The sequence below is a fragment of the Cupressus sempervirens genome, chromosome 10 (assembly GCF_028749045.1).
Source record: "Cupressus sempervirens isolate cs-2001-9-10 chromosome 10, ASM2874904v1, whole genome shotgun sequence".
Classification (NCBI taxonomy): Eukaryota; Viridiplantae; Streptophyta; class Pinopsida; order Cupressales; family Cupressaceae; genus Cupressus; species Cupressus sempervirens.
The window spans coordinates 506,991,433-507,135,611 of NC_143127.1; the positions used below are offsets into that span (position 1 = coordinate 506,991,433).

Below are 144,179 nucleotides of genomic sequence, written 5' to 3' on the forward strand. Positions count from 1 at the left end.
ATGCATCTTCAGATTTCATTCTTCAAATAGAAAACCCTGATTATTCAAAAATTTGTAAATAATCACCCTAAAGATGCAATTTGCAGGCATTGGAGAGTTTTGTCCTATGTTGTGCTAGAGATGTGGTTCTTTATTGTGATACGATTTTGGAACTTGCTCTGGACTACATAAGCTATGATCCAAACTACACTGATAATATGGAAGAAGATACAGAAGAGAGTAATGGAGAGGAGGATGAGTATATTAAAATTGCTTAAGAGAATTATTTTCTTGAGAAAATTTAATTTTTGCACAATGGTGTCTTTTATTTTCATGTAATTATGAATTTTATGACCAACATGTGAATACTATTTTGTTGATGTAGAGAGAGTGCTAATGAATATAGTGATGATGAGGATATCAACTGGAAGGTTCGGAGGGCAGTAGCTAAGTGTTTGTTTGCTGTGATAACATCTCGTCCAGAAATGCTATTAAAGTTGTATGAGGAGGCATGTGCTTTGAACCTTTCTCAATTGTTGCTGGGAGATATTTATCATTTTCATAAAAGTTGACTCTATTTGTCCTATACATTTGCCATGTCTTTTGACCTTGTGTGCCCAATAATTTTGGCTTAGTGTCTCTTCAAAGTTTATGGTTTACCTCTAAAGAGTGACAAGAATGGCCATTTGTCTTTGTTAGAGTCAAGAGGATACATAAATTCCATTCTCTTGGCATAACACTAACCTGCTAATGTTATGCACAAATAGGAATAAATTGAGTTTGAAATGATATATATCAGTTGTTATCTCATTTCAAAATGTGGTTAGCTTTAGGAACTCTTTTATAAGATGTCCTATGAAATGATTGCTAGCTAACACCTGCCAAGGAAACATAACTTGCTTCTTCCCTCAGTGAATTTTGCTCAAGGTTTTGGCATTGTGAAGTGTAGCCCAGTTCTTTATGTGCCAATGGCAATACTGAGAACGCTAAGAGATGGCATGGTTACTCTCATTGATGTTATTTCTTTGTTGATAAATATATCTATTGCATTTTCCTTGGTTTGTTAAATGGGAAGTAATCTAAGGGGAGAACACTTCATTATGTTTCCAAGTAAGTGTTTTTATAAATATAAAATGACAGCATTATTTAGACTTGCACAATACACCAAATTTTTCTTTGCTTCAAGTGACTTGGAGGGGTGACTTGGTGAGCTGACTTGGCGAGCTAACATGGCGAGTGGACTTGGTGAGGTGACTTGGTGAGCATACTTGAATAGTTGACTCGATGAGTCAACTTTGGGAATAGACCTAGCAAGCTAACATTGTCAGCAGCCTTAAAGAGGCGACTTGGTGGGGCAGATTGGCAAGCCTACGTAGAGAGACCCACTTGGTGAGACGAGATGGTGAGTCGACTTGGTGAGATGACTTGGAGAGCTAACTTGGTGAGCAGACTTAAGGAGTCAACTCATTGAGGTGACTTAGCGAGGTGACTTGATGAGCGAACTCAGAGTCAACTTGGCGAGCATACTTGAACAATCGACTTGTTGACATGACTTGGTGGGGTGACTTGGCGAGCCCACCTGGCAACCATACTTGAACAGTCGACTTGGTGAGTCCAACAAGTGAGCTGACATGGTGAGTGGACTTAGAGAAGCAACTCAGTGGGGCAACTTGGTAAGCACACATAATGAGCCAACTTGCCGAGGCAAGGTGATAAAACCATTGGTTGAGCTGACTTGGTGAGCTTACTTAAAGAGTCGACTCGTTGAGGTGACTGGGTGGGGGTGACTTAGTGAGTTGACTTAGGGGGCGAACTTGGTGAGCGAACATAAAGAGTCGACTTGGTGAGTGTACTTGAATTGTTGGCTTGGCGAGCTGACTAGGGGAGTTGACTTGGCGAGCTGACATGGCGAGTTGACTTAAAGTGGCAAGTTGGTGGGGCAAGTGGGGGTGACTTGGTGAGCTGACCTGGAGAGTTGGCCTAGGGGGCAGACTTGGTGAGTGAACTTAGAGAGTCGACTTGGTGAGCATACTTCAATTGTTAGCTTGGCGAGCTGACTTGGGGAGTCGGCCTAACGATCTAACATGGTGAGTGGGCTTAAAGTGGCAACTTGGTGGGGCAAGTTGGCGAGCCGACTTAGCAAGGCCACTTAGAGATGCGACATGGTGAGCTAACTTGGTGAGCAAGCTCGATGAGTGGACCTAAAGATTGACCTTGATGAGGCACTTTGGTGGGGTGACTTGATGACCGAACTCAAAGAGTCAACTTGGTGAGCATACTTGAATAGTTGACTTGGTGGGGCAAGTTGGCAAGCCAACTTAGCAAGTCCAATCAATCAAGAGGAAATAGTTGAGAGCTTAGAGTGACACAATTTTCAAATGATCATATGAAATGAAATGGGCATGCGAGTACAAAGAAACTAGAAAGACATTGTGTACAGATGAAGGCATGAAATGGATGGTTTTGGAGCACTTAGCACAGACACTCAACATTCAGTACATATCATCATTCGAGATCAAATGGGTGTATGGGATTATATGCATAGTGAATAATAAAGTAGGGAATTGAACCCTCCCCGAGGCTCACAGTTGTTGAGGTCCACTTCAGCAATGTCCCTTCCTGTGAAATCACCGTTTAAAACCTTTCTAATGAGATAATGTGTTATGAGCTCTTCATCAGTGGGATGGAACGTGAATCCAAGAGGCAGTTGTGCATCACCCATATCATGAACTGTTCATGATATGGGTGATGCACAACTGCCTCTTAGATTCACGTTCCATCCCACTGATGAAGAGCTCATAACACATTATCTCATTAGAAAGGTTTTAGACGGTGATTTCACAGGAAGGGCCATTGCTGAAGTGGACCTCAACAACTGTGAGCCTCAAAAAAAATTTGTCCAAGCATTGGTCAAAATTTTGACCAATGCCTAACAGTTTTCTACCAAGCATTGGTCGAAATTTTGACCAATGCCCAGTAGTTTTCTACCAAGAATTGGTCAAATTTTTTACCAATGCCCAGTAGTTTTCTACCAAGCATTGGTCAAAATTTCGACCAATGCCCAGTAGTTTTCTACCAAGAATTGGTCAAAATTTCAACCAATGCCCTGCAGTTTTCTACCAAGCATTGGTCAAATTTTTGACTAATGCCCTGTAGTTTTCTACTGTCAAAATTTTGACCAATGCTTGGCAAAAAATGTGCTAGCAATTTCAAAAGTTTTCGACCAACAAATTTTTGACCAATGTGTAGGTCGAATTTGGTTGAAGTTTGGTCAAAAACTAGGTCAAAATTTTGACCAATAAAGGTCAAAAAATGAGCCCAAATGTACTTGTGATCCAATCTCGAAAAGGGAGAAGGCATTATGGATAGATTCAAAGGAGGGATGGATCAAAATTAATTTTGGTGGTGCTACAAGGGGAAAACCAGGTGTATCAGGGTGTGGATTTGTGGTAAGAGAACATAAAGGCAATATCATTGCATTTACAGCCAAAAGATTGCCAGATGAAACAAATAATATTGCAGAATGTTTAGCTACCAAGGAAGCTTTGGAATTAGGAGTAAAAATTGGAGGTCAATGAATACATTTGGAAGGTGATTCATAAATCATCATTAATGGCATCAAGAAAGGAAAGATGGAAGCATGGCATTTGGATCAAAGCATATGGAAAATCAAGGAGTTGTTGTTGGACTTTGAGGACTTTAAAGTTTCTCATTGTTATAGGGAAGCAAATAAAGTGGCAAAATAACTAGCCAACTTAGGTGCCAATTTAACATTGGGTCCTCAATATGTAATTTGTGAGGACTTCTGCCACCTTGGAGAGTAAACTAAAAAAGAAAAGTAGATGATCATTAGTGTAAATATCCCACTCATGGTAATGCATTTTGGATGTCTAAAACATTATGATTTAGACTCGCGAGGACATTAACCACCCCAAGGTAAGCAAAATTGATCATGATACCAAAGCATCCCTCACGTGTGGCAAAGAAGTGTTTGGTTGGCTTTGGTACATTTTCTAGAGTTTCCAAAGAGTTCCAAGGGTGTTAAATCCAGGTGAAAGACAAGGAAAGGTCATTATTTTTCATAGAGACAAAAATAGAGGAGAATTTAACTCTTGGTTCAGATTCACAAATTCAGACTTATGAAGGTCAAATTTCTCTGCGGTGACTAAAACACATTTTTCATTATTGAGGATCCAAGCTTTATGAAGGGTGTTCAACTACTATTTGGACAAATTTTGGAAGAGGCAGTCTAATTTGGATGTGGCCTCTCTATTTGTGGTGCTTGTTCTATTGGTGGGGGGATCAAAAGATGAAGTTTGAAAGGTAATTGTTGCAAGCATTGAAAGGCAATGGCTTTTGGGTTTGGATGAAATCATTGAACAAGTGCTTCTTGGGGTGGGAATTAAAATGGGCATTGAACCCTAGCACTTGATTGATGGAGGGGATTCCTCTATCCAATCGTTGGTGGTTTGGCCATCTTCAAATCCATAAGGAGTGCATATCCCAAAAGTTGTTGAGGGATGAAAATTGATCTTGGATTACATGGCCGAGAACATTTGGGAGCCGAAGGAGGAGGGGCATGGTTTTATGAAGGTGATGGCGAGAAAAAGTAGTCTAGCCCCAAGACAAAAACTCTGCCACCAGATTGTGAAGAAATCTCAACTGAAAGAAGGGGTATCAACTACAAAGGGGATGTGGGTTAATGCTTCTTTACTACCAGAGGAGGGAAAAGGCAAGGGAAAGTGTTGTAGGTTGGGGCAAGGACTCTCGGTGGAGGATGATTGTGCTACTCCAACATTTACTCGATAGGAAGCAACCAACTAGTTCGAGGTGTAGTTGATGATGGAGGTGGTGGCACTACTTTTTGGGTTAAAGTTTGGTTAATGTATGGGTGGGTGTTTGTTCTATCAAAGTGTTAATACTCCTTTTTGTGTTATATTTACCTAATGGTATATGTAGGGGGAAGGGTAGTTGTAATTGCAAGGCTTGATGCCATACTGATATAATGTACTCTCTTTTTCAATATTAATACAAAACAATATTACCAATAAATTTTTTTTTAAAAAATTAATAAATATATAGTTCTTTTTATGATACACTATTAAATAATTTGTTTGGTCAAATTTTAAAACTTTTGTCAACTATAAACATTGTAATCGAATCAAATTATTTATATATTACTGTGAAGAAATTTATAATTTTTCATGAGTCTTCAATTTAAAATGATACTATTTATAATTTTGATTATATGTCTAAAATCTTTCACAATTGAATCTAAGTACAACTCACAATTCATTTATTAATACACAAGATTAAATAAGTCCAACACCTAAGATGTTCATAGAAGAAATAGTTTGTTACTATTTATATCATATATTTATACAATTCCAATGTTTGAATCATTATCATCTTAATAATTTTAATATTTTAATACTGAGGACTTCGAAGAAATTTGAATGTTGTAGTGTATGATGGATAATCACATTTTTCATCTATGCTTAAAATGAACATGATCTAAGCAGTCAATCTTTTATTTCTTAATTTATTTTGGAGAAATTTGTCTATAATATGAAAATAATTTTAACATGAACAGTTCTAATTGATTCATTTGAAAAGTCTAAATTCCTTGATAAAGATTTATTAAATCTAACAATAGAAAAAATAAATTAAAGTATCTTTTTTTTCCTAAATTTTTAGGTTGATATATTTTAAATAATTTGTAAGCTTTTTTTATTAAAATTTTGAGATGAACAAAAAACCTTTTATTCCTTTCTCTATTTATTTAACATTTTTTTAAAAAAAAATTTATCGGTAAACAACTAAAGCCTTGTATTACATTGAATAAAATAAAATTGAATTTACAAAATTCTTCATTCAAATGGGCACTATTAGGAAAGAACAGAGCAAGAAAACCTCCAATCTCACCCTGGACCGAAGTCCAATATTATACAATTTGAACGGGGCATACCCCAATTTATATAAAACTTCGTATAGGTTTATACAAAATTTGATGAAATAATTAATAACAAACAAACTTCCTTTGAAACAAGGGACATAAATCAAAAGAAAGGCAAGGTTCTGAGCTAAATTCATCAAGTATCCTGCCATGAAGAAGTGATCCATCAACCATTTGCATGACAAAATACAACTATCTTCCAATATGGGATTAGTACCAAATCAATGTGATCAGAAAAAGTGGGAGGAGTAAAAAGACCAATCAACATACTAAGAGACTCTTCATACAATAAGAATCCTAAATTTACCGATGGAGTTAATCAGAAGAGTTTTATAATATGTCTTGAATGAATCTTTATCTAAAATCTCATCCCTTATCCTATTCAATTTACAGTTTTTATTTAGAGTGGATTAAATATTCAGGGTTCTTATCTAGTTCAAATGAATAGATCAATCAAGATTATATTAACTAATTTCAATAATTTAAGATGTTCATTGATTCATCTTATTCTTATCGTATACTTATGAGTTTAAGAGGAGAAATTTGAATCAGTAGCCAACTTGAATTCATTCATATTGCCCAAGGTTATAAAATAATCAGTAGCAAGGGAATCGATAAACACCTTGCTCTGCTTAAAGCATAATGAGGTGCAAATTAAATCCACAATGATGAAGGGGAAGAAGTAGAGCAGTGGTAAGGACAAAATACAAATTCAAGCATACAGGCCCAAAGGTTTATTTTAAATACCTCACAAATACAAATTGACTTAATATTCTCTCTAAGTCTCCTTCATAAGTTATTACTAAGGAAATGAAATCAATAAAATAACAGATCATAGATCAACATTAGTCACTAAAAACCACCAACATTTGTTCAATAATGATTATAATTTTTAATAACAAAGATCTAGCTCAGTCCCAAAAGACTAGAGAGAAGAAATCAAAAGGGGACATGGGAGGCTTCAATTCAAGCTAGGGTAAGGCAACAACTAAAGTAATCAAAAAACCTAGAAACATCATTAATCGAGTTAAGAATCCTATTCCACCTCTCTTATTTGATAGCCCCTTTGAATGCCATTTTCCTCACTTCCAAAACGTGAAAGAGGGAAATTGAAAACTCCATGCTCACAAAGAAACTATTGGTTTTATAAAGAAAGAAGAGCCATAAAAAGATCTAGTACTCCAAGCCTTAAATAATAGATGGCGACTCTCAGGTTGTTAAGCAATGATTGATACCTACTCATATGTGTGTAGAAATATTAAAATACACTAAAAAAGACTATACTTAATGTTTCATGATTGTATCTTAGATGCCTTATAAACGTAAGTAGATTTACTTGCTATGGATGTCTATCTAATAATTACTTCTTATAAAGGTGTGTCATACTTCTACTAAACTATCCTTTGTTCTAATCTTAGTATTCTACTAAACTTGATTCTGTCTTCCTAAATATATAAATTCTTCTCCCTCCACTCCTTTATTTGCTAATTTATCAACTTCTAAATTCCCTTCACGATAAATATGTTGAATTCTAATCTCTTCAAATTGATCTATAAGATTAAGTACACTTTCTAGTTTAGCATTTAATATCCAATTCAGTGTTTTTCGCTTTCTAATTGCATTTAGGATTATTTGTGAATCACATTCAATAATTAACTTCTTAATATTCTTTTTTATGCTTATTTTGAATCCTTCTTTTAATGCTTCTAATTCAACTATATTATTAGTTACATTACCTAATGGTTTAGCTCATTTTAATATCCAATCTCCATTATCTGATCTAATAATACAACCCAATTTTGCTTTCCCAGGATTCCCTCTAAAAGCTCCATCAAAGTTTAATTTCTTCCATCCTATCAGAGATGCAACCCATGTACATTATTTCCTGGCTATATTATCCTTTTTAGGATAAACTAAGGGAGGATTAATCAAATGTAGCCAATTTTTCCTCATATTCTCATCCCATACGAAGAATGTACCTTCTGCCTTGGGTGTGTTCCCAAGATGGCAATTCATAACTTCTGCAATGGCTGCCTCAACTTTATTGAAGAAAATTATCTTACTAAGTTCTAAATTTTGAAATATTCATCTATTTCTTTCCTTCCATATTTCCCACATAATGATTGTAGGTGTGATATTCCATAATTTCTTGTATATGTTAACCCTATTCTTAATAGGCCAACCCCTAAGAAATCCCTCGATATCATGAGGTATAAGGGATGTCCAATTCAATTTATTCTTAACCCAATACCAACTATCTTGCACAAAGGGGTAGTTAAACAAAATGTGTTCCATATTTTTAGATTCATTTTTACATAGATTGCATTTGGATGGTCCTTCAAACCCCATTTTAGAGAATCTATCAGCTATAAGAATCTGATTCTGAATTGTTGCCCAAAGAAAGATACTACCCTTAGTTAGGCATGTTGAATCCCAATATAGATCCCATAGTATAGCAATATTATCCAATCTTTGTGAGTTAATTATAAGATCATATCCTAGCTTAACTTTGTATATTCCATCATTAGATGTTCCCCAAATAAGTTTATCTGCTCAATTATTGTGAATCACAAATCTACCCTTGAGGATATTTTCAAGGATAGTTTTATCTATACATGGAATATTAATATTATTCAAAGATTTCCATACCCAAGTATTGGTCTCATCAATCCTGATGAGTGTTTTGACATCTGAAACCTTGGGTCCCCAGATATTAGTAATGGCATTGATGTTGTTTCTGGATATTCCAAAATTAATAATTGAGGGTTGACCATCCCATGAATCATCCAGAATAATGCCTCATCACGTCTACCTAAATCCCAAGTTAGACATTTGCTAACCAGAGGCCTACACTTCATCATAAAATTCCAGTTTTTGGAACCACTTGGTGGATTTTTTATTCTAAAGAGAGAGGAAGGATCTAATGGATTAAGATATTTATTATAAAGTATTTTTGCCCATTTTTAAAATCTTTTTCCTTGTATAGATGTCATACTAGCTTTGCTCCTAATGCCTTATTTTGCCAACTGAGATTTTTTTATACCCAATCCTCCTTTATTCTTAGGACAACATATATTATCCCATTTTATTAGTGCTTATTTCTTTTTGTCTTCTATTTCACTACAGAAAAAATTTCTATGTTTTCCTTCCAATTTTTTATTAACATTATTTAGCAGTGAAAGGCAAGATAGAGGATAAATGAGAATAACTGACAAAACAGATTTAATTTTTGTTACTCTCCCAACTTTAGTTAGCCATTTTCCTTTTCATGATTTTGTTTGTTTTTCTACTCTTTCTAAGATATTGTCCCATCCTTTTTTACTCCTAACTCCTTTTTCTAAGTATATCCCTAAATATTTGCATGGAAAGTTACTCTTTTTGCATCCCATATAATTGCATATCTATTCGTCCATGTTCCTTGGTGTGTTTAAAAAATATATTTTTAAATTTTTCTTCATTAACCTTTTGTCCTGATGTTGGTGAATAATCCAATATAATTTGTTTAAAAGCTTTGATTTCTTCCTTGGTACTAATTCCTGGAAGAATGGTATCATCAGCAAACTGCTAATGGGTAGTATTTGGAACATTTAGAGTAACAGTAATGCCTTTAATTAATCCTACACCTTGTGCCTTTTGAATAGCTCTACCAAAAGCTTCTTCCATAATTATAAAAAGAAAAGGTGACATGGGGTCTCCTTGTCAGATACCCCTTGAAATCTCGAAGAAACCTTCAAGAGTACCATTAATAATTAGTGAGATTTTTGGAGTAGATATACAATTAAAAATTATATTTATCCATTGTTTGGAAACCCAAACTTTTCTAGGAATTTACATAAAAAAACTCCAATCTACTATGTCATATACTTTTTGTATATCTAACTTTATAAACATACACGCTTCTTTATTTTTAACTATAGAATGTATAGTTTCCTGAATGATGGATATTCCATCGAGTATTGATCTACCAGGTATAAATCCAGTTTGTTCTTCTGAGATAATTTTTGGAAGAAAAGTTTTAATCCTATTTGCCATTGCTTTTGAATAAATTATATATATTGTATTACATAATGCAATGGGGCAAAAATATGAAGGTGACACTACTGCAACTTTTTTTGGTATTAATCCTAAAAAAAAATGATTAATTTCAATTAAGATTGATCCCCCATTTCTAGCCGCCTCTATTGCTTTCCATAATTCTTCCCTTAAGTTTTCCTAGAATTTTTGGAAGAAAAAAGCTTGGAAACCATTAGGCCTTGGAGATTTATCTGGGCTAAGCTTAAAAATGGCTAATTTGATTTCTTCTTTTGTAAAAGGTTTATTAAGCTCCATGTTGTCAAATTGTGTGATAACTTTAGGTATATTATTGAGCATAATTTTTTGTTTGGTTAAATTGGATGAGTCATAATTTTTTAATATTTTCTCATAGTATGTGACGAAGGTTTGAGCAATTTCTGCTAGATTATCGATACTACTACCATTATTATCTTTAATTTGAGTAATACTTTTAAGAGCTCTGTTGTGTATTGTATTGTTATGAAAGAATTTTGTATTTCTATCTCCTTCTGCTAACCATTTTTCCCTCAACTTTTGTCTCCAAAAGGCTTCTTCTTTTGCTAAAATGTCTTCTTGTATGATTAATAGTTCTTTTTCTTTAATGAATTTTTCATTGTCCGTACCATTTTTAATAATTTCATTATTTAGTTTTTAAATATCTTCTTCATTATTCAATTTGTCTTGGAATATATTATTGAAATGTGTTTTATTCCGTTTTTGTATGTTTTCTTTGAGCATTCTGAGTTTTGATACAAAACAATTTTATCCTATAAACTTGCCTTCATCCCACCATTGTTTAAGGTTTTCCATGAATGTTTTATCTAAGAACCGCATCTTTTCACTTTTGAAGGGACTCCTATTAGGTTTTATAGGTTTTGTTAATTCAATTTTGACTAGATAATGATCTGATCTTGCAATAGGCTGAATGGAGGCAGTGATTGAGATCCAATTCTGTTAATTCTCCTCTGAAAAATAAATTGTCCAATTTTTTTTGCAATATAACTAAAGTCTTTTCTTCGATTATTCCATGTGAATACTCCATTGCTGGTTGGTATTTCTATCAATTTATTAACTTTGACCCATTCTCTGAATTCTACTATGTTTCTTGTTAAAATCTGAGAACCTCCAAAGTTTTCTTTGAGGTCAAGTATGGCATTGAAGTCACCACCTATGATCATGTTTGTCTCAGGATATAAATTCATAAAGCCAGATATATCATCCCAAACTTTCTATTTATTTGAAGTTTGTATTGGACCATAAACATTAATGAGAATGAATTGGAGATTATGCTTATCACTTGAAACCACACTCCCCATCCAATTGCTATTTGATACTATAATTTAATGTTTGTTGTTTTGGTATTCCAAATGATTCCCATTGCACCTGATGCTCCATCTAATTCCTTCAATTCTGCATTCCATCTACCTAGTCTTTTTCTTAGTTTCTCCCCCCCCTCCTGTTCTTAAGCTTAGTTTCTTGTATCATAATTATATCTGACTCAAAGAGTGTTAGGTTATGTTTTAACACTCTTTTTTAACTAGGAGCATTTAGGCCCCTAGTATTCCAATGTTATGATCCTCATTTCTCTTTGGCAAGGCACTTCTTCTTCCCAAATTTAAGAACCTCAAATATCTTTTTTTGTTCCTTGGCTTGACCATCTAGTTCTCTTGATTCCTTAAGTGATTTTCTTCCTCTTTTCAATTTTGATTTATCACATTTTGGAGTTCTAAATCCTTCCTGGTTAATTGAAATACCCAAATTATCTATACTTATATGGTTATTATTTTCTTTTGTAGTTCCTTCTTTATCTTCTTCCCCATTTATTAAATCTTTTAATATTTGTTCTGTTATTTCATTTTCTTCTACATCTGTATCTGTATCTTTTTCTAAATTTTTATTTTCCAATGTTTTTGGGGTCTCTTTTAGTATCCCAAATTCCTCCTAATTCTGTGAGACTTCAATAAGTTCAATCTTCGTGATAGAATCTTCCTAATTGTACATTTCAGACTCCTTTAGAAAAGCTTCAACTTCTGGAGGGATACTATATTCCTCTGTTTTATCCTTCACCTTTGTAGATTTAATTCCAAAGATATCTTTCTCATCTATTGGTGTTAGCCAAAATTTATAACTTTTTTTTTTTGAATTTTTCTAATTGTTATATTACTCCATTGTTCTGAATCTACTACTGGAATTATATGTTCTTCTTCTTGATCTTCTATACACTCTATTGGCTTTAAACTTTCTTCTTTTGTGTTTTCCATTGCCAATTTTGTTTGTTGGTTCATATCCTTATTAAGCATCATGTCTTCACCATCCCAATGTATGTGACTAGTGCCTTCCTCAAAATAGTTTAAATCTGATCTATTTACCATCCTATTGTCCATATTGACCCCAATTTTTGTCTTACAATTCTCCTTCTCTTTTCTTTGATTTGTAAGTTGTTGTCTTGCCTCGTGTTCCTGATGAAAGTGTCCTCCTAACATAGCTCGATCTTCAATGTTCGCCTATAGTAATTTAATCTCATGTGTCATTTTATACCATTCTTTAATGCTTCTTTCTATTTCTTTCAAGTTATCATTCTCCTTGTGACAAATATTGCATTTTTTCAATGCTGCTACTGTTATCATTTCCTTGTATATATCTTCGGTTCTCTATTTTGGTGCTTCTGAACATTCCAGTTGACTTTGTTCTTTACTCTTTTTTACTATAGGTGTATTTTCTGTTTGTGTGCTCTGCTCAAAATTTTTCCTTTCATCTAGTTTTTCTATCTTCTTATTTTTGTCCTTATTAATTTCCTTAATCTTTTGTTCCTTCATCTTTATTCTAATATTTCTAAAGGATTCCTCTATGGTTGACAAGTTATGATCAATTTCTAGATTTGTTTTAATAATGCCTTTAATTTGTCATTCATATTTCTTAAATTCAATCTCATAAATGGATCTATTTGTTATAATATTTTTTCTCCTAATATTTTTTTGATTTGGTTCCTCATCTATTAGAAATTTAACATTACTAGTTTTGTCATACTCTAAGTCTATACCTATAAGTTTACCAATTGATTTACCTATTCTGAATACTGTATATAAATGTTTAATTTCTACTAGAAGATTATTGCATTCATACCAAGTTGGTATCATATGCTCTTTTTCGTCATTCCAATTAGGTATCCAAGTTTGAAATTTAACTACATGCCCTTTATAATAGCATTTTGATATCGAAAGTATTTTATTTCTAATTTCTTCATTTTTGCAATGAAGATAATTTGACTATCTTGAGGAAGTACTAATACTTACCTGTTGTTTGCAGATCTTCTATAATTTCTTTGTCAATTTTGATAATGCTTGTTTGGTCCACCCTAGTAAACATATACTCTTAGCTCTGAGCATTCCTTCCACTTTTTTTTTGTGTACCTGTCACTAATGATTAATATATCAGAACAATTATAGCAATTTGTTTCCTTTACCTTGTTTGGTGGCGGGGTTGCCATATTGCTTTTATGTGTTGGCGGCTTTGTATAATGTAAATTACCATTCTCCCTTTTATGTGGCAGTATATAGATTTTTTGGTTTTTCTTAGGAACCCTAAGTACTTTTTCTAAGTTTGCTTGTTGTTGTTTCTTCCCTAGCAAAATACAATTAGCTTTAGAAATTTTGATAGGTTTATATATTGCTTGCTTACAATTTTTGTCTGCTTTTACTGGGAAAGTTACCAATTTTTCCATTCGCTTTTCTTCCTCTACTGATTTGATAATTTGGGTGGACTGTTTCTGGTGATTTTTATTTGCTTCCATCATTGGCCTCTTTTTTTGTGGCAATGTGTTTCTTCTTAGATTCCTATTTGAAATTACAATTTGCCACCCATTGCTATTTTCACATGGATCTTTATTTAGCTTTATCATCTTCCTATCCCTGGCTTCATGTTGTTTAACTAGGGCATTAATTATGTTCAACTTTGAATGATCTTTGTTTGAAACTACAAATATGTTGCTGATCGAAATAAAGGGGATCGCTTATTTTCCTTTCAGCCTGTCTTCGTATTGCTTATATGTTGATTGGGAAAAAGTCGAATCCTTATTAGGGAAAAATTTATTTGCCATTGATTGTTGATGTTATTGTTTTCTAGAAAAGGAATGATTTACAAATATGGGAAATGCTAATTTATTCGCTTTATTCACAACTTCTGTAATTTTTACCATTTTTCGTTGCAACTTTGGTTTTGATTTATTTTGAAGTTGTATCTTTCTATGACTGATCTTCTAAAATCCCTTCCAAACCAAACAATTTCTTCACCATTACTTTCAAGTGGGCATACATTTTACATGAGATAAAGTTGTTAAATGCCACACAACACAATCTCATATTTTCCATGCCAATAGCCCTGCCTTGTAATCATCACTGACAAACGGGTTTGTAGAACCCTCAATTTCCTAAAATCTGCTCTCAAAAGAATTCTAGGTGTTAAATGCCCCACCTCCAAATCTATAGTTGATAAGATCTAAGCTTAAGCAGATTTGTTGAACCACTTGGAAATACCTCACCCAATCTATTAAGTTGGGAGAAACCCCTTCTCCAGAAGTAAGCTTCGCTTTATCTTCTCATTTAACTTTTGCTTTTTAAAATTGATTTAGATTTTATTTTTAAAATTATTTTAATTTTATGTTTTAAAATATTAGTTTGGTTTTTATTGTCTGATCTGCTCTTCATAAAACCTTTCTTGTTGTTTAATTTGATCTTCATAACCCTTATCCTTGTCTCGATTGTAGTATAATTGCATTGTCATACTCTAAACAAGTAAAACAAATGAGGTGAATAAGATTCATAACAATGTAAGTCATACTTACATAATCAATTCCAATATGTTTCTGTACATATTATTATGTATTCAAAATTCAACATACCTTAGCTTTATCAAACAATGCATTTGTATAAGGGCGATTTCTATTTTCATAAAAGTTGCGATCTACCATCTCCATTAATTTAGTTACTTGATTTTCCATCTTTGTTTTCCATCTTTGTTGTGGACACATTTGTGTTATCAAAGAGGACAACTCTTGAATTACAAGGACGTATAATTCCCTACAATCCATCGCAAAACCATTTACAAAGAATAAGAAGTCACCATAGCTGTATTAAACATCAATTCCTTGAAAACTATAATGTTTGAATATATTTAAGATTTCACATATGGCTAAAATTTAAAGAATAGGTTCTACTTACCAAAAAATATCATTGTTGGTGAAGGTTAAAAATAATATATGAAATAAATAATTAAATTATTCACAATAAAAGAATCTATGGATCAAAATCAACATTGGATAAAAAATGAGGTCTACCACGAGGGTGCACTGCCATCCCCATACTTCATACCCATATTCTGATTATAGGCTTCCATGTGGCGAGATTGTTGGGTTTCGCACTCCTTTTGTGCTTTGGGAGTAGTGATCTTGTTTTGTGTGTTCATGTTCTTGTGTTTTCTTTTTTTAGTTTTGCTTCTGGTTTTTATTTGTCTTCTTAATTTTTCATAATAGATTCTTCGATGAGGTTTTTAAAAATGATTATTTACTTGTAATTTCTATTTATTTAACTTTTGAATTTTAAAATTGATTTAGGTTTTCGTTTTCATTATATATATATATATATATATATATATATATATATATATATATATATATATATATATATATATATATATATATATATATATATATATATATATATATATATATATATATATATATATATATATATATATATATATATATATATATATATATATATATATATATATATATATATATATATATATATATATATATAAAAGTTTGGTTTTTTCTTTAAATAATGTTAATTACAAAACAATTCTATCGACTATTTGTTGCACATACTTAGATGTGCAATTGCTAGTATTATTCTCTTGTGACTTTTGCTCAAAAGGTTTTCTATTGGATTCCAAAATACCCATTTTCTTTCACATCCTCTCATGCATTTATGGTATGTTCTAGTCTCTCAACAATGCACATGTCACAATTAATCCTCTTTTCTGACGACATGTAGGTTTTACCTTGCCTGGGTCATTTCTTTTCATTTGTGTTATCTTTCTTTTCAATGGGATGACAAATAAAGCTAGAGGCCTGGTAAATATGTAGTCAAAGTGTAGAAGCATACAAGATTTGGGGAAGTCTTTTTGTTGCTTTAGCCCACAAAGTCCCTTTTGCGAAGCCATTGCATTGAGATTCCTTATGAACATAAAAAAAAGTTGGTAGAGTTGATTGTCCTCAACATTGGTAAAAAGAGGAAGGTATGATTCCAATCCCCCAAGTTACTTTGCCTCATTCCAATCCCCCAAATTACTTTGTCTCATTCAAGCTATTTGATTTATTAAGGAAGGAAAACTTTTGAATGGAAAGAAAATTTAGTTCAAATTCCATAGAAAATGCAAGCTATATTCTATATTCCATTCCCTCCTTTGTGTATATTCAAATATCCAGGTTTTGAATGATGAGATGTATGCCTCTTGTTGTTGATGGCACTATTCACAAAATTGATTACCACCTCACGTAGTATTGGCCATATACAAGCCAGAAAGGAAGCAAAGTCCATACAAGCACGAGAAGCTGCAAAGAGACAAGGAAAAGGATGACATGATGATTTTGGCTTGCGCCCATGGTCTTGTTGACAAGAACTTGATGGCATTTAGGAAAATGCAGTTGGTAGGTGTGAAGCCAATTTCTACAACTTTTGTTAGTGCACTTCCTTGCTATTCTAAAATGGGAGCTTTAAAGCATGGTATGCATTTTAAGCAAGTTTAACACCATCAAATTAGAATCCAATATGTAAACAATAGAAATTTATCATAGAAAAAGAAGGCTAGAAAATAATGTCTTAATCATATTGTATGATTTTGTTTTTTTGAGGAAGAATAATTTCTTGAACTACAATTTAGACAAGTTGCCTAATGGTGATGGTTTTTTTTGTCATGAACACCAATACTTTAGGCTTTTTGGGTGCTAAAATAGAGGTCATAATATTTAGATGTCCTATATATTGCATAGCCACAAGTCCTTGTCCAGGTGCTTCGACATTTAGCAAACATATTTATCAGAGTATTTCCAACCATTAAAATTGATAGAGATCTACATTTATTATGCTTTGATGGATGTCCATACCCTTCTCAAAGCTCTCATTTTATAACAAGAAGGGAGGATGCTGGCAAAGGTTGTTGAACCTGAGTTTACACCTACCAATGCATCTATTTCAAAGTCTCTGTTAGGATTAACCTTGAACATAAATAATAATTACATGCAAATATAACCCATATTATAAAATAATAAATCGCACAAAAGAGAACAAAAGACACAAGAATTTAATGTGGTTCACCCAATCCCTAGGCTACATCCACCAACAACAAGTGCAATATTATTATTATCCAATCATTACAATCTGCAATCCCTTATAGCTCAATATTGCCACAAGAAACTACAATCTCATCTTACATTATGAAATCCCTAACCCTAAGCCATTCTATACAAGCTTTTTCCACTTACAAAATTAGGGCTAAAATAAGTCATCTAATAGAAAAATAACAGCAGACACCTTTTACAATAGTAGAATCATTTTTTACTTCGAGGGTGTTGCCCCAGGATTCCACAAGGGGTGGGGGAAACTGCGCTGAATAAACCTGTGAGTCTGATTAGGCTCCACATCACAACAGTCTCTAAAGCCTTTTCAACAAATTCTTTTTTGTTCATCTCATGTAAGTATTTCAAGACATAAGACCACGTTACTTAAGGATACTAGGATGATATGTCACTTCTTGATGGACACACATATCTTGTTACAAAAACTTCCATTTTGACACAAGCAGAAAGGATGTTAGTAAAAACTATAGAATTTAACATATAATTGTCTAAATTTTCTTTATCATTTATGTAGATTTTGTTATTTTGAATTATGCTTCCTGTATATCAGTTCTTATTATATTCAAACTCATCTGCATATATCAATTATTATTATGAATTTGTATATATTCCTCCATAAATGGTAATTGATGCCCATAGGGGGATTAAACAATTGTGTCACTACAAAGGAAGGTCAAAACTATGTCAGGAGTCATCCAAAGATATTTTATGATTGCAGAATAACACATGTTGAATTGTATTATTAAATAATATTACAAAAAAAAATATGGTATTAAAAAATGAATCAATCGTATACAATCAGTATATCTGGAGATTTTTATATAGATTTTTTTTTTTTGAAAAATACCACTGAAACAAAATGAAAATAAGAAACTCAACATTGCAAATATAAAACCTTCAAAATTCATGTCAAATGTAACCATCATTGCCTCGTAATTCTCCAAGTATTTCACTTCTATGAACCCAAATTGAGTAAAACATTTTGAATCTTAGATGGGTTGATAAAACCATCACCATCTTTGTCAAAAACATAGAATGCTTCCTTCAACTCCTCTTTCTCGAGCACCGACTTCACATCCTTTGTAGATTCAATATCTTCTATGTGTGAACACTAAAACTTCCACTTTTATTTATTTTTATTAAAGAAAGGTCATTCTTTAGGAGCTTCTTCATTATAGGATTGAACTTGCAAAGCTCCCTATGGAGGCCTTTGAAAAGAATTCTTCATATCTGTTGTGATCTAATTCTTGGAGGGGCATCTAATCTATAAAGTAGTAGTGTAGACACGTAGTGAGGGTAGGCGAAGTATTGGGGTGTGGCTATCCTTCCTACAAACTGTACAGTTGACCAATTTTCAAAAAATTGAAAACATCATGGATTTTTCTAAAAATTTCAGCATTTGATCTTCATGATCTACATAGTTTGTAGTTGAAAACAACAATTTTTTTGGAAAAAAATCACTACGTATTTGTGAATCTGAAAAAAGCTGAAAAGTTTCTTTGTTTTGTCTTTAGTGCATTTTGTGCGGAGATTAGCCTATCCCAAAGTATTGTAGGATGCCACACATCATCACCTGCGAACAAAAGTTAGAATTTTAAGTTTCATTTATCTCAATTTTATACACTTTTATACTATTACGTGTAGCATAATGCATTTAGGGTTGAATCATTTATTTCACTTTCATAAATATTTAAACTTTATAATTTATTTAGAATAATAATACAAAAATAAGTGAAGAACATTTTTATTCAACTATTACTAGTATTTTTTTAAAAATGTGGTTTATTTTTAGGAAAATATTATTTTATGTTTACTTTCATTATAAATAATTATACAAAATATATATTTTGAACTGAGTACTTTTTATATTGATAATTGAATAGTACTTTAAGGATATTATTATTAGTTCCTAAAGGTAAGATACTATTGCATTTATTCAATTTAATTTTTCAATTAAATTGACCAATCAACTCATAGAATCTAAAAGATTAGATGAATTTTTTTTTTTAAAGAGGGGTAAACACTTTGACCTGGAGCTATGAACTAGTGAGGCCACAAACAATGGACCTCATTCCCATGAGATTTGAACCTTGATGGCAAGGATAACAACACAACAACTTAACCATCACAACATGCCACTATTGGTAGATTAGATGAAATTTTAATGCTTATATCTTTTGTTAATTTTTCATTATTTTATAAATCATATTTTTCATTCATTTTTGGTAGGGACAAAATTCAATTTTCTTCACCAAAAATTTACATATTTTTCCAACAAGTCTATCATGCATTAATGAATGCATTAATTACAACTTTATCATTTTGACATTTGTAACAAATTGATTAGATTAAAAAATAATAATGATTTTATCTTCCACCTCACATCTTGGGTAAAAATGTATGTCTAATAAATTATCACAATTTATTTTTCTTATAAGATCAAATATAGAATTAAAAAGTAGAAACATGAAAATATTTTTTTGGGCCATGATATTTCTGTACGCTTATGTTTTTTATTTTAAATATATTTATTAGTTTTACATTTATGTTTATTTTTGCCAATTGTAAAACGCTATTTTTTTAGTTTACATTATGTTTTACTAGCTACTTTTTTACAGTCTTGGTCTAATTTTTTTTTAGCAATTCACAATTTGTAAAACTAATATACCCCTTAAACTAACCAACTATTTTAGTGGTTTGAATCAACAATTTATATTTTAAAAACTAATATATTAATTTATATTTGAAATGATAGAAATGAGTAGTTTATTCATTTAATTTAATTTTTATTGTTATTTATATATTTCTTATAATAACATATCATTGTCTTTCTTTTAATTCTCTCTTCATATCTTTTCTTCTATCTATAAATCTCTATTGGAACTTCAACTTGTTTGTATAAAAATTTAAAATTTAATAATCATAAATATTAATTTTATAATTGTTTGAATATCAATTGATAAAATGTAGAAAGTCAATATTATTTTATTACTTGAAGTGAACATTAATTTATAATATTTATTTATTTATTATGCAATATAATTATATTTTTCTATAGACATAATATAATATTTACTTACTTATGCAATATAATTACATTTTTCTATAGACAAAATACAGTACTTATTTATTTATGGAATATAATTCTATTTTTTTAATGGAGAGAATACAATTGAAACTAAAAGGTTGATTAAAATAAAATATTTTTACTTTCATGCATAATAAGTTATCTTGGTAAATGAGAACCATGTTTCAAGCAACTTTTTTTTTGTATTGTTTGGTAATTTACTATTCACTTTTCATCTTCAACATTTTTTGTTTTGTTTTCTTATTTACCAAGGCAATGATGAATATTAAAATGTTGCTTCTATTACAAGCAATACAATAAAAGACCCTTCACTTCGATTGCATCTAAGTTCTAGAACCATTTGGCTAAAGGGCATCTCTTGTTTTTTTATGATAGATAATAATATATAAAAATAGAAGTTACATCAAAGTTCTTAATCCATGATCAAACCATCGTACTCCCACACCTACCCTCCCGATATACTATTACTGTTTACATCTTATTACAAAATTTATCATCATTAGAAGTGATGGAATCTTGGCAAGCTATTGCCACTTACCAACCTTTAAATTATCATCACATGAAATGGCATTTCAATGGTGCTCGAACAATAAGCATTTTTGTTCACCCAATCATATCTCAAGACAGAGTTAAGCCTAATCATGCCTCCCAATGATGCACGAGGTTTGATGCTTACACTCAAATTTCCAATTTTTATTTCCTCATTATTGAATTAGTGCGTTTACTTATGAATCAGGGCCAATATCACAAATGTGCATCAAATCCAATTCACTTGGTGCTTTGCTACTAAAATCTTCCCAAAGTTCAAAGTTCTCTTCAAGAGAACCCGCCACCCCCATATTGGAAAGCTAGTTTGCAATCGACTTTGCTTCTCTGAGCACATGTGAGATCTTAAACTCATCAATCTCTTGCAAGAGTGCCTTGATTTGCTTGACATATTTGTCAAGGTGCCAAGCCTCTAACTACCCCCTCATTATACCGTTCACCACAATTTGGGAATCTCCCTTAATGTGTAATTTACGTGCACCCAATTTGATGCCCATCATTATGACTTCAACCGCAGCCAAACACTCAGCCTGATTATTAGTTCCATTCTTAATTCTTTTAGCAGAGAGGGCGACGATGCTACCATTCTTCGATCTTGCTATGACCCCTATTCTAGAAGGGCCTAGATTCCCCTTGGAGGCCCCGTTGAAGTTGACTTTCAACCAACCGTAATTTGGCGCATTCCATTCTATGTTGGTCTCAAAGGCCCATTAACAAGCCCAAGAATATCTCTTGTTATTATAATTACTAATGCTTGTATATATAGATTTGAAACTAATCACCCTAAACTCTACATCCCTACACATACCTCCAAACAAATATTAATTCAATTTCATTCTTTGTCTCCACCAAAACAAACCAACCAACCAGAAAAAGTAGACATTAATCTGATCTACCTTATCTAAATTAACCATCCAATAAAAACTTTGTTTTATAATCAATCAAAGATATTTTATGGAAGTGTGAATTTTTCCCTTCCACATATTACTATTTTTATTGGTCGATAAAGTTATGAATGAGTAGGAGGAGATTAACGAAGCTTATCGTGGAAGAAAGACTATGGGCGCTTATGAAAAAGCAAATTTGAAATTATAAGCAATCTGAATTAGATATTCGATTTGCTCCTTGCATTAAAATAATCGACGTGAAATTTAGGACTAATTTGACGCCTTTTCCACGGATTTTACATCACAAAATAGAAATTTGATGTTGATGAGGAGGGAGTACAGACTGAATCAGAGACAGGCGGAATCACATGGTTAAGTAAATAAAAGAATCCTTTCATTTTCCCTCTTACAGTTAAATCTATATTATATATTTATGATTCAGCAGAAGCTGTCAGGGTCTGCAAGCTGCAGTCTGGATGATGATGGATATGCCTTCTGGCTACTACTTTCTTCCCTCTCAATCTCTTGTTTTCACTCTTTACAGCTTGCAAATATATACGGCGACTTTGCTGCCACTATTTTTCTAGAGGGATCTTTGTGCTTTTAAAAATGGACCTTTCAGACGTCGCTGTACAGCTTTCCAGAAACTGAGAAAAAGGCTTCCTTTCTCCCCATCTGTTCGTTACCAGAAGTTCATTACAGGATGGAGTATAAATGTCTCTGCTGTTTTGGTGATGGATGGAGGTTTGCGGCGGGTTAGGCTAGTTGCGGGGTTTCTCTGTGCTTGGTTTGTAAGATGAGAAGCCTGTGGGCCTCAGATTCTTGCAAACATATTCAGCCCAATCATTCTGTTGAAAGGATCCCCCAGTCGTGGCTTCAAGTGGAAAGGGGCAAGCTCACAAGAATGTCCTGTACAGATCCTTCTTCCTTTTACAAGTATGTATGCTCGTTACACTCTGTTTATAAAGCCATAATTTATGGAAATCATTTTGTTTATGGTAGACGGCGTGGAGAACGAATTTTTGAGTTTGGACAAAGAGGGGGATCCGAAATTTAGTTCTTGCTCAGATGAAGAACTTTGACTGTACCGGTTTTAGTTTTTAAAATCTCATGTTTTTATCATAACCTGGCTGTATCCAGTAATAAGGTTCCAGTTCTTATAGGCGACGTGATATTTCCATTTTGGTGTGAACTTTATGGGAGAGAAGCTCCAATCCGTAAGGGAAGAGTGGGGGAGAGGGAGACAGAATAGGCCGCACCTTTTTTTTTTTCTCCCAGACAAGAGCTGTTTTCAATTTGTAACGTACGCGATAAGTATACAGTGAAAATTTTGCGATGCTGTAATTGATCTGGATATCATTAACATTGAACTTTCGAGGAAACATACATCATTTTGATTTCAGAGGAATCGCATGAAATTAATTATTAAAGTCCATTAGAAATGCTTAAAAGGAGTGCTTCCTGCTGTACACCTGTAGCTCTTGTTTCTGTTTTTGTAAAATGCACTTGAGGTCATCTAGATGAATGGTGACTGATGTTAAAATGGAGCTAGTCGTTTCAGTTTGTGTGCTTGGCATAGGTAGCTTCTAAAACCTGTTTGTATTTATTTTATCTAAAACTTTGTCCTGCAGCTCATCACTAATCAAACTTGCAGAACCTCCTATAGAGCCATATTTCAAACCTATAGATTATGTGGAAGTGCTGGCTCGGATTCATGAAGAGCTCGAAGCTGCTTCGGAAAATGAAAAATCAGACCTGTATTTATTGCAATCTCAAGTTTTCAGGGGCCTTGGTGAAACAAAATTACTGCGGCAGAGTCTTCGGTCTGCTTGGAGACATGCTACTACTGTCCATGAGAAGGTTATTTATGCAGCCTGGTTGAAGCATGAGAAACAGGGGGAAGAGATGATTCGTGACTTGCTGTCTCAATGCAGCAAATGCAAGCAAGAATTTACTGCTTTGGATATCATATCAGAATTTTCCCAAAAAGCAACCTCAAATGATTCCTCGAACTCTCCCATTTTAAAGAATCAAGAACCTTCATTTGAAAGTGACTCTTTGAGTCCTCCTTCAGATTTTGTTGTCTTCCACATTGGAGAGGATAAAATAGTTTGTGATCGGCAAAAGATTGCAGCGATTTCTGTCCCATTTCATGCCATGCTGAATGGTTGTTTCAAAGAGTCGCGCAAAACAGATATTAATTTATCAGAGAGTGGTATTTCTGCAAATGGCATGCGGGCTGTTTGTGAATTCAGTAAGACAGGCAAACTAAATGTTCAGTCACCGGAAGTCTTGCTAGATATCCTGGCTTTTGCAAACAGGTTTTGTTGTGAGCTACTGAAGGATGCATGTGACAGAAGTTTGGCATCTTTTATCCACACTAGACAGGATGCCATAACTTTTATAGATTATGGCTTGGAAGAAAGTGCTCAGGTTCTGGTGGCTTCCTGCCTTCAGGTAATCCTACGAGAACTTCCACATTCTTTACACGATGAACAAGTTGCAAGAATATTTCACAGCATTGATGCTGAAAAAAGGTCAATCATGGCAAGCAATGCTTCATTTGCTTTATATTCTTTATTAAGTGAGGTGGCGATGAAGGATAATATGAGATCGGATAAGTCAGTCTTCTTCCTGCAGTGTTTGAGTGAGTGTGCAAAAACCAGCAGGCAAAATGCATTTGTACTTCATCAGCTAGGTTGTGTGATGCTTACAAGAAAAGAGTATGAAAAGGCAGAAAGGCTATTTGATGCCGCTGTACACGAAGGCCATTTATATTCTTATGCAGGCCTAGCAAGAGCAAAGTACCACAGGGGATATAAGCTTACTGCATACGAAGATATATGTTATTTGTTGTCTTCATGCAAGCCATTAGGCTGGATGTACCAAGAGAGGTCTCTATATTGTGATGGCAAAGGAAAGTGGGTGGACTTAGATAGAGCAACAGACTTGGATCCGACTTTAACTTATCCATTCATGTACCGAGCTGCTGTGCTAATGAAAGAACAGAGTGCACATGCTGCACTAGCAGAAATCAATCGTGTTTTAGGTTTCAAGTTGACACTCGATTGCTTGGAGCTTCGGACTTGCTTCTACTTGGCTCTTCAGGATTACAGAGGTGCATTGTGTGATATCCAAGCAATCTTGACTCTGAATCCAAATTACATGCTTTACGGGGGGCGTGTGGGTGCTTCTCAATTGCGAAGTTTGCTGTTTCCACATGTAGAGCACTGGACAACTGCAGACTGCTGGATGCAATTATATGATCGGTGGTCAGCTGTGGATGACATTGGTTCACTTTCTGTAATCTACCAAATGGTCGAGTCAGATGCTGGCAGTGGGAAGGGTTTGCTTTTCTTCAGGCAGTCTCTTCTCCTCCTTAGGTATGGATATGGTACTAATCTAATATATTCTGTATAGTAATCAAAATTTAGTTGTGCCCAATTGTGATTCCTTTTTTGGATCCTATTTATGTTATTTCCAGCACTGCAAATTATCTAGTTAATTTTTTAGACTTGGTTGTTGTCTATGAATTAGGTTAAATTGTCCTGAAGCAGCAATGCACAGTCTTCAGCTGGCCCGTCAACATGCGAACAGTGAGCATGAGCGTCTTGTCTATGAGGGTTGGATCCTTTATGATACAGGCCATTGTGAAGAAGGGCTGGTGAAAGCAGAAGAGTCAATTACCATTCAAAGGTCATTTGAAGCCTTTTTTCTTAAGGCATATGCATTGGCAGATTCCAGCCAAGATCAGGCATCTTCTGACATGGTCATAGCATTATTAGAGGAAGCCTTAAAGTGTCCCTCTGATGGGCTTCGCAAGGGTCAGGTCTGTATTCATAAGCAGCACTAAATACTACAGAATCTAGATTTTTCTACAAATTTTACTTCAACCTATGCTGATAGAGTGTATAATTCTCATTACTGTTGTATGTTTTTATGTTCTTGTCCAGTCATATTTGCTAGACACATTTTGACCCCAGTAAATTTTAAAGGAGTGATTTATTTGTCCCTTACTAGTAATTAGTTATGTATACTGCATAGTCACCACATGCATGGAACCACACACAGGCCTCCCGTATATTCCCGTATGCAAGTTCCATACACACCCTGTTCATCATGAGTTGAACTTCATATTAGTGTTATGTATGTCAGGCTCTCTTGTAACTGGAATTTTTCATTTTTTGAAATACCTGTATCATATTTCCAGTAACTTTCGGACAAAGCTTGTCCAATTGTTCAACACTCAAGAACCCAGTAAACCAGTTTTTGTATCATCCTCAATAAAGTTGATAGACAAGAAGCAAATAAATTTGTGGATGGTTATTGTGTTGCTTCCAGTGTTACCCCGAGTTTCCGGGACAGGAACAGCAGGGAACAAGTTTCCGGAACAGCAATTCTTTTGCCAAGATTGGGGATGGCGAGGGGATCACTATATAAAATATAGGGAAATTTCAAAATATATACGAAAATTTGCAAATATACATGACATTCATATTAAAATATGGATAAAGCATGCCATTTAAACATCATAGAACCTTAACATACAAGTATACAACATTTTATTTTTTGAAAATACAATATGCATTCAAAATTTGGAAATCAGAATTCAGTGTTCATTGTCAATATCATATATGCACGTGATAACAAAAAAATATGTAAATAAGTTTAACATACAAAACCAAAATGCTCAAAGTCTAGGTGCTACCATATAGTTACATGTTCAATATAAAGAATAAAAATACATACAAACAGAGCACACTGCTGCTCCTATTCCGATTCAGCCAACTTTGCATCAGAATCAGAGTCGTATGAAGGCAGAAAGGGATAGAATAATAGTTTTGTTTGAAGCAGCAAGTATTGAATGGGCAGGTTTGAAAAGAATCCATTTTGGCTCATGAGCACCTATGATGACCAACATCTTGGTCTGCTAATTTGTATGTGATTGCAAAGCTAGTTCTATAATTGTATAAAGGGATTAATGCTATGAATGTCATTTGTTTTTGCTTGTTTAAATTGATTATCATTTATAATTCTTGTCCCATCTCCAACTCTACTACCACTGGATTCGTTTCTTCATTTGTATTCTAACCTTCTTGTATTTATTTTAACCTTGCTGCTGCTGTTAATGAGAGAGAAGTTAAAAACTTAAAAATTAATGCATGTGAAAAGAATGGAGAAGATCAAGTATAAGCCATTTTATTGTCTTTTTAGGACATGTAAGAAGGTGGGGCCCACAAACTGACCCACCATAAGGCAAAAGGAATTGGCATTTGCAGTTTTTTGCATAAAACATTGGGGATGGATGGCCGCCCCAGGTACGTTTAGGGGACGGCTAGGGTGTCCCTGACTGTCCCCCTTCTTTTGGGTTACATCCCCAAGTTTCCGGGGTGCCCCCACCTGATTTTCAAAAATCGGGGACGTGGGAGGGATGTCCCCTAGCCGTCCCCAAGTCCACGAAACATCCCTAGTACTGGGATGGGGGAAATTAGGTTGGGGATGCGTCCCCAGGTAACCCGGGTAATTTCGCATTGGACAATCAAGAGCAACGTGCCAAATCACAGTCATTAGCCAAATGGTGGCATGGCAATACATTTTACACCTGTGCCTCAATGACTATACACCACCAGTATTCCCTAGCATAAGGTACATTTCAAGCTTAAAATTATGGGGCTTAATGTGCAACAATGATAGATTACCTTGTATCCTTAAAGATTATTTTGGCCATGCTTCATATTAAATGAAGTAGCATGCTGATCAATATAGGGCTGGGAGTTATTTTGAAGAAGTAGATTAGGTTGTCTTGAAGGTGCAGTCCTACGAATAATCATCTCTCAAGTTGCATAATGGAAATAAGCTGGCACAAAAACTTATAAGGGCTAATAAACCCCTTTGAAAGACTGGTAGTGTTGCCTACAAGTTGAACCTACTTCACTGATCAGGGGTACATCTAGTTTTTCATGTTTCTTGATTAAAGAAAGGTCTTAATTTATAAGATTCTTCCACAGGCAGAGCTTGCAAAGTTGGATGAAGTAGGAAAAGTCAAAAACTGATTGGGGAACCTGTAGTGATGGAGAAAAGAGTGAAATAGTTGAGCAATATGGCAATGATAGAGGATCTTATAAATACTAAGAAAATAGAAGAAGTTACAAAGGGCGATACTGCTTGGACCATGGGAGATGAGCACTTTTTGAAGGAGTCTCCACATTTGGCAATTCTTAAGTCAATGTTTTAGGAGGGGAGGAGGTATGATATGATCCTAAATCTTTGCACTTTAACAAAGTTATTATAGTGCAGATGACCTATGATGCAGATACCACTTGATTAAATTTAAGATAATTTCCAGATTTATGATGTTTAGGTAGTCAGTCTAATTTTAAGGTTTCCCTAACCTAAATTATCTGTATACTTGTGCCAGATGTCATTTTTAAACATGATGTGTGTTAAGTTTTGATTCAAATAATTTGGGGTGTTGCTCCCTTGAAGTGGTTATGCTTTCAGATTACTGATCCTTGTATTTCGTTTATTTCATTCCTGTGGGAATTTTTGTTGAATTTGTTGTACATGCTATTGGATCTGTTTTTTTTCCACCAGTGATTTCAGGAGAATTTTAATACTTTTGTTATTATATCTATGTACACACAATTATCGGGGTTACCCGAGGATGTGTGCCAGGCCTAATTTCCCCCATCCCAGTACCAAGGACGTTTCGGGAACTTGGGGACTGGGGGAACGTCCCCAAATTTTGAAAATTTGATGGAGGCGTCCTAGAAACTTGGGGACATCACCCAAAAAGAAGGGGACAACTGGAAGTATTAGGGATGATCGGGGGCACTGTAGCTTTCCCCCAAATGTATTGGGGACGGCCATCTGTCCCCAACGTTTTACAGTTTTACTTAAAAATAAAATAAAATGCCTATTCATTTTTTATGTTGGTCGGTTTGTGGGCCCCACCCTCTTACATGCCCTAAAAAGCCAAAAACATGACTTATATTTGATCTTCTCCATTCTTTTCACATGCATAAAATTTTCAAGCTTTTTACACCTGCTCTTTCATTGACAGCAGTGGCAAGTTCAAAAATAAATGCAAGACGGTTAAATTAGAAATGAAGAAATGAATCCAGTGATAGTAGAATTGGAGATGGGACAAGAATTACAGATGATAATCAATTTAAACAAGCAAAAACAAATGACAGACATGGTATTAATCTCTTTATACGACAATAGAACTGGTTTTGCAATCACATAAACATTATCAGAGCAAGATGTTGGTCATTTAGGTGTTCATGAGCCAGAATAGATTCTTTTCAAACCTGATGCAGAGCATCATGAAAAATGCTTTAACTTCCAAGGATCTTTCTGATCCATTCTTCATTTCATATAAACAACTTTGTTAGAGGCAAAACAATATCTCTTTGAAGCTACTGAACATACATATATGATAGGTTCCTATAGCAAAAGGGTCTTCAAACCCATAACCAACCAAACCAAACATTCACTTGGTCTGATACACAATCTCAAACATTCCAATTGGTTCCATTAACTTTCCAACATAAACCCTCAAACAACAATTGTTTCAGACTGTCAATTCTGATCCATATTATTGTCGTGAACTCAGAAAGTTACTTCTTATTGCTGCTAGGGCATCAAATATATTCCACAAAACAAAACCAAATGAATCCAAACCAATTGAATATGAAACATTTGTTAATCTAGTTTCTGAATATCCAACTTATTAATTTTTCCAATGGTTAAATCATGGTAAAAATCAGTTTTCACCAAAATCATCACAACTTTCTCAAATCTGAATAAAATTGATTCAAACCAAAAGGAAATGAAAGGTTATTCACATATCTTTCAAATGAATCCAATTATAGGTCTTAACTCTTCCATATGTGTCCGTACCAAACACTGCATTATGACTGTTTTCAAATAATCTCAAAACTGCAAATAGCAACTTTCTCCAAAATTTGCATAACTTCTTTATTTCTCAGGAAAAACTCTCCAAATCAAAACCAAAGGAAGGCTAAATCAATATACCATCTATCCATGCTAATTATACATTGTTTCCAGGCCAGGCCATACAAGGCCTGGAAACAGTAAAACAAAGAGTAAAATCAATCAAAATGACTAGTATGGAATACACCAAAACATACCAAAATATTCTTCCAACTCAAATTCTGATTTGGTTTGTACATACAATGGTATTTAAAGAATTTTGACCATCAAAAGCCTCCCCAACTACCTTAGACCAACCAACTACCTCTTTTTACATCTTTTGGAGTGCAACTTTGCAAAATCTTGCATTTTACAATGTTGCATCTTTACAACTTTTGGAGTAACTTTTACCTTTTTATCACATTGACTATACAGCTTTGCACAAATCCTCTACACATATCAAAATGGACGTTTTACGACTTTTTACATCTTTCTTACTCTTCCACGGGTTATTTTAACACATTTGACCATATGACCTGTAATGACCCTTCCCAATAGGCCACTAAAAAAAACCCTAAATTTAATACACTGCTGAAAGTATATTGCTGAATAAAAGAAATAATAGTGCCAATGCATTCATTCAATGAAAACCAAATGTTTTTGCAAATGGTATGGCAATTTTCAGCACCAAAACATTATGATATGGCACATTATAGAGAAACCCTAACTGGCTGGATACAATTGAGAACTTGTTGCAACTACAGATTGAAATGAAGAACTTGGATTGATCAAATGGTGGAGACTGAATGCTGAAGATGATATGATGAAAGTGCAACTCCAACTAAAACTCCAAACCAGCAATTGAGCACAAGTGAAAGGACTGAAATATCCTTCCCACCACTGCAATAATTCAGGTGATCTTTCACACCCTCAAAATTGCATACCACTTGAGAGTCTTCGTTCTCAATGGCCAATTGTGACTACCTGCAGAAACCCTAGGCTCCACAACGCACATCAACAAATATCACTATAAATCTCGATGATAGGCAATGAGCTCTCAATGCCTATTTATTCTTTTTTCCTCGATAGGTCAGCCTCCTTTTTAATTTTTTCTCCGCTTCTTCCAGCAACCTCTAGAAGATTTTTTATTTAATATATAAAGTTACCTTGTAATATATATATTTTTTAATTGATAACTTTATAATTAACTCCTCCAAAAAAAATAGGACATTACATGACCAAACTAGGTCCTTACTAGGACAATTTGACAACTTTTACAATTTGATGACATGGCTTTGCTTAGCCTTATATATTGATTAAATTGGACTCATAATACATTTGAAAGACCATAAGAAATCATGATATGCCTTCTATCCTCCTGTAGCCTCCTGGTATGCCTTTGTGCTTAGGTGCTCCTGCACCAAAACCTGCCCATTCAATACTTGCTGCTTCAAAAAGAACTATTCTTCTATCCCTCTCCGCCTTCATATGACTCTGATTCCGATGCAGAGTTGGCTGAATCAGAATAGGATCAGCAGTGTGCTTTGTTTTTATGTATCTTGATTTTTATATTGAACATGAAACTGCATGGCAGCACTTAGCCTTTGGGCATCTTGGTTTTGTATGTTAAACTTATTTACGTATTTTTTGTTATCATAGGCATATATGATATTGACAATGAACATTGAATTCCAATTCCCAAATTTTGAATGCATCTTGTGTTTTGAAACAATGAAATGTTGTATACTTGTGTGTTAAGGTTCTATGATGTTTAAATGGCATGCTATTCCATATTTTCATATGAATGTCATGTATATTTGCAAATTTCCCTTAATTTTATGTAGCTTTCCGCTCGCTGTCCCTTCGCTGTTCCTGATCTTGGCAAAAAGAATTGTCATCCCAGAAACTTGTCACCCTGTCCCCTACTGTCCCTGTCCCGGAAACTCAGGGTAACACTAGCAATTATTAAATATAGGAAGTTCATTTCATGCAATGGCAAGCATATTTGGTGGTATCCATGGTCGTTCTTTGTCAGGGAACTGCTACATGTATTTGAAGGTATCAAGTCTAATGATGTAGTGATGGATGCACCAATATTGCTTGCAATACTTGCAAGGGATGGGAAGTTATGGTTAAACTATTTTAAGTCCTAACGGGATCCAGGTAGAATACTTGATGGAATATTAATGTATTGGTGGTTGTTCCTGAAGGCACTTGTCCACAAATTTGAAGGTACGAGGTTACATATTTTGTGGTAGTTGCTCTATTGTTGCTTGTAGTATTATAGAGAAATGAGATGTTGGGATTGTACTAGTCTTTGTCGACAGATATCTAGATTGAACATTTGAAGGAGTGAACAAAGATTGAACCTTTTTAAAGTTTGCAAACGGAAAAGTAGATCTGATGGACTTGTTGGTGGAAAGATGAGAAGGTTGCGTGTGACATGGGTTGGCTTTGACAAAGGGGAGCCACTGTACTAACAATTTGACTGATGTTTTGGAAATTTATTGATGAGGCATCCTTTAACAAAGGCCACCATTTAAGGCTACATCTGTGATTGGTTGGAAGGAGGATTGGAAGATCAAGGGGCTTTGATATTGGTTTCTTTCAGTTTGAATCAATATGAAGGGTTCTAAAGCAATTTCCATAGATATTGAATTCAAATTTCATCAACTTCTGAGAGTTTCTCAAAGAAGATATGTAAAATTTGCAATGTCAATCACTAGCCGTCTTTTATACAATGGGATAAGCATAGAAGACAACTCTCTATATACTTATCGCAAGCTTCATGCTCACGATGCTGCATATGCAATAGAGCTCATTTTTGGTTCTAAGGAGCTTGTTGGCTTGAAATCTCCCCACATACTCCTTATCAGATCTTCCTCTTGATGGCATTACCAATCTAGGCAGGGTTCTTGAAACAATAGCCGAATGCTCGCCTCACAGTGAAACAGAATATAAAGTTTGAGTTCATCATAAATCCTAACCCTTAATAGGGTCCATTGTATTACCGAGGACGAAAAAAAAACACAGAATTGCCTAATTTTACAATCATGTTAATGTTATAGTAGAGCATATATGTGATAAGATTCAACTATCTTCATGGAGTTGTAGGATTGCTCTGTGAAGTTTGTTTGCATTATCCACATAACCAGTATGTCGGGATAGAGGGGAATTCGGGTGCAATAGGAAAGAAGCTCTAATTACTTGTCATCTGCTTACTTCTGTTTTGTTTGTACTATGTTTACACTTAATTATCTGAAGCCTGACTTTTCATGTTACAGCCTACAGAGATTTCAGCTTAAAAATTAAATAAAGATTTTCCAGGTTAAAAAATTAATCTGGTTTCTATCATAGAAGAAGGAAAATGTCCTTTGGGTCATTTCTACTGCTGTGTCAAGTATAACATAATCAACTAACCCCTTCTCTCTCAGTTGCAGCAGTGTTCATAGACTCATGATTTCTTCTTGTATGCTTCTGTCATCGTCCACCCTCAATAATATTTGTATTCTATCTGTTGTAGCATCAATACAGCATCAATACCTTTTATCTTCACCTTCTATGCCATGCCTTACTCTGCCATGCAGTTGCAATTCACATTTGGCATTTTGTTATTATCTACCTTCCCTCTAAATGGCTTCCCACCACATTTTGTTAGCCCTTCTCTAAAATCTTCTGTACCCATGTGTTCTCTGTTGCAGTTCCAACTTCTAGCCACTTGTGCACAGGAAAAGTTGCTCTCCATTTCCATCACCTCTTTTGTACTCTTCCTTCCTCCTTTCACTTGCATCTGCCATCTGTCTTTTGCAGCGAGCTCCTATACCTTTTCTCATCTGTCCCCAAATTTTATCATTCTCTCTGTGCACCCTTTCTCTTCTATAAATGTAGATAAATCTTTTACCCGAAAACTACAAATCTTGAAGTAGTTAGTTAAAATTATGTTAGATCTGAGTTTGGATCAGATTAATTTGAACTTTTAAGAGTAATTAGTATTTATTGAATTAACATTTAACATTAGTTTTTTTTTGGCTTTTAACATTAGGTTACTTTAGCTTCTGTTAGAATAATTTAGAATTGAAGTTATAGCTTAGATAATGAGTTTTATTTTATGTAGTTTAATTAAGTTCTTAAAAAATAGTTGACTGGTTTGAATGCTAGAATCTGTAGTTTGGACTTGTAATAGATTTGTTAAAATATTAGGTTTCTTTGATCAGGTCTGAATAGTGAGATTAATACCTTAAGATTAATTATGTTTTTTGAGGTTGTATTTGGCACATAGATAATTAATAATCAGATCAATTCATTTATTAGTTAATCTATAGATTCATGTTGGAAGCAGCTGTGTCAATTAATTAATTAGATCATTTAGCACGTTGGTCTTAGTTGTCATAGAGTGTCTAGCCTGCGTCAGTTAACTCAGTAGGGCTAACCACTAGCCGACAAAATTAGTCAAGTTTGCATAATTTGCAGGGTGGCTTCATTAAGATCCCATACAATTGGTTGACTACATACCCCTTAAGAATGATAAAGTCAAAGCTGATACAGATCCAATAGTAGGTGACCACAATTATTCAAGCTCAACCATACAAATTTATGGTCAGTTGGCAATTGTTAAAAATGGATTACATTACACAAACGCCAAGTATGGTAAGGTGGATGATCGCGTGCTCTAGGTAGATAATATTACTAATGGCCTTACACAGACAATTTCAAGAATGAAAAAGAAGAATGGATGCAAACATGTACATAAGTAGAAGGTAGAATGAGGAAGAAGTCACGACATTGTTACATTTGGAAGTTCGGCACAAGAACTTGAGCAATGGCCATATCACAGACAGAAAATCTCATTAGTTAATCTATAGATTCATGTTGGAAGCAGCTGTGTCAATTAATTAATTAGATCATTTAGCACGTTGGTCTTAGTTGTCATAGAGTGTCTAGCCTGCGTCAGTTAACTCAGTAGGGCTAACCACTAGCCGACAAAATTTGTCAAGTTTGCATAATTTGCAGGGTGGCCTCATTAAGATCCCATACAATTGGTTGACTACATACCCCTTAAGAATGATAAAGTCAAAGCTGATACAGATCCAATAGTAGGTGACCACAATTATTCAAGCTCAACCATACAAATTTATGGTCAGTTGGCAATTGTTAAAAATGGATTACATTACACAAACGCCAAGTATGGTAAGGTGGATGATCGCGTGCTCTAGGTAGATAATATTACTAATGGCCTTACACAGACAATTTCAAGAATGAAAAAGAAGAATGGATGCAAACATGTACATAAGTAGAAGGTAGAATGAGGAAGAAGTCACGACATTGTTACATTTGGAAGTTCGGCACAAGAACTTGAGCAATGGCCATATCACAGACAGAAAATCTCATTAGTTAATCTATAGATTCATGTTGGAAGCAGCTGTGTCAATTAATTAATTAGATCATTTAGCACGTTGGTCTTAGTTGTCATAGAGTGTCTAGCCTGCGTCAGTTAACTCAGTAGGGCTAACCACTAGCCGACAAAATTAGTCGAGTTTGCATAATTTGCAGGGTGGCCTCATTAAGATCCCATACAATTGGTTGACTACATACCCCTTAAGAATGATAAAGTCAAAGCTGATACAGATCCAATAGTAGGTGACCACAATTATTCAAGCTCAACCATACAAATTTATGGTCAGTTGGCAATTGTTAAAAATGGATTACATTACACAAACGCCAAGTATGGTAAGGTGGATGATCGCGTGCTCTAGGTAGATAATATTACTAATGGCCTTACACAGACAATTTCAAGAATGAAAAAGAAGAATGGATGCAAACATGTACATAAGTAGAAGGTAGAATGAGGAAGAAGTCATGACATTGTTACATTTGGAAGTTCGGCACAAGAACTTGAGCAATGGCCATATCACAGACAGAAAATCTCAATATCCAGATTAAGATGTCTCTCAGTTTGATGAGTATATGGCAACACATGGATGGAAAAGAAAAGTGATGCAAACATTTATGCAAATAGATGATAGTTTAAGAAGTTGAACCACGTTTCTATCAGGAAGTCAAACACAATATCACAAGCAATGGCCGCATCCCAATGTGGCAAACTCAAAAACCCAGATACATCCTCAGATTTTATGGAGAAGTGGCACCACATGAATGGATCAACAAGCTTGAATCTACATTCTTTTAGAGAAAGTCACGATAAGCACTACAGTTTATGGAAGGACCAACACATACACGGGGTGTCAGATGGAACATATAGAATTTCATAGTGATGCATTGTTTTATTCATTTGTTAAGGATTTCCGCCAAAGAGCAAAATGAATCTGTGTGACCCCCATTAATTATGAGGTAGAACTTGCTGGTTGCTTATAAAACAAGTAGTCAATAGGAGACAGCATAGAAGAAATCCAATCATTGGTTTCTAATGTACAATTAATGATGTGGACTACTGTACATTGGAAATTTATGATCAGATCTTAAAGCTAGACATAGAGCATTCCATCCATTATCAATTGAGCAAGCAATACATAATGCATCTGTTGCTCCCGAAGTGCAAAGCCTTAAAAACAATTATTTTCACAACAAAGAATTTCTCTCTTATAACAGTTACCACACAACAAGAACTTAATACTAACGAACAAAGAGCTATTTAAGTGTGATGTGTAATACCCATAGATTTCAACTTACAAATCTTTCTATTTCTCAGAATGTGCTTATCCAAACTGGATTTTATTTTTAATGAAGCCTTGTCACCATTTGATTTTGGGAACATACAATGAGATTTGTGTTGACCAGTATGAATTGGGATAATGTAATACATTTGTTTATCATTGAATGAAGTATGTCTCATAGTAACTACAAGAGTAACAGTCTGAATTGCACATGTCCTGGCATCATTGCGAGTGAGTGTTTAACTGGAAAAACAAAACGTACAATTATATAAAACTTATCATTAAATGGAACATAATACACTATTTATGTTTACTATCATACATAGCTGAAATTTGCAAACAACATTTAACAAGGGTGATTGATATAAATGCATCTTAAGATCTTATGGTTTTACTGTATACCAAAGTCCATATCTGAAAAATATAAAATAGTACATGATGATCTCAATTGGAGCAACAAAGGCATATTAATTGCCAAACCTAGTTTTGAATCATACAGCAAATTTCATCAATTTGATGATTAGGAATCATGTAGAAGTGAATAATAATAAGTTAACAGCAATCATAATCTCCAAATGTGTGTCAACATATTGATTTACAGCAGCTGAGTATGGGGGTGATCAAGAATGCTATTCCTGAACACAAATGACAAATTGATCACCATGCAATGAATTTTGAAAGTAAACTATTACTACAATGGCTAACCAAAGTACAATCAATGTAGCTCATGCTGTGGCTGTATTAGTCCAGAATTTGAATCATCATAGAAGAGATGTCTCCAGCTAGCTTGGTAGTCGATCTGCTTTCATTTCTTTACGGTCGTCATCAGATTTTCCCTTCTCTGTGAAGTCCTTTGGTCGTAGTGTTCAAATGCCTTATTTCCTAGTAAACACCCCCCTTTAAGTCATGACAATCTTACATGTTCTAAATAAGTCCCCCCTTTAAGTCATGACAATCTTACATGTTCTAAAGTCCTTAAGTGTTTGATCGTGGATTCACAACTCCCATGGCATGCAGTTAAAGAGACTTGGGATCTTGCAATTGACCATTGGTGGTCACATAAGATGATGGGCTGCGGCTTCGTAACTGTCAAGACAAAATGCCATGAAGACTTGTAATGCTGCAATGACTCTGAAAGTTACATTTAATGTTGCGCGCAACTTTGCGGCTATTGGCATTAACATTTGGTAAGACCTGCGATTGTGCAATCTGATCATCAGCAATGGAAGGAAATGTTAAGTTGCAACTTTGTGGCTTGAGAATAACCGTTTTTGGTTGGCTCCAAGGTGGCAAGAAGCAGCCACTTTTCAGTAATTGTCACCAATGCAAGGGAGAAATGATGACATCAGTAAGGGGTGGTGATGAAGTGAGGAGCTGCTGCATATCATACTTGGGCCCACAAAGAAGAAAGATTAATTTGGGCAGATGTTTAAAGTGTAGAAGGTCAATTGGCCTTGTCTGTTTGCCTTTGAGTCTAGTTGTCTGAAGATAGGGGATGAAAACCCTTAGGACTTCCTAGTACATCAGTTGGAACCACTTGTCTTGTGCCTTAACTAATTATTTAAGGTGATGAATTCCACTTTAGCTTAACAATGGATTATCCACATTAATGCTTCTACATATACTTTTCACATGATTAGTGAATAAACTCTCATTGGATTTGTTGCTAACTATGCAAAATCAATAGAGCTAATTCAATCAATGTCAAGGTATGATATTCATTTGTTATTATCCAATACTTCATTCTTCATTTGAAAGTGTTTTAGAATTAACCTAAGCAGAGGGCAACCACTCTTCTCTGCTTGCACATCTTGCTTCAAGGAATATTGGCTGCCTCCCAAGTCTTCTCTTAGTCTATTTAAGAACTACCATGATGATCACGTGCCCTTCATCTTCATATCCATTCTTGTTTTTTCAGTGACTATCCATTCACTTGTACTGGATCGGAAATTGCTTGGGCTATCCTTTCTGGTCTATTCCATCACTTAGCCGTGAACTCCAAGACACAAATTGCTAGGAAACAAAGTCATTGAATAAGAACTCATCACGGGGTGAATGTAGAACCCAAAATTCATGTGTTCTAGTCCAACATAGAATGTTCTATTAACTATGCCCCAATTCTTGACAGAGATTAGTGCACTATTATTTCCATATACCTTTTTGGTATCGTAAGTTCTAAAGAGCCCAACTGGTTCACACTGCTGGAAGTAAGATATTCTCAAGTTTTGAACACAATACTAGAATGTGCAATTAACTGCTTACAAGTAATTGTGACAACTTTCACAATAAGATTAATTCCAGCTCTGAAATCTTGTCAACATTATCTTTCCAATTCAACCATCTAATGACATTGCATACAAGTGCACTATATTCCATCCTAATATATAACTAACAGCAAGATAAGCAAACTTCAATTATTTTCTTCACCAATGAAATTCCCCAATTGGAAATTAAAGAACTGAAATGGTTCAATAAGACACCATATGGTATAACTGAAACATTTTTGCAATTATTAACTGGCATCTATAAATGCTGCAGCAGTACTTTTATAAGTTTATAAATAAATGTGTAAACCTAGAGTTGTCCAACACGAGCAATTGGGTGTTCAACTCCACGTTCTAGCAAATTATGGCCCAAGATAATATAATCACAGCAGTCCAGAAGTGACGCCAATAATGGTGTTGGCTTGCAGCAATGACAGACACCCAGGACTGGCTTTTTCCCAAGCAGATCGCAGCCTCTGAGTTGGCACCACAGCTAAACAAAAATGAATTCTAATGTTGATGTCCTCTGCAGCAGACTTAAGCCCAAGTGAGGTGCTAGGGCAAGCAGCCTGATCCTCTCTCCGATGATGCCCAACACCTGTGCAGATGTCACAGGGAAACTAAATGCCAGCAACAAGGTAAATTGGCGTTTGATATCAGACGATTGAACACCCAGAAATGCAATGCCAATGTCATGAAAAAGTGGCGTTTGAATGTAAATGTAAATCACCCCAATCAAATTAGAGATATAAGCCTAGCAAATGATAATGCTAGCGATCCAATTCAGATTTCATGGTCACCAAAATAAACACCAACAGGCAGGTTAAAAGAATTGCCCAACATCAAGATAATTGAGCACACAATGGCACTCCCAAATTCTCAGCAAATGAATTCTTCTCAGCATACACTATGAGAAGAGATCAATATTCAGGTTCTATCAGATCAGTTCCACTATACTTCAGCAGTGGATTGATGCACAGCTTCAGTCTTCAAAAAACCTCAGTTCAAATCCTTATACCTTACCTCAGGAAGGGAATTAAAATCACCAAACAAAGAAACCCTCACAAAAGACAATAAAAAACAAATAGACAATTGGATGCCTTTCTCTCACAAATGGGCTCATATTTATAACACAAATTGGCACTTAGCTTCTCCTTCACACTTTTCACTTAAGAAACTTCAACTTCACAATTCCATTTAATAACATTAAATAACATAAAGTACCTTTATTAATAATGAAGCCTCATTAATTAATTATTAAATATGAACCCATCAATTAAATAACTCCATCCAATACAAATGATGATCAACTGCAAGCGCCACCAACTGCACTTCCAAATATGGCAACTGCCCAAAATAGATTTACTAAAAATAGCAAGTCCACAACTGTGACCCTCAAATCTCATGGTCAGCTCACGAGGATTCCAATGATGAAGTAACCAAGACCACCGCAAGAACCTGCTCAAAATGGGGACATTATATAATTCTAATTAATCTGAATTCTAATGGACAAACTCACCATAGGATATAATAAAAGCTACATGACTAGCATGATGTATGCATTTTGTGATTCTTTCATGAGTAGGTTGTTCTGCAATCACCGTTCCTGTTTCTTCACTACTCTCTCCCTCTCTCCCTCTCTTGCATTCTATATTTGTGTATGTGGGGAGGTGTGTGTGTATTTGGATTAGGGGTTGTTTTTTCCCTGTTGTTTTTCCATTTTATACTATGTTACATCAATAGTGCAGAAATTATTCTTCATTGGTACTTTTTGATGAAACTATTAGTACTCAGATCATCTTTCATAAGTGGTGATGAATTAGAGGAATGCTTGATTTCTTTAAATTCTCATATGCTTAAGTTATTGATCATAAAATGGTCATACTTTGTATTTCCTTTGGAGAGCTGATAAGTTTATGGAAAATCTTTTTCTCATTCTTTATCTTGTTTCCTATTTGTGAAATTTCATGGTGATGTTGATTCTGATATCCAATAATCCTGCTGCTTGGCCTTTTTAGAATAGTAGGGGCCTATAGAATGGTAGATGGCCATACTTTGTATTTCCTTTGGAGAGCTGATAAGTTTATGGAAAATCTTTTTCTCATTTTTTATCTTGTTTCCTATTTGTGAAATTTCTTAGTGATGTTGATTCTGATATCCAATAATCCTGCTGCTTGGCTTTTTTTATTCTGATTGTAAACAGTTGAAAATTGCCTTGGTTTCTGCAAAATAATGCCAATTAATTAGCTGTTTCCAAGAAGAATAAAAAACCAATATGATATTGAATACAGAAAAAATTAATGGATAGTATATATAAAATTTCACAAGAATGTTGTGTTCTATATGAGGTTAAAAGCTTGACCAAATAATGATAGGATGAGAGAAGATGTAACGCCCCGCCAAGGGATCCAAAAGAACTAACTTAGAATTTTACTATGTTTGCCAAACATTTTTTTTTAAAATAAATAAACAAAATCGCATCCCAATAAATCCATATATATATATATATATATAAACATTGCGAATTTAGTTTGATAGGGAAACCCAGATAAACCAATCGAAATTTTCATTCTAAATTTTTGATTTCATTTCAGAACTATTCTTGATTGAAAAACAACTATTCAATTTATAGAACGAGGGTTTCCTAATCTTTCAATCCTCATATACAGATAGAAATTTGCTATGAATACTAGTAAATTCAAAATGAAAGATTGAAAGATTCATCACAAACGAAATTTGGAAAAACAATTCAACAAACACGATGTAGACAAGAATTTTGAAAAAAACATAATTCATTGGGTGAATAAAACACGAGGCTCTACCTGGTTCTGATGCTAATATGCAACCGCCCGAAGATTGTGAGAGAAATCTCTTTTCTCTCAAAACCTTCTCTCTGAAAAATCCCCTACAAAAATCCCGGTCTTTGCGAAATAGACTCTCAATCTCTGATATGGAGTTCTCTCTTGAATTTGGGGCATTGATTGTGCGATCGCGTGAGGGAACTCATTGATCACAATCTCTTTATTTACTTTTTGAATATTCATGCACACTTTTTGCAAATTAATATATCTTTAATAAATTAATTTCTCTCTCTTTATTTAATTTTCAAAGTATTTTTTGATAAAATATTTATCAACTTAATTAATAATAATATTTAGCATTTATTAAAAAATGATCTCCTAAATATATTATTATTAAATTAGATAAATATTATTACACTCTAAAATTAGAACAATAAATTTCTTTTTAAATTTAATTCTTTTTAAAATTAATTTCTCAATTAATTAAATATAATTAAATATTTTATTATCTTAATAATTTTCCATTAAATTAAATTATTAATTAGTCTTTTAATTTGACTTAATCAACAGAAAAATTACCAAAGCCCTGTAAGACGAAATATGAAAATCCATCATAAAATACTACATACAAGATCAAACTCAAGGGTTATAATCACAAATTTATGTCATATGATGAATTCAGAAGGGTAATCATCTCAGATACTTGTCCTAATTTTCTAGGACAATTGGTTTTAAGGTTAGGATTTGGACCCGAGAATTTATCTCCTCTCTCTTACCATTGAGATATTGCGATAGGGTACGCTTATCCTGGCAATTCAGGGAAGTTGATACTTGGTACCTACAATCTGCATAAAATCCACGTATATACAAACACATATATTCTAAACTAAATAGGCAATGGTAGAAAGTGGTGCATCGTGTAGATCCTGACTAGCAGGTTACTATGACTCCCTTCCTTAACCACATCAGAAACGTCATACATAAAAAAAACATACACGCACACCATACACATGCAGTATGAGGTAAGTGTCCATAGAAAACACGTATAATTAGTCCATCTAACTAACATCATCAAATAACTGGAATCACTGTAAATAATCATCATCAAGGTATAATCATGCATACATGAAATAACTAGTACCAAAGTAGTCTTATCATATAATCAACTGAGTATGAAAACAATATCCAATAATCTGAAAAATAATGCTACTAATCATCAAGCATAAACATAAATTGGCCTAAAAAAATTCGGCAATAATAACTGAATGTAAATTAGGGGTAGGCACTACATCCACCACCCTGAGACTTAGGCTTACTCCTAGAAGCCCATAAACAAGTAGGGATATAAATCCCGTAAACCAGATGCATCCTCCCATGTAGCTGGTGACTCATTAGTAGGGTCCCATTGGACCCTTACCTGCTCTATGGTTCGACCCCTATGGGTCAACTCCTGCTGCAGAATGCGAACCAGCTCCAAAGCCAGCTGCCCATCCTCTACCTGTAACACATTCCAATCAAGAACATGTATTACATCAGGAATATACTGTCTAAGTACAAAAACATGGAAACCATCATGAACACGAGCTAGGCTGGTCGGCAATGCAAGCCGATAGGCAACTGGTCCTATCCTCGCAAGAATCTCAAATGGTTCCACAAAGCGAGGTGCTAGCTTTGAACCCTTTCCATAATGGATTAGACTCTTTCGCGGACACACTCTCAAGAAAACTTTTTACCCGCTGCAAATTGCTTATTCGTCCTATGAGCATCGACATTGCTTCATCTGTCTATCCTATGCTATAGACAGGTGCTCATAAATGTGCACTACCTGTTGCTCCATATCTCGAAGCATCTCAAGACCCAATAGGATGCGATCCTCAAGACTGTCCCAACTCAAAGGTGTACGGCAAGGACGACCGTACAAAGCCTAAAAAGGTGCCATCCCAATAGAACTGTGATATTCATTGTTATAAGCAAACTCCACTAGGTAAAGGTAATCCTCCCAAAGAGTCTGTTTGTCCATCACATACATCCTCAACATATCCTCCAGAACTTGATTCACTCTCTTGGTTTGACCATCTGTCTTTGGATGATAAGCTGAGCTGAAGTTCAACTGCGTTCCAAAATCATGCTGCAATGATGTCCAAAATGCGGAAGTGATCCTATCCGAAATGATCTTTCGGGGAATACCATGTAATCTCACAATATCACGCATGAAGATATTAGCTACAAAAGCTGCAGTGTAGGATGACCTCATTGGTGAAAAATGTGCCACCTTAGTCAACCGATCAACGGTGACCATGATAACATCATGTCGACGAGCAATCATAGGTAATCCCACAATGAAATCCATAGAGATGATATCCCATTTCCATGAAGGAATGAGATTTGGCTGTAAAAGCCCTGCAGGGTGCTGGTGCTCTGCCTTGACTCTCTGGCACTCAAGACACCTAGCCACAAAATCAGTGATATCATGCTTCATCCCTGTCCAACAATATAGACGTCGCAAATTTGCATGCATCTTCTTGACACCTGGATGTGCCTAGTAAAGTGCACGATGAGCCTCTGATAGGAACTCTGATAGGATCAATGAACGAAGCTCATCCAGTACTAGTACATAGATCCTTCCTGAATGTCGCAAAAGGCCATCTGACTCCAAAACTTAATCTGAAAACCTGCCCTCCAATGGTCTCCCTAAATCTATCTCTCTACTCACCTCTTGATACCAAATATCTATAGGAAGTGCTTGAAGTATACGGCTTCTCAAATCCACACTAAGAGTCAAGATAGTGTCACATGCCTCCTGCGACTTAAAGCGTCAGCTACCACATTCTCCTTTTCCTGAATATACTTCACCTTGAAGCCATACTCACAAAGAAACTCCATCCAATGCATTTGCCTAGCATTCAGATTAGGCTGCGCGAATATGTACTGTAGACTGTGATGATCATTATGAAGTTCAAATCTGTCCCAACAAGAAATGTCTCCATCTCACTAGGGCATGAACTACCTCAGCTAACTCAAGATCATGTGTAGGATAATTCAGCTCATGATCCTTGAGTTTATGCTATTCATATGCAATCACTTGTCCATCCTGCATCAATATTGCTCCAATCCCCTCAAGGGAAGCATCTATACACACAATGAAGTCACCTGTTGGATCAGGTACCGATAAGATAGGTGCACTGGTCAAAAGCTCCTTGAGCTTTTGAAATGCTTCCTCGCATTTCTCCGTCCATAAAAACTTCTTTCCTTTCCTCTGAAGGAAAGTGATAGGATGTGCTATTCTGGAGAAGTTTTGGACGAACTTGCAATAATAACCAGCTAGACCCATGAAGTTACGGATTTTTGACACGGTAGTGGGTGTGGGCCAATCTACCATTGCTTGAATCTTTGCAAGGTCTACAGAGATACCTTCACTTGATATGATATGACCTAAATACTGTATCTCTGATTGAAAGAAATCACACTTCGTCGAGTTGGCATAAAGTTTATTATCTCTCAAGCACTGCAAAACCAAACATAGATGTACCTCATGCTCCTTCTGGGATCTAGAATATATATCAGTATATCATCTAAGAACACAAGTACGAATTGATCAAGATAGGAACGAAACACTCCATTCATCAGACACATGAAAACTGACTCAGTGTTTGTCAGCCCAAATGGGACTACTGTGAACTCATAGTGCCCATAGCGAGTTCGAAAGGCGGTCTTATGAATGCCAGCATCACGAATGCGAAGCTAATGGTATCCTAACTTAAGATCGATTTTGGAGAACTCTATAGCTTCCTTAATCTGATCAAATAAATTGTCAATCTTTGGTAAAGGATACCTGTTCTTTATTGTCACCTTGTTTAGCTGTCTATAATCAATACATAGGCGCAACAAACCATCCTTCTTCACAAAGAGCACTCGTGCTCCCCATGGAGATACACTTGGCGGAATACTACCCTTGGCCAGAAGGTCCTCAAGTTGTAGGTGCAACTCACTCAATTCCTGAGTGGTCATACAATAAGGAGCTCTAGAAATAGGCTCCGCTCCTGGAATGAGATCAATGCTGAAATCAATATCTCTCTTCGGGGCATGCCTAGAATCTCTAGGAAAGACATCCGCATATTCCTGTAGAATAGGGTGGTCTATAGTCTTTCCTGCAGGGTCTTCTTCTTCCAGCTCACTTATTGTAATAGCAAATACCTGACATCCCTTACGAAAGCTCCGCATTAATTGCATAGCGGATATCATCCGTAGAGATATAGGTCTCTGGATACTCACAATCTCTGCATCCTTCCCTTGATCATCCTGACACAAAATGGTCTTCTTCCTGCAGTCTATACTAGCTCTATGAGAGCCAAGCCAATCCATATCTAAGACCACATCGTAAGAGCCAAGAGGAGTGACCCAGAGGTCAATTGACGTCACAAAACCTCCTAAGCTTAGTTCACACTTCTATGCCATGGAATTTGTGGAAACCCTAGCACCTGAGGCTAGTTCCACTTGCCAACCCAAATCTTGCTTAATCGCTTCCAGCTTACATTTAGCAACTAAGGCTGGTGAAATAAAAGAATCCGTGGCACCTGAATCAAACACGACGAAGAGAGGTGTACCTCGGATAGTTCTTGTAGTCTCAACCACGGTCCCTTGATGGTCTACCTGATGATGATCCACTGCTACAAATACCCTTTGAGCTCTACTTGCATCCCTAACTACAGGCTCAGATACTGCTGGCCTAGAACCTGAAAAGTGAGATGTACGCTGCGGACAGTGGGCTGCAATGTGTCCAAACTGTCCACAAGAATAACATCTTGTGCCTCTGTTAGGTCCCCTCCCTGCTGGAGGTGCACTCGACTATTGGTGGCTATCCCTACTAGCAAAAGACTGGTTGCTCTACGTAGGTTCTGATTTCACCTATTGCGCTATGCATTGCGATAGTTCTTAGAGTTAGAACCACTCCCACCACTTTGTGGGTGAGGGTATGATTCCTTCTGTTGCTGAGGATGCTGTTGGTTCTGGTTCCTCTTAGGAAAAAGGGGGTTTCCTGTTCCCACCTGAGTTTTGGTCACCCTTAGATTGTGATACTGTAGGTGCTCCCACAAAACCCCCATGTCCTAGGTTAACACTTTGCTCTATAAGTATGGCTTGATGTACCGCATCTTTGAGGGTTTTAGGTTCAAATACCTTCACACCCCCAACTAGATGGTTGTTCAAGCCTCTGATGAAATGCTGTGCCAACTATGCTGGGATATCACTAATTCCCGCATAAGGCATGGGCTCATAGAATTTGCACTCATACTCTGCTACAGTCATAGTGAACTGTCTTAGGTTATGGAATTCATCCGCTTTCTGCTAGTTCCATTCCTCTGGTAGGAATCGTTCACGGAAGTTTTCCAGGAATAACTCCCATGTGACATTGTTCATGTTTATACCCAGTTTCTTCTCTTCAATAGTCCACCATGTGGCTCCAAAAAGTTCTAGGTTGGTGATAGCAAACCTCGCTTTGACATTAGTGTCAAAGTCTTGGATAACAATAACCCTATCAAGAGCAATAAGCCACTGCTCGGCTACATTACCTGAACCCAACCCATTAAAGGGTTTGACCTTGGACCTCTAAAGATCTTTCATCTGAGCAGCTACAACTGATCTCTGTCGGTCTCTCCGAGGGCTTCTAGACCTAGGTCTAGGGTCATTCTCTATCTGGTGTGCTCCATTGTGACCAACACCTTGAAGAGGAGGTAGGTGATCCATGATGGTCTTCATCATTTGCCTCAGGTCAACCTCCTCTGAGTCAGCCTATTGCTCTCTATGGTTCTCTTTCTGATGCTCACTGACACGCTCTTCCCTATCCTCATCTTGATTAAGGCCTTCATGCACAGATTCATGTACACTGATGTTTTTGCCTCGTCCATGGCCTATACCATGGCCAAGGCTATGGCCTCTAACAGAAGATCTCGTCTCAGATACCATCCTACAATAAAATCCAAGATACAAGATGTTATAATAACCATAAAACATACTACTGTAAGGCATACATAAAAGACACATGTTTTGAAAACAGTATAAGTTCAATTTTCAATTTTTGCCTAATTTTAGGTTTAAGTATATTTCAATTTTGAAGTTTAAGTGTTCAAGTTTGAGAATATACAACTAATAGTTTAAGTTTTGTTTCAGTTCCACTAGTTCAAGTTTTTCGGTTTGTAATAGATATACATAACAGTTTAAATTTCATTTTAGTTCAACTAGTGGCATTCCAATATGCCCAGAGCTCCCAATGTAGAACTTGGGCTCTAATACCAGATATAACACCCCGCCAAGGGATCCAAAAGAACTAACCTAGAATTTTACTACGTTTGCCAAACTTTTTTTTTTTTATAGAAAAAAATCGATTTCATAATATTACGCGGGGGTGGGGAGTTTTTAATTTATAAAAAATATATAATATTGAGGATGGGGGCAGGGTCACCAAACCCCCACCCCTCCTCATGATTGTTCTGCACGATAGCAGAATTGCCGACCACCTTAATGGTTGCGCAGGCAGTTATTGCTACCATGGCAGCAGAAGTATCCCTGTGGACAGTACTCTGCTGCCGTGGCAGTAGTACTGCCTGCAACAGCTACCGACTGTGTAGTTGGCTGACGGGCCTAAAACGCCTTTTCATGTGTTTTTTTAAAATTGTTTATTAATTATAATTTTTATTAAATATTATTATTTATTAATAATTTTATTAATAGTTTTTATTATTTATTAATTTAATTAATGATTAATGAATTTTTAATATAGTTTGTTTTAAATAACTATTAATTAATTTAATTAATTTTAGTATAATTAAGTTTTAGTTGATAATAAATATTATCTAATAAAGTTTAAATTTATTTATTATTATTAATGATTTTGATTTTAATAAAATTGTAATTATTTTATTCGATAATCAATAATCATTATTTTAATAATTTAATAAATAAATTATTTTAGGATATTTAATTGTAATCCTTGTAATCTCATACAATAAGGGCAATTGTGCAATATGTTCAAATACGAGAATAGGTTAAGTTGTAACAGCAAAATGTAAATCTCATCTACTCGAAAACTTACATTGAAATAAAAACTTAAACCTTACTGTTAACTTAGAGTGTGTGTCTTCAAAGTCAAATAAAACTATGAAACTACATTGTTAACTGTATGGTGTCTTATGTTTTGGCGTTTGGGTTGACTAGAGCGTTGACCAGTCTTAGGATGTTTACCAGAGGCTCGGGAGTTCTATTTTTGTGATATTATGATGATGCTTTGATTCTAATCTCTTAAACTCAACCATGGTAATGTGTTTGGTATGATCTATGATGAGATTGGATCTATTGTTCGTTATTGCTTTCAATGTTCTTGTGTGAAACTAAGATGAATGGTATGACCTATTTGACTTAACCTTTGAGTCATCGATCAGTTATTTTTGGATGCTTTCCTATTGTTTGTAAAGGACTGAGGTGTTATTGTGAATTGTCTTTTGATGCTTTCCAGTCACTTGTATAGAGCTAAGGTGAAAACTATGATTCTTTGTTTTATACTTTTATGAGCTTAGGGTAGGTTATTTGTATGTAATGTCGGGAAGTGGCTTGCAATGGAGGTCGAAGCCCAAAGTGGCTGCCTAGGTTACCCATTGTAGGTTATTTTATTAAGTGAAAACACTACACTAAATGAGAGTAAAATGAACCTAATAAGAGTCTTTGTCTTTCCTCGCCATGCCTTGAGTACTAGTACAGACTAGGATGAGAGTAGAGAGGATGTTTGGTTGCGACCATGCATCATTAGTCTGCCTTGTCAATACGAAAGGATACTAGTGCCGCATAGAGTCACTAGGGGGTCGGGGTCAAGTCAGATTGCCAGGGTAACTCTAGAGTTGACTCATGCGATGACACTTGCCCACTTGCATAGTACATTCCCTATGTGTCTTTGTTTGCCTTTGGGTTTAGATGTCGATTTATCTTGGAACCTTTGAGTTAGATTACTTTTAGGGTTTTCCTTGACCTAGATATCACTTTTGATTTTTGGGATTGTTATCCTGTGTGGGACTTGAAACTATCTCCTCAGCGCGGTGGGAGTGGACCTTTTTGGGTTACCATGAGGTCAGGTGGTAGTGCTTTTCACTTTTACCATTGAGATCCATCCGTTGATGCCGTGGCCGGAGTTCCTTGTTCTGCATTTCCTTCATTCTATCTTTGTGTATTATGATGGATGATTTTACTTATTGTATTGTACTTTGTTTCATGATCCGAAAGGGATGATGTAATCTATTTTATAAGTGTATATTCTTTTAGCCTTTCATATCTTGTGACATGTACAGTGGATGATTGTGCATTCCGATTATTGCCAAGTGGCATTTGGGACAAATGTATATTATTTAAATGGATTTGAACTTGTAGTTATTCTTTTATGTGGATGTGTTATTTATTGGACTTAGTATTATTTAAATCTAAATGCGATTCAACATCTTGGGATCCTTAAGGAATGTAATCTGTTATATTTGCTTATGTATGGTTGTATGTTATTGCTTCCGCTATTTTATCATTGTTGTATATGTTATTCTTTAAAAAAAATAAAAAATGTTTGGCAAACATAGTGAAATTCTAGGTTAGTTCTTTTGGATCCCTTGGTAGGGCGTTACAGCTTTGATATTGTTAATGGCGAATCTGAAAGAACTTTGTCTTTGATTTGGTTTAGTGTGACTATTGTTCTTTTCAAAATACACAGCCTTAACGTACCTTGAATCAATGGATGCATGCACTATGTAAGTTCCACTTTTGGTAGGTTGTTCTAAAGGTTATTGTTAACATATAAGGTCAAATTGGAAGAACAACCAAAACAGTTTTTTAATTCAGCTTAAAGTGACTGATTTTTAAATCAAAGCCTTACCTTACTTATATCACTTGACACATACATGATTATGTTTCCAATTTTTTGTGGGTAGTTTCTATTGAACTCATGCTATAATAGATATGCATTTAAATTTTTCAAAATTATTCTTCAACTTTTTAATGTTGAACAGTTTAGCAAACTTCACTTGCAGCTTTCATAGTTAACTATTCATTTGAATTAGTTATTGGTGATAGGCATATTTGTTCAATATGGTAAAATAAATTTTGATACAGCTAATTAACAATTCTTAATGTACATGCTTGTGAGACACTGCAGGCATTGAATAATCTTGGCAGTGTTTATGTGGATTGTAGCAAGTTTGATCTAGCAGCAGATTGCTATGTGAGTGCTCTCAAAATTCGTCATACTAGGGCTCACCAAGGCCTTGCTCGTGTGCATTATTTGAAAAATGATAAGACTGCTGCTTATCAGGAAATGACCATGCTGATTGAAAAAGCTAGAAACAAGGCCTCAGCATATGAAAAAAGGTCTGAATATTGTGAACGTGATATGACAAAAGCTGACCTGCAAATGGTTACTCAACTTGATCCTCTGCGGGTTTATCCATACAGATACCGTGCAGCTGGTAAGATACTTTTCATATCAAAGGACACCTAGGATGACATTATATTGTAGAACTCTAAGATGACATTTTATTGTAGGACATTTAAGTGACAGTAAATGTTCCGTATGATTTTCTTTCTATCCTTTTTAGCAGAAAATTGGTTTCTATTATAAGTCCTCTCAGCAAGATTGGACCACCTCCACTACATATATGACTTCACTCAAGTAAATTCATTGTTTTCCATACCGCATGGATTATATTTACTAATTTGCTGCATCCCCAAAATTATATCATAGACAAAACCAAGTTCTGCCTCATCTGGCTATATTCTCCTTACTTTCAGCTGCTTTTTCCAAATCAGTAAATTTTTCATTATCTAACAATGTACCCACATCGACATCCTTAGGCTTAGTAATCCAATCTAAATATGGATCAATGCCATCAAAGTGAAGTGCTTTATGTGTACACCACTTTTATACCTTCTTTTTGTGCATATAAAGATTGTACTGCACATTGACAAGATCATTCAATTGTGTTTGAGTCAATTTATTTCACCTTTTTATGTGAATGGCCTAAAAAACACCATTTGTGCTCACAACTAGAAACACTATTTTGTGCTCACAACTAGAAACACTATGACTAGACATTGTGGCACTATCATTTTTCCCACCACAAATTTGCGAGGATAACATTTGCCATTTATAAGTTAGTAAGGATTTTGATTTTCCTAAACTACAACATATAAAATAAATAGAAATTAAAAAATGAACTTTTTTTCTTACATAGCTACACAGTGTCTCTCGTAAATATGAAAAAGACCGAAGAAAATAATGGCCTCATGGTCTTCTTATGACTCTATATAGTATGAAGTCTTAAAGGTTATCACCATCAACTAATCTCGCAATATGTGTTGAGTCCAGGAATAACCTTTGCATTTCAATTTATTTCACTCTTTTATGTGAATGGCCTAAAAAACACTCCATTTGTGCTCACAACTAGAAACACTAGACATTGTGGCAACACCATTTTTTCCACCACAAATTTGCAAGGATAACATTTGTCGTTTATAAGTTAGTAAGGATTTTGATTTTCCTAAACTACAACATATAAAACAAATAGAAATAAAAAATTGAACTTTTTTTCTTACATAGCTACACAGTGTCTCTCATAAATATTAAAAATATTGAAGAAAATAATGGCCTCATGGTCTTCTTATGACTGTATAATATGACGTCTTAAAGGTTATCACCATCAACTAATCTCTCAATATGTGCTGAGTCCAGGAATAACCTCTGCATTTCTCTTGAAAAAAAGGGAAAAATCTTGGGGTTCAAATGATAGACGACATCATGAATATGTTGGTAGAGTTGTTTCCACTTTCGATGAGTAATGTACCATAGTGGTTCATATTTGGTCTTGTTTGACCCATACAAATGTTAAATTGCCTCTTTGTCCTTATCCGCAGTCTGTGTAGATGTCCATGGGGTTTTTATTTCCACCCACCAATTGTAGAACCGTAATCAATGGTTTTGACAACTAAATATCAAAACAATACAAAATCAGTGAATTACAGACTAGAAAATAACCAAATTGAAAAATTGGAGATGGAAAACTTACATCAAAGATCTCCTCCATGATCTTGGCAAAGCTATCATAAAAAATTATAGAGTCTTCATGATCCTTTTTGCTTCAATCTTCTTTTAATAAGGAATATCTAACCACCTCTCATTCACATACACATACTTAAAGTTGGGCACTGTAGCTAATATATTTTGTAGGGTGAGGGAATTAGTGGCTATGCATGTGACTCTTAATTGCTCAAGATCCTTCCCATTAATGTGCTCTCTAATAAGATTTAGAATCTATTTGTGGTTGTGGATGTACTCTGTGATGTTCCTTGTATCTTCAACTGCATTCTTTACCTTTTTTAATATGTCCTCAACAAGTAGGTCTATGACAATGGGCAAAACAAGAACTTAAAAGAATGCTATAATAGAAAGGGAAGCTCTGCTTAGGAGGATGGAGGCTTTGAAAGAGAAAAATAGAAAGTTAGAAGAAAGATCCTCTACTTTACACTTTGATGTCTTTAGAGATGTTGAAGATTCGAGATCCAAAATTCAAGAACAAGAAAACCTCCTAAAGGAGAAGGAAGGTCCTGTTATTTCTCAAATCCAACCTTACAAACCTATTGAAAAGGATATCATAGATTTGACTGTGAAGAATCCGGATGAAGGGAAACAAAAAGTAGCAGGGATCCAGATTAATGAGCCCTAAATACCTTCTAACAAGCCTATTATGTCTAAACTTGACTTAGAGTTGGAAAAGGCAAAGAAAGAAAAATAAGATTTAGCTAAGGAGCTTGAAAAGGTTGAAAATGAAGCTTAGGCTGCAGAAACCAGAAGGAAAATACACTTTATCAAATCCATTTTTACGCTAGCATCCTGGCCAAACCAGTCCTCACAAGCTATGTCTACTGTCCCAATTTGTGGACCAGTGGTGACTAATGAAAATATATCTCAATCAACACCCGCTTCATCTTCCACAACTAATACTAGCTAAATATTTGTTGTTCAGCAAGCTCAAATCCCTATGCAAACTCAAGGAGCAGGTCCAAGCACTTCACACACCATGGGTTTTCAGAGAAGACCCATTTATGGAGAAATATAAACCAGTGTTCCGGGACTCTGTGAGTCCGAGGTAGAGGCAGCCTTTTCGAGGCAAATGGCCTTTGGACTCGGACTCAGCCGAGTCCTGTATAGTCCATGTGGACTTGCCGAGTCCTGAGCCCAGGACTCTCTCGAAACAACAACAAAGAAAAAAAAAGGTTATGAATTTGTGAGATAATAGATATAGAGATTTCTAGAAGGTGTTTTTTTTCAGTGTATATTAATTCTAAAAATGATGTTGTGGTATGTCAGGAATTTATTAAGGATTGAATCTTAAACAGTTCCTTGACCAATCTCATATAATGGAGACAACAAGTTATAATGTTCTTATTTCAGTCTTTTGGGTGTGTAGAAAATTATGTAGAAAGAATGCCAACTGTCTAACAATATGCCTGATGCAGTCATGAATGCTTGAAATTGATTTTAACAAGCTTATTCTTAGGAAATTGTCCTTCCCCTTGTGTATAGGACTTGACACCTTTGGAGTGGGATTATCGTGGTGCTAGTACAATAGTATTTAGTCAAGCAAGTAATGATGTTTTTCAAAACTAATCTGGAATTATATTCTTGCATTACAAAAGTCAATGTTCTCCTACAAAGTTTAGAAGAATAGTTATAAACCAATATAGTCAGCTCCTTGTCTGAAAATATGAACAATATCTATCATATTATAGGAAATTTAATGTTTAAATCTTCAAATGTCGTTAACCAGGTTATAGCAAATTACACAGCTGAATACATAGACATACTTGAGAGCCCTATTGTTGTCTACAGTGTGCACATAAGTTGTAACAAACATATTTCTCAATATCCGAGTCTTCCATGACTTATCTTAGGCATATTCATAGGAGGGCATAGGCTGCTATGAACCTTAGTCTTCTATAGTGTAGCTGATATTTTGATATATGTTTTGAACTTTTGATTCCATGGATTTTATATATTGTAGACATTTGATAGTGACACTATGTTTAACTTTATATTATGTTATCAGTTTTTTTCTATCAGAAATTTGCTTCTATAATTATGTAATTTATGCAAAATTTTGTATGAGTTTTAAGTAGCTTCTATTTATCTCAATTATTGTGTATTTGATGTTTTTGATTAAGTAAAACAGGTCTTTTATAGGAGTTCTTGAAACCCACCAGTTAACAACATAAAAACTTCTAAAAGTTCAGGTCTAGCAACCAAGCAACATAAAAAACAACAGGCCTAACCCGACCAACAGATGGAAACAAAAAACAAAAGGTCAAAAGTAAGGGAACAAACATAAACCAGGAGAAACAATCAGGGCACTAATTCTTTAGCTAGCTCCGCTTTCTTGAGCTCTAGCTCTTCCTTGGCCTCTGCCTCGTCGGTCTTCGATTGGCTATTGTCCGAGGAAACCTCCTCTTCCCCCTTCCACTTTTCCACTCTCCTTCTTCTGCTCGGGCTCTCACCCTGCAAAGAAGCATCCTCATTAATCACCCTGGTTTCCTCTTTTTCCTTTTCCTCCTTCCTCCTTTTGTTTTCCTCCATCAGTGCGTGCAGCCGAATGATGTTAACATTAGGACCTTTAATTATATTAAGGCTCTGGTTAGCCGAGCTATGGAGAGAGCTCTCCATCCTTTCCACCCTTTTTTCAACCTCAGAAACCCTTGCATCCAGCTTGCCAATTCTAACATTCCCATCCCCCCCTTTTGACCTTTCATGCCCCTGCATCTTGAACTTAATCTCTTCAATTTCATAGAAGATCTATTTAGTGGACCAAAAATTGTCCACCAAACTGTTACGGGCATTGTTTAGGAGGTTCGTCCCCAATTCTCGAGCGTTATCGCTAAGAATCACCAACATTGGGTCAATTAGCTCTTCCAACTGAATTTTGCCATCCCTCAACTCCAGAACCTCCGGGTTGATATGTTCTCTAACTAGACCCATTTTCATAGTGCTGGCATGAAAATTCCTCCATGCAGATTTCCTTCCCTTTGCATCTAAAGATACAGTAGTATTAGCAAAGCCCTCTTCCTTTTTTCTCTCTTCCAGAGCTTTAGAAGTACTCTCCTTACCCTTTCCATGAGCCTTCTTTGCATCCTTCTGCCCTCTTTTCCTTCTGACTAAACTGTCTACCTTCCTGCTTACCTGTGCCTTACTAGTACCCTCCTCTCTCACATTGCCCTCCTTATCCGTGTCCATCCCCTCTTCTTCATCATTACAATCCTCCTCCGAGTTCTCCTCCTGCTTTATCCTTCTCTCCAATCCTTTCCTTGGCTTCTTTTTCTTCTTCCTACCCATATCCTTCATGATTTTAGCCACCTCCTCTTCGTCTTCCGAGTGCAAACTAGCACTGTCCTCCGTATCCGATGAGAGGTAGGAGCTCTCTGTCTTCTCTAAAGAAACCGCCTTCTGGGCAACAACCCTTCCACAAGTTTGAGCTTTAAAATGTTCATATATGAGGAATAACAAACCCTCATGGAAGATTGGATTAGCATACACTTTCTTCTTATAATCCATAATACTCTTATTTGCAGAGAAAAACAAGTAGAAGGGGATGGAAATTTTGGTTCCATACCTGAAATGGTTTAGGATAACGAAATGGTGGGTTCGAATCCTGCCAAACCTTGTGTCGAGCGTAATGTAGGAGCTAATTGCCCTTAGGACAAACCTCCACAGTTTCTTAATAGATGCAGGCTCATAGTAGGCGCCAGTCTTCACAAGATCCTTCATCTCCTTCGTGTCCTTTGCAAATTCTTTCACCGTATTTAGGGATATTTTCTTATCCCTATAGAATTTTATGCCCTCATTGGGGGAGTTAATGACCTCAGCGATAACCCCTTCATTGACCTGGAAGTTGACCCCATCAATCATCACCTTCCCCTCTCTCCCTGTCTTCACCATAAGGTCAGTTATCTTCGGATCCCAACCATGAAGTTTTTCAATGAAGGACGAGATGCCGCCTTCCCTCAACTTCTCCCACACCTTCGAATGCCTCTTCCACTTCTCAACTTCTCCCTCCGGCTCCTTACGATGCCTCTCCCCAACCATTATGTTGCAGAAAGAAAAACAAAGACTTTGTGTTCTCCAAGCACTGTGAATCAAACCCTGGTTTATCTCACAAAACTTGCACTTGCCTCCAACCTTGGGAAAGCAATATAAGTAGTAATTACTAGTTGCCTATAAGATCGCCCATAAAACGTGCCAAAAAGGCCCCAATTATGATGCCTCTGAATCGGCCCGTGCCAAGCTCTTATCATTTTATAAGATTGATTGACAACATTAACTTCCATAATTACACTATATGTTGCCCATTCTCCCGTGGATTCTCTCCAGCTCAATTATACTTTTTGCGTCCACCGGAAATCCCTCTCCACTAGACCATCTATGTGACGTGTCCCTCCTTATTGCCTCATTAGCCATCCAATCAGTAGCCACATTTCCCTCACGGTAAACATGTGACACATAGACCCTTTCGAAGGAAAGAAAAATATTTTTTGTTTCCTCCATCATATTCTTAATACTCCATGATGTAGGGTGTTCTCCCCTTAGGCATTTAATAATGTTATTTGAGTATCCCTCCAACCATAGGCATTTGACCCCTACCTCTTTAGCCAATTTAGTATTTTGAAGGGCGGCACAAGCTTCCGCATAATGATTTGTTGTCCTAGGGGGAAAGTAATCGCTGCATTACCATACCCCGCATTACCATACCCATGATTGTTTTTGATCACGCTTCCGCATCCCCTGCCGCTCTCGGGTTGCCTTTGGCCGCACCATCAAAGCTGGCTTTGTGCCAACCTTCCAGGGTTAAAGATCAGTGGCACTCCTTTCGTCTTGTCCGAGTTTCAATACTTCTACCATTATCGCTTGCAAAAGGGTTAGATCCTTTAATAAACATATAGTTTTCCACGAGGGCATTTTGAATTTTACCAGAGACAATTCTAGCAGGAAGGCTAGCATCCCTAAAGATCCGGTTATTGCGTTCCTTCCATATGCCCCTTCCAAAATGAGGCAAGGTCCATTTACTTATAGTTTGAAGCTTAGATCCCTGCCAAGAATAATCCTATTGCCTGAAGAAATCAATAGTCGAGTTAGGAGCACAACAGCTCAACCCAAAAGCTTGACTAAATGATGCATGAAAAAATATTTAAATCCTTAAAAATCTTTGAATTTCATGAGTTTTTTGATTTGCCAAGTCCTTGCTGAGTCCTGGCCGAGTCCGAATTTGAGCCCAATTTTCTATTTCTGAGTTAGAGGCGAGTCCAAGTCCCATAACACTGATATAAATAAATGTCTTTTGTAGGCATACCTGGTTTTCCTCACCCCATCTCAAATGATTTAAGAGACAAAGTCATCAAGTTTTCAGGCAACAATGCTATAACTGGTGAAGAGCATCTTAGGAAATTTATTGACATTTTGAATGACTATGAGGTAGAACATGAGGATGTAGTTATGAAACTGTTTGTACGTTCTCTTACAGAAGATGCCGGAGATTGGTTTAGGAGGTTAACTGATGACAATATTGGCTCATGGAATGATTTGGAGAAGCTTTTTAAGGAACAATATGGTGATAACACCAATGCAAGTTTTATGTTAAATGAGTTCAAAAACATAAAAAAGAATCCAAATGAATCAATGTTTGACTTCAATGTAAGATTTCAAAAGGGAATGTGCAAGTTGTTCCAAGTGGTGAGGTTAGAAGAAGATGTATGCCTTACCACTTATTTCAATTCTTTTGATAGTACTATGGTTTATACCCTAAGAGATAAGAATCCTAGAACATTGAGGGATGCCTACAAGATGGCTGTCAATATTGAAAATAACAAAAAAACATCTGGTAAGCTAGGGAGAAGAGATGATCCAAAGTTGTTCAATCCAAGAGGTAGTAGGAAAGAAGGTGACAAGCCTGCTGTAACCAAGAAACTTGAGGATGATAAAATGGATCAAGTTTTGAGTTTGCTAAAAAATCTGAATCCTCTAGCACATCATGCTAAAAAATCAAATATTGGTGAGAAGCCTCAATTCAACAATAACTACAACAAGCATACCAGGATGCAAAATTATCTCTACACCACATAGTGGAAAGATGGTAAGTCCATTCCTAACCCTACCCAAGGCACAAAAGATAAAGGTACACTAGAACCATTACAGAGGAACTCTGTAAATATGATGGAAGATATGCCTTAGTGTATTATATGCCAATCCCCTCATTCTCTTGATTATTGTGCTGTTGCCCAGTCATTTTTTGCAAATCAACAAGCACAAAATGAAGGAGAGGAAGAAAAGAACCATGAGGATGTGGCATGCAATATGATTAATCTATGTGACAATGGTGAAAATTCTGACTTAGATTCTAAGATTGATGTTTACAATCAAAGGAATATATATCAGTTGCATCATCAACAAGTATTTTCAAATGATGAGGATCAAGATGAAGATAAGACATGCAATATGATATCAGAGGTTGAGCGTATGAATTTGAGGAAACCATCTAATGAAGAAATAGATAGAATAACTGCTGAAATGGTAGCCCAAGTTCATAGCACTTACAATCTCAGAAATAGAACAGTGAATAATAATGTTGGAAAAGCATCTGGTATTTTCATGAAAGATATCACTTATAAAATGGATGATGGAAATAAAGAGGACAATCCGGTGATAGTCAAAATCAAAGACAATAAGAGTAAAAAGTGGGAACCAAAAAAGAAAGTCCAATTCCAAGGTGTAGAGACACTCAAGGTCAGTGTACAAGAAAAGAAATCAAATCATGATATCATCAAGCAAGTGGAGGACCCTATAGTTCAAACTTCAAACACAAACAATTAGAGGTAATCTTTTCAAACCTATTGTATATGATCCTGTAGACATGATTTCCATGTTGTCACAAATTACTGTCAAAGTCCCATTATTTGAAATGTTTAGGATAGAAGAACACAAAAATAAAGCCCTCTCTTGGTTAGGAGGAATAGGGAGCAGTAATATTGTTGAACAAGATTCATCAATAAGGTAAGAAGTGCCACTTGTATTGAAAGAAAAGGAAGACAAAGGAGTCATGTCCCAGATATGTCAAATGTATTTGGATAATTCATCTGCAGCCTATATAGAAAACATTGACCCTTTCTTTCTTAGTCTGGTCATAAATGGTAAAATTTAAAAAATTGCACGATTGATTTAGGAGCATCAAATACTGTCATGCCATACAAAATTATGAAAGCCCTTGGTCTAAAAGTAGATACCAAACAGGGTAGATGTAGAGCTATGGATGCAAGAGAGGTTCCTGTCATAGGAACAATCAATGCATTACCTTTTAAGTTAGTTCCATACCTTGATGTTGACTTGACTTAGTTCCATACCTTGATGTTGACTTAACTATGACTGTCTTACTAGTTGATATTCCTCCACAGTATGGAATGCTGCTCTCAAGACAATGAAGTGCTTCAATGGGAGGTAGCCTATAGTGTGACTTGTCTTATGCTACATTTCACATAGGAGACAAAGACATTAAGGTTGATAGAGAACCAAGAGTTAGCCACATGCTTGAAGACAATATTGACTCAGATGCTACAAGTTTCCTAGACAATGATGTGAATGCTTTTAGAGCTGAAATCACCATTCAAGAAATATTAAAGTCAGTCCCATTAATTTTACAAGAAGCAACAAAATGTTTGGATGCTTAGAATCTGTGGACTATGTACTTTAATGGGGCTAATTCTAAAGTGGGGTTAGGGGCTAGGGTAGTTTTCATATCTCTAGATAACAATACATTTAGGTATTCATTCACCCTGAATTTCACATGTACCAACAACATTGCACAGTATGAGGCACTTTTGCTTGGGTTAAAAGTAGCAGCAAATCATGGTATCAAAAAACTGCATGTTATTGGTGGCTTAGAACTAGTTGTGTCTCAAATCAAGGAGACATGCATCCAAAAATAAGAGGTTGAAACAATATAGAAAAGCTGTTTGGGATCAGATTGAAGCATTTGATGCTTTTGGTATTTCTTGGATGGATAGGAGTAATAATAAGATGGCTGATTTGTTAGCTAATGTGGCAATCAAACATGATGATATATCATTTGCCGGTGTTTCCAAGATTAAGATGAAGAATAAACCATCCATTCTTGATAACATAGAGAATTGGTAGGTGTTTGAGGATGATAAAGATATCTTAAATTTTCTTCTCAATGAGGACGAGTATTATGGCCAGGAAATGGATTGCAATACTTCGGTTGAGAAAATAGATGGAAAGGAAACCATTTTTGGCCAAGAAATCTTGCAATTAAAAATAAACAAAGTACCTAAAGGATTAGTGGTATTGGAAAGTGTCTTTGATAATCAAGACAGAGTGCATTCAGATGTTAAGGATAAGAAACCCTAAGAGCTTGAAGAAATAAACCTTGGAATAGTTAAATCACCCAAGAAAGTATATATAGGTAAGACTTTGTCCCTTGCAATTAGAAAGTTATTGATTGATTTGCTAAGACAATTTAGGCACGTTTTTGCATTGTCATATGATGACCTTAAGGCTTATAGGGAGGACATGTTTCAACATGTAATACCCCTTAAAGAGAATGTTATCCATTTAGGCAAAAGCAAAGGCCTGTCAATCCCACATTAGCTAATAAAATTCAGGAAGAACTTATGAAACTCAGGGACGGAGGAATAATTAAACCTCTTAGACACTCTTCATGGGTATCAAATTTAGTGCCCGTTAGAAAGAAAAATGGTGACATTAGGTTGTGTGTGGATTTTAGAAATTTGAATATTGCATCCCTAAAAGACAATTATGGATTGCCCAATATGGAGGCTATGTTACAACAGGTAATTGGTTTGGAGTTGATGTCCATGATGGATGGTTTCTCAGGATATAACCAAGTATTGGTTGATGGAAAGGAGCAGTTTAAGACAACCTTTACAACTCCTTGGGGAACCTATGTGTATGTTAGGATGCCTTTTGGTTTGATAAATGCAGGAGCTACATTTTAGAGAGCCATGGATGTTGCATTCAAGGAGTATATTGATAAGTTTATGGTTGTTTATCAGGATGATCTAACAACATACTCAAAGAAGGCTAAAGATCACTGTAAGCATTTAGAAAAGATTTTTGTAAAGGCCTTGGTGTATGGAGTTTCTTTAAACCCAAAGAGCTGTACTTTTGGAGTGACAGAAGGAAAATTACTGGGCCATATAGTATCTAAAGAAGGAGTTAAAATTGACCCTGAAAGAGTTGTAGCAATTGACAAAGTCCCTAAACCCAAAAATGTTAAAGGCATCCAGTCTTTTTTTGGTCAAGTCAATTTCTTGAGGAGGTTTGTAACAAACTTTGTTGAGATCAGTAGGCCTATCTCTAGGATGCTAAAAAAAGGAGCAACTATCAGCTGGGAAGGTGAGCCATTTGTTGCTTTTCAAGAAATTAAAGATGCCATAAAAAATGCACCAGTATTGAGGACACCAAACTATGCAAAACTAATGCATATTTTTTCTTTTGCCTCATTTCATACCATAGTAGCAGTTTTGCTTCAAAGGAATGATGAAGGCTATGAACAACCTATTGCATTTTTTAGCAAATCACTCCAGCCTACAAAGTTGAAATATGAGATTAATGAAAAGCAGGCCTATGCTCTTGTCAAAGTTGTTAAAGCTTTTAGATGTTATTTAGTTGGTGCTATTGTTATTGCATTTGTACCTAGTGCAGCAGTCAATTATATTATCTCAGCAAGAGTTATCTGACAGAAGGTGTAGATGGATAAATAGAATTCAAGAGTTTAATATTGAAATCCAAATCAAAAAATTGGTAAGAGGCCAAGGGTTAGCAAAGCTAATGGCTTAGTCAAATCTAGATGCTAACCAAATAGATGGTGTATGTGAAGACCTCAGATCAGAAACATGTGACATGGATACTTGTGATTGGTATGAAGATGTTATACATTACTTACAACACATGGAGGCCCTATCTCATCTGATAGACAATGAAAAGAGATCTGTTAAGTTACATGCAATTAGATACATCATTGTTAACAAAAGTTTGAGGTGGAGGAACTTTGAAGGAATACTTTTGAAATGTTTTGACTATAAAGAATCAGATAAGATACTGATATGCATTCAGGAGTATGTGGAGGTCATTACACAACAAAGACCACTGCCCACAAGGTAATGAGAACTGGTTTTTGGTGGCCTAGTTTATTTAAGGATGCATAGATTTTGGTTAGAAAATGTGATGCTTGCCAGAGATTTGCTAGAAGACTAAAATTATCTGGAAATACTCCTTTGAAGTCAGTAGAAGTCCAAGCTCCATTTCAGCAGTAGGGAATGGATTTCATAGGTGAAATCTCAACTAAGTCTAGTACTGGCTATTCATGGATATTAGTGGCAACAATTACTTCACAAAATGGGTGGAGGCTATTCCCACTAGGAAGGCTACTAGTAAAGTGGTGAACAATTTTTTAATGAATAACATAATAACCAGATTTGAATGTCTTGAAAAGATTGTGATGGATAATGCCATGCGCTTTAGGTCTGAAGAGTTTATGAAATTTTGTGAGAAATATGGTATTACGAGATCAACATCATCCCCTTATCATCCACAAGGAAATGGACAGGCTGAATCAACTAATAAAAGTCTGTTAAAGATTATCAAAAGAACTTTGGATGATAATAAAAAGGCATGGGATTCCAAGCTACAATTGGTAGTATAGGCTAATAGAGTAATAGCTAAGAAGGCAATAGGTGTTTCACCTTTGACTTAGGATATGGGATTCAGGCAAGAGTGGCCCAAAATAACTTGATGGGCCTATACAATTATATTCAAATGTATGGTGATGATATTGTAGATGACATGCAAGAGAAAATGGATGTATTGGTTGGATTTGTCATGCCCAAAATTCAGGGCAAAAACACACCAACAATATTTTATTTTAAAGATAATTAATTCACTATATAAATGCATGCTACACTGAAAACCTTATGGAAAGTTTGACCAAGGATTAAAGTGAGTTTCAAATACATATCATAAAGATGTAGAGTCGGTAACACAATGCACAGGTTCAAAACCCTAAGTCCTAGTGTTATAGGAACACTTAGCATCGATGGAATTAGTTTGATTAATTTAAACCCTAGGTTTATGTTTTCAAAAGTATGTCAGTTAAGGGTTTTCAAGTTCTCAATTTGATTTTGAGAAAGTTAGGTATAGTTTCCATAGAGTCAGGATCATAAGATTCATCTTCTGACATGAGGATATAAAACACCACGACCTTGACACATTTGGGATTTAGCCCTATTTAACGATTAAGGCAACCTTAATCATATTTCATTTCACAACATTATTCGGTTAATAACATAAGTTTTCATTAGGTTGATTTGATACCTTAAATTCATTTCGTTATACTAGTTCAAAACCTTGGGTGAACTAGTTCTGTATTTTTTTGGGAGTTGACCTATCACCTTAATACTTGATCTTGATATTAACATAACCTATTAGAACTAAATCAAGACATTAAAATAATTACGACATACATTTAAACTTATCCTCCAACATAACCCCAAAGAAACCATCGAGTTATCTATGCAACCCTTTCTATATCACTTTTGATCATTAACATTAGAATTATTGAAATAATTAAAACCCAAAATTAAATACATAATATCATTACGAAACATTATTAAAATAATTTCTCCAAATCATATAATATATAGGTCCAAAAATACTCTACCATATAATTAAAACTAAAACTCTAACCACTAATCAATCCTGTAAAGTTAATAACAATAACCAACTTACACTAGTGAACCTAACCACTAAGGTTTCCTTTGATTAGAACAATTTATAATGGAACTCCTATTTTCCAACCATGCATTACTAAGCATATATAAAAAAAAAACTAACAAATAAAAAAAACTACTAATTTCTATCTTACACCTACTAACTACCCTGTAAACTACATTTACATGCTAAACTACTATCCTAACCCTTACTTAACACAAGTGGACCACTTGGCCACTAGGCAGCCCCTACTACATTCTACCAATAGAAAACAATCCTACAAAGAATCATGCACTTTTACTAATTCCAATTACTAAAATACTAATCAATCAACATAAAAAATCGCAATATCCTACTTAACTACACTAAGCACCTACCTAAATCAGGTCACTTGGCCACTTGCCATTCTCTCTTTCCAAGGACCCTTGGAGCGCTTCCCCAAGTCTTCTGTGCACTGCCCAAGGCAACATGTCCTTCCTCCTTCCTAGCATGCATGCCTTTACGTGAGCCTTTAAGGGAGATGTGATGGTGTTTAAAAGAGCTATGTTTTAATACTTTTTTTAGTTTGCTGTTCAACAAAGGCTGCCCAAGACCATGTGAGGCAAGGATGTCACAATCAAGGAAGCATTAAAGTCTTTCTTAAACGCATGGTAGAGCTTTTTGAGGTGTTAGGAAGGGTTTAGACAAGGCGGGAGTGAGGTGGAAGGTGGGGTAGGGATTGGGTAGTCTTAGGAACCAGTGAAAACAGTTATAATATTTTTTTGTTGGCTATTGTTTATATTGTGTTTTCAATCATGAAAGCCTATGTGAATCTCATTGGAGGAGATGAGGTGGGTCACATCCCCACACATTCCACTAGCCCTTTCTTATACTAAAATTTAAATGGTGGTGATGATATATATATATATATATATATATATATATATATATATATATATATATATATATATTTTAAAAGGTTTTATATTGAGGTCATCCTTACATCCATCTATTTTACAAAATCATTTTATTTTCAAGAAGGGAATCTTTAAGAATAATATTCTTTGTTGCAAGGGAAAATTTGAGGATGAATTAATTGTTTGCCATACATTTTGTAGAGAGCTAATATACTCTCCTAGAGAAGTATGGATTTTCACAATTCTTGATTAATTAGATTTCTATCCACTTTTAATGCAATGTTTTTGTGCCTCTATGTTACATCCCAATTTTTGCCCTAATTTCTCTTTAGTTAAAAATAGCCGTTGAACCAGAATAAATTTTCATGTTCAAGTGAAGTTAGTCGTTGTTCCATCATGGTAGTTATAGCTGTTGTTTTATTTATTCATGTTCATGTGAAATTGAAGCAGTTATCTTAAGGCGTTGCATCGACTTAAAGTACTAAATGAATATATAGTTTTTAGCCGTTGTGTTCATGTGAAGTAAATATGGTTTTTAGCCGTTGTGTTCATGTGAAGTGAATATAGTTTCTAGCCATTGTGTTCATGAAAATAGTTTTTAGTTGTTGCTCAATCAGTTATTATTTATGATGAAATTCCTAACGATATTATTTAACAAAATTATGAATTGTGAAATTAATGTTTTTGGCGAGAATGATTGTTTTGAAGGTTGCAGGATAAAGACTCGAGAAGGAGGGGAAGCATTACGAAATGAGGTCATATGGAAATGGGATGATCATATGACCTAGTTATCAGGAATATCAGGTTTGATCAAAAGTCGCCATGGCAGGATTGTTAAAGGTTGACGACAAATTTCAAAGTGGAAAGTTACATGAGCTAAAAATAATATAAGATTTAAAAATTAAATAAAAATTCTTACCTCTATAGTAATATCATTTAATATTATATCATTACTTTGATTAAAATCACAATTAAATATTTGCAAAGTGGCACCATTATATTAGGATTTATAATAAAATAATGTCACCTTGTATATACTCAATCATAATTTAACCAAAATCATAATATAACATTAAATTATGTTAATTAAACTTTTTCCACCTTTGTTCCAACGATTCATATTTCCAATCGATGGAAATTCGAATCGCATTATAGTCTTGTAACGGCAGAAGTTGTAAAGCCATTCAATATCAATTTATATGTTGCCTTTGTTGTTTTCGGGGAGTAACAACAATTTCCATTTGCTCATGTTTCCGCTATAGTCTCAGAGCCTCTATATTCTGCAACCCGAGTTTGTCTTTTTGCTTTTGAATCTTGTTATATACGACTAAAATTCTTATTCAGCATATACATTTAACCCCTGCTAAGAATCGGCGTCTATATTGGAAGACGTTATCAGCTGCAGCTTTAATCTTGTCTAGCGTGATATCATACCGCTGAGCAAAAACGGAAATCATACTTGCGTATCACTGTGCAGCGGATTCAGCGAGTAATTTGAAGAGTTTACAAAGCAAGGCACATTGAAATCCGTGGCCAAGTAAGGATATGATAAATCTTTTTAACTTCTTTCACTCATGCTTCCTTTTTCTTTTCTGGGTCGGGTTGATACTAAATGTAAGAGTTGTGTGCTCTGAATAGGGTCCTACTGTTACCTTGTGCTCTTCATATTAGAAAATGCCAACAGAGCTTGTACATATGATTAATAATGAAAGTAGTTGATGCTTATGATAGTGTCGATAAAGGAAGTAACAAAACTTTTGTTCTCATCTTATTTTGTCTGATATTACCACTTCATTCAACAATGCTTTTGATTATAAAACTATACCAATATCAACCCGTGTCATAAATCTGAAAAATTTTGTTATGAACTGTTCTGTCTCAATCAACCAAAATCAGTAATAATGATCAAGTTTGAGTACCAAGGGAATTCTGAGCATGCAGAGTCATAGTCTTATCAAAAAGTATTAAGATGTAACGGATTCAGGCACCGAGGAATCACCGATCAAAAGATCTATTGATGGTGTGAGGTGTAGATGAATTTGACAAAAAGAAAAACAAGAAAGACATCAGTAATTGATAATATACAAAATAATCTGAAAAGCTCATGTAATTCCACTTTGATAATTAATTGTCAAGCTGAGCAGTGGAGATCGGGTTATAAAAACCCACCTCTGAAAATCCCTGGCCAAGGTGATAAAAGGGCAAACATGCCACAACAAAATGATCGCGTTGTTGTCCTGATACTTCAGCTATTCAATCAAATAGCTGTTGGGACCTCAACCCACCTGAGTACTCTGATGACTGGATCGATGAACATCCCAAGCCTGACCTCAGGGTAGGGAGGGCCGTTCTATTTATTTAGAACTTGTGGGGATAAGTAAAAAGGTCCGTGGTTGGGAGGTTAAGCCTTCGTTAATGCTTCTCCTCTCACCAAAGTCAAAGCTTGGTCAATTAATTGGAAAAGTCTCTCAAGTAAATCAGTACGTATCTTTGCTTCCATTATTTCTTTTTATGCAATATATGTAAATAACTGAAAGATTCTTTCCCCGCAACTAGATGTATCATAAATTGATTCTTTTTAGAATGTTAGATGTAGTTTTTCTTTACAATAATTTAGATTAGGGTTAAATTTCAGTTTTCTCAAACATTAGAATAATTTAAAATAGATTTAAAATTTAGATTAACTTCAGTTTTAGTTTAGATATATCTCAACAGATAATTAGAATATTAAATTCAGCTGACTTTGTAGTTGTAGAAGAATCTGATGTTACATATGGTATTAGAGCGCTGAGTTCAACATTGAACCTGGGGCTCATCACGTCCATGAAATCTAATAAATATGAATACAAATACAGGATGCTAGTACATAGAACACCCCGCAAGAAAACCCGACATCCTATATTTCCTTACCTCATAAAAAATATGACTAAGTATGACTATTCTTGCTGCTCCGAGCCTTGAGATGATGAAACATTGTATCAAGCCATACAACGAATGAAGAAGGAAAGGATTCGATGGACCCCGGCCAAGAAAGCAACATACAGGAACAAATTGATTCAGATTTGGAATGCTCAGCAGAACAATCCCCTTCTTCATTTCCATAGATCTTGGATGGTACGGGACATGTACCAAATTAAGCCAGAAGTTGCTAAACAAAAATAAACATATTCTATGAATGTAGGCAACCTCATTAGAGGAATTTTTGTAATAAAGGATTGCTTTTTCGAGCAATGTTAAATAAGATTTTTGCTTTGTTGAGCAATGTTTTAAAAAAAAAAAAAAAAAAAAAAAAAATATATATATATATATATATATATATATACATATTTTGCTTTGTCGAGCAATAGATATGTTTTTGCAATTTCGCTTTGTCGAGCAATAGATATAATTTGCTTCGTCGAGCAATGGATATGATTGGTAATTAAAGATTTGCATAGTTGTGCAATAAAATAAAATAAATAAATATCTTGGCAAATAATGGGAATTAAACTTTTCTTTTGAGCAACAAAAACTAAACTTTAAACTTAATTGTGTAAACTAACAGGTGCAACTTCTGAAAATACAACATGAATAACATTGAGGATGTGGAAAATCGAGAAATAGTTCGAGAGAATCAACAAATCTCTAACGAAGTATTACTTCAAATTCTTCAAGAAACACAATTAAAACTAGAAGCAATGGATAAAAGAATGAGTGAGATGGCAGCCCAGATGGGGCAAAAACGCGAGGAAATGCAAGAGACACCCAGAGTTGAGACTGAAGTCTCGGAACATAATAGGACTCCCTGCTCTAAGCAAACTGATAAACAGAAGAAAAAGGAGATTGTAGCTGATTTATCAGCTGATATTAAGAAAATTAAACGTCCAAAATTCTGTGGTACTGAATCTGGGGAAGAAGCCGAGGCATGGCTGATAGAGATGGAACAATACTTTGAGATCCGGAATTTTTCAGAAACTTCTAAGGCTGTTTGGGGTATATACCAATTCACCGGGGAAGCAGCAACTTGGTGGGGAAACACTAAGGTAGAATTGAACATTAGATCTATCGACATAACTTGGGAAAAGTTTGTCAACATATTTAGAACACGGTGGCTACCTCAAACCTTCTATCACTAGAAACTCATGGAGTTTTAGAATCTGAAACAGGGGGAGATGACAGTTCATAAATACTGGGAGAAATTTACTAGATTACTTAAGTACGTACCCCCTTACTAGCAGGATACCAATCTAAAAGTAAGAAAGTTTATCATGGGATTGAATAATAGAATAGGGGGAGCCGTAGATATTTTAGCACCACGAACCATGGAAGAAGCTTTGGAAAAAGCTGTGCGTCAAGAGCATAAAGTCAAAAAGGATGATTCTATTAGAGACAACAAGAGAAAAGCCAATTGGAATTCAGAAGGTACTGAATCTGGACCACCAAGGAAACAGTTCAAGGACTTTAAGAATAACAAACTTGATAATAGAAGCAGTGGAACCAGAGATAATCAGGGAAATGCTCATATAAACAAAAATGACAGGAACAATGAAAAAAGAGGACCACCAAGAGGTTGTTTCATTTGTAAAGGAAATCATTTTAAAAGACAATGCCCTAACCTCAATCAGCAACAACGCCCATCCTTGCCGCAACAACAACAGGTTTTTCAACAAAGAATTCATGCAGCCCTGGATAATCTACAGGTAGAGCAACAAATAGGCCCCATTGAAACACCGGGTAAGATTTATGGTAACCCTGTAACCATTCTTATTGATACTGGAGCAATAGAATCTTTTATTTCACCTAAATTATTAAGTAAATTTTCAAAAAGATCTGGCTTTATGGCAAAACCGTGGACAATCGAATATGCAAACCAGACAAGGGCTAAGGTAGAGCAATGTTTGTTCGAAGCCCAGGTTGACTTTCCAAACTTCTCTACAGAACTAAATTTATACGTAGCACCATTAGGATCTTATGACATTATTATAGGAATAAATTGGCTCAGCGAGCACAAAGCTAAGGTAGATTGTCTTGCCAAAATAGTAAGTTGTGTGGATGACCGAGGCAGGCCTACAAGTATTTCAGGGGTCAAACATAAAATAAGAGCCCAATAGATTTCAACAATGCAGCTTAAGAGGTATGGAAGAAAAGGTTGTGAGATATTCGCAGTAAAAGTTGAAGATTTAAGGGAAACTACACTCGAAGATGACTATATTTATGAAGATGGGGAAATTAAACAAAAATTAAAGGAATCATTTGAAGAAAAATATCCCTATCTAAAGAACTATCAAGATGTATTTCCTGAGGAACTTCCTGGATTACCCCCTTCTCGGATATTTGACTTCTCCATAGATTTAGTACCAGGAGCAGAACCTATATCCAGAGCCCGTACAGGATGACCACAACAGAACTTATGGAATTACAGATTCAATTGCAGGATATGTTGGGTAAGAAAACGATTCGACCCAGTGTCTCACCATGGGGAGCCCCTGTATTATTCGTAAGAAAGAAGGATGGAACCATGAGGCTATGTATAGATTATCGGATGCTTAATAAGGTCACCATCAAAAATCGGTATCCGTTATCTAGGATAGATGATCTATTTGATCAAATGAAGGGTGCGACTGTGTTTTCGAAAATTGATCTGAGATCAGGATATCATCAGCTGCGAATTAAGGAAGCAGACATACATAAAACTGCCTTTAGGACCAGATATGGACATTATGAGTTTACAGTCTTACCGTTTGGATTAACTAATGCCCCTGCAGCCTTCATGAATTTAATGAACAGTATATTTCACGATTGCCTAGACAAATTTGTGTTGGTATTCATAGATGATATTCTTATTTATTCTAGAAATGAAGAAGAACATCAGAAGCATTTAGAGAAAGTACTACTGAGAACATAAATTATATGGGAAATTATCAAAGTGTGCTTTCTACTAGAAGGAAATTCAGTATCTAGGACACATAATTTCAGCACAAGGCATAGCAGTAGATCCATCTAAGATTAAAGCAATCAAAGAATGGCCAATACCCAAAAACGTGTCCGAAGTCGGGAGTTTTATGGGGTTAGCTGGATTTTACAGGAAATTTGTCAGAGACTTTTCTAGAATAGCTTATCCAATCACAACACTTCAAAGAAAGGGAAAGAAATTTATTTGGACAGAAAAATGTCAATTAGCTTTTGAGTTTTTGAAGGAAAAACAGACTACTGCACCTATTTTAAGAGTACTCGATCCATAAAAACCATTCGTGGTAATCACTGATGCTTCAGGTGAAGGATTAGGGGGTGTGTTAATGCAAGAGGGACAAGTCATTGCCTATGAGTCTAGAAAATTGAAGAATTATGAACAAAACTGTACACCACACGATCTGGAATTAGCAGCCATAGTCCACGCTTTACAAATGTGGAGACATTATCTAATTGGAAAACCCTTTGAACTTCGATCTGATCATCAAAGCTTAAAATATATTTTTACTCAGCAAAATTTGAATGCTAGACAAAGGAGATGGTTAGAGTTCTTAGCAGAATATGAATTTGACATAAGCTACATTAAGGGAAAGGAAAACAAGGTTGCCGATGCCTTAAGTCGAAGGAGGCACATTTCAGCAATGACTAAGGTAAAATTTCAATTGAGAGATCAGATTTTACAGCATTTGGAGAATGATGATTTTTATGCAGAAATCAGTTTGGCACTTATTAGAGATCCACAGGACCCTAAATATTCAGATTTTAATTTAGAGGAGGATGGACTTTTGAGATATCGCCACAGGATTTATGTGCCCAATCAACCTGAGTTACGTAGATTAATTCTAGGGGAGTATCATCCAGCTCCATATTCAAGACAGCCAGAGTCATGAAAATGTTATCAGATATAAAACCTTCATACTATTGGAAGGGAATGAAAAAAGAGATAATTGAATTTGTAGCAAGTTGCTTAGAGTGTCAAAAGGTGAAAGCAAAACGTAAATACCTAGCAGGACCATTACATCCGAATGAGGTACCTGAATGGAAATGGCAAGTAATATCCATGGACTTTGTACAAGGGTTGCCTATGACTCGAAATCGACATAACACTATTTTGGTTGTGGTTGATAGATTGACTAAGGTAGCACATTTTATTCCAAGAAATTTATCCGATGGAGCATCCAAGATAGCCCATAAATTCATAAAAGAAATTTTCAGATTACATGGGGTACCAGAGAAAATTATTTCAGATCGTGATACAAGAATAACTTCCAGATTCTGGCAGACATTATTCTGAGCCTTGGGCACTAAATTGAATATAAGTTCAGCGTATTATCTTGAGATAGATGGTCAAATAGAGCGAGTTAATCAGGTATTAGAGGATCTTCTAAGGGTTTATTGCATGGATCGACAGTATCAATGGGAAATGTATCTGCCTTTGGTTGAATTTGAATACAATAACTCCTATCAGTCTTCGATTAAAATGGCACCTTTGGAAGGCTTGTATGGCTGTAAGTGCAGAACACCAGTAAGCTGGAATCGACTAGCAGACAGAGTTATAGTTGGCTCGGAATGTTTCTAGAAATGGAAGAACAAGTACTTCAGATCCGCCAGAGATTGAAGGAAGTTAATAAGGCAAAAAAGTTATGCTGATGTGAAAAGAACACCCAGAGAATTTACTGTAGGGGACAAGGTGTTATTAAAAATTAAGCCCCAGAAAAGTACTATTAAATTCGACAAAAATGCTAAATTGGCCCCTAGATATTTGGGACCCTTTGAAGTTTTGGAGGTAGTTAACCCAGTAGCCTACAAGATTGCTTTACCTCCAGCCCTTGCCAGGATGCATAACGTCTTCCATGTGTCCTACCTTAAAAAGTTTGTTAGTCATCATGAACACATGATTGATTGGAAGCTGTTGCAGGTACGAGAGCCAGGGGTGGTAGAGGTAAAGCCAACCAGAATACTCGAGGTGCGTAAGCTGCGCTTACGAAATCGAGAAGTAACTCAGTGCAAGGTTCAGTGGGACCAGTATTCAGAGGATAATGCTACGTGGGAAGACTATCATGATATCTTTCAAAGATACCCTTATCTATTTTTAGAAACTGGGAACTGAATATTTCTCTTATTTTTTTAATTTTAGTTTTCTTTGATACTATTTCATCGTGGACGATGAAAAACCTAAGGGGGTGGGTATGTTACATCCCAATTTTTGCCCTAATTTCTCTTTAGTTAAAAATAGCCGTTGAACCAGAATAAATTTTCATGTTCAAGTGAAGTTACTCGTTGTTTCATCATGGTAGTTATAGTTGTCGTTTTATTTATTCATGTTCATGTGAAATTGAAGCAGTTATCTTAAGGCGTTGCATCGACTTAAAGTACTGAATGAATATATAGCTTTTAGCCGTTGTGTTCATGTGAAGTGAATATGGTTTTTAGCCGTTGTGTTCATGTGAAGTGAATATAGTTTCTAGACGTTGTGTTCATGAAAATAGTTTTTAGCCGTTGCTCAATTAGTTATTATTTATGATGAAATTCCTAACGATATTATTTAACAAAATTATGAATTGTGAAATTAATGTTTTTGGCGAGAATGATTGTTTTGAAGGTTGCAGGATAAAGACTCGAGAAGGAGGGGAAGCATTACGAAATGAGGTCATAGGAAAATGGGATGATCATATGACCTAGTTATCAGGAATATCAGGTTTGATCAAAAGTCGCCATGGCAGGATTGTTAAAGGTTAACAAATTTCAAAGTGGAAAGTTACATGAGCTAAAAATAATATAAGATTTAAAAATTAAATAAAAATTCTTACCTCTATAGTAATATCATTTAATATTATATCATTACTTTGATTAAAATCACAATTAAATATTTGCAAAGTGGCACTATTATATTAGGATTTATAATACAATAATGTCACCTTGTATATACTCAATCATAATTTAACCAAAATAATAATATAACATTAAATTATATTAATTAAACTTTTTCCACCTTTGTTCCAACGATTCATATTTCCAATCGATGGAAATTTGAATCGCATTATAGTCTTGTAACGGCAGAAGTTGTAAAGCCATTCAATATCAATTTATATGTTGCCTTTGTCGTTTTCGGGGAGTAACAACAATTTCCATCTGCTCATGTTTCCGCTATAGTCTCAGAGCCTCTATATTCTGCAACCCGAGTTTGTCTTTTTTCTTTTGAATCCTGTTATATCCGACTAAAATTCTTATTCGGCATATACATTTAACCCCTGCTAAGAATCGACGTCTATATTGAAAGACGTTATCAGCTGCAGCTTTAATCCTGTCTAGCGTGATATCATACCGCTGAGCAAAAACGGAAATCATACTTGCGTATCACTGTGTAGCGGATTCAGCGGGTAATTTGAAGAGTTTACAAAGCAAGGCACATTGAAATCCGTGGCCAAGTAAGGATATGATAAATCTTTTTAACTTCTTTCACTCATGTTTCCTTTGCCTTTTCTGGGTCGGGTTGATACTAAATGTAAGAGTTGTGTGCTCTGAATAGGGTCTTGCTGTTACCTTGCGCTCTTCATATTAGAAAATGCCAACAGAGCTTGTACATATGATTAATAATGAAAGTAGTTGATGCTTATGATAGTGTCGATAAAGGAAGTAACAAAACTTTTGTTCTCATCTTATTTTGTCTGATATTACCACTTCATTCAAGAATGCTTTTGATCAACAATGCTTTTGATTATAAAACTATACCAATATCAACCCGTGTCATAAATTTGAAAAATTGTGTTATGAACTGTTCTGTCTCAATCAACCAAAATCAGTAATAATGTTCAAGTCTGAGTACCAAGGGAATTCTGAGCATGTAGAGTCATAATCTTATGAAAAAGTATAAGATGTGACGGATTCAGGCATCGAGGAATCACCGATCAAAAGATCTATTGATGGTGTGAGGTGTAGATGAATTTGACAAAAAGAAAAACAAGAAAGACATCAGTAATTGATAATATACAAAATAATCTAAAAAGCTCATGTAATTCCACTTTGATAATTAATTGTCAAGCTGAGTAGTGGAGATCGGGTTATAAAAACCCACCTTTGAAAATCCCTGGCCAGGGCGATAGAAGGGCAAACATGCCACAACAAAATGATCGCGTTGTTGTCCTGATACTTCAGCTATTCAATCGAATAGCTGTTGGGACCTCAACCCACCTGAGTATTTCGATTACTGGATCAATGAACATCTCAAGCCTGACCTCAGGGTAGGGATGGCCGTTCTATTTATTTAGAACTTGTGGGGATAAGTAAAAAGGTCCGTGGTTGGGAGGTTAAGCCTTCATTAATGCTTCTCCTCTCACCAAAGTCAAAGCTTGGTCAATTAATTGGAAAAGTCTCTCAAGTAAATTAGTACGTATCTTTGCTTCCATTATTTCTTTTATGCAATATATGTAAATAACTGAAAGATTCTTTCCCCATAATTAGATGTATCATAAATTGATTCTTTTTAGAATGTTAGATGTAGTTTTTCTTTACAATAATTTAGATTAGGGTTAAATTTCAATTTTCTCAAACATTAGAATAATTTAAAATAGATTTAAAATTTAGATTAACTTCAGTTTTAGTTTAGATATATCTCAACAGATAATTAGAATATTAAATTCAGCTGATTTTGTAGTTGTAGAAGAACCTGATGTTACACTCTAAGTTGGGTCATGTATTGCAATACTAATCAAGATCATACTATCACTTAATCTATTAAATCGATAAGGTAGGACATTATGCAATTATCATATCTAATGTAGATTAATCCAAGGACTATGTTCTCGATCTAATTTGCACTTGAACTCATATTGAGAATTTACGCAAAACATATATAAGATCAAATCCTTTCATTCTTCCATCATTTATACAAATTACAAGGGAATACATTTTTTTTTCTCCATAATGTAAATCAACATTTAAACAACCATGTCTTTTATTTTCATTTAAAGACCAAAATTATAGTGGAATATCTATTGAAACATTATAATAACCCAATGAAACTTTTCTCATCTAAGGAACTATCATTTTATTAAAAACTTGATTCAAAGACTCAATCGGGAAAGAATCAAGAAAGAAAATCCGATATCGTAGTCATTTCGAAAATAAGGTTAACAATAAATTTTACATTAGGATCATCATCTCGAGGAGAAGTTTCCAACACATTTGAATCAAAACACCAAAACTCTGTATCCAGTTTGGCTCCATATCAAGGTAGCAACTACGAAATCTGCAAATTACATCAAGATGACTATGGAGAACCGAAATTGACTAGGTGACAAGCAGATTCAACACAAAGACACATTCAACCAATTACTCCCATCCTAGGTTTACACAACAGGTTCCTTATCGAACCAATACTAGGGAGAAGGTGGATTTTTCCAAGGTAGGAGAAGTCAATCACAACAACAAAACAGATGCCTCTTCCGAGGCTAATAATCACAAGAACTTCCATTCTTTCACTTCTTATTTTCCAAACACAAAACGGTTTGTATTGACGAGTAGGGGCCTATATCACCCTACTCTCTCCCTCTCCTCATCATGAGGAGAGACTTTGCACTGACCCAGTGTCCAATTGAGGCCCTCCTCTTGTACATGGCCACTTTTGCCCTATTCGAGGGTGAGTAATACTAACACAACCCTTACAGTTTCCCTCACAAAACAAAAAATAAAACACTAAAAGAAAACAATTACAAAACCCATAACAACCCATCCCTTACATGTTTCATCATACATAGCAACACAGACACATGCAAAAGGCCTACTTAAGCAAATGAAAACACAACATGAAATATAAGACCGTGAAGAATTCCTACTTTCACAAATAGTTATGGCAAACTGGAATTTTGAGAAGAGCTAATCCTTCTTTCTCCTTCAATCTTGACTTTACTCTCTCTAAAAGTAGAGATTGGGTGAACACTCTTCAACCCTCAAATTTGCAACTAAATAGGCTTCTAAACTCACCCATCTAAAATTGTAATAACTCCAAACTTGACTAAGGCCTTTTAGGGTCTTCCAACTTGATGCTACCATTAAGACAACTTTTTTGGTGGAGTGTAAACTTGGCAAACTCATGAAGAAGTTTAATTTTCGCACTAAAGGAAATATGAGATATTTAGGAGGTTATAAAAGTCAACAAAAGGGTCTAGAGGAGTGGAAAATGTCGCCAACCCGTACACATATAGTCTAAGCACTTGGTTTGCATTAATTTAGGCTTTTAGGATCATTTTATGACCAATTAATTTTGCTTGAAATATTTGAACCTTTAAAAACTTAAGAATGACACCTTTTGACTAAACTCTAATTAGGGTAATTGATCTAGGTTACCAACTAATTAGTCTTAGGTTACTAACTTAATCCATCTTAGGTTATCAGGTTACTCTGCTAACCCTAATTATCATGCTGATACACATATACGAATTACGAGTGTGAAGTGACACCATAAGATTACTATTGCGTAACATTTAAACATTTTATGATTATAGAGTGATACACACATTTAGAGCACGATACAAATAAAGTACAAAACAACGAGGTTTGCATCTCTTCATTAGACTCGACCTTAGTTTCATAGATTGAACATAGGGTCGATTATCGATTCTCCGTTAGATCCCATGGTTAATAATCTTGCACTCTCAATTCACACATCAATAGCTTGAGAAAAATTATATGCATATATTTAAAACTCATTTGGATAATCACATTAATCAAAACATCAACTTCCATTTAAATAATTCTTTCTCATTTCTGCACACATTCATCAGTAATTGCATGATCAATATAACATAACCTATTCATCAATTCAAATTAAAATACTAGAATAATCATCATTAAACATGCATATACCTAAACATCATAACATCATCAATAGGGCATAATGAACTATTTGAATGCATATAATCTAATAATCAAGGTACCATAATTGACATCGTCATCATAAGGTGAAACACCTCATATCATCATTAGTGCAAATTAATGTTTAAAGAGTCGAGATAATGCAGTAGTTCTCGAATCACGGAGTATTTAAAACATGAACATATAAACTGATCTCAATTTCCATTAGGACATCTAAACCATAAAACATTACTTCATATCCATTCCAATCTCCTATAACGGATTTAACAGAGAAATTCATATTTAATAAGTACATGCGAGGAGGAACCTTACAGGATTTGACTAAGACCAGAAAGGAAGCCTCTATTAGAAATGCAAAATTAGAGTTGCAGGCAAAGCACTTATATGACAAAAAGGCAATGGCAAGAAAGTTTGATTCTGAAGACTTAATTCTGATGTGGAATGCAAGAATTGAAGATAAGGGTAAGCATGGTTAATTTGATTCCATCTGGCTTGGCCCATATTTGATTGATTCTACATGGGGTGAGGATTCTTATGTTTTGAAGGAATTATCAGGTGGCATTCTGGAATTGCCAGTTCATGAACAATAGTCTAGGTTTGTACATTTTGTAAATTCTTGTATATGTGTGTTTGTCTCTCTGTATATATTTGTTGTGTTCTCTGGTTTGAGCGTTGCTCTCTCAAAAAGTTGTTAGTTTTTGTCATGTGTGTGGTCTGCTTCTGCTAGAGTTTCTAAGCCCTCGTATGAATTTGTTTCATTCATTGTCCCCAAACAGAGCCATTGTTGGCCTGGATTTCAACATGGTAAAAATTCCTTAAAATGTGTTCTGAAAAATCCAGATATCCTTTTGTAATTAAGGTTTATTTTTCTTGATTAATTTGTGCCTAGAAAATCCCTAATTGTTATGCTCTAATACCAATTTGTGCCCTAGGCCCCTTTTGAAATTGTAAAATTAATCACATTTTCGAATTTAATGCGGGAGTTTTTAAATAGAGCCCTAATACCTTTCGAAAAATTTCTTATTATAAAGTTTTTCGTCAATCTTTTGAGTTTATTTGCGAAATTTCCATTTTACCCTTGTGCGAAACTTTTTCTTAACTCAAGGTTGTGTTGTGGTTAGCTTGTGTATTGTTTTTCCTTGTTCAAAACCCTTTTGGTTAGTTACTCTTAGAGCCATTGATCTCTTTGAAGTTTAATGATTATCGCATTCTCGCATTTTCAAGATGCAAGGAGTTTACCCAAAGCGAGAAAGCGATGACATGACACCTGTCCTTGTGGGCCTTTTATTGTTTCAAACAGTATAAAAATGAGCATCTTCCCAGCCGTGGATGTAGATGAATATCAACAATCATCGCATTCTGAAAGTACTCGAACTTTAGCCAAAGCGAGGATGCGACAAGCTTTTACGTGGAATTTTTGGGACCAGATTGAGTTACGAGCTGCAAAAGAATTTTGTCAGCATATTTTTCTAGGTGGCGTATTTTGGTTGGCTATAGATGCTGACTATGACAAAAGACATTGATTTCTCAAAGCCGTCAGATCTTCAGTTGATCGATGGCTGTCGCATTCTCGCATTATGAAGTTATGCGAAGTTTAACCAAAGCGAGAATGTGACAAGTTGCCACGTAGCCATGTGGGCCACATTATGCATACTGCCGTAGGCAAAGATCTTAATTGTCTATTTGATGAGGATTGACGGATGCCGCTTTCTCACAAAATGAAGATGCATGGTTTTTAACTAAAGTGAGAAAGCTACATGTTGACACGTGTCTTTGTGGGCCCAAGTTTTTAAAAGGAATGCAGCGACAGTTAGGATCTTTCATGATCGTAGGGTTTGAAATGATCAATGATTGTCGCTTTCTCGCATTTTCGAAGTGCTCATTGTTTAGCCAAAGCGAGGAAGCAAGGTTTTGACACGTGTCCTACTTGTGAAAAAGTAATGTAGTCGTTAAGTTTAAAACAAGACTGTTCGATCATGCCCAGATCAACGGCCAAAGTTCAAATTTTTGGCATAACATACATAATTCAATTGTTGAAGCATTGATGGTGTATCAAAGTGAATTCGTGCGAAGGAAATTTGCATAAAATCTTTGATTCAATTCATAACCAGTCACAAAGCGAAAGAGATTTGAAGTGCAAAAGAACCAGAGCTCCGAGTTTTCCTCACACAGTGAATTGTTGCAAACAGAGTGCTTAGCTGGAGAAAGGAATTTGTGGGTAAGTACTTGAAACCTTTGATTCTCTGAAAAAATTTCAGTCTCAATTGTATTAGATTGATAAGATGCCTCCAAGAAGAGATTTCTTTGGGAAGGTGGACTATAGGCATAGGAATGTGCATGATGACTTTTTGGAACAATTGCCCTTTTCCACTAATGAAACAATTAGTCCCCAAAAACCCTAGATTGCTGGTTAGTGAGGGTTTCTATGACAAAGCTAATTGGTTAAGAGATGCTGAGACATCTACTGGTGGTTTGGAGCTGTTTAGAAAATGGATTTTAGAAAGGAAACACGACACTCCATTAAGCAATGTTTGACAATTTGATATTGGAAAGTTGATTGTCCCTGGCGTCTTCTTTGACGATGATCTGTTGACAATGATAACAAAGAGGTATGATCCAGTACTAAGGGTAGTAAAGAATCATGCAGGGGAAAACCTTTTTAGGGTCACACCTGAGGTAATTAGGGGGTCTTCATGTTAAACCCTAACCACACATTGCATGAGAAGATTAACATGGATGATCTACACTTACGGTATGATGCTTAGAGGGTGTACCTTCGGGGAGGGCCACTGCAAGAACATTTTGTGAAGATAGGGCATTTGCCTTTGGTGACAGCTCACACCCCCTGAGCCATTTTTAAAGAATTATTTTAACCCAAGGGCATAGGCATTGTACTTCTCCCTTTGCAAAAATTTCAGGATGGATGAGCAAGATCACATCCAGGGATCCCTAGTTTTTATTTTTTGCCCAAACTTTACAATATGGTATGAGTTCCATTTTTGATTTTGCAACTTATCTTGTAGAAGAAATTAATAATGGACTAATTGGCATTAGTAAGGCCAAGGTTGAAAAGCCCTCATGCTGGTATTCAATATTAATGTATATGTGTTTGTACAAAGGGGTTTCTGCTTTCTCTAAGGAGATGAAGCTAGAGTTGGAAAAAGATGGAGAGAAGCTACCTGTCCAGCTGTAGAGTGCTGACATGACCTGGGAAGTAACTGATGCCAATTTTGTTTTTTTTGATAGATATTTTGCCTCCAAGTTGAGGATTTTGTTGACACGAAATAACCCCAGAATACCCCAACTCTTAGTGGAGCTGATTAGGCCTAAGGATCATGCCAAGGGACTGAAACTAAGCCACAAACGGGGAGATATCATCCCATACTTTGTATCTACTGCTTTCAGAGTGTATGGTTTCCAAGGGAAGCCTCATGTTCTTCACTATCAAGTGCCTCTGAAGGTTGGGATTGCAGAATTTTTATGGCAGATAGGAGGACTGGAAGAAAAGGAGCTAGTGGGAAGGTCTAGAGGCACAATTTTCCCTCACTTCAGAGTCATCAACAATCTTGTGTTCACTAAGGGAGGATGGAGGCATTTAGGTAAGTTTTTAGAGAAATAAATGGCTCAGTCCCATCCTTGTTTTATTGATCCAGAGGGGTTTTATGATATGTTTAAAGATAGGACTAAAGCTAGATCTTATGAACATTTGGTTTACTTTCTTGAGGACATTATTAGAAATGAAATTTCATTGCAAGAACAGGAAGTAAAAAAGGAAAAGTGGAAGGTATATAGTAGGATTCTAGAGTTTATTAATGCATTAGATAGAAAATATGATCCCCTTGCTGATATCAAATATTGGGGACATAGAATTAATAGACTTATGAATAATTTTTCTGGGTTCATGCAAACCCTGAGAAAAAGGCAATTCTGATACAAGCCTACCTAGACCAGGCCATAGAAATTGAGAAGAGGCTGGCAAATAGAGCAATCATAAGCCTAGGTCAGTACACCTTGCAAAGGAAGGCAGGATATGTTGTGGCCAAAAGTGTAAACATACAACATACAACCTTTTCCTTTATATAAGAGGCAGCTTTCAGAAAGCCCTCTCTCAGCACCAACTGCTAAAAGGTAGAAGTTAGAACAAGGATCATCATCTAGAGCTGAGTAGTATTCCCCCTCACAGACTCCCCTCCATTTGATAATGAAGAGTCCTTAAGGGAACAATTAAAACAGATGGGAGGTCAGGGTGACATTGTGATAACTGCAGTAGAGGTGGAGGAAGGAGCACCTGAAGAGCCCCCAGTGCCACTCCTAGACCTCACTGTAGAAGACTTCAGAGAGAAGGAGATTGATCCTGTTGTAGAGCAGGCAACAAAGAAGTTTTTGGATGATGAAAGTTTTGTTAAGTCTAGGGCCTTCATTCAATTTTTATGGAGAAGTAACATTGAAAACTTTGAGGTGAAATGTAAGAGAATAAAAGTAGAGCAACCTACTAGACAGGACTTTGACATAGAGGAGGAGGTTAATGCTGGCCTAATGCAAGAATTTAGCCAAACAACCCCTACAGGGGAAGACAACTGCTGAAAGATTTGGTAGTCATGATATTGCCAGAATGGGACATTGCTAATGCAATGATCTTTGATGTAGTGAGGAAGGAGAAGGAAACAAAATTTAAAACTGAGGAAGAGGTAAAGCAAGCCCATAAAGGGGTAAAGTACAGTGATGACCACAAAGCTTTGGTCATATGGTCCATAAAAAAGGAAGATATGTCAAGGACCCAAGAGATTTCAGATTTTGAGCATACAGGGAGCCTCATGGTCCTTAGAGTTGAAGAAGTGGACAGTGAAAAGGTAGCCCAAATGAATAAGGAAATGGCTGATATTGGGGTAGTAGTAGCTGCCAAAGACAAGAACAAGTGCTTGGAACTGAATGAAAATTTTGAGAAGGTGCTGGAGGCCTATGATGAAAGGGGCAGGAAAATCTATTAAGAAAAAAGGAAAAGGGATAGGCAGTCCAGTCAGCTTAGAATTGCAGCTTCCCCTGTGCCGTTGCTACCTTTTGGTCCTATTGTGAAAATTCCGCGTACACGTCAGCAACCGGAATTCTACACAGCTGATGAGCTAAATTAGGAAAAAACAAAGATATGGTCACTGCATGTGGAGTTGGGCATCCAACATGAAGACAGAATAAAAGATACAATTTTGTATTTAGTGGATAGAGTCAATTGGCCTCTTTTTCACTTAGAATAATAATGAAGCCACCTTAAGATCAATTTTGAATAAATGGATCAACAGAGGTGATGTTCTTGTTGTTCTGTGTTGCTCTGTTATTGATAACTGTGATGACTAGATAGAGAAGACTTTTGATCAGGCTAGTGATCTTTTAAATTTTGATTATAAGAGGGACTTGCTGTAGAGAAGACTAAAAATTTGTCTCTCAAAATATATCAGCAAATTTCTTTGACCTTTTTTCCCCATGCATTAAAAAGTTTGGTTTGTATAAAAGACAGAGAAGAGTGGGGAAATGAGTTGAAGGAGCTCCTAAGTATTAGGATGAATGAGGTGGTAAACAAAGATAAATATATTTGGTTTGCCAGAACTACAAAGGAGTTAGTGCAACTATTCTTTGATTCTTTCAATGAAGATTTTGTTGAGATAAAGAAATTGGGGAAAGATATCCTAAAGAGAGAGAAAGAAATAATGGATTTCAACTGGCTAGATGACACACTTTTCAAAAAGTGGATGGCAGATTATTCTCCAGCAACACAATTGTTGCAGATGGAAGCTGAAGATAAAGGTGTGGTATAGACACCATGAATCAAGTATAGACTGACATTTAGTTTCCTTGTTTTCACTTCAATGCTTTCTAGTATCAGAGCAGTCACTTCCTGGGTGGTCACCTTCAGCTGATAAATCTCTTCATGCATTGATACTCCTGATGGAGCCCAATTTTAGTCTCCATTTTTGTGAAGAATGGCATATGAAGAGAAGGTATCATTTATTAGAGTGAAGGAAGAGACGTGAACATCAAAGGAAGTAGACAATCCTGAAGATAACATAACCTGCTTACAATATGGGAGATATTTTCATAGTAGCTATGATTAAGCAACTTTAACAAAAAAGAACATACTTAGTCTGAACTATACAAGGAATTCACAATCATCATTGAGTCTGGATATGATAAAACAGAACCTTGATCATCCTCGGAGTTGCTGTATTGATGGCTTGCAGGTGCCCATCACAAGACACAAATTGATGTTCATGTTTATAGGATGGTTAAGACAACTAACAACAAGGAGAAAGGTGAAATGATTGAGGAAATACAATGCATCTTCTTATCATTCAGCATAATCAATGACTGTTAGGTCCCATTGATGGCAACCAGGATATCATGAAAAAACCATTGATAGCAAGCATAGATGTTTTACTATTGCATTGGCTTCTATTAACCTGAATAGAGATGAAGGTTCACAGAAAAATCAGTCAGATTGAAGGAAGTGATCAGAAAAGTCTTTCTACATGAACTAGAGATTGTGCCTCTCATTCCGAGTCTTTCATATTTTACCTTTAATACAATGCAATAAAAAGTAGAGGATATGAGAACCTACAGCACCTAACCAACAAGCCCCTTCTCAAGAACATTACTTATTTGCTGGCAGCTGTCCAATCTTCAATATAGCAATACAAATTGATCTATATATGGAAGCGATAAAAGGCACAAGCACAGTGGGGAGTAAAAGGGAAAGTCAAGGTTAGATTAATTGAATCCAGCATTGAATATAGTGTCACAAATTTCCACAATATCATGCTTATCTATAGTGCAGGCCCTGGACATGGCCCTAGACGTCAAGAATGGGCTCTTTCGAGAACCATGGTCTTGTAGTGAACAGACTCGTGGATGTTTGGACACCACAAAGGAGATGCAATAGAATATGCATATTGTTTCAGAATGGGCAAGAATCCTCAGACACGTAATGGGTCAAGTCAAATATGAAGTGACAAATCATTGCAGTGAACAAAGTATGCATGGGATGAGATTGAATGATGTATATGTGAACAAAGTTATCGGGTATACACAAGGATGAAATTGCCCTAACCGTAGCACTGGAAATGCATACAATAATCAGAAATTTCCATGCAATAACAATCACAATCCAGGTATAATTTACATACACAAGAGATCAACCTAGGAGCAAGTTCGAGTCAGCGTTGGTAACAAACAGAGCCTGATAACCGAATATTGAAAGTCATTGATTCATTTGAAAGAAACGATGCAAAAATGATGGAGTTCTCACGGCAATAATTTGGAGTTTAAAGCAATGAAAATGAATGCAGGATATGCTGCCAATGATCTTCATGAGAAACGAAGCCATTTTTTTTGATAAAGTGTCGATACAAAGCAAGCATATATCGGGATTAATTTAAATGCAAAGTCATTAATCGTTCAAATAAATTTATTATTAAAGTCAATAAAGAATGATTTAAGACAAATTGATTAAATGAGAGGTGCGATCTATTTTGAAGATAGGTAGCTTTTAAAGTTAAAAAGTCACAACTTTAGAATAATAAGGATATAAATATTAAGATAATATCTTGTACTTTCTATAATAGTCAACTACTTGTCTGTAGTCCGTCTTTCAGTCTAGATAGGAATGTTTCCTATCCTGTCTCTAGTTTTGTTTCTAATTCCGTCTTCAGTCTACGTTTTTTCTTTTAGAAACAACGTCCTTGTAATTCTTTATAAGGAACACATTTGTTCCTTTGTTTATCAATCAATGATCCGGAAATCCGTTAATCTGCCAACTCTTTTTGAATCTTGTAACAATAAAAGGATGACAAAATAGTAAGATTCAAGACATTGAAAAATATTCATCATTGTAATATATCCAAACATTTTATTCAATAGAAGAGAAGTATTTTATATTTATTGTATGGAGAGATAAGGGCAATATTATGATTTTGTAATAAAGTTTATTATTTTATTTTTAAATAAAATAAAATTTCTTTTGTTTACCTTTAATGGCGTGGAGATTTAAACTGCAGGTGAATCGTCTTTCATAATTATATTTTAAAATTCTGTATATGATTTTGTTATCAGATAAGTGGACATGGTCAATTAGCATTTTAAATTTGATCATCATAGGTGTTGTGAAATATTTAATTGTTTCCGCAGCTGTGTCTAGTTTGTCTCAGTGGAGTTAAAATTCAATCTGGACTAATTTAAAGATTGCATTATAATTGGTTTGTCACATCTGGATTATCAAAATTATTAGCAGTACAAGTGCATTGAACATTATGAAGTTGTATGTAAAAGTTCACCGAAGTTGACTCTATCGCCCAAATGAACAAAGGCACTAGTCTTTTTATTGAAGTAAAAAAATTTATATATTCCTCCTGCAAGCATCAAATTTATTATTATTCAGTTGTTCAAAACATTTAACCATTATCCAGCATTTCAGTTTCATTCTGATCGAGTTCAAGGACCTTGCCAGCCGAGGAACTCGCAAAGTTTAAATTCGCTATAAAAAACCCTTGAATTGAGTAGTCAGTGTTAAGGTAAAGGTTTACCCGCCTGGGTGTAGCGGAGCTCGAAGTGCAGGGGAATCTAAGCGATTTCCGTTCGTTGGCAGAATTGATTGTGAAGTCCTATCGGAGAAGTGGCAGGCTCTTGGATTTCCAATCTGCGGTTTTGGGAACCAACAACTCCTCTGTTTCTTCTTTCTTTACAAGGTACCCAACTTGTTGGATGCATTATCTTCATGGTTGTGAACCATATTCTCATTATGGGGAGTAGTAGGATCAGTCCTATCCAAGGCCTAGCTCTTGTTTCTGTACAGTGCCAATATTGTGGTCTTTGGTGTTCTTTAGTTTTCTTATGTCCAGGTTTATCTTGTCTAGATTTGTTAGTAGAAATTTTCATTGCCTGAAAGAATGATATTAAATCTTAAATTTCTCTTTACTTTGGAACATACTTATCTTTACTAAAGTGTTTCCTTTGCTAAGTAGTCCTTTTCTTTTCTATGGCTATTCTTTTGTTTTCAGTTGATGTATTTTCTGTATCTTTAGAGTTTTTTTCGTTGACCATCTTAAATACCTCTTCTAGTTTTTACTTACTGTTTTTTAAGATATGTCGTGAGACAACCTTGGACTAGATAACCATGTGAGAATAATGACAGTGAAATGCAAGTGCTGAATTTTCGAAGGGTTGAGCATGGGTCAAGCTGTGATCTTTGACTAACAGGTGGTGGAATCACCTCATTGAAATATACTTCCATGCATTGTTTCCCCTGTTTCATTACATGAGAAACTACCAATAACTTGCCACACTTATTATTGATAGTCTCCATTGTTTCTTCCCTGCATAAAAATTATTGTTAGACTCTAATAATCCTCATGGGGTTGTTCGAAATGCACTAAACCAGTTTCCCAGGGTTTGGACTTTGAGAAACAGCCTCGCCAAAATCTTCTCATTTATGAAAAATACTTGACAATCCTCCGTGTTTGTGAAGAAAATTAGAAAAATATTCATGACCAATCATTGAGAATTCAATTACATTTAGAATCTCCCAGTTAAATATCAGTCCATTAAGGCAATACCAATGCACCTGGTGCAGTTGTTTCGTGACCAGTCCAAAATTACTAATGCGTGCAGTCACACTTAATTCTCTGTCCATGCTCTAATTATGTAGCTGAGTATTTTTCTCAGAACTTTGAATGATTTATGGGTCATAAGATTTTCTGTTACCCATATAACCCTTTCTGAGCCTTTGGATTCTTGCCTCTAATAATAAAGCTTCACATTATATCGTGATGAATCCTTCAAGCGAGATTGTTTCTACTTCTGGACTGCATGTTTGTTATATCTGATAAATAATGAGATCAGACATAGGATTGCTGTCGGCCAGACTTGGGTTGAGGATTAAGCATACAGATATGGTTGCTTCATTCGAGGTATCAATAAGAAGATAGGCTGCTAGAAAAATATGGTAGTCAAATATGTATGATTGTTAAAAGCTATTAACACAGGTTTCTATGAAATTTAATTGTTCCAAGATCAGAATATTTGAAATGTGATGTAAGCGTTGAGCCCTGAGTGCCACCGGGGGAAAAAAATCTGAATCAGTTATTAGACACTTGTGAGTCACCAAGTCTCTGGTTGAACAGATCTAAATGAGTTTTGTACACCTGTTTTAGAGACTCCTCGAGTTTGGCCAAGTCAACCCACCTCTGGTGAGTCTGGCTGAGCCTACCTGACCCCGGCAAGTTTTGTTGAGTCTTAAGGATTTGAAAATAAATAAATCATATTATGGTATACCATTTATATATTGTGCTTGTCTGAAAATGTCAAGCTTGTGCTGAGTTTTTACCAAGTACAGATCAGAAACCTGCATGGCGAAGTCCACGTGTGATAATTATGTTGAAAATCATTATGGCCAACTTTCTTTAAATATATAAGAATCAAGGTTTTTTCAAGTCAAGGAAATCAACATTTTACAATTGGGTTGAGGATCCAAATGTGCTTGGAACAAAATTTGAGAACTGCAAGTCATTTTATTCCATTTAATATTTTATTTTTTATGGCTTCAAACTTGTTCTTTATCATCCATTCAAATTAAAGAGGCAAAATTATTTTGACAGAAAACTTTTATAATATATACAGAACATAGAAAGTGTACAGTGTTAGGTGCTTGCTAGTGCCATAACCTATCCCCAACTTGAACAAGAGGGCCAAGCCCTAGGAAAGCCTATTACAGAATCGTTCATAAAAGCAAAAATATTGTTAGGTTTTGATGTTTTTTATGGATTATGGATTTTATGCAATGTATATTGAGAGATGGAGGCGTTTGATTCTAAATGTGTAGTGCATATGAACCACATTTCTGCTGTTGTGCAACATTGAAATTACATTTTGGGATATGCATCTTGTTTTATTCTCTTTTCTAAGTATCTATACATTTACTCTGGTTTTTTGGGATTGTTCCCAGAAAGGGACATAAGCTTTCTATTTTAATTTCTGTCTTTGCAACAGGTCTTTTTATTCAAGGTTAATGCAATTTGACTGGTAAACAATCCTACTTTCTCGAGGGTTTGAGAAAGGCCTTTGTAATGAACATTAGATGCTTTCCCTAATTGTGGGCCATCTAAAGTAAAAAGAGAAGAAACTAAATTGAAAACAAAAAATAATCACAGCAAAACTTCTCAAAAGAAAACGACAGATTATATTTGATTCATATTATTATAGACCACAATGCAATGATGATGAAATGATTGTAGTATTCATCAGAGAGGGAAATTCATAATCAAATTTTTTTTGCCTGATAAATTCACCTTGCAGTTTTCTATGGTTGGCTCTTCCATCAGATTCACCCAGGATTTGCAACTGGCCTTTGCCTGTTGGGATACACTTCATTGCGAATCAGATGTTGATAGTGTACGTGTCTATACATTTAAAAATGGAATGCGTCTTCTAGGGATTTTTAAAACAAGTCTTCACCATTAAAGTTTTGTTGATTCATCAATCGATCTCATTCCATTTGACATTATCAAGAAAGTTAAAATTACTTAAATGGTAGTAAGAGGTTTATGATATTTAAGAAATGCTCAAATAAACAATGCAATAATTCTTCCAAGGAAAGTTGTGTACTTCATTATTTCCAGCATTGCTACTATTGTTATTGATTTGTATCATAACAATATCCCTAAACTACTTCCACCATCTTTAAATGCAAATTGTCATTTCAAGAAACTCGGTCAAATTGTCATTCACAATCTCAACTGATTGTTTCCTCATAAATATGTGCTGAGATCTTTGATATTTTTGTTTATTGATAATGTTTTTGATAACTTTAATTTCTAACATATAATAATACTGTCAAAAGGATACTTACAGCATTTATGATTCCAAAATCAGTTTGCACCTATTTCTGGAAGACTAAAACTGTGTCTGCTTTTGAATGAACAGTTCTAATGGATAACCAGCAAGAGAAAGAAGCCATAGCTGAACTTTCAAGAGCTATTGCATTTAAAGCTGATTTGCATCTTCTTCATCTACGTGCAGCTTTCCATGAATGTATTGGGGATGTGGCTGGGGCATTGAGAGATTGTCGAGCAGCTCTTTCAGTGGATCCAAATCATCAAGAAATAATGGAACTTCATAGTCGTGTTAATAGTCAGGAACCTTGAGTTATCCTGTTAATCAGCAAGATAGCAACAATGTAAAGGGCTAAACCCAGAAGTCCTTTTCCTCTGTATCATAGCCTGAGGGTTAAGCATTTTTCTCATCTTAGAGTTTAAGCCTTAAGGGTTTTGAACAAATGTACAATATTCAGATAGGGAACAAATTTTTATTTTTCTGTATTGTAGACCAGAAAGCCCTCCCAGTTTTGTAAGTGCCAATAAATATATTATATAAACAGAATGCTGCAATTTTCTAATCACTTTCTTTTGTGGTGTTCTTTTTGAATTGTCTGTGTGAAGGCTTCAGACATGGGTGTGAGTGTGTGGGTTGGTGTGCATGCACGTTTGTGAGTGGGTGCACTAGTGTGCATATTAGTAAAATAAACATACTATAAAGGTGATGATGTTTTCTGATCACTTGATTTTGTGGGATTTCCTTAGAAGTGTAGATGCAGGTGTGCGTGCATGTGTGGATATGCGAGAAATAATTACCATGAAATTAGTTGTGTATAATGTGCCTCACACACAGTTTTAGAAGAATTTCTAGTATGGAGATAGTGTGGGGGCATGCATGTGCATGCAGGGATGGCCGTAATATACCACAAAATCCACAGTATGTTGATATTGTGTATCACAAAGATAGTTGTGTGTACAGCAAAGAGATTATATAGAAATTGTTTACCCTACAACTTATTTTATCATGTTTTACACTCATTTTAGGTGTTATAATTTGCATATGCTTTTCTCTCTTTTTAGTCATTGTTCATACCTTGTCTAATCTTGTTTGGTCTTATACATTGGTGTCTTCTTGTGTTTTTTTATACTTGTGTAGGCTTTCTTTATCCTTCTCATGTGATTTTTCTTCTTTTCTTCTTAACTTTGTATGCCCCCTTCCATGTTTGTAATCCTTCGTTCCTTGTGTTCTTATTTTTTTCGTTTCTCACAAAGACATAGAACCGCATACATTGCTTCCTTTTTTCTGATCCCACCAGTGCTTTCTCAAGATACAAGTTTTATAGCATAAGAAAACAACTACACCATTTGGATCACTGCTTTAGGGGTATGCAAAATAGTAGCCTAGCTCAAATATTTTGCTCCCAAAGTTATATGGGATTTCATTAATATCTATTTTTTATACCCACATGCCCTAGCATGTACATCATGAAACAATGATCTCATTGTAGTGCTATTGAGGCTATTTTGTTGGGGGTTGAGAGTCATTGGTGTTTTGCTTTATTTTTGGAGGTTCGGCCTAAATCATGTAGTTGTTTTCCTTCTCTGCTCCATGTCTATTATTCCCTCTCCATTAGAGGCCATTAAGCCCTCATTCCATCCCACTTAATTCTGTATACTTAATTTACTTGTGGCCCCAATTCCATGTAATTCTTTAGAACTTTATATAGTGCATTTGTGATCCATCTTTTCCATCTTACACATCCAATTGTTCAATTATTGAACTAGTCTTGTCTTATGCTGCCTAGAGTATTGCTTTTCCTATTATAGTATTTATAGCTTAAGTTTAATATGTGATGTCCCTAATATGGAGCTGAGGATTTAATAGGGTGAAAATTGAAAAAAAAGAAGCTACAGTACAATTATAATACAATTTAATTATTTATTGGATCCACTCTGAATCAGAACATATTATCTACTTAGATCAACATCATGAGTGAAAGGGAGTTCAAATTAATAAAGTGATTTTCTTATAATGTCAAATTTCAACTTTGTATTACCACATAACTTTATCTTTTAAAGGGAAAATGAAATGAAGTATTTCTCTCAAAATAGGAAAATGCTATTATAAAAGGAGGAAAAAGGGGATTGGGAAGGCATTGTGGTCATTGTTATTTTTATTTAGTGTATTTTCTCTGTGAGCTCGAAGCTTTGCTTGAAGGTCTAGTAAAACCCTACAATGAAAACCCTAGATGGTTTGGTGATTTGGATGATAGACCTAGATCAACCCCCTTGGTGGGTTTGTCCAAGATTCATGGGAGCATTACATTGTTCAGTTTTTTGGACGACTATCCCATCTTGGGTTGTGACTTCGAGATATTCATGGCACCATTATGAGGGAAAATTCTCATTAATGTTTGGCCCTATTTGTGGGCAATTGTGTAGCAACTTCTCCATTTTGGGCAATGATTGTTCCTCATATTATAGTGATAATTTGTGGGTTTGGTTGATATTGACTCCTCTTGTGTGTTGGTATCGGTGCACCTCTACAACAACTTTGTTTTTGTGATGGTCAATCTTCTTGTGTCATTCAATCTTCTTCTGTATGCCACAAATGATCACATCTCATAGGGGCTCTAATGAAAATGGAGTGTAATAATATGGGTATGTTTTTGATTAAGAAAAGTAGCAAGAGGGTGCTGGCCCGTGGTACAAACAACTCACACTAGATACTACTAAATAGAATTAACAACACCTAATGCCAATTCCAAAATCACCAAGGATCTACAATATAGACTTACTTCTGTCAAAGACAAAGGTTTGAAAATGACACACCTTGGGACAAGCCACAATACAAGCTGTGAAACATAACCAAAAACAAGAACCAAGGACTTGGATGAGCCCTTTAAAACTTCCAGCATACATCCAATCACAAGAAGACAAGAACCAGGAAGAATGTGGTCCTTTCATCACCATAAAAATTGAACAACTAAACAAGGCAACAACTTGCCTATCCTTTCTTCTTTGTTATAACTAGAGATCCATAACCATCTTGGCCCATTTCTCAGGCCAGCACTTTCAAAGATCTTCCACCTCACATCAGTTTCCTTTCCCACCTCAATAGTGAAAGGGTCCCCCATAACAGAAATAGGGGGAGAGAAGATCAAAACGTCAAGGTTAGGAAGGTGGACCCACCAACCCCCAACCTATCACAAGCAGCAACCTTGAAAATGTCCCCCTCAATAGGAGTCTCCAACAACTCACACCAAATCTCCACCTCAATAGGAGATAGCTTCACCTCCATAGAAGCCATGCAAGAAGGAGCGACGACAAAAATTCAAGTCCACCACCTCTGTAATAACATTTTACTCATAATGAGAGGACAATGGAGAGCCCTCCCAACAATGAACCAAACATCAAGGTTAGGAAGATGGAACCACCAACCCCCCAACCTATCAAAAGCAACAACCTTGAGAATGTCCCCCTCAATAGGAGTCTCCTCCACAACCAGCAACTCACACTAGATCTCCACCTCAATAGGAGGTAGCTTCACCTCCATAGAAGCCATGCAAGAAGGAGCAGAGACAAAAATCCAAGCCCACCACCTCTGTAACAACATTTTACTCATGATGATAAGACAATGTAGAGCCTTCCCAACAAAGAACCAACCACCCACTAGTGCGGGAACCCAAGCTTGATCAACCAGAATAAAGGCACAAGAACCTAATGCTTGAAACTAGTAGTGCCCAAGAGAGACAAGCCGCATGAGCCTCCACAACCCAAGATTGCCCCATAGGTAGCAACCCATCATGAAATCCAGCATAGGGAGGGGGTGAGGAACCATCCCAACCCAGTCTTTACCAACATAAAAGCAAGGAGTACCATGCAGATAGCTAAACTCCCCACCAGAGCTTGGGAAGTGGTAAGATGAACCAAGGAGAATGAGAGCCTTGGAACAAACTTTGAAATCCAATACCCCCACCCTTGCCCATGTTACCATCACAACCAGCTACGAAACTGGGGGAAAACCTCTCTCCCCATAGTCGTAGAAGAGCGGAGCCAACCTTTACAAAAATTAGACAACCCTCAAAAGAAAGTTGCCCCCAGCAAAGAGTGACACCCTGGAGGAACCCATCAACACTGTCACCAGCAAGAATGGTACCAAGGACCAGACCCCAATCTCTACACATCCTTCTCAAACAATGAAGGCCACAACCAACATGAGTTGCATCCCAATGGAAAAAACTCCCAACTAAATTGCACCACACAAGAGCAAGATGATGTGTCTGAAAAACCCTTGCCTTCAGACCAACAAATAGAGAGCATTGAGACAACAAGACAGCCGGATCCAATAGGGAAAAGTCCACCAAAAGCTCACAAAAACAAACTCCCTCACCGCCCCTCATCATCCTCATCATCATCGTTATCTTCCCCCTCACCAATCTCAGACACCCCTGCAACACTCCCGCATCTACAGGAAACCCTCAGTTTGAAAACTCTAGACCCGCTCCCTTTCCCGCTCATCACTATATGGGTATGTTGCTTGTAGTTTTTATGCATGTTTCTAGCATCGTAACGACAATATATTTGATGTAATACCTCTGAATGTTTTATACAAGAATAATTTTCAATATATTTGTCTTTGAAATCGCTTATTTCTTTGGAAATTTATATCGTTCCCTTTGCATGTTATTTTGCAAGGAAAGGAAGCAAACTTGTCAAGAATCGAAAACTCACATTAGATTTGGAACAATATTAGTTTAGGATATTTTGGTATTAGAGCCACAAATCCTTCTAGACTATGAGGTTGCATGCCAAAATTTTCGGTTGCATGTCAACTTTTTTAGTTGCATGTTATATTTTCTCAGTTGCATGTCAGTTTTTTCACATCAATGGCCAATTAAGGATGAAAGATTATAACCTACTTTCCTTTTTGCTTCACTAATGAAGGAAAATGTATCTAATTGGGAGAAAGTAAGCAAGGACCTTGCAAAGTTAAGAGATACAAAAACATAAAAATCATGTATTGCATTGTTTAGATGATGTACATTTAAAGAAAATTAGATGCTCCAAAGTTTCATCTCCATCAGCAAATATGTGACCTCATGCCAAGGCAACAAATTTTGCAATTACGAGCAAGCACCATTAGTACTACACTCATCCTAAGGAGGTACAAAATCTCCTTTCCTTCACACAATTCATAGGTATACTAGATGACAACAATGAAGGTATCTACAAGTTCATATCAATAGTAAAGAAAGAAAGAAGAATCAAAAGATATGAAAGAAAGCATTGGGAAAAAGAAAAGCTTGTTGAAGATGTCATTGAAATAAGTGATTGGGAAACACATATTGAACTGACACTTGAAAAGGAGCTAGCAAATAAGAGAAACTTAATTCACATGTTATAGGGTATTCCAAAAAGAGCAAGGAGGAGAATGAAGGACAACTAGTTTTAGGCGATGGTCTAATTCTAGGAGGAAGCATGTTAGAGTCCTAGGATGCATGGGAAAACATGCGTCCCTCAAGATCATAGAATAATTCTTATTGAGAATTTGATTAGATGAGATAAGAGGGGACACAATTCAAATTTCCTGAATGAGATCAACAACTATCTATCAACACATAATCAATTTATTGAGGACAACTAGGTGTGGACTGATAAACACGACATAAGTTGGAGATTCTAACAACCTGCACTTTGATTTCATAACAAGTAAAGAAGCCCACTGTACACTCGAAAGTGTCCCACTCTAAACCCTTCTATTCAAACGATTCCATGAGTTTGGAATGTTCGAATGTCGGCTTAGAGCTCCCTATCCACGGAGTGCAAGAGAGTGTATTTCAAATTCAAGGGCTCTCAGATGAGCTTTAGAGATACTCTTCTTGCTAGTAAACCATGCAATGGGAGGTTCCAAAGACAAGATGCAAGAATGCAAATGTCCCAAGGAGTTCCTCAAGAATGCAATGCAAATGAAAATTAAGCTAGAATGAGATGCAAAGTGGAGCTATGCTAAAACATGTATGAGAGTGTTACAATACCATTATTAAGCTACATGTAAAAATGAAAGCTAAGCTGAGCTAGAATGCCATGATGCCATGGATGAGAGAATGTAGACAAGAAATAGAAGTTCTCCACAAAGCTCCAAAGAAACCTGTTAGAAAACCTGCAGCATAACAATATTCAAAATGAGGGGGAAAGCTCTCTTCCTTTTAAAGTTGTACGGACGGTTGAGATCAAGATGAAGATGGTGGATGATCAACGGTGGAATTCGAAAAGAGGAATGATCCATGAGCACACACAAGTCAACCAATAGAATATAAGTTGATTTGTCATATAAGACAAAAGTCACAAAGCCTTTTTTTTAAATTATAAAATAGAAAAAGGACTTTATGTGTGCGCTTTAAGTGGGTTAGAAGAATGGGGTGTTTTATTTAATTAAAAGGGGACATGTTCTTTTAATCAAATAATGAACTTTAGGATAGCATAGTCAAACTATAGGTTATAGTCAAACTATAGGTTATAATCAAATAAATTGATTATTAGCAATTTGATCTAGATAAATGATTAAATTAAATTAGCCAAAATGCTGAGAAAGGGGCTAATAGTCTAGATGACCATTTTTAGGTGATTACACCCACAAGTAAGGTAAGTGTGATCATAAATCAATTTTAGAAGAGTGGCACATTGCATCCTTGGGTTTTCATGATGATCACAAAGTTGATGAATATGCAATCATAGATAATCATATTGACTTTATGGGTTTTTTTTCTTAGTAGACCAACCACTCATGAATTACCTTGGGGTGTTATGGATGACATCTACATTTCAAAGTTGATGTTGGCACCCATTCCTTATGACATGACAACTTTGGTACATGGTGATAGCAATAATATAATATTTTTAGGTGATGATACTTATGCTTAGCAATGAGACTTTATAAAGGTATACATTTGAAAGATTCCTTAGTAGAAAAGGAATCACATCATTACAACTTTAGTGGATTCATCACTTGAACGAATCTTGGTGTAGTCAAAATGCTTAGTGAAATCATTGATGTAGATTAACATATGTATAGGGATACTCATGTGGTGTTATATACAAATATTGTTCCTATTTATAATAATGACTTTGCACTCTTGTTGACTGAATTCTTCACCCACAAGAGTACTTGTAGGTTGCTATGGTGCGTGGTTTGGTTTGAGGCACTTCTACATTGGGATTTGGCAGTGTGCTTCATAGTTTTGGGTCTTATAATTTTACATCAATTTAAAGCAATGCAGATTTTAAGATGCACCAAGACTTCTTAGGAGTCCTAGAATTAAATGGTGTACTTGATCCTAATCTAATTTGATTTAGGTGATTGCTTGGGGAAAGCAATATTAGGGTGGGAAGATTTGTAATGCCCTCGATATGGAGCCAAGAAATTAACAAGGCAAAAAATAAACATATGAAGGAAAAAAGATAATGTGAAATTCAATTACAATTAAATATTATTTGGGGCCACATTAAGTTATTATATAGCATTCATTTCTATTGGGGTGGTGGATCACACATCTTGATTGTACTCTTTTTTTTTCCTTTAGAATTTAATTTTATTGACAATTGTCATTATTTAGATGATGATCAACTTCTAGTGTAATTCACATAATGACGAGAAATTTGGCTACTTAAACTTGGGTATTCTCACATGTGATCAAGTTCTTGAGCCTTTCATTCCATCTCCTTATATTTATATCACATCTGTTTTTTCTATTGATGATGGCTTGTGTCACCATAATCTTGGCTTCATGTGCTTCATTGCAACATGATATACATTGCCTTTTATCTATTGTTCCTTGGAATGGATCCTTCACATACATTTTGGGTTTATTTGTGGAGTCCCTTCTTATAGATTTGGGAGACACTATTGATGATATTCATCTTCTCTTTGATGGAGATAATCCTTCTTTAGTTGTTATGAGGGCACAATTTGACCCTCTTCTTCATTCTCTATGGTTTGACATGATTGTGGATACTTTGGACCAACATTTGGAGATCTCTTTATATTTGGAGGAGATACTTGAGTATTTGGATATTGTTCTATATTCATCTTCATTAGATCCTAGTTTGTATTTTTGAACAATGTAGCCTTGTACACCTTATTTGGAGGAGGAAACCTTGGGAGACTCCAAATATTGAGGTTTCTTCCTACATAATCCATTTAGGATTGGGGGACTTCATTCACATACCTTTGGTTTTGTTTCTTCCTAAGGGGATGAATGTTGTTCAATACTCATATTCTATGTCAATCTTATAGCATCCAACATTTATGTAAACTCTATATGCAAGGGGCTCTACTTTGTCACTCTTCCTCTCTTTTATGGTAGGGGACATTTTCTTCACATAAGGTTTTGTCCTCATTCTTCTCTGAGAATTGTTTTATATTTCCATCTCTTTTTTGTGTTTAGGTAGGTGTGTTAGGGGAGAGTTTGATCTCACTCAGTTTTCTCCCCTTTTTCATTTGTGAGAGATAAGACTTAATATTGTACATGGTTACCTAACATGGCCTAGTAACTAGGACATGTAATCACCTAAAAATGGTCATCTAGACTATTAGCCCCCTTTTCACCATTTTGGCTAAATTAATTTAATCACTTACCTAAGCCAAATTGCTAATAATCAATTTATTTGATTATAACCTATAGTTTGACCATGCCATCCTAAGTTCATTATTTGATTAAAAGAACATTTCCCCTTTTAATTAAATAAAAGACCCCATTCTTCTAACCCACTTAAAGTGCACACATAAAATACTTTTTCTATTTTGCAATTAAAAGAAAAGGCTTTGTGACTTTTGTCTTATATGACAAGTCAACTTATATTCTATTGGTTGACTTGTGTGTGCACATGGATCACTCCTCTTTTCAAATTCCACTATTGATCATCCACCATCTTCATCTTGATCTCTACTTTCCATACAACTTTAAAAGGGAGAGAGCTTTCCCCTTCAAAGGATCCATCCTCATTTTGAATATTGTTATGCTGCAGGTTTTCTAACAGGTTTCTTTGGAGCTTTGTGGAGAACTTCTATTTCTTGTCTACATTCTCTCATCCATGGCATCATGGCATTCTAGCTTAGCTTAGCTTTCATTTTTACATGTAGCTTAATCTCACATAGCTTAATAATGGTATTATAACACTCTCATACATGTTTTAGCGTAGCTCCACTTTGCATCTCATTCTAGCTTAATTTTCATTTGCATTGCATTCTTGAGGAACTCCTTGAGACATTTGCATTCTTATATCTTGTCTTTAGAACCTCCCATTGCATGGTTTACTAGCAAGAAGAGTATCTCTAAGGCTCATCTGAGAGCCCTTGAACTCGAAATACAATCTCTTGCACTCCGTGGATAGGGAGCTCTAAGCCGGCATCCAAGCATTCCGAACTCATGGAATCGTTTGGATAGAAGGGTTTAGAGTGGGACACTTTCGAGTGTACATTTTTATAGAAGGGTTTAGAGTGGGACACTTTCGAGTGTACATTTTTATAGAAGGGTTTAGAGTGGGACACTTTCGAGTGTACAGGACCCATATCGCATTGTTAGCTTAAGTCTATGTTTCCATAAGTTTTACTTAAGAGTGGGTGTTGGTATAATTAATTTCTCATATAATTGCACTTGACTTAGCCTAGGATAATACATTTCATAGTAAATTGCATTTGAGACACTTAGGAAATTTTATAGCTAGGGGGACTATGGTTATAGGATAAAATCTACCTTTGGTGGGTGATCCATCATTAGTGGAATTATCTATTTTCTCCTTCCTAACCTTGCATCTCATTAAGCCACATGTCATCATTATGTGCTCTCTTATCTTGTTGCCTTTCATATATAAGAAGACAATTGTGCATTATACTTAGTTGAGCATATTGCATATTGATGAGACTACAAATTTTTCCTATCTATTTTGTACTCTCTTGTAATTGTGTTATTCATTGGCCTCTAGATCTTGGGTTTCTATAAGAAAGTTCTCGCATTGAAACCTTATATCTTTTCTTTCGTTGTACTTTCATTTCCCTCACAAACTAGAAAACTTTATAACATCATGAACCTGATGACTTTGACTTTCTTCTTTGTCAGTTCTTTGGTAGGCCCACAAACATCTTGATATTTTCTAATTGGACACATAATAAAGGTCTCTTGGACCAGTTACAACATTGCAAATTTTAAAACATCTTGACAATTTTTTATTGGATACATATGAAAACTCTCTACAACTAGGCATTCCATAGAAAATTTGTTTGTTTCTTTGGTTGGGGATGTGTGTCACATGCATGCTTAATAGAAGCTAGGATAATTTTAGTTGGAGCACACAAAATTCAATATAATGATAAACACCACATTATATGACACTAATACAAGAAAAAGACAAGAATGTGAAAATGAAGATATTGAATTAAATAACATGATAATATATAGATAAAAAAGAGGGATGCAAATTGAAATTTTAACATAGTTTAGGCCAAACCTGTAGAAGACAGATGGAGTTACCTTTATCAAACACATCCTATTAAATGATTGACTTCCCAAAATAAGTTATTCCATTCAATTGCGACATACACAACCTTATTCTCATTAGAACAAACTTATCATTGCCCCCAAAATCGTGAAAACCACCTATTTATTGCATGACAACCACAAAACATAGACCACCACAATACCCTATATTGCATCATTTTTATCCATAGTAGTTAGTAACACAACTTGAAAAATTATATCAACCCCAAAATAAATAATGATATTTTTATACATCAACCTTAATTGAATTAAGACAAAAAAATATTACAACTAATTCACTTTGTAGTGAAAGATGTACCTCCCTATCTCACTAACTTGTCTAAGGGAGATCATACTATAACCAATCAAATCCATTAAAAATGATTTTTATATATATAAGAATTTGAACTTTAGGTTGTGTTGGCTCTTGACAATGGAAGAATAGGTAGGCTTAGTACCTCAACTCAAGGACATTTTGTCCTAATTGCTATCTATTGAATTCTACTATCAAGAATCATTTACTTATCATATCAAGGTCACATACATAAAATGGTTCAACATAGTATATGTACCTGCAAGAAGATTTGAAGCCATGCTAAACAAACTTTAACTAGTTTTTTTTTTTGAACTAAATACTATAAGCAAGGTGCATAAATAACCTTTTATATAACTTCTTATGGAAAACTAAACCTAAACTTATGTCAAATTCTTTTATATAACTTCTTATGGAAAACTAAACCTAAACTTATGTCAAAAAAAGAACTATTCAACTAACCAGTCTAACTCTGTTTCTCTCTTTTGGCTATAGGAATAGTCATAAAGGTGTGTTTCCATGACTGCAACAACAATTTGATACCAAGTCAATAGAAATATATATTTGAAAGTATAAACTAAATTAAGTTGTAGAAAAAAATCAAAAGGTTTACTCACCAAGTGGGCCTTCTTGGGTGAGTACTCCTAACTATATAACAAGTGACACTTTAGAGGAAATGAACACTACTATGAACTAACTAACTGTTTGAGTAAATGGTTCCTTTTTCATTTCACTCCTGGCTTAAGTTTCTTAGTTAAACTGATTTATTAGGAGGATATTGTTTATTTGGATATTACATTTAGGAGGATATTTTTGGGTCCTACTTTGACTCCACCTCCTCACATGATATGGTTGAGTCCAATTTCGACTCTACTCTTCTAGAGAGAAGGTGATTGCATTCTATCAAGATTCTACTTCCTCCAAGTTGAGACACTTGTCTCAATATTGTTCATGCCTCCTATTAGATCTTGCACCCTATTACGTATTTGCATGTATTTTGTAAATAAGATATTGTATTCTCCATATTAGAGATATATTGGGCATATTGTATTTTCATATTATAAATACTTAGATATTTGATGTATTGGAGTATTCTCTTGATGTTGAGCAATTACATCTTCTTGAATTGTGTTATTCAATTGATCTTATTTGTAGTTTTGTGAGCATATTTTGAAAGATTAGATTTAGTAGTCTCTATTTTGCATAACAATGTTTTTCTTGATCTAGTTGATTGCAGGACTTTGAATGGTTTGGAGAGTGTCATTGATTATACCATTGTGTCCAAAAGGCCTAATAAAGTTAAGGTTGGCCTTTGTTTTATCCTTTTAGGAGATTATTTTCATAAGTTACAAATGAGGGTTTGTAGCCCAGATCTAGAAAATTATGTGCAAATCATTTTGAATCTAGTGAGGACCACCTACCAATAGGGCCCACCTCTAGGCCCCTATAAAGGGTACTTTCTTTCAAATAGGTGTAACTTTAGCTCCAAGATTCAAAACATTTCAAACAAGATGCTGCGCAAAAGCTGGAGACAAGCTTTTGCATTAGAGGAGGTTTGGATAAGAGTTTTTCCCATTCCCCACTTTTTTGTAGGTTGAAGTTTGATATCATATTTTTCTTTATTTGTCCATAAATCTCACCTGCTCCATTTTCCAAAAATAACATATCACTGAAAAGCTGGTCAAGAGAACTACACAACCATATAGGTTTTGTTTTCCAAATTTTATGTCTGATTCATTTTGTATCAAAAATTCTAATTTTGATCATTATGAACCTATGAAGGATTATAACCTAGAAAAAGATCTATAAACACACTAAAATCTAGTCCCCAACTAGTAATATCTAGGGGGTAATTTTTTATCTAGTGAATTAGGGGGTGTGGGGGTGATCTTATGTTGGTTCCTTTTTGTAGTGTCTTGGGGTTTATTGGAAAATGGGGACACTTTAATATGGTTGTAGGTTTCTGCTTATCTGGGCAAGTAAGCCATTCAAATATGTATGTGAGTGGGAAAGAGGGAAATTTCCAAATATGATTCCAGTTATGATCCAAACTAGATTAGCTAGAACCCAAAGGATGAAGGATGCCAACACTAAATTTGAATTATAAAGAGGAATGCAATACACGGCAATGTACTGTTGGGCCCTTAATATGATAATCAGAATGAGAAATTGAGCTAATTGCTAAAATAATGTAAATCCAAATGTTATGTGTATATAATTAGCCCAATTAAGATATAGATCTAGAGTAAAGACATGAAGGTAAATAAAATATGAAAGACTCAAGTTGAAATGCATAGAGGAAGATATATTTTAGCTTAAAAAGTCACAGATTTGAACTATTTTCTAAATATTTGGCCTCAAATATCAGAATGAAATGACGAAAGCAATGAAACACATAAATCTCTTGTCAAAAGGGTATTGAAGGACTAGGTCAACGTAGAAGGACGTCTTACGACCTAGTAGACGTAGTCTGACGATTGTGCAATGAACTTCTCTAGAAATCTCCCAAGGAGTAGGTTTTAGATATGTAAGTTGTTAATCTTAGATTGGTTTTGACATATGAGTGACAATGTACTTTAGTCATTTACTTAGTTCATGCTGAACAAGTAATACATGTCGAGCATAAGTTGTCAGATAATATATGCCGAGCAAGAGATATAGAGTATGTGCAGAGTAAGTAGTAAGTACCAAAACATTTAGAGGCTGAGTTACATCATTGAAGTTACAGTTGATGTCGAGCATCAGGGACTTCAAGTGCCGAGTAATACAATTTTCACAAATTTGTTTGTAATGGTACAAACTACTATGTAAACCATTTTGGAGCATACTTAAGGATTGTTTTGAGATCTTAGATGATAAGGGAAAATCTTTATTGTGAATTCCTATGCAGTTCATGCAACCAATCAGAAAAAGGGAAGGATTAAGTGACAATATGGGTGAATCACTATCGTTGATTCATACCTAACCCTAGGTCACCTAGGTATTTTTAAGAAGGAAAAACCCTAAAATTTTTATGTGTGTGGAAAGATAAAGGAGAGAAATTTGCATGCACAAATAGAGCATTCATGGTGGCTAAGGATTTTTGAACTGAGATACATTGTAGAATCAGTTAGAGGAGAACAAAGGAAAGGAACTAGAAGACAATAGAGAGACATTTGATTAGTAAGGATCAAGTACACATCAAGAAAGAGGTGATATGTTATCTAGTAGCAGAGTAGTAACTAAAGGATCATTGCTGAGACATTCTAATAGGTGAATAACATTCTACTAGGCGAATCAGTCAAATCTCTTAACAGAGTAGTCTTAACAGGCTGTTGTAAATTCTTTAACAGGGTTCTTATTTCATTATAAGTTAAAGTCCTTTTACTAGGCAAACTTCTAATAGGGTGTTGAAATCCTTTAACAAGGTAAGATCTAACAATCTTGTAAGCCTTTAATAGGGCAGACCTTTCACAGGGTAGATCATGTTTCATGATCAAACATTGTAACCTTCATTGGATACACTTGATTACTGCAATAGTGAAGATTTGTGGGTGTCATCCCCACCCCAATTTTACCTTCTCCTTGGAGGGTTTTTGGATAACCAAATATCTTGTGTCATACATATGTTGACTATTTATTTACTTTCAAGCTATGGATGTATATGCTTAATTTGGTATTTCAGTTTACATGCATAGATTGTGAGATGGGTGTGTGGTGAATGATTTAAGGTTGAAGTTTTAAGTACTGATTCACCCTCCCTTAGAGTTTACTTTTCATATTGTATTTCCAACAATTGGTATCAAAGCCTTGTCTCTAGAAAGTAAAGCTTTGCAACTTTGAGGAAAGATCTTGGGGATGGAAGTCTACAAGTTGGGAAAGACTATTGAGAACCAGAAGATTTGAAATACAACTTGCCCTACATAAGTTGAATGAAGCAAGAGATGAGTTAAAGAGATCATTGAAAATAAGGAAAGAGATAACTATTGAAGAGAATGACACACATTATCAAGAGATTGACACCACTGAATTATTTGCAGATGGTAACAGAAGTGAATTTGATGCAGCAGTTGCAAATCTGATGGAAAAGAATGGAGCCCTAACTAAAGAGGTCAAAAATCTCAAGATAGAACAAGAAGTCCAATCAGTATTGCTATGTGAGGTGACTGAGAAGAAAAAGAAAGTTGAAGAAGAAAAAGTCATGATTGAAGATGACAAAAGGATACTGACCAACAGATTGGAAGAGAAAACATCAGAGGTGAATGGGATTTCTCACATGCAATTGGAAACATTAAATCAAATGATGATTGCAAATCATGAATTGAATGGAAAAGTTATTGAGATCACAACACTGAAGTTACATAATGAACAACTGAGAGATGATCTGAAGAGAGAAAAAGAATTTGCTGAAAGTTTCAATGACCTAGTGAAGCCATCAAATATTTTGAGCAATTGATGAGATCTCCTAGATCCAACAGTGATACTACTAGATTAGGTTACACCAACACTGAAGAAGGAGAATCATCTAAAAGTAGTGAAGAGAGAAGTAACAAAGGTTAGAACTCTAAACCTACTTGTCATAATTGTGGGAAGATAGGTCATACTGCCAATGTTTGTAGGCGCAAGATTGCAAATCAGAATCCCAAGTAGAAGTTCACAGGTCACTGCCACAAATGCAACAAACAAGGACATTAGACACATGAATGTAGAACCAAGACCATAAGCACACAAAGATTTGAAGGTTACTATTATAACTGTCAGAAGTATGGACATAGAGCATACGAATGCAAATCTAAGCCTAAATGGTCATCCAACAAGCAGACAAAGGTAAAAAAAAATAAAAAATTCTATAATTGGGATTATAATACTAGGTATAGTTATCACTATTGTCAAGAGTATGAGCATGTTGATGAAAATTGCATAAGAACACATTTTAGAAGTGAATACAAAAGATGGTTGAGTCAAACTACATGTTTTAGTTGCTTAAAGACTAGTCACATAACCAGGAATTCTCCAACAAGGTCAAGAGCACCAAGCAATGAATTCAACAAAGGAAAAGGTAAGACAAATGTTGAGAATGCCAGAGATGATATGAACAAGACATGGAAGAGAAAGGAAGATTGCAACACATCAAGTTTAGATAGGATCACTTCACCCAATGGGTCAGGTGATCATTGTTAGAAACGATAACAGTTATCCAACAATTAAATTTTTTATCTTCCTTAAATAAACTTAACCATTCAACCAAAGTAAACAAAAACCATAACAAGATGCACATAGACAATTACACCATATGTGTTAACTAGGGAAACCCTTGATTAGAGGGAAAACCCAGTGGGAATGATGCCCACAAGATGGTGTACTAATATAAATATTCCTTGTTAGAGGATGGATCTTGTTAGGAGTCTATTACAATAATCAGTACATAGAGTCCCTATTAGGAGACTTTGAATCCCTATTAGGAGATGTGTCAACCCTATTAGGAGTTGTAGTACAATGTATGCAAGAAGAGCCAACTACCCAAACATGCAATTTCAACTACAAGAAGAGCTCACTACCCAAACAAATAATTTACTATTATGTTCCTCTTTGCTTGTTCGGTTAATCAAACCAATCACTTTCAGACCTTGTAGACTAGGTCACAAACCTCAGATCCAAATATCAAACCTTGGATCACACAATAAAACCTTCGCAATGAAGTTTAATTCACTTCCACTCTACTATGCTAAATTTTGCATTCTGCTCTCTCTACTTCTTACAATCACTTCTCATTGATACAATTCCATGCTATATGATAAAGGAAAATGTTCTTCCTTTATACTAAGTCCATAAAACAATTTTGCAAGTTGGCTGTTAGACCTTCTCAATTAATCATTATAGGACCACATTAAGAACATGTTACACTTAACGGTAACATTAATCTTCTGCCTTTCAACTTGAATATCTTTCTGGACATGTCATATTATGATGAGTGAACTTAGCCATGCCATCACCAACATTTCTTCTTCACATCCTCAACCTCAATTCTTAGAATAAAAATTCTGCTAAGAGATATAAGAAGTTTACCAGAACATGCCTCTGTAAACTCTATCTTAGAATAGACATCACCAAAACTTACATAACCACTTCCAAATTTAATATTTATTCATCTGACGTTAATTGCATATACTAGATACTCAAAAGTATCTCCCATAACCTCAAATAGTGAGAACACTCAACTAGCTGTCTGAGCCAACTTGATCTTTCCACTATTCTTTTGTCAGATACCATAGAAAATTGCTATGTTGACATCAATGACAAACTCAGTCATGAATGTAACATATCATCATAGTAACATATCTACAATACTCCCCCATAGGAATATCATCAATATTCATGTTTCCAACAATCTCCCCCTTTGGTATTGATGACAACATAGATGAAAAACATCTAGTTCCAAGAATACTGACAAAAAACTATTAATCTTTCTTTTCAAATCGTCTTCATCAATCATTCTCTGCCATCGATATACTTCAACGTGCTTTCCATCAAACTACCATTCCATGCTGTACTTCTCTTGAACATGCTGTACTTGTTCTTTCTTGTATTTGCTTCTCTCCATGATCTTTTTCCTTGTGATGTTTTTGCTTCTTCCCCATAATGTTTTTCATGTTGCACTTCTCCCCCATTGACATCAATGTCAAAGGTTTCAACAACCATCAAACTTTGCACCGGTTGATTCTTACTAGCTCAAGTGTCCAAAAACACTATTCAAAATAACATCCAAGAAAAGTCCTAGATGACTCTGTCTGTTATAGATGACTCTGACTTTGTCTATTATAGATACTCTCCCATACAGGAAGCATCAACATTTAGTCCAAACAAACAATGGTACTTTGTTACATTGGACTTATACACTCTTTCATCTTCTACTTTGATGTCGAAAGGGTCATAACCCCTAACATACCTCACAAATACTCAAAAATCTCTTTAGGAAGAGGCTTAGTGAATATATTTGTAATTTTCTCTCTAGTTCTCACACACTTCAATCTAATTTTTTTTTCTACAACTTTCTCTCCCAAGAAACCAATCTTCCTCCAAGAAATAAAGCTTCACCACTGATGCTTTTTCTGTCATCCATACTTCCTGCCTAATCAACATTAGTATAAGCACTTAGAGTAAAATTGTTAGATCTATCATACCACAATCTAAACTCTAGTGTTCCTTTTAGATATCTAAATATTCTTTTGATTGCTATATTAATGTGCTTCTCTAGGATAAACTTGGAATCTTGGAACAATTCCAACTACATTTTCTATATCTAGCCTTGTGTGAGTCAGATATTGCAAACCTCCAATCATATATGTGTACTTCTTCTGCTTAACAGAAGGTGTCTCATCCTTTGTAGCTAACTTGTGTCTAGCTACCATGGGTTCCAACAGGTTTACAGATTTCCAAACCAAACTTTTTTAGTAGATCCTTCAAGTACTTATTCTGTGAAATAAAGTTTCCTTCTTTATTCTATACAATCTATAATCCTAGAAAATATTTCATTTCTCCTATCATACTCATTTCAAATTCCTTCTTCATCTCTTCTGCAAACTTGTCACTTTTATCATATCTCCTCCAAATATGATATCATAAACAAATATTGCCAAAATCATCAAACCATCATCAATTTCTTTCCAATATAGATTACTCTCTACCATACCTTTTCTATATCCAAGCTTTGTCAAATGCTTGTCCAACCTTGCATACTAGGTTCTGGGTGCTTGCTTAAAACCATACAATGCTTTCTTTAGTTTGAATACTATGTCCTTGTCATCTGTCAAGGGGCAACCTTTAGGCTATTCAATGTATACTTCTTCTTCAAGTTCTCCATTCAAAAATACTAACTTGGCATCCATCTGATATACCTTGAATCTCTTATATGCTGCATATGCTAAGAATAACCTTATTGCTTCTATTCTAGCCATAGGAGCATATGTCTCATCATAATCTATTCCTTCTTGCTTGAGTAACCTTTACATACCAATCTTTAATTGTTGCTTACAACTTTTCCTTGTTCATTCATCTTGTTCATAAATACCCATTTAGTTCCTATCACATTCTTGTCTGCTAGTCTAGGGACCAATTCCCATGTCTCATTCTTTACTATCTGATCCAATCCCTCTTTCATATATTGCTTCCAATAGTCATCTTTACATTCTTCATTTGCATTCTTGGGTTCAACTTGAGATATCAAACGTAGTTCTTCATTGACTCTGCTTCTTGTCATCACAACTTTATCTTTGCTTCCGATGATATGCTCAAATGGATGATTCTTTATCATATTATTTCTTGAAGTAGGAGTTGCTATCTGAACTCTTAGCTTTGCTGAAGGTTCTGAGCTTTGTTCCTACCTTGGCTCTCCTTCAATTTGTAAATCATTTTTAATTTTAAGGCATACTTCATCATTCCTTGGCTTAGTAACAACATCATCATCTGAATTGTAATCAACTATTCTCTCTTGTATCTTAAATTTCTCATCAATTCTCACATTTGCACTTTCCATAATAGTCTTAGTTCTTGGGTTATAACATCTATGAGCCTTTCTTTTCAATAAATAAACAAGAAACATACCTTCATCACTTCTAGCATCATCATCTCTTTTGATATAACACTTACTGCCAAAAATTCTAAAATTCTTAACTGTAGGTGAGTGACCAAACCATAATTCATAAGGGGTCTTGTTTGTGTCTTTCCTAACTTGCACTCTATTCATAGTGTGGACTGATGTATTCACAACTTCTCTCCAGAACATCTTGGATACATCATTCTTAGCTAACATAGCTCTTACTGCTTCTGTAATGGACCTGTTTCTTCTCTCTACAATGCTATTTTGTTTAAGAGTCTTCAACTCAAGTCTTTCTTCTGCTCTAGGATTAGATCTCTACTCTTCAATCTAATTCCCATTTTGTAAATCATTGCTGATGATAAATTTCACATTTTCATGGTTAGCCTTTGGATCAACAATAGTTACCAAAGCTATCTCTTCTAATACTATCCTTTTCTTAACTAATTTAGGTTCATTATCTTTATCATCACAATCATTCAAGAATCTTTTCATACATGTTTTGAATTCTTCATCTTCATCAGAAAGTGATCTCTTTCTAGTTTTCCTTACTCTGTTAGGGCATGTAGATGAAAAATGACCAAAGTTATTACATGTCCAACAAGCAAAAATTTCCATGCCTTCTTGTTCTCTTTTAATAAGAAGATCAATACCTTCCTTGATCTTCATGTCTTCTTCAGATCTGGATCTATCTTTACTCATGCTTCTATCCAGAATCTCAATGCTCTGATCTATGCACAAATCTGATAACATCTATATCAAATTTTCCTCTATTTGACTTAGGACTATTTTCTCCTACAACGATCTCCCAAAGTTGTTAAACTTTATCTTCAAGTACTTGATGCTTTGATACCAATTTTTAGAAAAAATAGTCCACCAAGATAATTGAGAGGGGAGGGGGGGAGTGAATCAATTATCCAAAAATTAAAACATTTTTCTTCCTTAAATAAACTTAACCATTCAACCAAAGTAAACAACAACCATAACAAGATGCACATAGACAATTACACCAGATATGTTAACTAGGGAAAGCCTTGATCAGAAGGAAAACCTTGGTGGGAATGATGCCAACAAGATGATGTACTAATAGAAATATTCCTTGTTAGAGGATGGATCTTGTTAGGAGTCTATTACAACATTTAGTACATAGAGTCCTTGTTAGGAGACTTTGAATCCCTATTAGGGGATGTACCAACCCTGTTAGGAGTTGTAGCACAATGTATGCAAGAAGAGCCCACTTACCAAACATGCAATTTCAACTACAAGAAGAGTTCATCGCCCAAACAAATAATTTACTGTTATGTTCCTCTTTTCTTGTTCTATCAATCAAACCAATCATTGTCAAACCTTGTAGACCAAGTCAAAAACCTCAGATCCAAATATGAAACCTTAGATCACACAATAAACATTGGCAATGAAGTTTCCTTCACTTTTGCTCTACTCTACTTAGCTTTGCATTCCACTCTCTCTGCTACTTACAATAACTTCTCATCGATACAATTCCATGCTATGTGATAAAGAAAAATATTCTTCCTTTATACCGAGTCCATAAAATAATTTCTTGAGTCGGTTGTTAGACCTTCTCAATTAATCATTATAGGACCACATTAAGAACACATTACACTTAGTGATAACACTAATCTTCTACTTTTCAACTTGAATATCTTTTTGCACATGTAATATTATGACAAGCGAGCTTAGCCACACTATCACCAACATGTCTTCTTCACATCCTCAACCCCAATTCTTAAAATAACAATTCAACTAAGAGATATTACAAGTTTTCCAAAACATGCCTCTGTATACTCTATCTTAGAACAAGCATCACCAAAAATTATATAACTTCTTCTAGTTAACATTTCTCCATCCGATGTTAACTAGATATACTAGATACTTAGAGGCATCTCCCATAGCCTCAAATAGTGAGAACATTCAACTAGCTATCTGTACCAACTTGATCTTTTCGCTGTTCTTCTGTTAGATACCATAGAAAATTGCTATATTGACATCAATGAAAAACTGAGTCATCAATGTAACATATCATCATAATAACACATCTACAATACTCCCCCATAGAAATATTATCAACATTCATGTTTCTAACAGATCACACCACCTCCAATTAAGCAATGAAGAGGTATGTGTGGGATTGATATTTAACATATATACTATACATCAGTTCCAAGGATTTAGTTCTGGAAAGATTATATTTGCATGAAGCAAGATGCAAAGTGTTGTTTAGAATTTGGAAAAAATCTATAAGTTTTTTCAAGTTTTCATGTTACTATTGAGTGTGAAAAGTTTCACTATGGTTGCCGAGTGAAATCTAGTTAATGTTGAGCTATTGTAAGTGATAGTGTTGACCGAGCTCATATTGGTTGCTAAGCATAAATGAAACTACATGGAAGCCGAGTGAGTTAAAATTTCTATTTAAGCTGAGCTTATAGCTATGTAAGCATTGAGCATTAATTGCAAAGTTTGAAGGTCTATTTGATAAATTTTCAACTCATTTCACATAATTTGAAGCTAGAAAGAGCACAAAGAGCTATAGGTGAATTGAAGAGATCGTTTCAAGCATTTTTAGAGTGAATTTAACCACTGTTCGACAACATTCATCAGATTTGTGAAGGTATTTATCATGTGTTGAACTTCGTAGTTTGAATTTGTGCAAACCCTAGGTATTAAATATGGTGTCTAGTTCTTCTATACTAAGGTCAATGAGGGAAAGGAAGTTTTAAATGTTTAGTTAATTAGCAATGAGATTAGACAACCAAATTTTAAGATAATTCCTTATATTTCTTACAAACAAGACCTATCTGATGTGTTATCCATGATAACACCACAAGTCTTAATGATTAAGATGTGAGATGCTATTACTCATACAAGGTGGGTGGCATAGGTGATATGGAAATCAAAGACCTATATGGAAAATTGTGTGAGAATAGAGTACTAAATGAGGAATACAAAATTACAGAAAGAAAAGGGTTACCTCGTGCCCTAGAATTTTCAAACATTTTAAAGATAGAATGAATTAAAGATTATTTTGAGAAGAATTCATGACAATTCTGTATGGTTAGAAGATGAACCTATTAAGAAGATTGTGTAGTGGGTAATAGGGTATCCAACCTTAGATAAGCCCAAAACCATGAGAAGTGATGCAAAAGAGGTGATAGAGAAAAACATAGAGGTAGTGTGGAACAAGAGAGGAATGACAATTGCTACCATCATAGATCCCCTAATTGGTTTTACAATAATGATTTTTTCACACACATTCCTCCAATCAAGCATGTTGAAGAGTGTACCTTGTATTGTTGTTGATGTAGGATAAATGATAGTGAAGAAGGATCATACTTATGACCTTGCTGAGCTACAGTTGCAACAATTATTAGAAACTTGGGAGCTATAAGGAAAACCAAGAGTGCACAATGAAAGTTTGGATCAATACTTGTATGTATATTTTTCTATGTACAAAATTATTTTCCTTCCTTTGGCAAAATTGCATGGAAGACAAATAGGTCTATTGCAGTACAAATAGGTGAATACATTGAGCAAATGGGAGAGAATTTTGAGTCTATTATGACTAGTTACTTTGAGGACTTTAAGAAGTCTATGAAACAAAGACACATTATTCTAGTGTCAGTAGTTGAGAAACATTTTAATGATGTTTTCTTTCTAGTTGATACTGAGTTCACATATTTATTGGATGCAGTTCCAAGGATAAGGTGGTTAAGACCTCTAGGATATGAGATTAATGTGGATGAGACTTCTGCAACAATTACAACTTTTCTTGTAGAAGAAGTAGATAATAAGGCTACTACCTTTGGAAATTACGATGTTACACAATCAAAGATAACTATGGACTTGAAGACAACATCAGTAATAAGAAAGAATAAAAAAATTGTTAAGAAGCTTAAAGAAAAATTTGGTGAAGGAGCAGAGGAAGATGAAGAAGAGGAAGACAATGAAGATGAAGAAGAAGAAGATGTTCCTACTCAAGCACCACTAGCCCTAACTCAAGGTCAAGTAGAAGATCAAGGTGAAGAGGAAGCAAAGCTTGAAGAAGGTGATGCGGGAGAAGATGCCACAGAAGTGCCTATAGCCATAGATAATAAGAAGAGGAAAGCTAAAGCTTTAGTAATCAAGAAAACCAAAGAAGGTTTTAAAACCTAAGCCTCCAATTTCAGCTACTAGAACTAGCACAAGAGCTACTCCTAAGAAAGCTCAAGAAGTGGAAAAGGCAAAAGAAATGAAGGCAAGGAAAGCTATACAAGATGGCGAGTTTGAAAAGAGACCAAGGAGAAAGTATACTACTCTAGCTGAATCAGATGGGGAGAGGACAAAATTTGATGACAATAGCCAATTTAAAGTGGTAAGTCACAATCCTTTTGATTTGGATAATTTATGTGAAAATATAAAGAATAATGTAGATTTGAGTGGATTTTTACATATTGAATTTGATAATCTTGGAAAGTTAGATATGGATAAGGTAGAAGAGTTAGTATATGCCATGATGGAAACATTTAATATTACTCCAATTGAGATTTCCAACTCTCTACCAAAGAATTTATATGATAGAGTTGAGCAAAGATGGAAATATAGTCTCACAATAAAGAGATATAAGAGAAACTACACTTGTAAGAGTGATACCAGATTTAGATAAATCTGAGATGACAAAGGCCATCAAGAAGTATGTAGGAAGATTTTCTCCAAAGTATCGAACATTCCATGTCTTACTGAATAAATTTGAAGATGTTGTTTAGTAGAGTACCCAAATTTGGAAGGTAATTTTTGGGCTAACAACACCTAAGTCAATTGAGTAGATATCTATTGAGGTAGGTGATGAAAAAGGTGAACAGGAAGTAAATGAGGTTACTAAAGTTGATATTGAGAAAGATGCACATGTGGAAGGCACTAACACAAATATAGATACTTAGGCAATAATTGAAGATGAGCAATGACCAGAATATAGTATACTAGATATACAGACGCTGAGTACCAGTGCACAACATGTGACAAAAGAAGACACTAAAACTATAAAGATCAAGGATGTATCTAACAATGTAACTCAGAACATCAATCTCCTAATAGAGGAGGACATGCATAAAATATTGCTAGACATCACCACCAAGGCACAACTACGTAGTCATCCAATATTGGTGAGTGTAGATGAACTTAAGAAGGAAAATATGATATCTATAGAAGTAGATACAAAGAAATATAAAAAACCCCTCAATTTATTGTAATACAACCTACATTACCCTTTGTAGTGTATCAAAGAAAAGATACATCCATGACAAACATAAGAAAATTGGTGTACACTATGTCAATACTAGAAGTTGCTACTAATGCATAGATTGGAACAAAAGTTCAAGGTGCAATCGATAGAGAAGAAGATGTGAGGAGTAAAGTTTCAGACTTGACTACAAGTCCTAAGTAGCAACTAGCAATACATAAACACTGGTTACTTTTCCAGCAATTGATACTCCTCCAAGTCAAGCACTTCATAGGCTGAGTGTAGAAGCTACACCACTACATCCATCAAGGCCTAGTCCTAGTACATCCAAAGTAGACGAGGTTACATCATTTGGTGTTGTCAACTTGAATAAAGTGATTATTTTTCTAAAGTTTTACCATGAAACAATCACTATTGTACAAATGAGTATGCTATAGGATGCACTTGCAAAGAAAAAGCATCAAGAACTACTCTAACGGGAGCATAGGTAGAAGCAAGCATTGAAAGACATCAAGGATATCTTTCTTGATGCATTCAGCCTGCCAAAACTAGAAGAAGACATGCCAATCATGGAGTAGTTGGTAAAAATTGTAGAATAGATCAGTGATGTTAACCTATATTCCAATGTAAAATTACTTGAATGGTTTGAGAGAAAATTTCAAGGAAAAGTCAATTAAAAAACATCTAGTGCTATTGCACTTAGTTAGGTTGAGTTAGCAACCAATATTGATAGTGTAAAGAAAGTCTTAAATAATATTTTCTCACTTTACACAAAGTTGTGTGATACAAATCTATTCACACAATCATTGCAGAGCCATATTGACAATTTGGAAGGAGATATGAAGTTAATAGGTACAACTATACCTCATTTTCTACCTCAGAGTTAGAAGCACTTCAAGAATTTTATGAATTCCCAAGGTTAGTTGGTAGCTCTGCATGCTCAAGATATAAATATTTGAGCTACAATGACCAACATCCAATCCATGCTGACGCCTCATATGGAGATACTTCACAAGGAGCTAGCCTTTGCTGAGACATTAATGAAGAAAGATCCCCATCTTTCTACACATAAAGGCTTAGTTCATCTTGCTGTAGAGTTAGCCATCCGAATCAAATCATTGGAGGTAGCTTTTGACAACTAGGATGCGACTTTGAAGATAATACTTGAGGTCCATAAAACTTTCTTGGACAAAGAAACTATAAGTGCACAACCCATGACATAAGTGTCAAAAGGGGGAGAATAAATAAAGGGGGAGAATTCATGATAAGGAGAGATAAGTTTTGAAGATCAAACATAGACAAAGTTAGCGAGTCAATAGAGACAGAGTCAATGAGTTAGCATATGTAGAATCGACTTAGAAGGAGTATTTAGTTTTTCAGTTTAGAATGGGACAATCAACTTAGGGAGAGTTATTGAATTTGGAGGTATGACTGATGAGTCATAAGTTTTGCAAAATTTTGAAGTTTTGAAATTTTGTATGTAAATGGATATTATCTAAGTTATGCTTGAAAGGCTAAGGTTATTCATGCATGAAAAAGTATTTTTCCACTCATGTCAAAGGGGGAGATTGTTAATCTCAGATTGGTTTTGACATATGAGTGACAACATACTTAATTCATTTACTTAGTTCATGTCGAACAAGTAATACATGTTGAGCATAAGTTGTCAGATAGTATATGCTAAGCAAGAGATATACAGTATGTCCTGAGTAAGTAGTAAGTGCTGATTTATTTAGATTTTGAATCATTTAGAGGCTAAGTTACAACAATGAAGTTGTAATTGATACTGAGCATTAGGGACTTCAAGTTCTAAGTAATACAATTTTGACATAGTTGTTTGTAATGGCACAAACTACTATGTCAACCATTTTGAAGCTGATTTAAGGATTTTTTTGAGAGCTTAGATGATAAGGAAATTTTTTTATTGTGAATCCCTAATGCAATTCATGCAACCAATTAGAGAAAGGGAAGGATTAAGTGGCAATATGGGTGAATCACTATCATTGATTCATACCTAACCCTAAGTCACCTAGGTCTTCTTAAGAAGGAAAAACCCTAAATTTTTTGTGTGTGGAAGGAGAAAAGTGAGAAGTTTGCATGTGCAAATAGGGCATCCATGGTGGCTAAGGAATTATGAATTAAGATACATTACATAATCAGTTAGAGGGCAATAGAGGAAAGGAATTAGAAGACAACAAAGATACATCTGATCAGTAAGGATCAAGTACACACGAGGAAAGAGGTGATCTATTATCTAGCAATAAAGTGTGAATTGAAGGATCATTGTTGAGACATTCTAATAGGGTAAATTAGTCAAATCTTTGAGCAGAGTAGTCTTAATAGGCTATTGTAAATCCTTTAACAAGGTGCTTACTGCATTGTAAATTAAAGTCCTTTTACTAGGCACACTTCTAATAGGGCAGACCTTTCACAGGGTAGATCATGTTTCATGATCAAACATTATAACCTTCATTGGATACACTTTATTACTATAGTAGTGAGGATTTTTGGGTGTCATCCCCACCCCAAATTTACCTTCTCCTTGGAGGGTTTCTCGGTAACCAAATATCTTGTGTCATACATGTGTTGAATGTTTATTTACTTTCAAGCTATGTATGTATTTCCTTAATTTGATATTTTAGTTTACATTAATAGATTGTGAGATGGATGTGTGGTGAATGATTTAAGGTTTAAGTTTTAAGTAATGATTCACCCCGCTTAGAGTTTACTTTCCTTATTGTATTTCCAACAAGCTCCAACTAGTATCCTACAAATAAACACATAAAAGAAGGGTTTTGTGGTTGGGTTGAATGACAGATTGCCTTGGTCAAGCCCTAGGTTAAGGAATTAACCATTAATGAGAAATGTAAATGCAAATAATAGAAAGTCAAGATAAATGTTAGGATTCACCTTGCTTGTAACCCTTGTCAAAAAGGATTTTGTATGTAAATGTATTATAGATATTGAACTAGGAATGTAGGGTATCACCACAATTTGCAATAGATCTACCATAATCCCATCATGGTGCAATGGATGTAAATGTGTATCAATGAAGAAGATAATGAATGATTCAATGTATATCTCCTCCCTTGATGGCTAAAAAATAAGCTATACCTTGATGAGGAAATACTCGAAAAGGATCCTTCAATGCTAGATAGAAACTCCTTGCTTGAATGCTTGAAAGTGCATGATTGTCTTGAATACTTGAACTCCTTGAATTAAAAAGGAAGAAATCTTGACTTGAGAGCAAGAGCTTAGATTACTTGAATGTGGGATGTGAAAATGAAGCCTCCAAGTCTCTTTTGAATTTTTGGGTAGGAAAACAATACAAGTTGACATGAGAGTGAAATAAATCTAATTAAACCCCTAAGGCCTTTTAGACCCTGAGCCCAAAAATCACTAGGGACTAGGTAAACCTAGGTCAACCTAGTCCAGATAGGTTAACTTAAGTCAACCTAGTCCCAAAGATTAGGTCCAGAGTGCCAAAAAATGAAGAGGTAGATACCTTAGGAAATAAGGTAGAAAGTGGAAGAAGATAGGAGAAAATGGGACCAAGCACATGTGCATCCATGGTCTAAAGAAGGCATTATGGAGAAGGTGCTAAAATGTCTCAAAAAGAGAGTGCATTATTTTAAGATGGTACATTTAGCCCCTACTTTACTGGGAGTATGAGTTGCCTCAAATTCATAGTAAAGTAGATCAAAAGAAAAGGGGGATCTTATCACAACTTAGGAGACACATAAATCATCAAGCTAGGAACAATGCATAGATTTGAAGATAACCTAGAAATCATACCAAGATAGAAAGGCTATAGTACTCTAGGCAATACTCATAATCCATATTTTCCCCTAAGGAACTCGAGTCTTCATTATATCCCAAAATCATAATAAGAGAGATGCTACTGCAGAGAAAGAAAGAGATGGAGGAGGGTGTGATCAACTTCCCCTATAAGGTTTGTTTTTCTTATTGTGACTCACACAAAAAGGGATAGGATTGAATAGTCTAGTGGGTTTGTGTGTTTGATAGTCAATCTAATGAAAAATAAAAGGAGGTAGGATCAAATGGTCTAACGAGTTTGTGTTCCCAATAGTCAATACCACAAAGAAGAAAGGGGGATGATTGAATGGTCTTAGATGGTTTGTGTTCCAGATAGTCAATCCCACAAATTTTCACATTGTGGCAACTTTACATTACCATGATGTAGTACTCCAATATTATGAGAATGGTTTTGTGAATGTGCTAGGAGAGGTCAAATGGTCTATCAACTATGTGTGGCATGCTAGTCAACCAATCCAAGACATGCATAAAGAGAGAGTAGATGGCCCTAGAAAATTGTGTCATGCTAGTGTATTCTATATGATGTGCTCAAAAAATAAAAATAGATGAAAAGGATAAGGGGACCATGTATTCCCCCTCTTAAGATGGAAAGTAATTTCATATTTTAACATCTTAAGGAAGTGATGAAGAAGGATAAAGAAGGTTCAACATCAAGATAGTACCCACAAGTAACACCCATTCCAAACCAAAGAGGTCATAACTTCCATGAGGTCATGGAAGGATAGAATGTAGAGACACAATGCAAGAAGTGAAAAAGGGAATCCTTAAAAAATTAGGATACACTATTATGAGGCTCCTTGATTAGTGATCTAGCTACCATTAAAATTGAATTTTGAATAATACAAGATTGAATGTGTGATATGATAATAAACAACACACAACGAAATGAAATAGTGGGTCAGTGAGAAAGTGAAAAAGAAGGACATGATTCCCTTTTCCCCCAAGTATAGGAATAAGAAAAAAGAAAGAAAAAACAATCTAAACTATCTTATGCTTGACATAAATAAATTCATGTATGATAATGAGCCCCCAGAAAGAAGGCCAACAATGTTACATGGTGTGGAGAAACATAATAGGGACCTCAATTTTATTTAAAGAAATTAGAATTAAAAGAGAGCTCATTATAACAAGATATGTGAACAACTCATTATTAATGAGTTGTTGGATCTTTTAAAAGAGAGCTCATTATAACAAGATATGTGAACAACTCATTATTAATGAGTTGTTGGATCTTGTAATGTAAATCTTGACAATCATTAGTACAGTGATCATGATAACAATGATACATGGAAAATGGGAGATTCATGAGTTTTTTCAGTATGTTTATTTCTACCTTTAGGACTAGTAATCTCCTTAGCATGAATAAGTTGAGGTAAAATAATTTCTTGATCAATAGGAGAATTCATACAAAAGGACGTGGACAAAGAATGTGATTCAACACTTTGTTGGGCACAACCTAAATTATGATCAACAATGGGATGAAAAGAGTATTCATGCCCCCAATTTCCTAATGGAACATGATTTTTATCACTAGATTTAATAGATTCATCATTAGTGGAAGTAGAAATAAAGTTGGTGAAGAAAGGATTTGCATGATTTCTCATGAATGACAAGTCCTTAACTCTACATTTTTGAATTAAGGTTGGCATGAAATCTAAGGATCCCCAATCATCATGAAGAAAGGTCCTTGTAGAAGAAGAACCATCATTAGATTCTTGATTTTTTTGTTCCTCAACATTTAGACAACTATTTGGCTTAGCATCCACATGAAGAGTACATGAAATTATTATAGATAAAATTGAATTTTCAATGAAGACTTGAAGGAATAACATTCATAGCATGTAACCAAGGTCTACCCAAAAGAAGATTGTAATGGAGAAGTCAAGGTATAACATGAATATGAGTATTTAGAACTGAACCTACTTTTATAGGTAAAGTGATGGTGCCTAAATTTTTCTTAGAAACATTATCAAAGCCACAAATTGAATTAATATCATGTTTGATATGTGAAAGATCAAGATTAATTTGTTTGAGCATATCCATACTACAAACATTAAGCTCATATCCATTATCAACTAGAGTTCAACGAATAAGGTTACCATTTAATATAACAACTACCACAAGATGTTATAGTGATCTTGAATCACTTTAGGAGGTAAGTTATCACGAGTAAATACAAGTTGATTGGAACAAATGTAGTATTCATGCATTGTAAAAAGGCATTGATTTTATCTTGATTAGGAGATGGAATTGGAATAGTGAATAAATATTTTCTTAAGGATTCATGATATGTAGGGGACATTTGAAGAAATTCTTAAAGAGAAATCTTGAAAATGGTATTATGTAATTGTGATACCAAATTATAGTCCACTCCAAGATTTTGAGAAAGACGAGGTGGAGGGGAAAGAATGGGTTGAGAAGGTGGAAGGAAGTAGTAGGCTAAGGATTATTCCTTGTACAATAGGTGTGAGATACCATATGTTGATCCTTAAAATCACTATGTTCTCCTTTAAGAGTTATGGGAGGACAATCGTTAAGGGTAATAAGAGGTTTATTTGATGAAGGGTAACCCTTCAGAGTGAGAATAGCTTGATCAACATTAACTTTATTAAGATCTCACTTCTCTATAGATTCATCACTAAAATAGAGAGAATTAAGGAGATTACTATTATCATTTTTTTCACGTCAAGTTCACCAAAATGTTTAGTGGTAAAAGAAAGACATTTTAATAGGGTTGTAGGTCTCTGCTTATGTAGGCCACTAAGCCATTAAAATATGTATCATTTGGAAAGAGGGGAATTTCCAAATATGATTCTACTTATGATCCAAATTATATTAACAAGAATCTAAAGGAAAATCAACACCAATACTAAATTTGAATTATAAGGGGCAATGCAATACAACAAAATATATCTCTGTGGCCCTTAATAGGATGATGTAAATGTGAAATTGAAATAATTTCCTAAATAATGTAAATCTAGATGCTATTTGTATACAATTAGCCCAATTAAGATATATATCTAGAGTAAAGATTGAAGGGAAATAGAATATGAAAGAATCAATTTGAAATGTGCAAAGTAAGATGTATTTTAGCTCTGAAAGTCATGGATTTGAACTATTTTCTAAATATCTGATTGAGGAGATCAGAATCAAATGACAAAAGGAATGAAATCTAGAAATCTCTCAGAAAAAGGGCACTGAAGGACTAGACTGACTTGGAAGGACATCTTACAACTTTATTGACATAGTTTGAGAATTCTACAATGAACTTCTCTAGAAAACTCATGAGGAGTAGGTTTCATATTTTTAAGCTCGAATTGGTATCTTACAAATAAACACAAAAAAAAAGGGCTTTTGTGGTTGAGTTGAATGAGAATTTTCCTTGGTCAAGACCTACATTAAGGAATTAATCACACATGAGAAATGTAAATGCAAATGATTGAAAGATAAGATAAATGTTAGAATCCACCTTTCTTGAAACTCTTGTCAATATGGATTTTATGTGTAAATGTATTATAGATCTTGAACTAGGAATGTAGGGTATCTCTACACTTTACAATAGATCTATCATAATCCCATCATGGTTCCATGGATGTAAATGTGCAACAATGAAGAAGATAATGAATGTTTCAATGTAGACCTCCTCCCTTGATGGCCACTAATAAGCTAGATGTTGAAGAGGAAATGCTCACAAAGGATCCTTCAATTCTAGATAGAAAAATGCTTGAAAATGCTTGATTGTCTTGAATGATTGAACTCCTTGAGTGAAAAAGGAAGAAATCATGACTTGAGAGAAAGATATTCAATTACTTGAACATGGGATGTGAAAATGAAGCCTACAAGTCTCCTTATTATGATTTTTCAAGTGGAAAAAATAATACAAGCTGACAAGAGAACAAAATAAAACTAATTAAACCCTTGAGGCCTTTTAGGCCCTGAGCCCCAAATTCACCAAGGACTAGGTCAACCTAGGTTGACCTAGTATAGAACATGTCAAACTAAGTCAACCTAGTTCCAGATTAGGTCCAAAGTACCACAGAAAGAAGGGGCAGGTATCAAAATAAATAAGGTGAAAAGTGGAGGAAGATAGGAGAAAAGGGATTGAGAATGGATACATCCATGGTCCAGAGAAGGCATTATGGAGAGGGTGCTAAAAGGTCTTAAAGGGAAGTGCATCCATTTTAAGACGATAAACTTAGTGCAATGCGGAAATCATGAATTGAACTCCTAACTCCATATAATTATGAATAATAGAAAAAATCAGCATGGAATTATTCAAGGGAAAAAGGTTGCACATGATATGCAAAGAAATCTATTCCTACACCTACTGCTGTTAATGCTTTTCAAGCATGGAAGATCAATCATGAGAAAGTTCTCAGTTTCATTTGTTCACCAGTCTTTTCTAATTTAAAATTTCATCTTGAATCATTGAAGACACCTAAAGAGGCTTGAGATTCTCTTGAAACTTTATACAGTAAAATGATAAGATTAAGGGTTATCGGATTGATAATGACATGGTGAATCTTGATTCAAATAGTTTCAACACCATCCAATACTATAACTCTAATATTAAATAATTAATTAAATAGCTAAAGGACTACAATATAATTAAGGAATATATAATTGATTTTCAATATGTTACCTAAGATTGGTCTTTAGTATTCTATATTAATTTATACCTTTCACACCAATAGGATTTCTATGGGGAAAACATATACTGGTCCTACTTTTTATGAAAATTTAAATATTCTAATCTAAGAGAAAGAAAAGCTAATTGAAATGGGTATCATCAAGGCATCTAATTGTTGACATTAAGGTCAATTTTTCTATTAGTGACTCAACACTTAATCAATTGGTTACATTGCTACCAAGATTTACAATTGCTACCAAGCTTATCATTCACTCTATAGTGTTAACCAATTGTTTTAGATGCTCTTGAGCCAAGTAATCAGTTTACAATGTTTTCCAAGCTATACAGTGTTTATCGAGCTTCAAAGTCAATGTATAGTGTAAACCAAGCACAGAAAAGGCTACTGAGCTATTCAAAAGAAGTGAAGAAGATCGTGGTATCTACTAAGCTCACAGTGTTAACAATGTGAATCTAGTGTTGACTGAGTCATGTAGTGTCAATCGAGTGATTCAATAGCTACCAAGTTCTTAAGTGTTCACCGAGTCACAAAGTGTTGACCAAGTTTGAGCTACTTGGAAGTGAATAGTATGGACTGAGCTTCAAGTTCAATCAAATGCCAAATATTGCCGAGTGTTGATAGTGTTTTCTATGTATCAGAACATCACTAAGTTTGTCTTTAGAACCCAAGCTACAACAATTGGGCTGACTTTGTGAATTATGATAAAATTGGTATTGTAGCCAACTCTAAAATGTAATGATTTGGATTGGTATATATGTGATACATTGGATCATATCCAAAAATATGATAAAAGAATAATATGATGAGTAGGAGTGCGAATTAAATAAGGCTACAAGTAGTATAAGGGACAACATCGACTTATGTATCACCGTTAGGTGATCACTGAAATACAAGGAATCTTAGCCAACAAATCAAAGTAGTGGATCAAGGATCAACCACTGGTTCATCCTAACAGGTGCATTAGTCAAATCCTTTAATAGGGTAGACTTAACAATTTTTTAATAAATCTCATAACTAAATGCATACTTCATTGTATGTTTGTAAATCTTTTAACAAGGTGGACCTCACAATCCTTATTGCTCCTAATAGGGTAGATCACCATAAGTGGTCAATTGTAAGCCTTAACTGGTTAACTTTAGACTCTAGTACTAAAGCTTTTGGATATCATCCCCACCCTAGTTTTACTTTCTAATTAGAAGGTTTGTAGATCACCATATATAGTGTCAAAGTGTTATGAATGTTTTAATACTTTCATTCTTTCATGCATGCAATTAGATCATAATATTATATGAAGGATTAATTGGTGAAATAAGATAATAGTTTTATTGGTTCTCGATTCACCCCTCCTCTCTTAGTAACCTTGTTTAGCTTATATTCCCAACAATTGGTATCAAAGCTCTTTGGCTATCACATCAAAAGTTTAACAACTTGAGATAAAGATCAGAGGCAATGGGGGTATATAGACTAGATAAGGCTATTGACAATAAAAAGTTGGATCTAGAATTGGCCATTGGACAACTCAAGAAAGAAAAGGAACAACTCTCTCAATCATTGAAAAGAAGGAAAGATCTTGAAGTACAAATGAATGAGAATCTCTGCACTGAAGAAAGAATTGAAGCCATATGTCCAAAAAGAAATTCTGATGAAGATGATGCAACAATAAAAAACCTATTAGAAAAAGAATTCCATTCTTCAACAAGAAGTCAAAAAGCTAAAAAGAGAGCAAGAATCCAATCAGTCAGACTATGTGAAGTCATGGAAGAAAAAGACAAAACAAAAGAAGTGATAAAAGAGAAAGATAATGAAATTCAACAACCATCCCTTCAACAAGAAGATTTTATTGGTCAGCTTACTAATGCAAATGAAGAGCTTATGAATCTAAGTTTAGAGAATAAAAGACTACTGAATGATCTCAACATTGAAAAGAAAACTAATGAAAGAATGATGAAATCTTAGGAAAGCATGAATCAATTGAATGAGAAAATTCAGTTTAGACACAAAGGCAAAGCTGGAATAGGATACATAGTAGAAGGTGAATCATCTCAACAAGGAGCTCAAAAGAATAAAAGGCCTACTTTCAATCATTATGGTAAGATAGGTAATACATCAAACAATTGTTGGAGAAATGGTAAAGAAAAATTCAATAGAAAGTGTTATAGTTGCAATAAGCATGGTCATAGAGCAAGTGAATGCACTAAGAAACCTAAGTTTGAAGGAAAGTGTCACAATTGCAAGAAACAAGGACACAAATCTTCAGAATGCAAAACCAAGAAGTGGAACCCAAAAAAACAAATTGTGAAAGCAATATCTAGATGGGATTACAACACATGGTGTAGATATCACTACTGTGGTGAGTTTGGACACATTGGTGAAAACTATGTGAAACATCATATGAGGAAAATAGATACTTCAAAAAGATGTTTTATTTGTATAGAACTTGGACATCTTGCCAAGAATTCTATGAACACATGTACAATTGAAGATGAAAAGAAAGCCAAAGCTAACAATATCAAAAATCAAATTAGGAAACAATGAGTACCAAAATCTCTAGAGAATGCGAGCCAAATTCATGAAGTGAATGACACCAAAGTAAATGAGTTGGGTGGCTCAATTATTTCAATTTAGTTCCCTATGGAGACCACTAGAACTATGATTCAAAAGAATTCATCTAAACATTAGTTCTAGCTAACAAGAAGGATCCAAATCAGCATTCAAGATGCATAGGGATCACTGAGAATGATGGAAAGTAGGAGACCTTACCGAGCTAGGTCAGGTTGCAAGACCTTACCAAGCAAGGTCGGGTTGCATATTGTTTTTGGTTACATAAATAGAGTTGATAGTTCCTATTGAGTGATGGTGGCTATACCAAGCTGTAGATATCTTTGAGAATTAAAGACTAAACTAAGTAGAGGATAGCCTATCACTGAGCAAGTATGAAGTATGAAGCATTAATGGTGATTAAAAAGATGAAATTATTTAAAAGGAAGAAATCAAATGCATTATTTCACCATGAATTTCTAGAGCTATTTGTGAAGAGAAAATTCAGAGCCCCCAAGTGATTTCAGTATTTGTTGTTGAAGAATTCTCAAGCTTTTAGAAACCCTAATGGGAATGGTATCTTTAAGCAAAAAAGCAAATAAAGGTTCTGAAAGATTAGTCCGCGGAGTCGACTGCAAGGCGCCTACATTCAAGTTGAGTCTGGTGATTACAGAGGTGCTTGACCTAGCTGTGCACAGTCTCAAATTTCACCCAAGGTACTACTCGTACATGACATACATTCATTTTATCACTATTCTATTTAGGAACTCAGAACCCTAGAAATGAATGAGGCATTCAAGGAATTGTGTGTGTATAGTGCATTAAAACTCGACCATCAACATTTGGAAGCTAAGGGTTTGACACATATTTCACATATGCCAAGGGTTTTTCAAGTCAAATGGATTAGAATTATCCTAAGATGTGTTCACAATGGGAAATTATGGTTGGATCAACTAATTTAGATTACAAAGAAAATGATTCATAGAATCACTAGACTGCCAATGCTAAACAAGGCTAAGATGACCAAAACCCTAGATCAAGTTAAATTGGCTAAGAGAACTCTTGTCGAGTGAGATAGAAGAGGTATGAAGCTAAGTGGCATGATAGAAATGGAGCTAAAGTTTGACATACATGTGATTTCACACAAGATATACAACTCTAGTCAGTTGAGAAATGCATCATGAAAAGTTGTTGATCTTGCATATAAGGTGGTGAAGAATAATCTATCCTTCAACCTTGTTGTGTTTCTATTAAACCAATTCCAAAAAAAAACATGGAGAGTATCAAAGTGTTAAAGAATAACCCATGTAAGTTAAATTCTCTTTTGACATTTTTATTCTTCTTTGTTAAGAAGTTTTTCCCCTCAAAAGGTTCAATACTATGGGGAAAGGATGTTCTAGTTCTATATCAACTAAATGAATATATAGAAGATATGGGTGAAAATTTTGATAGCATCATGGATAATTATTTTGAAAAATTCAAAGAAATGATGAAAATAGGTTTAGGATACCTAAGATCCCTATGGAAGACTATGAGAAAGATATATATGTCATGGTGGACTGTGACACAGTATACATTCTGGCAGTCAGACCTAGAGTGGCATGGGTTAAGCCTCTAGATTATGAGGTTAACATTGATGACACCAAGGATATTATAGAAGCCCTACTAATGAGCCTATGGATCCTAAAGCCACCTAATTTGGAACTTATGATGAAGCAAAGAATAGAATTGAGCTTGAGATCAAGCTACCTCAAGTAGTAAATGAAGGAAGGAAGAGAATATAAAAGCTAATGAAAAGCACAAAACAAGTTGTGGGACCAGAAAAAAGAGCTAATATCTAACATACTATGAGAAAATTACAAAATCAATAAATAGACACTAATACCCTCTAGTCTATCATGAAACCCAAATAAACAAAGAAAGCAACATAGAGTAAAAATCCCTTTTTCATTTGTAGCTCCCATGCCCTTCTTTCTTCTCCATATGATGTAGCTCCAATTGCCTATAGTGCACACAATTGAAAACCAAAAGCCTATGATATGATAATGCTATGAGAATACTAGAAAAGTGATTTTAAGCTTGAGAGACCAAAGATCGAGGGACTTGAAGGACTAAAAATCAAGGGACTTAAAGGACCGAAAATAAGAGGAAGAATGCTCAATTTATAGCCATCACACAAGAGGAGAGCATTGGACTTGTCACCTTGGATATGCAACTTGGGAAGAGATTCCATGACACATATGACACAAGATGCCAAATATAAGATTGTATTATGCATGGAAGTCAACATGACTAAAAATGGCGGAGGATCTATTATGCATCATGTGACACCTCAAAGCCACTTAAAGCCAAGAATCTATGATGACGACGACTAAATATAGATATGCGTAAGGGAAAAATAATGTATGGATTATGATATATCTTAGCCAAGTGTAAGGACAAAATCCATGATGTAAGATGTCCATGTGTCACAATGATGTCAAAATTATGTGGAATATTTGAATTAAAAATCCACATAACCACATAGATGGAAATGAGAAATTTGGAAATTAGAAGTGGAAAATGAGACCTAGAAAATTGAGAATTCCCATGGATTGTGAATGCTGAATCAATTAATTAATAAAATTAATTAATTGAGAATTTTAAATAGGAAGAATGATTAGTAATGTGAGATTAAAAATGATTGAAATGACATAGGATTAAATCATGGGTTATTTAATCCTATAGAGAAAATTAGTAGATGATTAGACATTTCGATTAGATAAGTACGACAATATCCTTTGATGAAAATTTGGATCAACTCAGATGATGATGGGTAGTCCAAAGCCATGGTAAAATTGATTAATTGATTAAAATTGATAACATGTGAAGGACATATAACATGAATTAAGGACATGTAACATTTTAACTGATATTGTAAATGCTACAAGATCAAGATTTATTTATAGTGTTGGTCATAATAACATCAACATAAACTATCAATGTTATTAAAAATGATTTGATGATATCATGATTTGACATCGAGGGACTTGACAATGTGAAAGATTAGATGAGAAGAATGACAGTTTGACCTAGCACTGAGAGCCATGATAATACTAAGGTTAGATTGATAGGTTTGATAAATTGATAGGTTTTTGAGCCATTGAAAGCCACGAAAATGCCAAGGATTGGATAGATGATGATTGATTTGGGATGTTTGACATGTTTTGGGTTGATTAGGACTAACTCTGAGTGATTCCAGGTAGGTTTGGGGTGATTCCAAGTTGATTTGATATGATTCCAAGTTGATTTGATATGATTTTGATGATGTTGAAATGGTTCCCAAATGATTTGCAATTGATGTGAAAGTGGATACAAATGATGATGAACATTGTTGAGATATCATCAAGTTGGCCAAAAGATCAGAATTAGTGGAATGAGAAAATGGGATGAGTTAGTATGAAAATATGATTAAATCATAGATGTGAACTATTTTTGAGCATCTACATTTTGCCTCTCTTTGAGACGATGTGATGTAGAGTGTTGTGTCAAAGAAGACTGATGAAAAAACAATAACAACATGCCCCAGTAGGGGTGGTGTATATGGGCGCCCCCCCTTAAGAAATTGACCAACATGGACATATGATAGGTCAATTTGTTGATAATGAGAAGACAAAGCCATAACAACTGATAGATCACAAATCAAAGCTAGAATGTGAAAATTATGGGGTTTGGAGTGCAAAAAGGCATCATGACCAACACAGAAAGTGCATCTTACACGTCCATCTATGTAGAAATAGACTATAAAAGGGATTGGAGAGGGTTTAAAAGTCATTTTCACCCTCACATTTGGTAGAAAAGAGCTCTGGAGTAAGCAGAATGGACCAGTTACCCAAGAGAAACATCATGGTGAATAGGTGCATACGTATAGATGACAAGTAGACATAGAACCTCTGGTGAGTAAATTGAGGTTATCTTTGTTCTTTTTATGTTTTTCTATGCTTTTCATGCATTTGGAGTCAGTCAGAGGTCAAACGGGGCCTATCTAGAGTCTTAGGGTCAGTTTAGGGTATCAAAATGCCACAATTGCACCAAAAATGCATCCAAATACATAGTGGGTGCACTTGGCATGACAAGTGTACCATGGGCACAGTTGGGGGCCCTAACTGCACCCTAGGATGCTCCGTGGCTTTGAAAAGGGTTCAAATGAGCTTGGATCGACTCGAAACTTGGGGCATACTAGAAAAACCCTAGGATGATGTTAGATAAAAGGTAATAATTAGTTAAATGTGGTCAAAGTGGTTAGACTTGGTCAAACTTAGGGTAGATGTAGGTCAAACCTAGTCAGATGCTGACAAAGAGCAATGCAAAGGGTCAGAAAGAGGGCATACAAACTCATAATGACTCAAAACTTGGACCACATGCTTGAAACCCTAGGAGAAGTTAAAAAATAGGTCAACGTAGGCCAATATGGTTAGAAAGAGGTAAAACTAGATTAAACCTAGCTTAGATGGAAGAAAAAGTTGATGGATGGATAGGTAGAGGGTTAGAATGACGCAAATGAGCTCAAAATGACCCGAAACTTGGTAGACTTATTCAAAACCCTAGAAAGAGTTCAAAACATAGGTTAAATTAGTCAAACATGCTTAGAAAGAGTCAAAATTTATCAAACTAAAGTCAAATTAGGTCAAACTAGGGTCACATATAGGTTAAACTTGATATGAAGCTACACAAGGTTGATATAGGCTACATGGTTATGCAGGAAGATCTGCCCCTATTGCAGATGAGGGGACATAGGACTTAGAGACTAATGCTACATCATTAGATGACTAGTAGTGAGTGAGAGGTCTTGGCAGGACTTGGCTTGTATCATATAAAATTTATGCCAAAGGTGAGAGGGAACATAGCTCTATTGACAACTCTAATAGAGAGATGGCATTCAAAGACTAGTTCTTTCCATTTACCAACTGGGGAGGTGATTATGACCTTGAAGGATGTATGTCACATCCTTAGGATTCTAATTCATGGAGAGTTAGCAATGTATGACTCAACTATTGGGTGAGTGACATTACACTAGTTGTTCAAATGTGGAGATGTGGAGTTGGGTATCCAGGATTATGAGATTAGATGGGATCTACTCATGGCATGCCATGAGCAACTGATAGTTGTGATTTGCTAGGTTGTGGGTAGACTATTGATACATGATAGGCATGGAAATGGGTTCCCTATTGGATGGGGTTGGGTGTTAGAGAGGATGGTCCTAAATGGAACCATGTTTACCTAGGGATCATGCATGTTGGGGATGTTGTACTACTATCTACATTAGGTGGTATATAGAGGTAGACTAGAATTTAGCACTATAGATACACTACTATAGATCTGTCTATATGAGAACATTGTAGTATTCAAACCACTTGTAGAGAGAGAGAGTTAGTGGAGGATGTGCCTTATTCCTATAGCTATAGAGGCATACTAACATGAGGATTGCTGGGGTACACTTGGTTCTTTAGGCTTTGGTTGGATACTATGACATAGTTTATTTTGAGATCATATAGAGATTTCCTAGGGTGAGATGATGATGAGATCCACCTACCGTACTGCAAATAGGAGTGTTATCTTATAGGGCACACAATGATTGGTCATATGGTGATAGAGATGTACCTATTAGAGTGGGTACGTAGATAATTTGGGGAGATATAGGAGGTACCAATAGGTTTGGTATTGTTTGCATGGTCCAAAGAAGAGATTCGAGAGTGGGGAGTACCTATCAAGACATAGATGGCTTATGTACAGTTATAGGAGCTACAACCTAGGGTGTGGGAAGTAGCAACACATTTTGTGGATGCAGGTATGGTTGTGGCATATGATAGGTGGTTTGGGCAACATCATCCAAGGCCATTAATAGATCCAGCAGTACTAGTACCACAAGCAAGGTCACATGTAGAGCAAGGTGAGGAGGATGATGAGGAGAAGAATGAGGAGGGGTATGGGGAGGGAGGAGATGAGGATGATGGTGGGGAGGAGGGGGATGATGGATAGGATGATGTTGAGGTTGGGGATATTGATGCGGGGGATGATGATGAGGATGCATATGTAGAGGATGATGATGAGGATGCAGATGTAGATGATGATGATGAGGACAATGAGGGAGAGGATGAGGGAGATGAGGACAAGGGAGATGAGGACAAGGGAGATGATGATGAGGAGGGTGGGGATAGTGGGGGTAGAGATGGTCATGGGGATGATGTTGGGGGAGAGGATGGGGATGATAATGAGAGGGTAGGGATGATGATGATGAGGAAAGTGATGAGGATGACATAGGTGTGGATGCAGCAGTGATAGACATCAAGGGGGATCTAATGGATTACATCGAGGGGTTGCTAGTACTGGTATAGGTAGGGCCTAGCTAGTTAGAGCTTATGGAGGTGATGAAAAAGATTTGGAGTTAGTTGGATTAGGTTGTAGTGGATAGGGATGCAATGATAGTAGGGAGAGATGCAGTGATAGCAGAGAGGGATCAGGCTATGGTAGAGAGGGATGCAATAGTGCGTAGGGTAGCGAGGACAATGCAAGAGTTACATGAGTTCATTAGCAACATCAGAGATCCAAACTTCTGAGAGATGGACATGATGATGAGAAGGGCACATGTGGAGAAATAGTACTAGAGGGATCATTACAAGATGATAGTTCCACCAGGGTAGAGGGTAGAGAGATTTCATACATCAAGATCTCACTCACAGTGCACCTAGAGGACATAGAGTAGTGTAGGGGTGATGAGACAGATGAGGCCACGACAGATAGTAGAGGGATCATCCTCAAGGCTAGATAGAGGTCATGAGGCTATAGACAACATAGGGTGACATAGACATGCTCATGTATAGAGGGGCTTCTCTATTTTTCTTTTGGTTTTCTATTACGCTCTTTTATGGTTCACACCTATAGGCAGTTAGTATTGATGTAAACCATGACCATGTACTTAGATACTTTTGTGAGACATTTATGAGATGTAGCTATGTTATGATGAATATATGAGATGGATTATGCATATTTTTTATATGGATGAATTTATGCTTTTTTATGTGGACTTTAGATAATGAAATCATGTGTTGGTTTATCACATGTTATGCTTAGGAAATGACATCTTTATTTCTTTTTACCACATGTTTTTCTCATGAATGAATGTCAATGATATGGAATGAATGAAAATGAAATGGAATGAATACAAGTGAAATATGGAATGATATAAATGCCATGTTTATGCATACATGTATTGCTTTGGTTTTTTGCTAGAATTTTGACATATGCAAGAATGCTAGATAACAATGCTTTTGGCATATTAGAGTATGAGACCAAGGTGATAGATGAAGGAGATGCAGAAGATAGAGGAAATGAGATGGGGAATAGTTAGTATGAGGTGAAGAATTTTTCTTTCACAAAGTGCACTATATGTTATTGGAGTTTTATTTTGATGTGGCAGAGGGAATGCAATGCATCATGGCATAAAGGGCTAGAGCGCTAATGCAAACCTTTTGTGTAAACAAGCACGATGCAAAAAAAAATGACATTGTCCTTCTTGAGGCATATATATATATATATATATATATATATATATATATATATATATATATATATATATATATATATATATATATATATATATATATATATATATATATATATATGTCCTAGACTCTCAGAGGTACATTGTTTAATAGATAGAAAAAGATGACCATGAACCATCCCAACCACTCTCATAGATCCATTTACATCATCAAGGGTCATAGGAACATGATCAAAGAAAAACAAAGAAAAAATAAATCACTCACTAAAAAATGTGAGCCAATAGCTATTTTTGTCCATTATTACTTGCTTCTTAATGTTTTAGGTTTGTAGATAATGGTTGATAGGTTGATCATGTGATGGGTCTGTTTGTTGATTCAGTTGATAGGTTCATAGTGAGACGTTGGATTAATTGTTGGTTCACATTGCTCAGATAGTGTGATTGTAATGCAAGTGTAGTTCTTTGAGTTTCAGTCTGTGAAAGTACAAGTGTTTAAGCAAAAGGGGTAATTATCCACAGTGATTATTTACAAGGTTTATTACAAATTTTTGGTGGGTTTTGTATTTTTTAGAGTTTTTTAGGATATTTGATGTTTTTTGTGTGACTCATTTCTTCTGGACATTTTACAATTTTTATGATTTACTTCAGGATATTTTATTTAGTGTTTATTTTAGGACATTATATGATTTTTAGTGTTTATTTCAGGACATTATATGATTTGCAGTGTTTTTTTTAGGATATTTTATGATTTTTATCAAATTGTTCTAGACATTTTATGATTTTTAATGATTTTTTCAGATCATATTTTATTTTTTAGTAATTTTTTCAGGACATATTATGATTTTTAGGTTTTTTCAGAATCATATTTGATTTTTTTTAGTGATTTGTTCATTTTATAGTTTTAAGGGTTTTTTTTAGGATCATAAGGGGTCACAAGGGTTAGCTCCAATCCAATATGTCATAAGTCCAATGGATAAGATGTGCTTAGGGAGATGCCCCTAGTTCAAGTTTGAACTCATGCACTATGTAGGTAAGATGGCCCTATACAAGACACATACTATGTACAAAGGCCAAAGACAGAGTATATATAGACTGGTGACACCTGGGTAAGATAGGAATGGACATTAACTAGTTCATGGGCCATGATAAGGGATTAGGGATGTCTTGCAATATGAAGGATATGATCAGGGAATGACACAAGGGGTAAAAAATAGATGGAATCTTGATAGATGGAGGAGAAACAATTGATTACACATGGTTCTTTTTTGCCAAGTTTTTATGATGGTACTTGTCCAAAGTGCCTGTTCGCTAGGTTTTCACTTTTGGACATAATTTTTCTTGACTCAAATTTTAGTGCCAAGATGCTTGTTTGCCAAGTTTTCACTTTTGGACAAAATTTTTCTCTTGACTCAAATTTTTGTGCCAAGATGCCTATTTATCAGGTTTTCATCAAGGCATCCATTTTTTCATGACTTTTTTCACTTTTTTTGTTTCTTTTTTCATGACTTTTTTCTATTTTTTTGATAATTTTTAAGGACTTTTTGGCTTTTTTTTTGATATTTTTTAGGACTTTTAGACAAAATCAAGTATAGCACTTGTGGAGATGCACATTGTTGATGGACATGAGCAATGGTTCACACTCTGGGGTCACATGATGATATACTCTAGACCCAAATGCCATAGTAACTACATAGGGTCCTTCCTAATTTGGTTCAAATTTTCCTAGTTTTTCTCTATGCGGCTGAGTCTTGTAGTTCATCTTCAGGACTAGATCACTAATCTCAAAATAATGATATTAGACTTTCTTATTATAACTTCATTTGAGTCAGTTTTGGTAAGCTTGCATATAGGTTAAGGCAACTCGCCTCTTCTCATCAAGCATCTCAAGTTCATGTAGTCTAGATATTCTATAGTGTTCATCATCAACCACATCTTGTAAGGATACTCCCAATGATGGAATTTCAACTTCAACGAGAAGTATTTCCTCAATTTTGTAGACAAGAGAGTATGGTTTTGTACCAGTGGGAGCATTCACACTTGTTCTATAGGCCCAAAGAGTTGGACTTGTAAGTGTCACTCTCAACTAGAATCATTGATAGTCTTTTGGAGAATCTTGACAATGGTCTTATTAGATGCTTCTACTTGGCCATTGCCTTGTGGATGGTAAATACTAGAATATCCATGCTAGATGTTGTATTTCTTGCAAATCTTATCCACATCCTTATTTTGAAAGGAACTACCATGATCGGTAATAATAGCTAAGGAAATTCCATACTGACATATGATATAGTTCAAAATAAACCTTGAAATCTGCTTTCTAGTGGTGAACGTTATAGGGACAACTTCTACCCAATTGGTAAAATATGCTATTGCTATGATGGTGAACTTATGCCTATTAGAGGAAGGAGGAGAAATATCTCCAACATGATGAAATGCCCACTATGAGAAGGGCCATGGAGATATTACTAGTTGTAGTTCTCGTGCTACTTTGTGGATTAGATTGCTATGTATTTGACACTCATGACATGTTTTGGAAAAATCATGAGCATCTTGTTCCATGGTGGGCTAATGATATACTGCTCTTGTTGGAATACTTTAGAGTAATTGAGAGCGAGGGGGTGGGGGGGGGGGGGGGTGTGAATTAGTTATCCAAGGTCTAGATGTATAAATAAAGCTTTTAACAGCTTAGTGAACCCATAAAACATTGAAACTCATGCATGCATCCATAAGATTATGCAATCACTGAAACTTGTAGGTTACTATCAAATTAACGTACAAAAATGTAAAGCATGAAACATAATAGATTCATCAATGCACTTGACACAATGATTTATGTGGAAACCCAATTTGGGAAAAACCACCAGTAACATGCTATGCCTTTTCACTCTTTTGAAGTCATGCCCTATAAAAGCACAACCCTATTAAAGTTTACAATACACACTGTTAAATGTGACCCTATTAAAGGATCTCAATTACCCTGTTAGGAGTGAGCCTTATTAGAGGACTTTAGGCCATTCACTTGGAATGCTACCCAGTTAAAGGATTTACAAATGACTATTAGGTCAACCTTAATCGAAAGGATTTACCCTAGACTGATATAATTGTTAAAGAGTAACAATAGAGCTTTGATTTGATACAACTTACAACTTCTCTTGGAGATTATAGATCTCCATTCAATCCTTGATTTTTCTTGGCCTTAGTACTTTGCAGCTCTAATAGCTTGTTCACCCTTCAAGTATTCATCGCCTTAAGCTTTCTTTCTTAACATGCCATTGTAGAATCTTCTCTTAGGTCACTTCATGAAGCAAAATCCTTACTCCTTGTCTCCCTTAGGTTCTCGCACATGAAAACTTTTCTTCATGACAAGACATTCTTATAAATAAGAAATTAAGATATTTTCCTGCTCATTTTCCATCATCCAAATTTATGGTTCAAATGGATTAGGTAGGATACGATGTATCTACCCCATATCTCATCACTTCTAGAAACTTCTCCTAGAGTTTAGTTTGAATTCACCTTAAAATGATTTACCTCAAATTTTGTGCCACTAGCTCATCAAACTTATCTCCCACCTGGTTTACAAAATCCAACAAAACAAACTTGTCAGCTTAGATTCATTGAATCTTTGATCTTTTAAATAATTTAGTAGCTCAACATTATCAACCTTCTAATGCTCGACACATACTGCATTGCTCAATATCCATTATGAAATTACTCGACACCTACTAAAGTTTTTTGGTGCTTGACATCAACTAAACTTTACTCAACATCAACTATTTTTCTCGGCATACACTAGAATGCACTTTTACTCAGCTCCAACTAATTTTCTGCTTGGCTTGCTCTGTTTTTGCTTGACACCTACTATCCACTAGGTCAAACTTGGTAGACAAACTTTTTGTAACTTGTTTTTCTAAACTTTCAAAGTGTAACCAACCTTTGTAAGCTTAAGTAGATTATTAATACATCATGTAATCACTATCCTAACTGATCCTTGTACTTGTTTTCATAATCATGACTCAACCTTTCCTCTAGGTGCTATTGTTACCTCTTATTGATCAAATCCTCTTCATCAATCAACTAAGTGATAGTACTTGAATCTTATAAACAATTATCTTACAAACAAATAGCAGGTTTGACATCAATGACAAAACAATGATTAAAACACATAGTCTTCTTCAATAATCTCCTTCTTTCAATAATTTGTCTCAACAATGATCTTTTCAATTAGATCTCAAAAGCTCTGACAAGTTTCTTGGCTAGACTGAGACCATTGAAATGATCTCCCCATATACCTTAGTGAACCTCGTGTAAGGTAGTTTTGGCTTCTTGTGAGTCAAGGCATCTGAGAAGGGTTTGGTCAAAGGATCTCTTGTAAAGAGTTTCACCAATGATGACATATCTAGCGGCTTGGTGGATAAAGGCTTGGTGTTCATTCTTGGCTAAGTTAGGGGGTAGGATTTGGGCATGAAGGTAATCATAAATGTCTTAATACCAGGGAGAATTGGGACCAACAAGTTCACACACAAACTTAGATTGAGAGAGTTCAAATTTTGGGATCAAAAGTTGCTCAACAAGGAACTAACAATGCTCCACATTTTGAGGCACATCAATCATAGAAGTGATGGTATCTATGGTGTTAGCTTGTTTGCTATGTATTCTTGGTAGCTGAAAAAATGAGATAGTGACAAATTTAGATTTAAGATAGTCTACCATCTACTTTTAAGGCATTAACTTATCATCTTTGGTTTCATAGTCATCATTGACTTGGCAGATGACTAACTGGGAATCATCAAAGAATTGCAAATGTTGTATGTTCCACTAGATAGCTAGCTTCAGTCATGTGATCATTGCCTCATGTTCTACTATGTTGTTTGTACAATTGAATGCTATTCGGTATGACTTTGGGATGATATCTCCTTGTGGAGTGACAAACATAATGCCAACTGCTGAACCATTTATTGTATGTGATTTGTCAAAGTAAAGCTTCCATTCATTAGCTATTTCCATGTTAGATATGGCTTCATCTAGAAAGTCTATCAACATGGGATGATCATTTGTCATAGGTGCTTTTGCTAGCTGATATGCTATCACTTTCCCTTTGATTTCCTTTCTATCTACATATTCAATGTCAAATTCACTAAGGATCATAACCCATTTGGCTAGGCACCCTATGAGAGTGGCCTTTCTTAGGAGATACTTTAGTGGGTCAGTCTTAGAGACAAGCATTATTTTCTAATGGAGCATGTAATGCCTCAATTTTTGGGCTGCAAATATGACATCGAGGCAAGCTTGTTGAATGAGTAAATAATTTAGTTCATACCCCACAAGTGTTATGCTGATGTAGTAAATGGCTCACTCTCTCCCTTGTTCATCATTTTGTGCTAGGCGAGTTCCCAATACTATCTCTATAGAAAAATATATAAAATGAATGGTTTTCTTGGAATACAAACCATTAACATTGGTGGATGTAAAAGATAGTCTTTGAGCTATTGAAAAGACTCATTACACTAGTTGTTCCATTGAAAAGATACTCCTTTATGTAATAGGTGTTGAAAGGAGTGGCACTTTTTTGCTAGCTATGCAATAAACCTATGGATAGACTATAATCTCCCTTGTAGACTTCTTAATGTCCTTAGATTTCATGGAGGAAGCATTTCAAGTATTGCTTTTACTTTCTCAGGATCCACTTTGATGCCTGATTGAGAAACAATATAAGCTAGGAGATTTCTAGAAACAAATCCAAATATACACTTTTTTGGATTTAGGGCATATAACTTTCCATTCTATTGAATATGTGATCTAGGATGCCCAAATGATCATTTCTTTTGGGGGATTTACAAAGTAAGTCATCTACATAGTCTTCCATGAGGATGTATATGAAATCATGAAAGATGGTAGTCATTTCTCTTTGATATGTTGCCCCAACTTTGTTAAGGCCAAAAGGCATGACATTCCAATAGTACATTCCCCAAGGGAAAGTGAAAGTTGTTTTGTGCTAATCCTTAGGAGCTATTCTTATCTAATTGTAACTAGAGAATCCATCCATTAGTGATAGCATCTCATATCTAGCTATCATGTCTATGATGATGTCCATATTTGGTAATGGGAAATCATCTTTAGGACATGCCTTGTTAATAGAAATCAGTGCATATTCGGATGCCCCCAGAGTGTTTGCTTATTGGTACTAGATTAGATATCCGCTCTACATAGTCAATGGGACTTATAAAGCTTGCATCCAATAATTTCTTCAATTTAGCTTTTACAAGGAGAGCAACTTGAGAATGCATCTTTCTCAACTTTTTCTTTACTAGTTTTACTCCTGGTTTTAATGGAAAGTGATGGAGGACTAGCTTAGGATATAATCCAAGCATGTATGCATAAGACTAGGCAAAGGTAATCTACCTTACTAGAAAGAATTTGAGAAACTAATCTCTTTCCTCTGGTGATAATGAGGCTACAAAATGTATGATCTTAGGGTTGTTAGGTGTTCCCAGATTTATCTCTTCTATCATTTCCACAAGTAATGCTGATCTTTCCTTCAATAGGTGTATGTCCAATCTTCCATCCTTGGGCACCTCAGAGAGGTTTTCACCCTTGGATACATCCTTTATTTTTAATTTTTCATGGTCTAATGGTGTCTTTTGGTTTTCACCAAGAGACCTAGTTTTGTCTTTTTTTTGCTATTTTTTAAATTTTGTGACTAGAAGATGGAGTTGACTCCCCAAAGTATGGCATGATGTTTAGGTCGATGGAAGTGGTAGGTCTTTGTAGAGCTGAAATAATTCTACAATGGCATCATCATTTTCAATGTGGTCAAATGTTGGTGGTCCTTGTTGGTCCCAATCAATAAGTTCGAGGTAGACTAGGGAAATGACATTATTGGCATTGAATAAACTTTGGTCAAAGGCAAGGATTTGGGCATCACTATCAAAAGGGTTATAAGCACCATGTATGGGATTATTGTTGTAGAGGTAACTGTTAAGGTTGTCATGGTGTATGTTGTTGTTGTAACAAGTGTTTTTGATGGGTGATTTGTTGCTCAAGGCATCTTTGGTATTCCAACTGTTGTTTTAGTTGCTCTTGTTGTTGTTGGAATTGTTGCTAGTACATTGTATGTAAGTCTAGTGAATTTATATTGGGTTGTATGTTAGGGACATTGGATCCATTCACCACTTGAGGTTGTTATTGTGGTTGATGTTGCTGTTGATATGTTGAATGCGTGTTAAGTGGATTTTGACTTGTTTGTGTACTAGAAATGTCAAGTCCCTATACCACTATAGATTGTTATTGTCTTAGAAGTTGGTTATGTCTTTGAGAGTTGAACATCATGTTTGGGTTGTTGTTTTGATACCTTTGTGTGTTAGATGTTTCTCCTTGGGACATCATATTAATTTGGCAATGAGATGTGTTTCTTTTGGGAATGGGTGAAATGTCAATAAGGCTCTTCCTTTGTATGTCAATAGGGGTTGTTGTGATTGATGTTTCACATGGTATACTCATGGAAGGCTCCATAAAATTTGATGTCATAACATTTGGTAAAGTTAGGAGCAAGAGTGTGCTTTTCTGACTTTCCTCCAAAGGAGGTATGCTTGGCATCCTTAGAGTGCAAATCCCTTTAGGCACATCTTGTTGTTGCATTATGTGATCAAGATCAAGTCTTGACATCCTTTTTAGATATTTAGGAAATGCCTTGTTGCCATTTATTGGTGGAGGGTCATCAAACAAGGGATTGATGTTTATGTGTTCAAATGTACTTCAGAGAATTTGAATGGTTGATTCTTGATGGGATATTATAGGTGTCATAATTGTGTTTGAAAACATGTTTCCCCTTATCTAAGTCCAAATTAATCATGGGTTGTATGTTTTCAAGTGTTGGGTTTTTTTGATGTTTGGACTTGTTAGAAATAATACTCCACCAAGATAATTGAGAGAGGAGGGGGGTGTGAAATTAGTTATCCAATAATTTAAAAATTTATCTTCTTTAAACAAACTTAACCATTCGACCAAAGTAAACAATAACCATAATAAGATGTACATAGACAATTACACTAGATATGTTAACTAGGGAAACCCTTGATCAGAGGGAAAAATCTGATGGAAATGATGCCCATAAGATGATGTACTAATATAAATATTCCTTGTTAGAGGATGCACCCTATTAGGAGTCTATTACAACATTCAGTACATATGAGTCCCTGTTAGGAGACTTTGAATCTTTGTTAGGAGATTCCAACCTTGTTAGAAGTTGTGCCATCCCTGTTAGGAGTTGTAGTACAATGTATGCAAGATGAGCTCACTTCCCAAACATGTGATTTCAACTACACAAGAAGAGCTTATTGCTCAAACATGTAATTTACTATTATGTTCTTCTTTCCTTTGTTCTATCAACTGAACCAATCACTGTTAGACTTTGTAGACTAGGTCACAAACCTTGGATCCAAATATCAAATGTTGGATCACTCAACAAAACCTCGGCAATGAAGTTTCCTTCATTTCTACTCAACTCTTCTCAACTTTACATTTCACTCTCTCTACTACTCACAATCAATTCTTCATGTCATTCTTCCATACCATATGATAAAGGAAAATTTCCTTCATTTATACCAAGTCCATAAAACAAATTCCTGAGTCGACTGTTAGACCTTCTCAATTATTCATTAGAGGACCACATTAAGAACATGTTACACTTAGTGATATCATTAATCTTCTACCTTGAAACTTAAATATCTTTCTATCTACATAATATTATGATGAGTGAACTTAGCCATGTTATCACCAAAATGTCTTCTACATATCCTCAACCTTGATTCACAAAATAACAACTTTGTTAAGAGATATAACAAGTTTACCAGAACATGCCTTTGTAAACTCTATCTAAGAATAGACATCACCAAAACTTACATAACTTCTTCTAGACTTATCAATTCTTCATCTAACATTGAATGCATATAGTATATACTTAAAAGTATCTCCCATAACCTTGAATGGTGATAATACTCAACTAGCCATCCATACCAACTTGATCTTTCCACTGTTCTTCTATCAAGTACCACAAAAGATTGCTATATTGACATCAATGAAAAACTCAGTCATGAATGTAACATATCATCATAGTAACATATCTATAATACTCCCCCATAGGAATATCATTAGTATTCATGCTTCCAACAATCTCCCCTTTTGGCATTGATGGAAACATAGATGAAAAAACATCTAGTTCCAAGAATACCAACAAGACTATCTATCTTTCTTTTCAAATCCTCTTCATCAATTATTCTCCCCCATTGATATACCTCAATGTGCTTTCTATTAGACTATCATTCCATGATGTGCTTCTTCTTGCTTGTTTTTTCTTTCTTCCCATGATGTTCTTCCCCAAGATCTTCTCATGATATTTTTCATACCGAACCTCTCCCCCATTGACATCAATTTCAAAGGTTTTACAAACCATCAAACTCTGCAACAATTGATTCGTACTAGCTCAAGTGTCCAAAGACACTGTTCAAAACAACATCCAACAAGAGTCCTAGATGACTCTATCCATCATAGATACTCCCCCATATAGAAAGCATTAGCATTCAATCCAGACAACAATGGTGCTCTGTCAAATTGGACTAATGCACTCTTGCATCATCTACTTTGATATAGGAAGGGGCATAACCCTTAGCATACCTCACAAGTACTCAAAATTCTCTTTGGGAAGAGGCTTAGTGAATATATCTTCAATCTTCTCTTTAGCACTCACATACTCCAATCTAATTTCCCTTTCTGCAACTTTCTCTCTCAACATGTGACACTTAATAGAAATGTGCTTAGTCCTTGAATGCAACACTGGATTCTTAGACATGTTGAAAAAAAAACATCCAACAAGAGTCCTAGATGACTCTATACATCACAGATACTCCCTCATATAGAAAGCATTAGCATTCAATCCAGACAATAATGGTGCTCTATCACACTGGACTAATGCACTCTTGCATCATCCACTTTGATGTAGGAAGGGGAATAACCCTTAGCATACCTCGCAAATACTCAGAAGTCTCTTTGGGAAGAGGCTTAGTGAATATATCTATAATCTTCTCTTTAGTGCTCACATACTCCAATCTAATTTCCCTTTCTGTAACTTTCTCTCTCAACATGTGACACTTAATAGAAATGTGCTTAGTACTTGAATGTAACACTAGATTCTTAGACATATTTACTATTTTTGTGTTGTCATAATATATGAGAATAGGTTCATTGACTTCTATCCTTATATCCTTCAACATCTGCTTCATCCAAACAACTTGATTGGAATTATTTGCTACCGCAACATATTCTACTTTTGCTATACTTTGTGATGTACAATCTTGCTTCTTTCTTAGCCAAGAAACCAATATTCCTCAAAGAAAGAAGGTTCCAACACTGGTGCTCATTTCTGTCATCCATACTGCCTACCCAATCAACATCAATATAAGTACTTAGAGTAAAATCATTAGATTTGTCATACCACAATCCAAACTCTAATTTTCCTTTTAGATATCTAAATATCCTTTTGACTACTACATAATGTGCTTCTCTGGGATCAGCTTGGAATCTTGCAACAATTCCAACTACATTTTCTATATTTGGCCTTATGTGAGTTAGATATTACAATCCTTCAAGCATAGAGCTGTACTTCTTTTTCTCAATAGTAGGTGTCTCACCCTTTGTAGATAACTTGCATCAAGTTACCATAGGTGTTCTAATGATCTACATGTTTCCAAACCAAACATTTTTAGTAAATCCTTCAAATACTTAGTTTGAGAAATAAGGATTCCTTCTTTATTCTGTATAATTTTTAATCCTAGAAAATATTTCATTTCTCCTATCATACTCATCTCAAATTCCTTTTTCATATCTTCATGTCACTTTCATCATTATTTCCTCCAAATATGATACCATTAACAAAT

At 35.2% G+C, this 144,179-nt stretch overlaps 1 protein-coding gene across 11 annotated transcripts; it reads left to right on the top strand.

Moving 5' to 3' along the window:
- Window positions 1–22,050: 22,050 nt before the first annotated feature.
- EOL1 (ETO1-like 1) lies at window positions 22,051–90,612 on the top strand. Of its 11 annotated transcripts, none has more exons than XM_089807384.1 (8): window positions 22,051–22,302; window positions 22,471–22,862; window positions 23,558–25,309; window positions 25,464–25,755; window positions 50,779–50,844; window positions 50,935–51,088; window positions 89,514–89,609; window positions 90,141–90,612. In XM_089807384.1, the coding sequence occupies exons 2-7, from the start codon at window positions 22,723–22,725 to the stop codon at window positions 89,603–89,605; spliced, it is 2,496 nt and encodes an 831-aa protein (XP_089663510.1). In that variant the 5' UTR covers window positions 22,051–22,302; window positions 22,471–22,722; the 3' UTR covers window positions 89,606–89,609; window positions 90,141–90,612. The 11 variants fall into 11 exon arrangements, with proteins under 11 accessions (XP_089663510.1, XP_089663511.1, XP_089663503.1 ...); XM_089807385.1 differs by having other exon boundaries at window positions 90,237–90,612; XM_089807377.1 differs by lacking the exon at window positions 89,514–89,609.
- The last annotated feature ends 53,567 nt before the right edge of the window (window positions 90,613–144,179 follow it).

Coding starts and splice junctions, on each gene's coding strand:
- EOL1 (XM_089807376.1), top strand. CDS start 22,723: ATGAGAAGCCTGTGGGCCTCAGATTCTTGCAAACATATTCAGCCCAAT. Junction 22,863..23,557: donor GATCCTTCTTCCTTTTACAA/GTATGTATGCTC, acceptor TTTGTCCTGCAG/CTCATCACTAATCAAACTTG. Junction 25,756..50,778: donor ATGGGCTTCGCAAGGGTCAG/GTCTGTATTCAT, acceptor GAGACACTGCAG/GCATTGAATAATCTTGGCAG.